The following is a 144179-nucleotide window of genomic DNA, read 5'->3' on the forward strand; positions in this document are numbered from 1 at the left end:
TCCCACCCCCTAACCATTCTAGTTTAAAGTCTCCCCAGTAGCCTTAGCAAATCTCCCCACCAGGATATTGGTCCCCCTAGGATTCAAGTGTAACCCGTCCTTTTTGTACAGGTCACACCTGGCCTAAAAGAAGTCCCAATGATCCAGAAACTTGAATCCCTGCCCCCTGCTCCAATCCCTCAGCCACGCATTTATCCTCCACCTCATTCCATTCCTACTCGCGTGGCACAGGCAGAAATCCCGAGATTACTACCTTTGTGGTCCTTCTTCTCAACTACCTTCCTAACTCCCTATATTCTCCTTTCAGGACCTCTTCCCTTTTCCTACCTATGTCATTGGTACCTATATGTACCACAACCTCTGGCTCCTCACCCTCCCACTTCACGATATCTTGGACATGATCAGAAACATCCCGGACCCTGCCACCAAGGACGCAAACTACCATCCGGGTCTCCTGAGCGCGTCCACAGAATTGCCTATCTGACCCCCTAACTATCGAGTCCCTTATTACTACTGCCTTCCTCTTCCTTTCCCTACCCTTCTGAGCTACAGGGCCGGACTCTGTGCTGGAGGCATGGTCACTGTTGCTTCCCCCAGGTAGGCTGTTCCTCCCCTCCAACAGTACTTGAGTACAGGAGTACCTAGTGTCAAGGGGTACAGCCACTGGGGTACTCTCTAGTAACTGACTCTTCCCCTTCCCCCTCCTAACTGTGACCCACCTGTCTGCCTCCCGTAGCCCTGGTGTGACCACCTGCCTGTAACGCCTTTCTATCAACTCCTCGCTCTCCCTGACCAGATGAAGGTCATCGAGCTGCAGCTCCAGTTCCCGAACGCGGTCCCTTAGGAGCACCTGGCACAGATGTGGACGTCCGGGAGACTAGGAAACTCCAGGACCTCCCACATCCGACACCGAGAACAACAAGCTGCCCTCACACTCATAGTTCCCCCTTTCCTCAAATAACAGGAAAAACTGAAACCTAAACCTATCTTGCCTTGCCTGTTTCCACCTAAGCCCGTTGAGCCCATGCCCTTAAGCCTTCACTCTGCTCCTGGCTCACTCCGCTGCCTGCTGTATAAGGCTGTGTCCTTTTTAAATCTTCCCAACTCTCTGCTTTCTATTAGTTAACCAATCGTCTTTCCATACTAATGCATCACCCCCAACTCTATGCACCCTTATTGTATGGATAAGTCTTTCATGTGGCACCTTCTCGAAAGCCTTCTGGAAATCCAAGTAAATAACACCCATCTGTTCCCCTCTATCCACTGTGCTCGTCACAGATACGAGGGGGGAGGGGAACCAGAGTATAAGAACAGATGTATGGGAGAAGGAAGAAAAGGAAGATAGTAAAGTTGTTTGCACAGTTAGAGATAAACAGAGAGGAAGAGGTGCAGAATCTGTTAAATACAATTACTGTATTTACTAAGGAGAAGGATATTGTGTAAAGTAAGGGAAACAAGTAGAGAAGTTATGGAAACTATGACAATTAAAGAGGAGGAGAACTGGTGCTTTTAAGGAATATAAAAGTGAATAAATCTCCGGATCCTGACAGGATACTTCCTAGGACCTTGAGGGAAGTTGGTGTAGAAATAGCAGGGGCTCTGACAGAAATCTTTCAAATGTCATTAGAAACAGGGATGGTGCCGGAGGATTGGCATATTGCTCATGTGGTTCCATTGTTTAAAAAGGGTTCTAAGAGTAAACCTAGCAATTATCGGCTTGTAAGTTTGACGTCAGCGGTGGGTAAATTAATGGAAAGTATTCTTAGAGATGGTATATATAATTATCTGGATAGACAGGGTCTGATTAGGAATAGTCAGCATGGATTTGTGCATGGAAGGTCATGTATGACATACCTTATTGAATTTTTTGAAGAGGTTACGAGGAAAGTTGACGAGGGTAAGGCAGTGGATGTAATCTATATGGACTTCAGTAAGGTCTTTGACAAGGTTTCACACGGAAGGTTAGTTAGGAAGGTTCAATCGTTAGGTATTAATATTGAAGTAGTAAAACGGATTCAACAGTGGCTGGATGGGAGATGCCAGAGAGTAGTGGTGGATAACTGTTCGTCAGGTTGGAGGCTGGTGACTAGTGGTGTGCTTCAGGGATCTGTACTGGATCCAATGTTGTTTGTCATGTACATTAAAGATCTGGATGACAGTCTGCCCTTGCACCATCCTCTCGTCACCTCACCAAGGATTGGTTTCCTCGTCCTCCCCAACACCCTACCAGCCTCTGCATCCAGCATAATTTTTGTTTTCTTCCATGGCCTTTGTCCTCTCCTATCAGGCACCCCCTTCTTCAGCCCTGTATCTCTTTCAATAATCAACTTCCCATTTCTTTACTTCATCCCTCCCACTCCCGGTTTCCCGTCACCTTGTGTTTTTCTCTCTCCTCTCCCCCTACCTTTTTAATCTGCTCCTCATCTTTTTTTCTCCTGCCCTGCTGAAGGGTTTTGGCCCGAAACATCGACTGTTTACTCTTTTCCATAGATGCTGCCCGATCTGCTGAGTTCCTCCTGCATTTTGTGTGTGTTGCACTGAACATTACTGTGGGTCTTGGTGAAAGTGGGATTAATAAACCTTGGGATTAAACTTCTCATCTCTCTCTGATCCACAGTCTACGGTCTGTCGGTCTCACAGCTGCCGGTGTTATGGATCTTGCATCTGCTCTCAGTACAAACTGCTCACTGACGGAGCTGGAGCTGGCTGATAATGAACTGGGAGATTCAGGAGTGGAATTGGTGACGAAGGCTCTGAAGAACCCGTGGTGTAAAATACAGAGACTGGGGTAAGTACCAGACTGTGAGGGATTGAGATCACTCCATCGATCTCCACAGCTGAGTAACGGGCCCTCACCTCGGGCTCCATCGGGTCCACTCACGGATTTCGTTTTGAAGTTCATTGTCATAGGCCGATATAACGAGGTTGTAAATGTTATGACAATTAGCTTTCTGCAGCAACACTGCAGCATATTACAAACAAGTCAGATATTAATTCATTGCACAAATTAACATTAATTTATATATTTAAATTAGACCATCAGACTTTGGAGCAGAAGTAGGCTATTCAGCCTATCAAATCTCCATTGCCATTTCTTTCATCATGGCTGATCCATTTCCCTCAACCCCAGTCTCCTGCCTTCTCCCCATTACTTTACATGCCCTGACTCATCAAGAAACTCTGCCTTAAATATATCCAATGAGCTGGCCTTCTTTACCACTTGTGGCAATGAATTCCACAGATTCCTCATTATTCTGTCTGATTATGGACGTCCTTCCACACTGAGGTTGTGCCCTCTCATCCTAGACATCCCCAATGATAGGAAACATCCTCACCACATCGACCGTATCCACGCCTTTCAACATTCGATGGGTTTCAATAAGATCCCCCCCCCCCATTCTTCTATATTCCCTAGGACAGGGGTCGGCAACGTTTACCACTGAAAGAGCCAATATGGACCCATTTCCCACAGAAAAGAAAACACTGGGAGCCACAAAATGAAATAACACTGCATACAACGGGTTTTTTTTGCCTTTATGCTATGTATAAACAAACTATAATGTGTTGCATTTATGAAATTGATGAACTCCTGCAGAGAAAACGAAATTACATTTCTGCATGCAACAAAAACATTTTGAACTCCGAAAAAAAGATGTTGGGTTGAAGGTTACTCCGTAGGTAGCCTACCTTGGATCGAAGAATTAAAAGAATGCGCGCACTGGCGGGCGTCAGGCATTGGCAGTTGTGATGTATATTAACAGTGATAAAAAAACACGTTGTAGCGGTGTGCTACACGCAGCGCTAAAATAAAGACACTGCAGTCAAAGGTAACTTTATTCGAACTAAACAGCCTTGCTTTAAAGCCTCCCTCAACCCGTCCCCGTGGGCACGGATGCTGCAAAAGACACGTACTCACAAACCCCCGTAGGCTATCTCCCTTAGTCGGAACGGTGGCTAATTGTGAGCCGGTTCGGATGTGCCAGGAAACGGTGTCTCCGCAAAGTTTTCAGATTGTACAAGATCACCATAATCTTCAAATTTCGAATTACATTTCAAAAGCTAACAAACCACGGGGAGCAGCATCACAGAGATCAAAGAGCCGCATGTGGCTCTGGAGCCGCAGGTTGCCGACCTCTGCCCTAGGACCTTGAGGGAAGTTAGTGTAGAAATAGCAGGGGCTCTGACAGAAATATTTCAAATGACTTTAGAAACGGGGATGGTGCCGGAGGATTGGCGTATCACTCATGTGGTTCCATTGTTTAAAAAGGGTTCTAAGAGTAAACCTAGCAATTATCAACCTGTAAGTTTGACGTTAGTGGTGGGTAAATTAACGGAAAGTATTCTTAGAGATGGTATATATAATTATCTGGATAGACAGGGTCTGATTAGGAACGGTCAACATTGATTTATGCGTGGAAGGTCATGTTTGTCAAATCTCATTGAATTTTTTGAAAAGGTTACGAGGAAAGTTGACAAAGCAGTGGATGTTGTCTATATGGGCTTCAGTAAGGTCTTTGACAGGGTTTCACACGGAAGGTTAGTTAGGAAGGTTCAATCGTTAGGTATTAATATTGAAGTAGTAAAATGGATTCAACACTGGCTAGATAGATGATGCCAGAGAGTAGTGGTGGATAACTATTTGTCAGGTTGGAGGCCAGTGACTAGCGGTGTGCCTCAGGGATCTGTACTGGGTCCAATGTTGTTTGTCATATACATTAATGATCTGGATGATGGGGTGGTAAATTGGATTAGTAAGTATGCAGATGATACTAAGGTAGGTGGCGATGTGGATAATGAAGTAAGTTTTCAAAGCTTGCAGAGAGATTTAGGCCAGTTAGAAGAGTGGGCTGAACGATGGCAGATGGAGTTTAATGCTGATAAGTGTGAGGTGCAACATTTTGGAAGGACTAATCAAAATAGGACATACATGGTAAATGGTAGGGCTTTCAGGAATGCAGAAGAACAGAGTGATCTAGGAATAATGGTGCAAAGTTCCCTGAAGGCAGAGTCTCAAGTGGATAGGGTGGTGAAGAAAGTTTTTGTTATGTTCGCCTTTATAAATCAGAGCATTGAGTACAGGAGTTGGGATGTAATGTTAAAATTGTACAAGGCATGGGTAAGGCCGAATTTGGAGTATTGTGTAAAGTTCTGGTCACCGAATTATAGAAAAGATGTCAACAAAATAGAGAGAGTACAGACAAGATTTACCAGAACGTTATCTGGATTTCAGCACCTAAGTTACAGAGAAAGGTTGCACAAGTTAGGTCTTTGGAGCGTAAAAGGTTGAGGGGGGACTTGATAGAGGTATTTAAAATTATGAGGGGGGTAGATAGAGTTGATGTGGATAGGCTTTTTCCATTGAGATTAGGGGGAGATTCAAGCAAGAGGACATGAGTGGAGAGTTAAGGGGCAAAAGTTTAGGGGTAACAAGAGGGGGAATTTCTTTACTCAGAGGGTGGTAGCTGTGTGGAACGAGCTTCCGGTAGAAGTGGTAGAGGCAGGTTTGGTATTGTCATTAAAAAAAAAAGGATAGGTATATGGACAGGAAAGGAATGGAGGGTAATAGGTTGAGTGCGGGTCAGTAGGACTAGGTGAGAGTAAGTGTTCGGCATGGACTAGAAGGGCCGAGATGGCCTGTTTCCGTGCTGTCATTGTTATATGATAAGCTTTTCAATCCCGGATTCATTCCCGTGAAACCTCTCCAATGTCAGCACATCTATTCTTAGATAAGGGACCCCAATTGAGGCTTCACCAATGCCTATAAAGCCTCAGAATTAGATCTTTGTTTTAATATTCTAGTTCTTTAGGGAATCCTGCACGAGGACTCCCTAGTCAGTTTGTACCTCAGATTTTTGAATTTTCTCTCCATTTAGAAAATAGTCTGCTCATTTATTTCCTTGGCCCAAGTGCATGGACATTCACTTCCCAGCATGGTATTCCATCTGCCACTCCTTTGCCCATTCTCCTAATCTACAGTAAGTCCAGCAACCGCACTGCTTCCTGAACACTACCTACTCCTCCACCTGTCTTTGCATCATCCGCAAACTTTGTAACAGAGCCATCAGTTACGTCATCCAAAAGATTGACATAAAACGTAAAAAGAGTCAGTCCCAACACACACCCCTGTGGATCACCACTCGTCAGCGGCTCCCTTTATTTCCATTCTTTGCCTCCTACCAATCAGCCACTGCTTTATCCATGCCAGTATCTTTCCTGTAATACGGTGGGCTCTATCTTGCTTAGCACCCTCATGCCTGGCACCTTGTCAAAATCCTTTTGATTATCCAAGTATACAAGATCCACCAATTCTCCTTTGTCTATCCTGCTTGTTATTTTCTCCCAGGGAATTCCAACACATTTGTCAGACAAGATGTTCCCTGAAGGAAGCCAAACCAACTTTGACCAATTTTATCGTGTCTCCAAGTGCCCTGAAACCTCATCCTTAATGGTGGAATTCAACATCTTTCCAACCACTGCAGTCAGGTTAACTGATGTTCAATTTCCTTTCCTTTGCCTCCCTCCCATCTTGAAGAGTGGAACAACATTTGCAAGTTGCCAGTCCTCCAGAACCATGCCAGAATCTGTTGATTTTTCAAGGATTATTATTAATACATCCACAACCTCTTCAGCCACCTCTTTCAGAACCCTGGGGTACAGTCCATCTATTCCAGGTGATTGATTTACCTTCAGAACTCGCAGCTCCAAAGGTCCAATTTAACGTCAGAGAAGTGTATTCGATATACATCCTGAAATGCTTTTTCTTCGCAAACATCCTCGAAAACAGAGAAGTACCCCAAGAATGAATGACAGATAAACAGAACCCCAAAGTCCCCCCCCAGTTCCCCTCCCCCCCGTGAGTAAGTGTCAATGAGCAACATTCCTCCCTGCCCCCCACCAAAAAGGCATGCATCGGTACCACCACCGAGCACTCGATGTGTGCAAAGCAACAGCAAAGTCACAGACTTGCAGTTACTCCAAAGACTTTGCGTTTCGTCCGCACATGACATACCGCAGATTCTCTCTCTCCCTAATAAGGGAGAAAAAGGTGTCTCCATTCTTCACCAGTGAGCGGGGAGACATAGCAAACAACTCGCTGGTTTACAATGTTAAAAGTGAGTGGGCCAGTAAAGGAGTGGAGCTTTGACTCGGGCAGCGGCCTTGTCGAGGGAAGTGCCTTGTGAGAAAAGTGCGAGTCTTTGGCTCGAGAGTCTTCGGCGAGGAGGCTGAGGGAGGAGACTACGCTGCAGTTGGAGAGTGGAGAAGTGGTGAAGAGATGACAAGTAAACTGATTCAGTGTGATGCTTGCCTGATGTGGCAGGTCAGGAACACTGATGGTGGCTCCGGCTGCTACAACTGTGAAAAGTGTGTCCAGGTTCAGCTCCTGAAGGACCATGTTGGGGCACTGGAGAGGCAACTGGATGACCTCAGGTTCATCCGGGAAAACGAGAGTTTTCTGGACAGGACCTACAGTGAGATCGTTACACCAAAGATACCGGAAGAGAGAAGGAGGGGCGATGATGAGGAAGGGATGGATGCTTGAAGTACAGGAGACCCCGGGGGATGTGCCTCGTGAAAACGGGTTCACCCTCTTGGAAGCTGTTAGGACAAAAGACACTGCCCATCTGAGAGGCAGACAGGTCTGCGAGTAAAAAACTGGCACTGAAGCAAAGCCGAGGAGACAGACGTCAGGCAGAGCCGTGGCAGTAGGGGACTCCATAGTGAGAGGTACAGAAAGGGGTTTCCACGGCAACAGGCGGGATTTGAGGATGGTGTGTTGCCTCCCTGGAGCCAGGATCCAAGACGTGAGGACCAGTTGCCGGGCATCCTCAATGGTGAGGGTGAACAGCTGGAAGTGGTAGTGCATGTCGGCACAAATGACTTCGGGAAGAGGAGGAAGGAAATTCTGCAGCGGGACTTCAGAGAACTCGGAGGAAGGCTGAAAAGCAGGACCTCCTGGGTGGTTATCTCCAGTTTGCTTCCAGTTCCTCGTGCTGGTGAGGGCAGGAACGGGGAGATATGGGATCTGAATGTGTGGCTGAGAGCTGGTGTGGCAAGCAGGGTTTTAGATTCTTAGACCACTGGGATCTGTTTTCGGGTAAGGATGAATTGTACAAAGGAGATGGGTTACACCTTAACAGGCGGGGGACCAGCATTCTGGCAGGCAGGTTTGCCACTGATACATGGGTGTGTTTAAACTAATAAGTGGGGGGGGGGGGAAGAGACAAACTGGAAGTAAAAGGATGAAGTTAAAGGGTAAGAGAATAAGAAAAGTTAAGAAAGACAACAGAATTAAAGGGGCAGAAAATTCAGAAAGAGATCGAATGAAGAAAGCTCAGTATGGCCAAGTTCAATAGGGACAAATGTGAGAAGCGAGAGGAGTAATGGATTAAAAGTATTATATATGAATGCACAAAGTGTAAGAAATAAAGTGGATGAGCTTGAGGCTCAGTTGGAAATTGGCAAGTGTGATGTTGTGGGAATAACAGAGACATGGCTGCAAGAGGACCAGGGCTGGGAAATGAATATTCAAGGGTATACATCCTATTGAGAGGACAGGCAGGTGGGCAGAGGGGGTGGGGTGGCTCTGCTGGTGAGGAATGAAATTCAGTCCCTTGCGAGTCGGGACATAGAATCAGGAGATATAGAGTTAGTATGGATAGAACTGAGAAATTGTAAGGGCAAAAAGACCCTAATGGGAGTCATCTACAGGCCCCCAAATAGTAGCCTGGATATAGGATGCAAGTTGAATCAAGAGCTAAAATTAGCATGTTGCAAAGATAATGCTACAGTTGTAATGGGGGATTTCAACATGCAGGTAAACTGGGAAAATCAGGTTGGTACTGGACCCCAAGAAAGGGAGTTTGTGGAGTGCCTCCGAGATGGATTCTTCAAGCAGCTTGTACTGGAGCCTACCAGGAAGAAGGCAATTCAGGATCTAGTGTTGTGTAATGAACCGGATTTGATAAGGGAACTCGAGGTAAGAAGCCATTAGGAGGTAGTGACCATAATATGATGTTTTAATCTACAATTTGAGAGGGAGAAGGGAAAATCGGAAATGTCAGTATTACAGTTGAACAAAGGGGACTATGGAGCCACGAGGGAGGAACTAGCCAATGTTGACTGGAAGGATACCCTAGCAGGGAAGACAGTGGAACAACAACGGCAGGTATTTCTGGGAATAATACAGAAGGTGCAGGATTGGTTCATTCCAAAGAGGAAGAAACATTCTAAGGGGAGTAGGGGGCGACCGTGGCTGACAAGGGAAGTCAAGGACAGTGTAAAAATAAAAGCGAAGAAATATAACATAGCAAAGATGAATGGGAAGCCAGAGGATTGGGAAACTTAAAGAGCAACGGAAGATAACTGAAAAGGCGATACGGGGAGAAAAGAAATGGGTGAATTGATTATGGGGAACAAGGAAATGACAGACGAGTTGAACAGGTACTTTGGATCTGTCTTAACTAGGGAAGACACAAACAATCTCCAGATGTAATAGTGGCCAGTGGACCTAGGGTAACAGAGGAACTGAAGGAAATTCACATTAGGCAGAAAATGGTGTTGGGTAAACTGAAGGCTGATAAATCCCCAGGGTCTGATGGTCTACATCCCAGGGTACTTAAGGAGGTGGCTCTAGAAATCATGGACGCATTGGTAACCATTTTCCAATGTTCTATCGATTCAGGATCAGTTCCTGAGGATTGGAGGGTAACTAATGTTATCCCTCTTTTTAAGAAAGGAGGGAGAGAGAAAACAGGGAGTTATAGACCAGTTAGCCTGATGGCAGTGGTGGGAAAAATGCTGGAGTCAATTAGAAAAGATGAAATAGCAGCACATTTGGATAGCAGTAACAGGATCAGTCCGAGTCAGCATGGATTTACGAAGGGGAAATCATGCTTGACTAATCTTCTGGAATTTTTTGAGGATATAACTATGAAAATGGACAAGGGAGAGCCAGTGGATGTAGTGTACCTGGGCTTTCTGAAAGCCTTTGATAAGGTCCCATATCACAAGATCACGTCAAAGGAGCAGAAGTAGGCCATTCGGCCCATCGAGTCTGCTCCGCCACTCCACCATGAGCTAAAGTATTCTCCCATCTAGTTCAAATTTCCGGCTTTTTCCCCATATCCCTTGATACCCTGACTAATTAGATACCTATCAATCTCCTCCTTAAGCACCCGCAATGATTGGGCCTCCACAGCTGTATGTGGCAACGAATTCCATAAATCCACAACCCTCTGGCTTAAAAAAAATTCTCTTCATCTCTGTTTTAAATGGGTATCCTCTAATTCTAAGACTGTGACCTCTTGTTCTAGACTCACCCACCAAGGGAAACAGCCTTTCCATATCTACTCTGTCCAACCCTTTCAACATTCAAAATGTTTCTATGAGATCCCCTCTCATTCTTCTATAGTCTAATGAATACAATCCAAGAGCTGACAAATGCTCCTCATATGTTAGTCCCTGCATTCCAGGAATCATCCTCGTGAATCTTCTCTGAACTCTCTCCAACATCAGCACATCCTTTCTAAGATAGGGAGCCCAAAACTGCACGCGGTATTCCAAATGGGGTCTGACCAGTGCCCCACAGAGCCTCATCAACACCTCCTTACTCTTATACACTATTCCTCTTGAAATGAATGCCAACATAGCATTCGCTTTCTTTACTGCCGATCCAACCTGATGGTTAACCTTTAGGGTATCCTGCACTAGGACCCCCAAGTCCCTTTGCACTTCTGATTTTTGAATTTTCTCCCCATCTAAATAATAAGCTACCCGATTGTTTCTTCTTCCAAAATGTACAACCGTACATTTCTCAACATTGTATCTCATCTGCCATTTCTTTGCCCACTCTCCTAAACTTATCAAATCTCTCTGCAAACTTTCCGTTTCCTCAACACTTCCTGCTCCTCCACCTATCTTGGTGTCATCCGCAAACTTAGCCACAAAACTATTTAATCCATAATCTAAGTCATCGACATACAGTGTTAAAAGAAGAGGCCCCAACACTGACCCCTGCGGAACACCACCAGTAACCGGCAACCAACTAGAATAGGATCCTTGCATTCAACGTATAATTCTCCGTAACTTCCGCCACCTCCAACGGGATCCCACTACTAAGCACATCTTTCCCTCCCCCCCCTTTTCCTGCTTTCCGCAGGGATCGCTTCCTACGTGACTCCCTTGTCCGCTCGTCCCCCCCATCCCTCCCCACTGATCTCCCTCCTGGCACTTATCCTTGTAAACGGAACAAGTGCTACACCTGCCCTTACACTTCCTCCCTCACCACCATTCAGGGCCCCAGTCAGTCCTTCCAGGTGAGGCAACACTTCACCTGTGAGTCGGCTGGTGTGGTATACTGCGTCTGGTGCTCCCGGTGTGGCCTTTTATATATTGGTGAGTCCCTGCATATTGGTGAGACCGTTTCGCTGAACACCTACGCTCGGTCCGCCAGAGAAAGCAGGATCTCCCAATGGCCACGCATTTTAATTCCACGTCCCATTCCCATTCTGATATGTCTATCCATGGCCTCCTCTACTGTCAAAATGAATCCAAACTCAGGTTGGAGAAACAACACCTTATACACCGGCTGGGCAGCCTCCAACCTGATGGCATGAACATTGACTTTACTTACCTCCGTTAATGCCCCTCCTCCCCTTCTTACCCCATCCCTGACATATTTAGTTGTTTGTTTTTTTTCTCTTTCTCTGCCCAACACTCTACCTGTTCTCCATCTCCCGCTGGTGCTCCCCTCCCCCTTTCTTTCTCCCGAGGCCTCCCATCCCATGATCCTTTCCTTACTCCAGCTCTGTATCACTTTCGCCAATCACCTTTCCAGCTCTTAGCTTCACCCCAATCCCTCCGGTCTTCTCCAATCATTTCGCATTCCCCCCCCCCACTACTTTCAAATCTCTTACTATCTTTCCTTTCAGTTAGTCCTGACGAAGGGTCTTGGCCCGAAACATCGACAGTGCTTCTCCTTATAGATGCTGCCTGGCCTGCTGTGTCCACCAGCATTTTGTGTGTCTTGCCTGTATTCCCACACTTTGCTTTCTGCCTATCAGCCAATGCTCCAATCATTCCAATATCCTTCCTGTAATTCCATAGACCCTCATCTTATTAAACAGCCTCTTATGCGGCAGCTTATCAAAGACCTTTTGGAAATCCAAATACACAACATCCACAGCCTCTCCCTTGTCAATCTTATTTGAGATTACCTCAAAAAATTCCAATAGGTTGGTGAGGCAAGATCTTCCCTTCATGAAACCATGTTGGCTTGGGCCTATCTCGTCATGCACCTCAAGGTAATTCATAACCTCATCCTTGAGAATCGACTCCAATAACTTTCCAACTACTGATGTCAGACTAATAGGTCTGTAATTTTCTTTTTGCTGCCTCCCCCCTTTCTTAAACAACGGAACTACATTCGCGACCTTCCAGTCCTCCGGGGCCGTGCCAGAGTCTACTGATTCCTGGAAGATTATTTCCAATGCCTCCATAATCTCCAAAGCCACCTCCTTCAGAACCCGAGGATGCACTTCATCCGGTCTGGGAGACTTATCTATCCTTAGTCCATTTGGCTTCTCAAGCACTTTCTCTCTAGTAATCTTGACTGTACCTAGTTCAATTCCCTGAGACCTCTGGCTATCAGGTATGTTGCTAATGTCTTCCACCATGAAGACTGATGCAAAATACTCATTTAGTTCCTCTGCCATCTCTTTGTTACCCATTATAATTTCTCCAGCATCCTTTTCAATAGGTCCTATATCTACCTGTGTCACTCTTTTACTCTGCATATATTTAAAAAAACTTGTCCTTTTTTATGTTAATTGCCAATTTCCTTTCATAATTCATCTTTTCTTTCCTAATGACTTTCTTAGTTTCCTTCTGTAAATTTTTAAAATTCATCCAGTCCTCAGTTTTCCCACTAATTTTTGCTTCCTTGTACGCTGCCTCTTTTGCTTTTATTTTAGCCTTAACTTCTCTCGTTAGCCACATTTGTGTCATTTTTCCTTTTATGATTTTCTTTTTTCTTGTAGGAATTTCATCCAGTTCTGCTCTACTGTCCCTCCATTTAGCTTACTTTTCCAATCAACTTGGGCCAGTTCCTCTCTCATACCACTGTAATTTCCTTTGTTCCACTGAAATATTGATACACCTGATACCAGCTTCTCCTTTTCAAATTTGAAACTGAACTCAATCATATTATGTTCACTACTTCCAAGGGGTTCCATTACCTCCAGCTCCCTAATCACCTCAGGCTCATTAAACAGCACCCAATCCAAAACAGCCGATCCCCTGGTGGGCTTACGGACAAGCTGCTCCAAAAAGCCATCCCATAGGCATTCTACAAACTCCCTCTCCTGAGATCCAGTACCTTCCTGACTTTCCCAATCCACTTTCATATTAAAATCTCCCATAATTATCTTGACATTTCCCTTCTGACACGCTTTTTCTATTTCCAGCTGTAACTTGTAGTCCACATCCTGGCTGCTGTTTGGAGGCCTGTATATAACTGCTATTAGTGTCTTTTTACCTTTGCCATTTCTTAACTCGACCCATAAGGATTCTACCTCTTCTGATCTTATGTCCCTTCTTTCTAGTAATTTGATACATTGCTTACCATCAGGGCCATGCCACCCCCTTTACCTACCCTCCTATCTTTCCTATACACTGTGTATCCTTGGATATTCAGCTCCCAATCACATCCATCAATTAGCCATGACTCGGCGACGGTCACAATGTCTTATCTTTTACCTGTAGCTGTACATCATGGTCATCCACTTTATTTCTAATGCTGCGGGCATTTAAGTATAATACACTTAGATAGTATCCGTTACTGATCTTACTATATTTCTATCGCACAGCAAATTATCCTTCTATTCACCTGCCTGTCCTTCTTGCCATCTTTGCTGCACAGTATCTTTGACTTATTTCTATTTTCCTCTTCCTCGACCCTAACACCCTGGTTTCCTTCCCCTTGCCAACTTAGTTTAAACCCTCCCTATCAGCTATATTAAACAATCCCGTCAGGATATTAGTACCCTTTGAGTTCAGGTGTAACCCATTGTTTCTGTATAAGTCATGCCTCCCACAAAATAGATCCCAGTGATCCAAGAATTTGAAGCCCTGCCCCCTGCACCAGTTACTTAGCCACACATTTTTCTGCTTAATTCTGCTATTCTCACCATCATTAGCGAGTGGCTCAGGCAGTAATCCTGAGATTATTACTCTGGAGGTCCAGCTTTTCAATTTTCTTCCCTGCTCCCAGTAATCTTCCTTCAGGACTTCCTCTCTTTTTTTTGTCTATGTCATTGGTACCAACATGTACCAAGACTTCTGGTTGCTTGCCCTCTCTCCTGAGAATACTCTGGACCCGATACCGGCACCCTGGTACCAGGGAGGCAACACACCATTCGGGTATCCTTGTCCAGCTCGCAGAATCTCTTGTCTGTTCCCCTCACGATGGAATCCCCGATAACGACAGCATTTCTCCTTGATGTCTTTATCACGGCACTAGGCAGAGTGCCAGAGTCCAGTTCATTGTGGTCTTCCTCTGTCCGGTCAACCTCTCCAACGGTATCTAAAACTATATATCAATTCCTGAGGGGTCTGTCACAGGGGTGCTGTCCATGATCTCTCTGTAGGTACTATCCATCACCTCCTCACTTTCTGTAATTAGCTGAAGGTCATCAAGTTGTTGCTCCAGATCCCTCACACGATCCCTAAGGAGCTTCATCTCATTGCATCTGGAGCAGATGTAATCCTGGGGGAGGCTGGGAGTCTCCCAAGGTCCCCACATCTGCCACTCCAGGCACAGCACTGATCCAGCTGTTGGCTCTAAATAAACAAACCTGTAATCATATAGGAGATTTGTGGGCAAAATTAGAGCACATGGTATCAGGGTAGGGTACTAACATGGATAGAAAATTGGTTGGCAGACAGGAAACAAAGAGTGGGGATTAACGGGTCCTTTTCAGAATGGCAGGCAGTGACGAGTGGGGTACCGCAAGGCTCGGTGCTGGGACCGCAGCTATTTACAATATACATTAATGATTTAGATGAAGTGATTAAAAGTAACTTTAGCAAATTTGCAGATGACGCAAAGCTGGGTGGCAGTGTGAAATATGAGGAGGATGTTAGGAGAATGCAGGGTGACTTGGACAGGTTGGGTGAGTGGGCAGAAGCATGGCAGATGCAGTTTAATGTGAATAAATGTGAGATTATCCACTTTGGTGGCAAGAACAGGAAGGCAGATTACTATCTGACTGGTGTCAAGTTAGGAAAAGGGGAAGTACAACGAGATCTAGGTGTCCTTGTTCATCAGTCACTGAAAGTAAACAGCAGGCAGTGAAGAAAGCTAATGGCATGTTGGCCTTCATAACAAGGGAAGTTAAATATAGGAGTAAAGAGGTCCTTCTGCAGTCGTACAGGGCCCTGGTGAGACCACACCTGGAGTACTGTGTGCGGTTTTGGTCTCCAAATTTGAGGAAGGACATTCTTGCTATTGGGGGAGTGCAGCGTAGGTTCACAAGGTTAATTCCCGGAATGGTGGGACTGTCATATGTTGAAAGATTGGAGCGACTGGGCTTGTATACACTGGAATTTGGGGTGAGAGGGGATCTGATTGAAACATATAAGATTATTGAGGGATTGGACACGCTAGAGGCAGGAAACATGTTCCCGATGTTGGCGGAGTACTGAACCAGAGGCCACAGTTTAAGAATAAGGGGTAGGCCATTTAGAACGGAGTTGAGGAAAAACTTTTTCACCCAGAGAGTGGTGGATCTGTGGAATGCTCTGCCTCAGAAGGCAGTGGAGGCCAATTCTCTGGATGCTTTCAAGAAAGAGTTAGATAGAGCTCTTATAGATAGCAGAGTCAAGGGATATGGGGAGAAGGCAGGAACGGGGTACTGATTGTGGATGATCAGCCATGATCACATTGAATGGTGGTGCTGGCTTGAAAGGCCGAATGGCCTACTCCTGCACCTATTGTCTATTGTCTTCGGGCCCACACCAGATGACCTGACTCCCCCGACGACACACGGGTGCTCCAGCCGTGACACCGACCCTTGATCCGCCCGTCTCCAGACTCTCAATCCGGACTCTCAGGCCAATACCTTAGCGTGCCAAACAACAGCCAGTCGTGAAAACTTGAGAGCAGATCCCATTCCTGCAAAGAACCAAAGGCAGCATGTAACTCCAGGTCAGGGTTTTCAAAAGAACCCTGAAAGGGACAAATAATGGTATTAAAGATGGAAATAGAACTGTTTCTGGTTGCAAGCAAAGCATTTAGCTTCATTCTAGTAATAGCAACTACTCTCACTTATGCCTCCGATACTCTCGAACATCCAGCAGTCTGCTAGTGTCTTCCACAATGAAGACATGAAACATATTTATTCAGTTCATACATTTCCAGTTGTCCGGGTGATCCAAATCAGACGGGAGCTCCGGTGAGATGACAACTATTGTAGACCAACTGTGAGCTTCTTCCCCTCTACAATCCGATTTCTAAATGATTTCTAAGTTTAATTGTACTGCTACCATAAAATTATCACATTTCACGGCATCTGCTGGTGATATTAAACCTGATTCTGATAGGAGAATTGAAGGGGGACCAGGTCTATAATGAGTCAGTGGTAGTCTTAAGCCTTCTACAAAAGTCAGAGTGTTTTCAGTTCAGTCTGTTCACCTCAGGTCACAGTGTGTCTCTGGGGAGTGGGTCTGAGGGGAAATTATCTCTTCTAACACGTGTGTGGAGGGAGAATGGAGCTGCCTTTACCCAGTTCCCTGTGGGGACACAGACACAACAGGAAATTACTGACCAGTTGGACACCTTCAGTCCCACAGGGAAAGGTATCGGGGAACATGGACACAGACCACAAAATGTTCAGGGTCAGATTGGGTGTTGAACATTTCTCACTGATGGATTTAAACTTGACTTTTAAACTTTGGTAACTTTTAATTCTCCAACTTTCAACCTGGATCTAGTTTAATATTTTCACTGAACAGTAAACCATTGCAACCCACAGCTCTCAGTGTGAGGTTGGGGAATACTCTTGGAGCAGTGAAACCAGTTGGCAGTGTGGAGGGGAAACTCACTCTGTGGAAGGTTACACTGCCTCCCTGTGATTCAGTATCGAGCACAAGGTCCAGAGTGGTGGTGTACTGTGGAGTGGGCTGGGATGTAGAGGGTGAACACAAATATACAATGTCCCCGGGGTTCTGCCATTTGTCCTGGGGAGATTTGAGTGTTTCCAGTTCGGAAGGTGCAGTGATGTTTATACTCACTGGTGTCTGATGCTGGAGATTGGTGTTACCAGTAATTGTGGGGTTAATGAACTGAACATTACTGTGGGTATTGGTGAAAGTGGGATTAATAAACCCTAGGATTAAATTTCTCATCTCTCTGATCCACAGTCTACTGTCTGTCGGTCTCACAGATGCCGGTGCTGTGAATTTCTCCTCTGCTCTCAGTACAACCCGCTCATTGATGGATCTGGTCCTGGCTAAAAATAAACTGGGGGATTCAGGAGTGAAACTGGTGTCTGAGGCTCTGAGAAACCTGGAGTGTAAAATACAGAAACTGTGGTAAGTATCAGATTGGGACAGATCATCATTCCAATGATTTCCACAGCCTGAATAACAGGCCCTCACCTCGGGCTCCATCGGGTCCACTCACAACTTCAGTGCTAAAGTTTATTGTCGGGCAAGTCTAACCAGGGTGTAAATGTTGTGAAAATCAGTTTTGTCCAACAACAGTAACATCAGTCATACATAAATTACACAATAAAGAAAATCACAGATAACCACATTTTGCAAGATGAGGGAATATAGTCTGAGACGGTGAGAAAACTGTGAGAAAGTTTGTACATTGTTCCTGTGTGCGTGAGGGTTTCCTCCACGTGTTCTGCTATCCTCCCACAGTCCACAGACACACCAGTTCACACGTTAATCGGTCATTGTAAATTGTCCTGTGATTAGGCTGGGGTGAAATAAGTCGTTTGCTGAGTTGTGTGTCTCATTGATCTGGAACAACAATGTTTCATGTGGTGTTCGAAATAACATAGAACTAATAAGCATCTTTCAGGTCAGTTCAATAACCGATGTAGTGTGGATAGTCTGTTGTTGAACTTTGGGATGTACGTTCTCGGGCTCCTGTACCTCCTGTCTGATGACAGCATGGACAGATGGTGTGGGTTCCTGATGACAGATGCCACCTTCCTGAGACATTGCCAATTGCAAATGTCCTCGATGGTGGGGAGAGTTGTACGTGATGTGGAACTGTCTGTAGTGTCTTGTGTTCCTCGACATTGAAGTTTCTAATCAGACCGTGATGCAACCAGTCGGAATGCTTCTCTATGTACCTCTGTGGAGGTCTGTCACAGTCTGTGATGACGAATCAATCTCATTAAACTTCTGGGAACGTAGAGAAGCTGGTGTGAGCCGTTCATGGTTCCCTCAATGTTCTGGGTCCAGGAGAGATTCTCTGAGATGTTGTCACCCAGGAACTTGCTGTTACTCACCCTTTCCACCGCTCACCCCTCACTGAGGACTGGTGCTAGTTTGTCTGATTTCCCCTTCCACAAGTCCACAGTCAGTTCCTTGATCTTGTAATTCTTCATTGTGGAAGGAGAGTTAAATTGCCTTTATTTTGCTGCTGTGCTCAGCCACAGTATGTGGTGTGGAGTGGAGAGAATCGATCAGGGCAAAGCACACGGTACTTAGGTATATCGGTGTTGATATTGACAGAGGTGGATGAGGAATTTGAGGATACGATTGCAGGATGAGGTACAGAGGCCCACGATTGGACATAGATCAGTTTTAGAGGGATGATGTTCAATGGCGAACTACAGTCACTCAACGTACATTTCCAGTTTTCCTGGTGAGCCAGAACAGAGTGGAGAGGCAATGAGATGGCATTTGTTGTGGTGATCGGTGAAATGATGTGGGTCCGGGATCTTAGTGACGCATGAGTAGTCTCAAGCTTTCTACAAAAATCAGAGTGTTTTCAATGCAGTCTGTTCACCTCAGGTCACGGTGTGTGTCTGGAGAGTGGGTCCCAGGTGAAATCAGCTCTTCTAACACACATCAAGAGCCGTGTGTGTAGGAGAGTGGGGCTGCCTTTACCCCGTTCCCTGTTACTGACCAGTTGGACACCAGCACCACATTGGAAGGTGTCAGGGAGCACGGATCCTGGTCTCACAATGCTCAGGGTCAGATTGTGTGTTGAACATTTCTCACTGACAGATTTAAACTTGACTCAGTGTTTTGGTAACTTTAATTCCCCAACTTTTGACCTGGAGCTGGTTTAATATTATCACTGAACTGTAAATCTTTGCAACCCTCAGCTCTCTGAAGGATTGGAGAATATTCTTGCTGTGGTGAAACTGGTTTGGAGTGTGGGTGTTTCCCCGAGGCAGCATTGTGTCGGTGGGGTGACTGGGTTGGGGTGATAACAGATAACAGAGATGGTGAGTGGAGTCCCCTGCAGGGTTGGTTCTGTGGGCACAGAACGTCTGGACAGACACAGAGGGAGTTGTGTTGTCGTGTGACACCCTGTCCAGAGGATGAGCTCTGGGAATAATGTCAGGAATACAGGGAAGTGCCGGGTTTTTCCTGTAGAGTTGGGACAAGGGGAGGGGGAACTCACTCTGTGGAAGGTTACACTGCCTCCCTGTGATTCAGTATCGAGCACAAGGTCCAGAGTGGTGGTGTACTGTGGAGTGGGGCTGGGATGTAGAGGGTGAACACAAATATACAATGTCCCCGGGGTTCTGCCATTCATTCTGGGGAGATTTGAGTGTTTCCAGTTCGGAAGGTGCAGTGATGTTTATTTTCACTGGCGTCTGATGCTGGGCATTGATGTTGTCAGTAATTGTGGGGTTAATAATCACTGAACATTACTGTGGGTACTGGTGAAAGTGGGATTAATAAACCCTGGGATTAAACTTCTCATCTCTCTCTGATCCACAGTCTACGGTCTGTCGGTCTCACAGCTGCTGGTGTTGGGCATCTCGCATCTGCTCTCAGTACAAACTGCTCACTGACTGAGCTGGACCTGGCTAATAATGAACTGGGAGATTCAGGAGTGAAACTGGTGTCTGAGGCTCTGAGAAACCAGGAGTGTAAAATACAGAAACTGTGGTAAGTACCAGACTGTGAGACATTGGGACAGATCATCACTCCATCGATCTCCACAGACTGAGTAACAGGTCCTCACCTCGGGCTCCATCAGGTCCACTCACAAGTTCAGTGCTAAAGTTTATCGTCAGGTGAAAATCTAACCAGGGCGTAAATATTGTGAAAATCAGCTTTTTGTAGCAACAGTTCAGAACATTACAAAAATGTCAGACATTAATTAAAGAAATTAACATTACTTAAACATAAATTACACAATAAAGGAAAACAAACGTAACCACATTTTGCAAGATGAGGGAATATAGTCTGAGACGGTGAGAAAACTGTGAAAAAGTTTGTACATTGTTCCTGAGTGCGTGAGGGTTTCCTCCACGTGTTCTGCTCTCCTCCCACAGTCCACAGACACACCAGTTCACACGTTAATCGGCCATTGTAAATCGTCCTGTGATTCGACTGGGGTGAAATAGGTCGTTTGCTGAGTTGTGTGGCTCATTGATCTGGAACAACAATGTTTCATGTGGTGTTCGAAATAAAATAGAACTAATAAGCATCTTTCAGTTCAGTTCAATAAGTGATGCAGTGGGACGGATCTGTTGTTGAACTTTGGGATGTGCTTTCTCGGGCTCCTGTACCTCCTGTCTGATGACAGCATGGCCCAGATGGAAGGAGAGTTAAATTGCCTTTGTTCTGTGAGAAGGTTTGTGTGTTTTTCCATGAGTAATTGAGTTTCCTCCTTGTATTTCAGTTTCCTCCCAAGTACAGAGACATACAAGGTATTAGGTGAACTGGTCTTTACAAATTGTCCTGTGATTAGGTCTATTTCATGTGGTATCTCTAAATAAATGAAGTAGATATAATTAGCATCTTTCAGGTCAGTTCAATAACCGATGTAGTGTGAATAGTCTGTTGTTGAACTTTGGGATGTACGTTCTCGGACTCCTGTACCTCCTGTCTGATGACAGCATGGACAGATGGTGTGGGTTCCTGATGACAGATGCCACCTTCCTGAGACATTGCCAATTGCAAATGTCCTCGATGGTGGGGAGAGTTGTACGTGATGTGGAACTGTCTGTAGTGTCTTGTGTTCCTCAACATTGAAGTTTCTAATCAGACCGTGATGCAACCAGTCGGAATGCTTCTCTATGTACATCTGTGGAGGTCTGTCACAGTCTGTGGTGATGAATCAATCTCATTAAACTTCTGGGAACGTAGAGAAGCTGGTGTAAGAAGCTGTTCATGTTTGCCTCTATGTTCTGGGTCCAGGAGAGATACTCTGAGATGTTGTCACCCAGGAACTTGCTGTTACTCACCCATTCCACCGCTCACCCCTCACTGAGGACTGGTGCCAGTTTGTCCACAGTCAGTTCCTTGATCTTTCAGATTTTCACTGTGAGGTTGTTGTGATAACACCACTCAACCAACTGACCTGTCTCAGCCTTGTCCACCTCCTCATCACCATGTGTGATTCTGCCAACAACAGTTTGTCAACAGTGAGCCTGAACAGTTTTGCTGCTGTGCTCAGCCACAGTACTGATGGTGTGGAGAGAATCGATCGGGGGAAAGCACACGGTGCTCAGGTAGACCGGTGTTAATGGTGAGTGAAGATGCAGTTACAGAGGCCCACTATTGGACACAGAAGGTCAGTTTTAGAAGGGATGACGGTGTTCAGTGGTGAACTGCAGTCAATGAACGTACATTTCCTTTTTTCTTTTTCAATCTTTTTTATTAATTTTCAGATTTATAAACATTACAACAATAATAGTACAGGCAGTCCCCGGGTTACGTACGAGTTCCGTTCCTGAGTCCGTCTTTAAGTCGGATTTGTACATAGGTCGGAATAAGTATATTGGTACTATTTAGCGTCAGTTAGTCAAACGTTTGTCTTAGTATATAGTATATATTTTACCTTTCTATGCATATAAAACACATAAGCAACGTACAGTATGTATTTCAATAATTAAACCACTACGATGCTTAGTAATAATTCCATCGAGGCAGGGCCTTTCACATACTCCATTATTCTCACTTTATCCTTTAAAATTGTTCCGATCGGTGACCAACTGCAGCCTAACACTTTTCCAAAGACCGAATGCGTCTCACCTCTTTCCAATCACTTCATTATTTCCACCTTACAGTATTTTCAACCGTGATCGTTTTCCGTCAATGGAACAGGTACAGAACAGTACGTACTGTACTGTACACCACGGGTGGCACAACCTGAGCTGCCCCAGGTCCTAAAATCCACCATACAACGACAAGTGGGGGTGGTGCTGACCCAAATACGTACACTAAAACATCTTAAACATAATAATACAGTACTGTACATAATAATAATACCGTAATAATAAACATACGGTTGCATCGATGCCTTGGGCATTCGTGAGGTAACATTATGATGGACCAGGTGCTGGGGAGTCAGGTTTTAATTCTGCTGCTGGAGAGGACAGGTTTACTACTGGAGTCAATTTCTTGAAGTAGTCATCAAGGGAGGCTTGTACAGAGCTTTTCTTTTTATCATCATAAATGACCTTATAGCAGCTGAGGTTCTCAGTAACTGCACGGTAAACTTTGGTGAACCTCTCTGTATTAGGATCGTGCTCCTCTAACTTTGCCATCCCTGCTTCAATGAGACAAAAGGCTTGAGCTAACTTATTCATTGCAAACTTTTTTGGTTCCGGTGTTCCTAGGTCACAGTTGTCTTCTTTTTTCTCAAACGCTCTCATCTGCTGCTGTAGTTCCATAAGGTCTTCATTGGTCAGTTCTTCGGCATGGGAGTTGAGCAACTCTACATCATTTTCACTGATGTCTAACTGCAGTTCATTATCAACCACAGCTTGCCTGGCTTTAGCGATGTCCTCAGCTGTAAATCCCTGAGAAGCATGCGCAAACTTGGGGCACAATTTAAACCACACTCCTTTCATATTTGACTGCTTCTCTTCATCCCAAGAATCAGCAATATTTTTGATGGCATCATAGATGTTATAATCCCTCCAGAACTCCCTTAGGCTCATCACATCATCCTGGGTAGCTCTGACTGCTTGTGAGAAGGTCCGCCGTAAATGATAGGCCTTAAAGGAGGCGATGACTCCCTGATCCATGGGCTGAAGTAGCGATGTGGTGTTGGGGGGTAAAAATATGACTTTTACATTGGGGTGAAGGTTATCTAAAGAGCTTGGATTTCCAGGTGCGTTGTCAAGCACAAGGAGAATCTTGAAAGGAATTTCCTTGGCCAAGGAATAACGTTCAACAGCAGGAACAAAATGGTGCAAGAACCAATCTTCAAAGATGGACATTGTAACCCAGGCCTTTGAATTTGCCCTCCAAGTAACGGGAAGAGATTCCTTAATGATATGGCGAAGTGCCCTCAGATTTAGGGAGCGATACACAAGCAAAGGCTTGAGCTTGAAATCCCCGGATGCGTTACCCCCAAGCAATAACGTTAGCCTATCCTTCGATGCCTTATGCCCTGGTGCGCTTTTTTCCTCTTTCGAAATGTAGGTGCTTTCAGGCATTTTTTCCCATTTGGTCTGGCAAATAACCTCCATACTCAATAATTTTTTAAAACTTTTCAGGAAAATCACTCGCAGCACTTAAATTGGCTCTCGCTACTTCACCTCTCTGCTGAAGCCACACAACGTTTTCATGAGCGTCACAACGTAGTGCATGCATTCATTACTACGAACCATTGTACTGTACTGTATTTACAGTAACTCAGATTTTCAATGTAATAGGCTTCATGGCAGGCCGTTTGTAAGTACCAGTTGTCGGTAAGTAGGACGTTCGTAACTCGGGGACTGCCTGTACAAAGAGATTGGGATTACATTATTAGTAATTAGCATATATGAATGTATAAACTACAAATAACACAAGTATATGTAACTCCCTGGATCGCCTCAGGCTCGCTCAGCTCGTTCTTGTCTAGGGGGAGCAGCCTTCGGCCCCGCCAAACTGGGTAATCAGCTGGTGTGGATGCTGTGTGATGTCCCCGCCTCGCCCAAAACAAGACAGTACACCATAAGCGATTAAATGAGTGCAATTTATAAAGGTTACTATAACTAAGTGATTAATAACGATACAGTATATATGAAGAGAAAATTAAAGAAAAGGCGCCAAACTTATCAAAGTCCAAACCACTTCGTGCACAGCCGTTGGAGCTCAATTACTGAAGTCTTCTGGCCACCATTCGATCCCCTCCGAACTCCTCGACTCGCAGCTCAGGACCCTCCGAACTCCTCGACTCTCCAAACAGCTCAGGACCCTCCGAGTGGTCAACCAAGCACATCTAGCTTCATCCCCCCCCCTTGGAGAATCTCCCGGCCTCGGACCCCCTTTTGGGGTCCGATCCTCGCCCAGTTTAGAGCATTGCGTCCTCTCTCTCGACCCCCTCGATCTGCCCAAAAGCCCGTCAACAAAAGCTTACAGACTCAGAAGAAAGAACAACATTAATCCCCATTTGGTTTACAAAGGAATACCATTCTCGTTATCAGTAAATTAGCATTCCTGCTAGTTAACAAAAGGGAAACCCTTTCCCAACAGTAACAAAGAAAAAAAAGAAACCCCCTTTACATATACTAAGCCTCCCAAATGCTTAATGTAGTTAAACATGATTAAAAAAATTAAAAAAAAAGTAAAAAAAACAAATTGAATAAGAGATAAACAAAAACTAAATTAAACTAAACTAAACAAAACTAAACAAAGCTGGGCTATTATATTACATAGGATACAATCATTAGTGTCATTAGTTCCGCTCCTCTATCCACATATTTAAGATTGATAAAAAGGATTTGGAAAAGCTCAAGTTACATCATATGAAAGTATTGAATAAATGGCCTCCAAGTTTCTTTAAATTTAACTGAAGGATCAAAAGTGACACTTCTGAGTTTTTCTAAATGTAAACATACATGGTAAATGGTAGGGCATTGAAGACAGCAGTAGATCAGAGTGATCTAGGAATAATGGTGCATAGTTCCCTGAAGGTGGAATCTCATGTGGACGGGGTGGTGAAGAAAGTTTTTGGTATGTTGGCCTTTATAAATCAGAGCATTGAGTGTAGGATTTGGGATGTAATGTTAAAATTGAACAAGGCATTGGTAAGGCCGAATTTGGAGTATCGTGTACAGTTCTGGTCACCGAATTATAGAAAAGATGTCAACAAAATAGAGAGAGTACAGACAAGATTTACTAGAACTTTTTCCTATAAAACTTTATAGGCTTTTTCCATTGAGAGTAGGGGAGATTCAAACAAGAGGACATGATTTGAGAGTTAGGGGGCAAAAGTTTAAGGGTAACACAAGGGGGAATTTCTTTACTCAGAGAGTGGTAGCTGTGTGGAACGAGCTTCCAGTAGAAATGGTAGAGGCAGGTTCGGTATTGTCATTTAAAGTAAAATTGGATAGGTATATGGACGGGAAAGGAATGGAGGGTGATGGGCTGAATGCAGGTCAGTGGGACTAGGTGAGAGTAAACGTTCGACATGGACTAGAAGGGCCAAGATGGCCTGTTTCTATGCTGTAATGGATATATGGTTATAAATGAAAAAATCAATCTGTTGCTTAATAAAATTAACAAAGTCCGAGTCCTGAAGCAAAATGGAATTGAACCGCCATTGTCTAGTACTAGAAGATGTATCCATTAACTTGATAGATAGTTTCAAGGGCGCATGGTCAGAAATGGCAATGGAATCACAGTTACAGTCAATAACAAATGGAATTAAAGGAGAGTCAATAAAGAAGTAATCAACTCTAGAATAATTGATACACTTGAGAAAAGAATGAAAACTCTTTATTCTTGGGATGTAAAAATCTCCAAATTTCTAAAATTCCAGAATCAACCATAAAGGAATTGATAAAAGTAGCCGATTTGATCTATCCATCAAGGGATCTAAACAGCAGTTAAAGTCTCCACCCTTTATCAACATATAATCATTTAGGTAAGCAAGAGATGTAAATAAATGCTTAAAAATTCAGGATAATCAACATTTGGTGCATAAACATTAACCATAACAACTTTTTTGTTAAAAAATTAAGCCAGTAATTAACAAGAATCTAGCATTCAGATCTGAAAATGTTTCATGATGAAGAATCTATGAAAATATAAACTCCTTTCACTTCAGCCTGAGAGTTTGAATGATATTTATGGTCCTTCCAAAACCTAAAAAAAACGCTGATTATCCTCTTTCCTCACATGAGTTTCTTGTGCAAAGATAATATGACCATTCATTCTATGGAATACTTTAAAAATCTTTCATTTAATCAGATGGTTTAAACCATTTGTATTCCAAGAAACAAAATTGATAATCTTATCCATATTACTAGAATATGGTACTTAAAGGGTTAACCAGAATGCAAGCTCATAAATGGAAAAAAAGTACAGCGATTAGTAAAAAAAAATACACAAAAGATAAAACAGAGTACCATCTTACTAATAATACAACAAAAAAAGAAAAACAAGCGCCAATTCATATTGTTAGTTATTTTCAAACACAAACGATTGAAAATGACGCACCAAAAATATAAGGTCATGGGGGAATCAAACACCAAATCTTCTACTTAATTACTTTAAGAAACAAAAGATTAGAAATAAAAATGCAGAATCACTAAAGAGAAAAGAAAACTTTTATCTAGAAATATGAAAAATACCTACTCTACAAACCAAAAGCGAAAACCCTCACATTATAGAAGTCCAGGTCTGTAAGCTAGTTGTTAGCTTAAAAAAAAACAAGCACAGAGATGAAAAAAAACAGTACATTAATTAGTCCGTAGCAGATGAACGCTAATCATCAAGAAATCTTTGAGCTTCACTTGGGGATTTAAACAAGCGACGGGAATTATTAGATAGGACAATTCTCAGATGCGCAGGGAACAAAAGAGCTGGTTTAAGGCCGTTTCGATAAAACTCAGACATCAAAAGTTTAAAAGCCATCTGTTCCCTCAGAACGTCAGGACTGAAATCTTCGACAAGGTGAAATTTGAAACTTTGAAATTCGATCATACCTTTCCGCCGGGCAGCTCATATCAAACAATCCTTAATATGAGCATAGTGGAGATGAATTATAATTGGTCTGGGTTTAGAATCTCGAGAAGGCTTGGGACGAAGAGTACGGTGTGCTCGATCGATCAATGGAGGGGTGTCCAAAACTACTGAACCAAATACATCAATTAGAAATTGAGAGAAGAATTTAATAGGATCGCCCCTCTCGATGCCTTCGGGAAGCCCGATTATCCGCATATTCTGTCTCCGAGATCGATTTTCACGGTCGATAACCTTGGATTTATAACGTTCCAACAGTTGAGATGTCAAAGATAGACTTTGTTCCAGGGTTTCGATCCTTTGGTCTCTCTGTCAAGTGGCTTCATCGAGTTCTGAAATTCTTGCTTCTTGTTCAAATTCACGTCTAAACGATTTAAGATTATCTTCAACGGTCTTTAAAATTCTTTTAAATGCGGAGAATCCGTGGCTGAGTTTTTCATCTAGTAGTTTCGACGTTGTTTCAAAAGTTAATGGAGCTTGCTTAGATGATTTAGGGTCACCTTTTTTTTTTCTGTTGCCGTTGGCGTCTTTCCCGTTTTTAACTTCTCGTGATCGGGTATACATTTCCAGCAAATTAAAGTCAAAGTTCACAAATATATCTGTGGTATAAACCCTTTACTGTAGGTATAAGCAAAATAAATTTGGGTGGTTACGGGTAAAAGAAGTGAAAGGAGTGGAGCGGAGCCAGAATGAACCCTCATGCCATGACTGCCTTCTGGAGAGTTTGTACGTTTCCAGTGGTCCCGGTGAACCAGAACAGGGGAGAGCTGATGAGGTGGCATCTATTGTAGAATAGCTCTGGTGATAGGGAAATGAAGGAGATCCAGTTCCTTTCTGAGGCAGTAGTAGTTTAAAGCCTTTGACACCAGTGAGAGTGTTTTCAATGCAGCCTGTTCACCTCAGGTCTCAGTGTGTGTCTGAAGTGAAACCAGCTCTTTTAACACACTACAGAGCCACGAATGTGGAAGGAGAGTTAGGTTGCCTTTACATGGTTCCCTTGGGGACACAGACACAACACAAAATTACTGACCAGTTGATGCACTATCAATAACTCACTCTGAGACATAAAGGCGAGATATCAGCTTTTATTGACTGGAAGAAGGAACAAGCAGTGAGTGACCACCATACTACATCCTGGGGACTGAGAGGCCGGGCTCAGGCCTTGATCGCCTTTATACCGGGGTCTGTGGGAGGAGCCACAGGAGCAGTCAGCAGGTATATGTAGGTCACCACACCAGTTGGACACTAGCAGTCGCACAGAGACACGTCTTTGGGAACACAGACCTAGACAACATTGGTCTGGGCCTAATGTGAGGAACACAGGGATATGTTGGGATTTTCTGTGGAGACGGGACAAGGGGAGGGGAAGCTGGGAGTGTGGAAGGTTACACTGCCTCCCTGTGATTCAGTATCGAGCACAAGGTCCAGAGTGGTGGTGTACTGTGGAGTGGGGCTGGGATGTAGAGGGTGAACACAAATATACAATGTCCCCTGGGTTCTGCCATTTGTCCTGGGGAGATTTGAGTGTTTCCAGTTCGGAAGGAGCTGTGATGTTTATTCTCACTGGTGTCTGATGCTGGAGATTGGTGTGATCAGTAATTGTGGGGTTAATGAACAGTGAACATTACTGTGGGTATTGGTGAAAGTGGGATTAATAAACCCTGGGAATAAATTTCTCATCTCTCTCTGATCCACAGTCTAGGGTCTGTCGGTCTCACAGCTGCTGGAGTTGTAGATCTCGTCGCCACCCTCAGTAGAAACCGTTCACTGACAGAGCTGGATCTGGCTAATAATAAACTGGGAGATTCAGGAATGAAACTCTTGTCTAAGACTCTGAGGAGGCGGGAGTGTAAAATACAGAAACTGGGGTAAGTACCAGACTGCAAACAATAGAAAATCTGCAGATGCTGGAAATCTTAGCAACATGCTCAAAATGCTGGAGGATCTCAGCAGGCCAGGCAGCAACTACGGAAAAGAGTAAACAGTCGACATTTCAGAATGAATCCCTTCGACAGGACTGGGTGAAAAAGCTGAGGAGTAGATTTAAAAGCTGGCAGGAGGGGAGAGAGAAATGCAAAGTGACAGGTGAAACCGGGAGTGGGAGGGATGAACTAAAAACTTGGGTGGTTGACGGGTGAAAGTGACAGAAGGCCATGGAAGAAAGAAAAGGGAGATGGGAGCACCAGTGGGAGGTGATAGGCAGGTAAGGAGAGAAGGTGAGAGAGGGAAAGGGGGATGAGAAATGATAAAAGGGGGGGGCATTACCAGAAGTTTGAGAAATCGATGTTCATGCCATCAGGTTACAGCCCACACAAACGGAAAGTAAGGTGATATTCATGCTGTTATTCCTTCAGCCTGATGGAATGAGCATCGATTTCTCAAACTTCCAGTATTCCCTCCCACCCGCCCCCTTCACCATTCCCCATCCCCTTTTCTCTTTCTGACCTTATCTCCTTGCTCACCCATCGCCTCCCTCTGGTACTCCTCCACCCTTTTCTTTCTTCCACAGCCTTCTGTCCTCCCCTATCAGACTCCCCCTTCTCCAGCCCTGTATCTCATTCACCAATCACTTCCCAGCTCTCCTATCAGACTTCTGTCCTCTCCTATCAGACTCCCCCTTCTCCAGCCCTGTATCTCGTTCACCAATCAACTTCCCAGCTCTCCTATCAGTCTTCTGTCCTCTCCTATCAGACTCCCCCTTCCCCAGTCTGTATCTTGTTCACCAATCACTTCCCAGCTCTCCTATCAGACTTCTGTCCTCTCCTAACAGACTCCCCCTTCTCCAGCCCTGTACCTCGTTCACCAATCACTTACCAGCTCTCCTATCAGACTTCTGTCCTCTCCTATCAGACTCCCCCTTCCCCAGTCTGTATCTCGTTCACCAATCACTTCCCAGCTCTCCTATCAGACTTCTGTCCTCTCCTAACAGACTCCCCCTTCTCCAGCCCTGTATCTCGTTCACCAATCACTTACCAGCTCTCCTATCAGACTTCTGTCCTCTCCTATCAGACTCCCCCTTCTCCAGCCCTGTATCTCGTTCACCAATCACTTCCCAGCTTTCCTATCAGACTTCTGTCCTCTCCTATCAGACTCCCCCTTCTCCAGTCCTGTATCTCGTTCACCAATCAGTTCTCAGCTCTCCTATCAGACTTCTGTCCTCTCCTATCAGACTCCCCCTTCCCCAGTCCTGTATCTCGTTCACCAATCACTTCTCAGCTCTCCTATCAGACTTCTGTCCTCTCCTATCAGACTCCCACTTCTCCAGTCCTGTATCTCGTTCACCAATCACTTCCCAGCTCTCCTATCAGACTTCTGTCCTCTCCTTTCTCCAGTCCTGTATCTAATTCACCAATCACTTCCCAGCTCTCCTGTCAGACTTCTGTCCTCTCCTATCAGACTCTCAATTCTCCAGCCCTGTATCTCATTCACCAATCACTTCCCAGCTCTCCTATCAGACTTCTGTCCTCTCCTATCAGACTCCCCCTTCTCCAGTCCTGTATCTCGTTCACCAATCACTTCCCAGCTCTCCTATCAGACTTCTGTCCTCTCCTATCAGACTCCCCCTTCCCCAGTCCTGTATCTCATTCACCAATCACTTCCCAGCTCTTAACTGCATCCCTCCTTCTCCCAGTTTCACCTATCAACTTGTATTTATCTCTCTCCTCTCCCTTTTAAATCGATCCCTCAGCTATTTGCTCAAGTCCTGCCGAAAGGATTCGGCCCAAAATGTTCAACTGTACTCTTTTCCATAGATGCTGCCTGGCCTGCTGAGTTCCTCCAGCATTTTGTGTGTTTAAGTACCAGACTGTGATGCATTGGGATAGATCATCACTCCATCGATATCCACAGCCCAAATAACAGGCCCTCAGCTCAGGATCCATCACGTCCACTTGCAAGTTCAGTTTTAAACTATATCGTCAGGGGCAAATGTAACCAGTGTGTAAATGCTATGAAAATCAGCTTTTTGTAGCAACATTACAAACATATCAGACATTGATTACACAAACTTAAATTGCCATTAATTGTACGTAAATTACACAATGAAGGAAAACAAACATAACCACATTGGTCAAAATCGAGGAAATCTGCAGATGCTGGAAATTCAAACAACAACACATACAAAATGCTGGTGGAACACAGCAGGTCAGGCAGCATCTATAGGGAGAAGCGCTGTCGACGGTTCGGGCCGAGACCCTTCGTCAGGACCACATTGGTGCAAGTTAAGTGAAGCTAGTCTGAGACAGTAAGCAAAATTTATTTTCTTCCTCTGTGCCCATGAGAAAGAAATGTAGAAAACCTCCGGCACCATACAGGCCCTTCGGCCCTCAAAGCTGTGATGAGCAATTCCTTACCTTAGAAATTACCCAGGCTTACCCATAGCCCTCTATTTCTCTAAGCTCCATGGAGTCTTTTAAAAGACCCTACTGTATCCACCTCCCCCATCGCTGCTGGCAGTCAATTCCACACACTCACCACTCTGCATAAAAAACTTACCACTGTCATCTCCTCTGTACCTGCTTCCAAGCACCTTAAAACTATTCCCTCTCATGCCAGCCATTTCAGCCCTGGGACTATCCAGACGATCAATGCCTCTCATCATCTTGTACACCTCTATCAGGTCACCTCTCATCCTCCGTCGCTCCATGCAGAAAAGGCTGAGTTCACTCAACCTATTCTCACAGGGCATGCTCCCCAATCCAGGTAACATCCTTGTAAATCTCCTCTGCACCCTTTCTATAGTTTCCACATTCTTCCTGCAGTGAGGTGACCAGAACTGAGCAGAGTACTCCCTAGTGGGGTCTGACCAGGTCCTATATAGCTGCAACATTACTTCTCGGCTCTTAAACTCAATTACAGTTGATTGAAGGCCGATGCACGGATAGTTTCTTAACCACAGGGTCAACCTGAACAGCAGCTTTGAGTGTCTTATGAACTCAGACCCCAAGATCCCTCTGAACCTCTGCACTGCTAAGGGTCTTCCCTTTAATTCTATATTCTACCATCATATTTGACCTACCAAAATGGACCACCTCACACCTATCTGGGTTCAACTGTACCTGCTATCTCTCAGCCCAGTTTTGCATCCTATCAATGTCCCGCTGTAACCTCTGACAGCCCTCCACACTATCCACAACACCCCAACCTTTGTGTCATCAGCAAATTTATTAACCCATCCTTCAACTTCCTCATCCAGGTCATTTATAAAAATCACAGAAAGTTGGGGTCACAGAACAGATCCCTGAGTCCCATCACTTGTCACTGACCTCCATGTAGAATATGACCAGTATACAACCACTCTTTGCCTTCTGTGGGCAAGCCAGTTCTGGATCCACAAAGCAATGTCCCCTTGGATCCCATGCCTCCTTACTTTCTCAATAAACCTTTCATGGGGTACTTTATCAAATGCCTTGCTGAAATCCATATACACTATATCTATGGCTCTACTTTCATCAATGTGTTTAGTCATATCCTCAAAAAATTCAATCAAGCTCGTTAAGGCACGACCTGCCTTTGACAAAGCTCAGCTGACAATTCCTAATCATATTATGCCTCTCCAAACGTTCATAAATCCTGCTTCTCAGGATCTTCTCCATCAACTTGCCAGCCACTGAAGTAAGACTCACTGGTCTATAATTTCCTGGGCTATCTCTACTCCCTTTCTTGAATAAAGGAACAACATCCGCAAACCTCCAATCCTCCGGAGCCTCTCTCGTCCCCATTGATGATACAAAGATCATCGCCAGAGGCTCAGCGATCTCCACCCTCACCTCCCACAGTAGCCAGGGGTACACCCCCTCTAACTTGATGCTTTCCAAAAGCTCCAGTACATCCTTTTCCTCAATATCTACATTCTCAAGCTTTTCAGTCTGCTGCAAGTCATCACTACAATCACCAAGATCCCTTTCCGTAGTGAATACTGAAGCAAAGTATTCATTAACTACCTCTGCCATCTCCTCTGGTTCCATACACACTTTTCCACTGTCACACTTGATTGGTTCTATTCTGTCACGTCTTATCCTTTTGCTCTTCACATACGTGTAGAATGCCTTGGGGTTTTCCTTAATCCTGTCCGCCAAGGCCTTCTCACGGCCCCTTCTGGCTCTCCTAATTTCATTCTTAAACTCCTTCCTGCTCGCCTTATTATCTTCTAGATCTCTATAATTACTTAGTGTTTTGAATCTCATAAGCTCTTCTTTTCTTCTTGACTAGAATTACAACAACCTATGTACACCACGGTTCCTGTACCCTGTACCCTGTACCATCCTTTCCCTGTCTCATTGGAACGCATCTACGTGAACCCCATGGAAATATCCCCTGAACATTTACCACATTTCTTGCCTGCATTTCCCTGAGGACATCTGTTTTGAATTTATGCTTCCGAGTTTGTGCCAGACCGCTTAATATTTCTAATTAAAAGTTTCCCTACCTTGTCCGCAACAAAGTTTGTAAATTTTTCTCTTTGTGAATGAATCTTGTCCATGTGGTCCAGTTTCTTCCCACAGTCCAGAGACAGAGCAGTTGGTAGATTAATTTGTTATTGTACGTTCTCCTGTGATTAGTCCTATTTCGTGCGGTAGCTCGGAATAAATAAAATTAATAGAATTCGCGTCTTTCAGGTCAGTTCAGGTACATGATACAGTGAGAAGAAGCTGTTGTGGATGTGGACCTTCAGGCTCCTGTTCCTCCTCTCTGAGGGACTGTCCCAGATGTTGTGGGTTCCTGGTGATACAACCAGTCAGAATGCTTTCCAGTGTCCATCTGTGGAAGTCTGCAGTCGTCTGTGATGACATGCCGCTCAATGAGAAGAAGCTGTTGTGGATGTGGGCCTTCAGGCTCCTGTCCCTCCTCTCTGAGGGACTGTCCCAGATGTTGTGGGTTCCTGGTGATACAACCAGTCAGAATGCTTTCCAGTGTCCATCTGTGGAAGTCTGCAGTCGTCTGTGATGACATGCTGCTCAATGAGAAGAAGCTGTTGTGGATGTGGGTCTGCAGGCTCCTGTCCCTCCTCTCTGAGGGACTGGCCCAGATGTTGTGGGTTCCTGGTGATACAACCAGTCACAATGCTTTCCAGTGTCCATCTGTGGAATTTGCAATGGTCTGTGATGACATGCTGCTCATTTTCTAAGAAATTGGCTCACTTCCTTCATGGTTGCTTCGATGTTCTGGGTCCAGGAGAGATTCTCTGAGATGTTGTCACCCAGGAACTTGCTGCTCCTCACCCTTTCCACCGCTCACCCCTCACTGAGGACTGGTGTAGTTTGTCTGATTTCCCCTTCCACAAGTCCACAGTTGGTTCCTTGGTCTTGCTGACGTTCAGTGTGTGATTGTTCTGCAGACACGACTCGTCCAGCTGATCTGTCTCACTCCTGTACGCCTCCTTGTTACCATCTGTGATTCTGTAATCAGCAGTTTTGTAGTCAGTGAATCTGTAGGCAGTGTTGTTCCAGTACTCGGGCACAGAGAGAATAGAGCAGAGGGGGTGGTGTTGATGGTGAGTGAGGAGGATGAGGAAGTCAAGAATTCAGTTACAGTGCGAGGGACAGAGACTCACAAATTGGTGATAGAACAACAGGCTGACTTATATTTCCAATTGCCTGGTTCATCCAGAAGGGATCTCCTGTGGATAGATACCTACAGTTGGGGTGACAGGTGAATTGTAGGGGGTCCATGTGATTACTGAAACAGGAGTTGATCTGAGATTTCAGCAAAGCTCAGAGTGTTTTCAATGAGGTCTGTTCACCTCAGGTCACTGTGTGTTTCTGGGGAGTGGGTCTGAGGTAGAATCAGCTCTTCCAACACACTTCAGCAGCTCCCAGGCAAACTACGAGTGAGAGCTGAGCGGGAGAAAGGGTGTGGAAGGATGGCTGGGCAGCCTTTACTCAGTTCCCAGGGAATGCCAACACAGCAGGAAGTTACTGACCAGTTGGACACCATCAGTCCCACAGAGAAAGGTGTCGGAACATGGACCCAGGCCACAAACGGTTGTTCAGATTATGAGTTGAAGATTTCTCAGCATTCTCAATGGTTTGGTAACTTTAATTCTCCAACCTTTGACCCAGAGCTGGTTTAATATTCCCCCTGAACTGTAAACCGTTGTAGCCCTCCACTCTCAGTGTGGGGTTGGAGAATATTCTCGCTGAGGTGAAACCGGTTTTCAGTGTGGGTGTTTCCCCGAGGCAGCATTGTGTCGGTGTGGTGACTGGGTTGGGATGTATAGTTAATGTAGATGGTGAGTGGAGTCCCCTGCAGGGTTGGTTCTGTGAGCACAGAATGTCTGGACAGACAGAGATCGAGTTGTTTCGTGCGACACCCTGTCAGGAGGATGAGCTCAGGGATGAATATGAGGAACACAGGGATGTGCCGGGTTTTCCTGTGGAGACGGGACAAGGGGAGGGTAAGCTGGGAGTGTGGAAGGTTACACTGCCTCCCTGTGATTCAGTATAGAGCACAAGGTCCAGAGTGGTGGTGTACTGTGGAGTGGGGCTGGGATGTAGAGGGTGAACACAAATATACAATGTCCCCGGGGTTCTGCCATTTGTCCTGGGGAGATTTGAGTGTTTCCAGTTTGGAAGGTGCAGTGATGTTTATACTCACTGGTGTCTGATGCTGGAGATTGGTGTTATCAGTAATTGTGGGGTTAATGAACACTGAACATTACTGTGGGTATTGGTGAAAGTGGGATTAATAAACCCTGGGAATAAACTTCTCATCTCTCTCTGATCCACAGTCTACGGTCTGTCGGTCTCACAGCTGCTGGTGTTGTGGATCTCACCTCTGCTCTCAGTACAAACTGCTCACTGACTGAGCTGGACCTGGCTGAGAATGAACTGGGAGATTCAGGAGTGAAACTGGTGTCTGAGGCTCTGAGGAACCCAGAGTATAAAATACAGAAACTGGGGTAAGTACCAGACTGTGAGACATTGGGACAGATCATCACTCCATCGATCTCCACAGACTGAGTAACAGGTCCTCACCTCGGGCTCCATCAGGTCCACTCACAAGTTCAGTGTTAAAGTTTATTGTCCAGACAGACAGACAGACATACCTTATTGATCCCAAAGGAAATTCGGTTTCGTTACAGCCGCTCCAACCAAGAATAGTGTAGAAATATAGCAATATAAAACCATAAATAGTTAAAAAAATAAGTTAATTATGCCAAGTGGAAATAAGTCCAGGGCCAGCCTATTGGCTCAGGGTGTCTGACACTCCGAGGGAGGAGTTGTAAAGTTTGATGGCCACGGGTAGGAATGACTTCCTATGACGCTCAGTGTTACATCTGTGTGGAATGAGCCTCTGGCTGAATGTACTCCTGTGCCCAACCAGTACATTATGGAGTCCTGGGCAAATATAACCAGGGTGTAAATGTCATGAAAGTTAGCTTTTTGCAACAACAGTTCAGAATGTTACAATCATGTCAGACATTAATTACACAAATTAAAATAACATTAATTGCACATAAATTACACAGTAAAGAAAACAAAAATAATTACAATTTACAGATTGAAGAAACATACAGAGATGGAATTGGGGTCATTCAGGTCAGTTCAAGAACGTGATGTAGTGGGAAGAAGCTGACTTGTATTTCAGAACACAGACAAGAAGGCATCTACTGTTGAGCTGTTGGGGTGACAGGTGAATTGAAGGAGCTCCAGTTCCTGAATGAGGCAGAAGTTGATCTGACACCCCTGAAGGGGTCAGAGTGTTTACAATGCAGCCTGTTCATCTCAGGTCACAGTGTCTGTCTGTGGAGTGGGTCTGAGGTAGAATCAGCTGTTTTAACACACTACATGGGTTGTGTGTGTGTGTGTGTTAGGAGAATGGGGCAGCCTTTACCCAGTTCCTTCAAAGAGACATGGAGATAATAGGACACTGGGATCTATAAACGTACATTGTGAGGCTGAAGATGTTGCAGACGAGGGGGTATGATCTGTGATGAACAGTGTACAATGTTTCTCAGGGTTTCAGCTGGTTGATCTGGGGAGATCCAAGTGTTTCCATTAGTGAAACTTGGCTACAGGAGGGACAGGACTGGCAGCTCAATGTTCCAGGATTCCGATGTTTCAGACGTGATAGAGGCAGAGGGATGAAGGGTGTGTGGGGGGGGGTGGCTTTGCTAGTCAGGGAAAATATTACAGCAGTGTTTCGGCAGGACAGATTAGAGGGCTTGTCTACTGAGGCCATATGGGTGGAACTGAGAAACAGAAAAGATATGAGCACATTAATGGGGTTGTATTATAGACCACCCAATATCAGCGAGAATTGGAGGAGCAAATCTGCAGAGAGATAACAGACAACTGCAGGAAACATAAAGTTGTGATTGTAGGGGATTTTAATTTCCCACACATTGATTGGGACTCCCATACTGTTAAAGGTCTAGATGGGTTAGAGTTTGTGAAATGTGTTCAGGAAAGTTTTCTAAATCAATATATCGATGTCCCAACTAGGGAAGGTGCAATATTAGATCTATTAGGAAATGAGTTAGGGCATGTGACGGAAGTGTGTATAGGGGAACTTTGGTTCCAGTGATCATAACGTCATCAGTTTCAACGGGATCATAGATAAAGATAGATCTTGTCCTCAGGTTGAAGTTCTAAACTGGAAAAAGGCCAAATTTGAAGAAATTAGAAAGGATCTAAAAAACGTAGATTGAGACAGTTTGTTCTCTGGCAAGGATGTGATTGGTAAACGGGAGGCCTTCAAAGGAGAAATTTTGAGATTCCAGAGTTTTTTATATTCCTGTCAGGGTTAAAGGCAAAATGAATAAGAAGAAGGAACATTGGTTCTCGAAGGATATTGGAACTCTGATAAATAGAGATGTATAACATGTATAGGTAACAAGGAGGAAACAAGATGCTTGAGGAGTATAGAAAGAGTAAGAAAATACTTAAAGAAATCAGGAGGGCTAAAAGAAGACATGAGGTTGCTTTGGCAGTCAGGGTGAAGGATAATCCAAAGAGCTTCTACAGGTATGTTAAGAGCAAAAGGATAGTAAGGGATAAAATTGGTCCTCTTGAAGATCAGAGTGGTCGGCTATGCATGGAATCAAAAGAATGGGAGAGATTTTAAATAGGTTTTTTGCATCTGTATTTACTAAGGAAACTGGAATGGATTCTATGGAAACAAGGCAAACAAGTAGAGAGGTCATGGAACTTATACAGATTAAAGAGGAGGAGGTGCTTGCTGTCTTGAGGCAAATCAGAGTAGATAAATCCCCAGGACCTGTCAGGGTATTCCCTCGGACCTTGAGGGAGACTAGTGTTGAAATTGCAGGGGCCCTGACAGAAATATTTAAAATATCGATATCCACGGGTCAGGAGCCGGAGGATTGGAGGATAGCTCATGTAGTTCCGTTGTTTAAAAAAGGCTCGAAAAGTAAGCTGGGAAATTATAGGCTGGTAAGTTTGACATCAGTAGTAGGTAAATTATTGGAAGGAATACTAAGAGATAGGATCTACAAGTATTTGGATAGACAGGGACTTATTGGAAACAGTCAGCAAGACTTTGTGTGTGGTAGGTCATGTTTAACCAGTCTATTAGAGTTTTTCAAGGAAGTTACCAGAAAGTGGATGAAGGGAAGGCAGTGGATGTTGTATACATAGACTTCAGTAAGGCCTTTGACAAGGTTCCACATGGGAGGTTAGTTAGGAAGATTCAGTCGCTAGGTATACATGGTGAGGTAGTAAATTGGATTAGACATTGGCTCAATGGAAGAAGCCAGAGAGTGGTATTGGAGGATTGCTACTCTGAGTGGAGGCCTGAGACTCGTGGTGTGCCACAGGGATCAGTGCTGGGTCCATTGTTATTTGTCATCGATATCAATGATCTGGATGATAATGTGATAAATTGGATCAGCAGATTTGCTGATGATACAAAGATTGGAGGTGTAGTGGACAGTGAGGAAGGTTTTCAAAGCTTGCAGAGGGATCTGGACCAGTTGGAGGAAGGGGCTGAAAAATGGCAGATGGAGTTTAATGTGGACAAGTGTGAGGTATTGCACTTCGGAAGGTCAAACATACAAGGTAAATGGTAGGGCACTGAGGAGTGCAGTAGAACAGAGGGATCTGGGAGTACAGGTACATAATTCCCTAAAAGTGGTGTCACAGGTGGATAGGGTCATAAAGAGAGCTTTTGGTACATTGGCTTTTATAAATCAAAGTACTGAGTATAAGAGTTGGAATGTTATGGTGAGGTTGTATAAGACATTGGTGAGACCGAATTTGGAGTATTGTGTGCAGTTTTGGTCACCGAATTACAGGAAGGATATTAATAAGGTTGAAAGAGTGCAGAGAAGGTTTACAAGGATGTTGCCAGGACTTGAGAAACTGAGATACAGAGAAAGGTTGAATAGGTTAGGACTTTATTCCCTGGAGCGTAGAAGAATGAGGGGAGATTTGATAGAGGTGTATAAAATTATGACGGGTATAGATAGAGTGAATGCAAGCAGGCTTTTTCCACTGAGGCCAGGGGAGGAAAAAACCAGAGGTCATGGGTTAAGGGTGAAGGGGGAAAAGTTTAAAGGGAATATTGGGAGGGCTTCTTCATGCAGAGAGTGGTGGGAGTGTGGAATGAGCTGCCAGATGAAGTGGTAAATGTGGGCTCACTTTTAACATTTAAGAAAAACTTGGACAGGTACACGGATGAGAGGGGTATGGAGGGATATGGTCCGGGTGCAGGTCAGTGGGACGAGGCAGAAAAATGGTTCGACACAGCCAAGAAGGGCCAAAAGGCCTGTTTCTGTGCTGTAATGTACTACAGTTCTGTGGAAACTCACTGGACTTGCATGTCCAGTGTCTGCAGCTGAACTTTGATGTTATCAGTAATTGTGGGGTTAATAAACACTGAACATTACTGTGGATATTGGTGAAAGTGGGATTAATAAACCCTGGGATTAAACTTCTCATCTCTCTCTGATCCACAGTCTACGGTCTGTCGGTCTCACAGCTGCTGGTGTTGTGGATCTCGCATCCGCTCTCAGTACAAACCGTTCACTGACTGAGCTGGACCTGGCTTATAATGAACTGGGAGATTCGGGAGTGAAACTGGTGTTTGTGGCTCTGAGGAACCCGGAGTGTAAATTACAGAGAGTGGGGTAAGTATCACATTGTGTGATGGAGTTTTCAGTTACAGACCCAGGCTTGAGTGCATTGAACTCACAGATTCTGGCATCGAGGATCTCGTCTCTGATCTCACTACAAAACACTCAGTGAGGGAATTGGAACACACTCACAGACCGATCTGTCTCCCTCTGCTCTCCACCACCTCATACTGACCCTCCCAAGTCTGGTGCGGCTTGAGTGAGTGTTTGTGGTGACATCTGGTGTGAATAAATATCAGTGAACCCCTGGGTGACATTTGTCTGTGAGTGTTGTTGAAATATTAATGTCAACTGACATTACTGACCCTGTTGTGTAATCCGTTTGTTTAATCTTTATTCATTCATCTGTTTCAGACTGAGGGGGAATCAGTTCAGTTCAGGTGGAGAGAAACAGCTGAAGTCAATGGAGGGAACCAGACCCGGACTGAGAGTGATCTTCTGAACATCCCACTGTGTGTACATCACCACCCCCTGGGGTCAGAACATTTCCTTCCCATTTCCCACCCTCCCCTTTGACCCGAACATCCCACCTGGAACCGAGTACGTGTCCCTCCTGTGGTGATGTTAAATGCCTGGTTGCAGAGTCACCGTCAATGAGAATATAGTGTAATATCACTGGCATATATCATGAAGTTGTTGTTACGCTGCAACTATACAGTGCAGTACGTAATTAAAAACTATAAATTACAGTTTTAACGTCTAGGCCCGATTGACGCACGTTAGTCGAGGGGAAACTGGCATTGACCCCGTCAACAGTGTAATCGTGTACAAACCCACAACATGAAATATCAGACAGGACACAATATGCAATTAAATGATCACACTTTATAATTATTCCTTGGTGATGGGTTCGTAGAAACAAATGAAATAAAGTTCAGTAAATTTATCGGTTTTCTGAACAAGAAAATTAATATGTTGGAGCTGGTGCCTCCGGATCCGTCCACAACAACCTCCGAACCTCCGACAACCTCTGAACTGCCGAGTTCCAGTATCCGCCATCCTGGGATTCCGACCGCTCCCGCCCACGTCCGTCCTCTTCACTCGCCTTCCCGAAAAGACCACAAACTCTGTCTTGGTTCCCCCCATACAAGATAGCATAACAGTCACTTATTGGTTAGCTCTCCATTATCTGTAATTATAACCCAAACATTTACAGCTACAAAGAACCATTACATCACCGATTAACTTTACAGAGAAGCCATTTCATTGTAACACCACAGAGAAGCCGTTTTGTTAGCCTTAGCTGTTAACATGGAAGAGAATCCACACAGTAACTAAATATATATATATATATAATCTCAAATAATAACCCTGACAGGGTGTCAAGAAAACAACCTCTCCCTCAATGTCACGAAAACAAAGGAGCTGGTTGTGGATTACGGGAGGAATGGAGACAGGCTAACCCCTATTGACATCAATGGACCTGGGGTTGAGAGGGTGAACAGCTTTAAGTTCCTCGACATAAACATCACCGAGGATCTCACGTGGTCTGTACACACCGGCTGTGGGGTGAAAAAGGCACAACAGCCCCTCTTTCACCTCAGACGGTTGAGGAAGTTTGGTATGGGCCCCAAATCCTGACGACTTTCTACAGGGGCCACAATTGAGAGCATCCTGACTGGCTACATCAGTGCCCGGTACGGGAACTGTACTTCCCTCAATCGCAGGACTCTGCAGAGAGTGGTGTGGACAGCCCAGCGTATCTGTAGATGTGAACTTCCCACTACTCAGGACATTTACAGAGACGGGGTGTAAAAAGGGCCCGAGGGATCATCGAGGACCCGAGTCACCCCAACCACAAACTGTTCCAGCTGCCACCATCCGGGAAACGGTACCGCAGCATAAAAGCCAGGACCAACAGGCTCCGGGACAGCTTCTTCCACCAGGCCATCAGACTGATTAATTCACCCTGATACAACTGTATTCCAATGTTATATTGACTGTCCTGATGTACACAGTATTTGTTGTAAATTGCTCATTTAGACAGAGACATAACAAAGATTTTTACTCCTCTTGTATATGAAGGATGTAAGTAATAAGGTCAATTCAGTTCAATATATATACGTTCAATAAGTGGTGCAAATGTTGAATTAAAAAATGGCGAGTGTCAATGTCCGTTCAGCAGCTGTTCTTCCCCCCTGAATCATTGAGATTTGTGCCTTCACGATTCCATACCTTCTGCAGTAATGAGCAGAGGGCATGTCTTGTGTGATCGGGGTCCTTGATGATGGATGCTGTCTTCCTGAGGCATTGCTTCTGGAAGATGTCCTCGATGGTGAGGTGGCTAGTGTGAATGATGGTTCACTGAGTTTACAACTTTCTGCAGCTGATTTCAATCCTGTGCGTTGGCCCCTCCCTCTCCATACTAGTCTGTTAGAATGCTCTCCACGGTACACCTGTAGAAATCTCCTCAAACTCCTAGTGTGAATGATGGGGTTCACTGAGTTTACAACTTTCTGCAGCTGATTTCAATCCTGTGCGTTGGCCCCTCCCTCTCCATACTAGTCTGTTAGAATGCTCTCCACGGTACACCTGTAGAAATCTCCTCAAACTCCTAGTGTGAATGATGGAGTTCACTGAGTTTACAACTTTCTGCAGCTGATTTCAATCCTGTGCGTTGGCCCCTCCCTCTCCATACTAGTCTGTTAGAATGCTCTCCACGGTACACCTGTAGAAATCTCCTCAAACTCCTAGTGTGAATGATGGGGTTCACTGAGTTTACAACTTTCGGCAGCTGATTTCAATCCTGTGCGTTGGCCCCTCCCTCTCCATACTAGTCTGTTAGAATGCTCTCCACGGTACACCTGTAGAAATCTCCTCAAACTCCTAGTGTGAATGATGGGGTTCACTGAGTTTACAACTTTCTGCAGCTGATTTCAATCCTGTGCGTTGGCCCCTCCCTCTCCATACTAGTCTGTTAGAATGCTCTCCACGGTACACCTGTAGAAATCTCCTCAAACTCCTAGTGTGAATGATGGGGTTCACTGAGTTTACAACTTTCTGCAGCTGATTTCAATCCTGTGCATTGGCCCCTCCCTCTCCATACTAGTCTGTTAGAATGCTCTCCACGGTACACCTGTAGAAATCTCCTCAAACTCCTAGCGTGAATGATGGGGTTCACTGAGTTTACAACTTTCTGCAGCTGATTTCAATCCTGTGCGTTGGCCCCTCCCTCTCCGTACTAGTCTGTTAGAATGCTCTCCACGGTACACCTGTAGAAATCTCCTCAAACTCCTAGTGTGAATGATGGGGTTCACTGAGTTTACAACTTTCGGCAGCTTATTTCAATCCTGTGCGTTGGCCCCTCCCTCTCCATACTAGTCTGTTAGAATGCTCTCCACGGTACACCTGTAGAAATCTCCTCAAACTCCTAGTGTGAATGATGGGGTTCACTGAGTTTACAACTTTCGGCAGCTTATTTCAATCCTGTGCGTTGGCCCCTCCCTCTCCATACTAGTCTGTTAGAATGCTCTCCACGGTACACCTGTAGAAATCTCCTCAAACTCCTAGTGTGAATGATGGAGTTCACTGAGTTTACAACTTTCTGCAGCTGATTTCAATCCTGTGCGTTGGCCCCTCCCTCTCCATACTAGTCTGTTAGAATGCTCTCCACGGTACACCTGTAGAAATCTCCTCAAACTCCTAGTGTGAATGATGGGGTTCACTGAGTTTACAACTTTCTGCAGCTGATTTCAATCCTGTGCGTTGGCCCCTCCCTCTCCATACTAGTCTGTTAGAATGCTCTCCACGGTACACCTGTAGAAATCTCCTCGAACTCCTCATGAAATACAGTGGCTGCTGTGCCGCCTTTGTAACTACATCAATATGTTGGGCTCGGGGTAGATCCTCAGATGCTGACAGATACTCACCCTTTCCACTTCTAGTCCCTCGAAGAGGGTTGGTGCGTGTTCCCTTGTCTTACCCTCTCTGAAGTCCACTGTCAGTTCTTACCGTCATTGAGTGCGAGGTTATTGCTGTGACAGCACTGAACTGACTTATCAGTCTCACTCCTGTGTGGTCTCTTGTCACTCTCTGAAATTCTGCCAACAATAGTTGTGTAATCAGCAAATCTATAGACGGCGTTTGAGCTATAGATTGAGCAAGTGATCTAAGGCCACATGGAATGCTGGTGAGATCACTTCAGCTGTAGACATTGTGGAGATAGGCAAATGGGTTGTGGAAATATATCGGTAATCCTGAAGTCTTTATGAATTAGTAACTTCTGTGCAATGTAATGTGACAAAATGGAACCCAGGAGATCCCGAGGTGTGTTGCTGGTTTGGATGGGAAGCTTTGTGTTTTATGATAGGAAGCTGTGTGTTCATTACTATGACAGGAGATGTGTTTTACGGCTGGGGGCATGTTTGACAGCAGGGGTAAACAGGACAGTTTCTGAAGGTCTGACCTTTGCAGAACTAATTACTGATGAAGGTAACAGAGGAATGTTATGGAACGGAGCAACCCCATTGCCGTTCTCTGTAAATTATAATCCTGCTTTGTTTGAGATCTAAGTTTGAAGTTGTTTTCCAGACAATATTTGGCTGGAAAATATTAGAAGTCCGAGTTGAACAGCACATGACAGAATCTGGAAGTTCCACTAAGATTCACTTGTCCAGGATCGATAGCGATGTGGGAAATGGAGAGGACAGAAATGCCTCAGGGAATCTCCTTGCGGTCACCAAAGGAAAAGTAAGTTTCTTTCTCACCTGTGGATTTTTTACCCTTGGCAGTTGGATTTCGGTTTTCTCTCCCTTTCATCCGATGGTCGATGCTGTGGTGTTGCACGGGTCAACTTCTCGTCATGATTCCGACTCATCCAGCGTGACGATAGAAACTTTGAGTGAAGCTTCAGGGCGACTAGCGTCTGGGACGTGTGAAAGAGATGTGCTGGGTGGTTTTACTGTTGTCTTGTTTCCGCTTCCTCATGGTATTGATATTGGAGAATCACAGATTTCGTACTCGCCAGGTATCTGGTTTGATGTGGAAATGTGGGTATGAGATGCCCACATTTCTGTGGGAAAAGGGCATTTGGGGGAAATTACTCATCGGTTTATAATTATATTGGGAATGTGATTTAACAATTTTGGAAAGGTTGGAATATTTTTGAGAGCAATTCTAAAAGTTGATTCAGTAATAAGACTGTTTTCCTTTATAGAACGTAAAAGATGTTGTCCGCGACCTTTAACATATTGATTTTGAGTTTGAGATTCATTGGAAAATAGTTTCGATGCATTGTCATGTAAATTGTTTCCCCTTGATTATGCAGTCTGCATCTCCTCATTGACCCGACCCGATCTCTGATCCCTGATACCCCCACCTCTGGCACAAAGAACGGCAGGACATCAGACCGAGTGTGCAGGCTTAACTGGTCAGCAACCCCGTCACTCACACGGTCTCAACCAATAACAGGCGTGGATCTGCTTGGGTCAGGTACCACCCAGTGAAACCCCCAGGTCCTGTCACCCCGGTGGGAAGGGTAAAAGTATATTCGGGCAGGAAAACCCGGTCCCCACCCCACACACTTGGAGCGAGCTGATGGCTGATTCAGCCGTGACCCGCCGCTCGCAAAAGCACGGAATCGATTAATTTCAGGTTGAATTGGGAGGCACAAACTTTATCTAAGTTTGGGACCGCGGGGACGAAACCCGCTCCCATTGGCGAACAGAGATGTCAGTGAAGCCACCCGGTCCAATCGCTTTGATTCCCCGCCCCTTCCGCCATTACTGTCCCGAGCGATGTTTGTTTGTTTCGTTCGGGTGTGTTAAAAGTTTTCTTGCTCCCTTCTCTGTGGTGTGTTATTTGCCCGAGGCCCCTCGCCCTTGCACTACAACAGTCGTGTTTAATATTCCCTCCCTGGGTGCAGTTGCCGTCTGTTCCCCCGACGATCCCTGCACTGCAGGAGTTCAGCGGCTCATGGGAAGGTGAAGAATGTTCAAGCAGAAAGTGTTGGGTGGGAAACATGGCTTCTCGACAATACGTACAGAGTTTAGTGGAGGAGGCAGTTTGTCCCGTCTGCCTTGATTTCTTCACCACTCCGGTAACACTCGACTGTGGACACAACTTCTGCCTCTCCTGTATCACACAGAGTTGGGAAAAGGGAGGGAGAAACTGCTGTCCGGAATGTAGAGCAAAGTTCTCAGACAAATATCTCAGGATAAATTGGGCCCTGGCAAGTCTGGCTGAAAAAGCTCAACAATTGAACCTGAATTGGAAAGAGACGGAGATGAGATCTCAGTGTGAGAAACATCGGGAGGAACTGAAGCTGTTTTGTGACACGGACAAGCAACTGGTCTGTGTGATTTGTAGAGACGCGAGGGAACACAAGACTCACAACTTCATGCCGATTGAAGAAGCTGCGGAGATTTACAAGGTAAATACAAACAGATTTTATCACCTGAATATTTATGGTATTCTTATTTTACCGACGTTTTGTTCTTGAACCCAATCCCAGTGTCAAGTTAAATCATCGTTCGAATCTCTGACAGGGAAGAAATCTGCCATCCAGGAGTTGGAACAGCGACAGAAACAGAAGATTTCTGGAGTGAGGGTGAGATGTGTTTCCAGTTTTCCGGGTCTGTGTGGGTTAATTCTCTTTATTGCCGGGTAACATCAGCCACCACCTTTCATTTGACAGGAACAGTCACACAGTCTGCAGGCCAACGTCACATCTGAATTTGCTAAAATACACCAGGTTCTGGCTGAGAGAGAGCAGCGCCTACTGAGTGATCTCAGGGCAGAGGAGGAGAAGATTCTGAACACCATGGAGAAAAATCTTCAGGAGATTGAAGAGAATTTAACCTCTGTAGAGGAGAAACTCTCCAAGTTGCAGAAACAGATGAATGAGGAAGACAGTGCGACGTTTCTGAAGGTGAGGGATTGTTGTTGAGTGAAAGCCCACAGTCTGTTCTGGAGCAGACCTGCTCTTGTCACCAAACTAATAGATCAACGGTCTCTCTGGTCTTCCCCGGGATTGAGCTGCTGGAACCTGCATGCTGAGTTATTGATCTCTTTGTGCAGCCTAAATGTAATATTCCCCTGAACCTCACGTTAAAATCCATTCACCGTCCCTCGCAGTGAGAACGTGGATGTTCAGTCCCAGTCAATTCAGATCTGTGATTTATTTATTACAGGAGGAGTTGTGTCAGGACAGGAGGTAGGACAGACCCTTTACTGAAACTCTGCACCGTTTGGTAAAAACATCTCAGGTAATAGTTCCGGTGACTTAATAACCCACTGTTTGATTTTACAGGGTTAGTGAAGAAGCTCAGACGTTGTCTGTAACAGAAGGTGCCGTAACCATCGGAGAATTCAGGGACACAATATTGAGAGGGATGTTTGATGCCATAAAGCAAGGTAAAGTTTGCATCAATTCCTGTGTTCTGGTTTGTTATAAAAGTGAAGTTTTTGTAAGTGAACTATTGAGTACAAGAGCAAGGATGTCCTTTTGCATTTGTACAGGGCCCTGGTGAGACCACACCTGGAATATTGTGTACAGTTTTGGTCTCCAGGTTTAAGGAAGGACATTCTGGCAGTTGAGGAAGTGCAGCGTAGATTCACTAGGTTGATTCCTGGGATGGCAGGGCTGTCTTACGCAGAGAGATTGGAGAGATTGGGCTTGTACACGCTGGAATTGAGGAGATTGAGAGGGGATCTGATTGAAACGTTTAAGATAATTAAAGGATTTGATAGGATTGAGGCAGGAAATATGTTCCAGATGTTGGGAGAGTCCAGTACCAGAGGGCATGGATTGAGAATAAGAGGTCAGTTCTTTAAAACAGAGTTGAGGAAGAACTTCTTCTCCCAGAGAGTTGTGGAGGTGTGGAGTGCACTGCCTCGGAAGACGGTGGAGGCCAATTCTCTGGATGCTTTCAAGAAGGAGCTAGATAGATATCTGATGGATAGGGAAATCCAGGGATATGGGGACAAGGCAGGGACTGGGTATTGATAGTGAATGATCAGCCATGATCTCAGAATGGCGGTGCAGACTCGAGGGGCCGAATGGTCTACTTCTGCACCTATTGTCTATTGAAGTTACATGCACTGAAGTTAAAGGGATCCTGTAGGTAGTGGTATTTGTGCATATGACGATCAACTGGAGTGAGACTCTGTCTGAGCTGATGAGGAATTCCAGTAACCTGCGTTTATTTTAGACAAGCAACAATAGCACTGTGTCTGTCTCTCTTGCTGTCTCTGTCTCTATCACTCTCTCTGTCCCTGTCCGACTCTATCAGTCTCTCCCTCTCTCATCAGGCACAGGTAGGGGAAGGAAAGAGACGAGAAGGTAAAGGAGGGAATCGAAGAGAGGGGTATAGGTAGAGGAGGGACAGAGGGAGGAGGCACACGTCGAGGAGGAAGGTCGGGTGTGTGAAACAGAGTGAGAGACAGAATAGGAAGCAAAGTGAGTGTGTGAGATAGAGATACATGTATAAAGAAAGGAACACTCTCATTCCCTGCTTCTCTCTTCAGTTTATGAGACCATTGATGTGGAAACAGCCAGCCTGAGCATCGAGGTGTCTGAGGATCTGAATCGTGTGAGAGGGACCGGCATCCAGACCAGTCTCCCGGACACCGGGTCAGGTTTATCAGTTTGTTTTCTGTTCTCTGATCAAAGGGGTTCACATCGGGAAGACATCACAGGGAGTTGGAGGTGGTGGGGAATCTGGGCTGGAGGGTGGGAGTATTCACAGAACCTGCACCCTCTCTGTAGTGTGGTGAAGTGTCACAAGAGTTAGTGCTGCTTTCTCTCAGCTCCCATGACCAGACTTCAATCCCAGCCTCTGTTGTCTGTGTGGAGTTTGCAAGCTCCCCCTGTGACTGTGGGTTTCCTCAGATGATCCAGTTTTCTCCCTCACTCCAGAAACCTGCAGGTCGAGGGGGTAACTGGTGGCTGTCAGTTCCCACTGGTGTAGGTTAGTGGTAAAAAGAATGGGAGTGTGCGACAGAATAAGTGACAGGGATACAGGGAAGTGGGGAGAGGGGGTATCGGGCTGATGGGATTGATCCCCTGAGAGTAGATATAAACACCCAGATGGGAGTGTGCGACAGAATAAGTGACGGGTACAGGGAAGTGGGGAGAGGGGATATCGGGCTGGTGGAATTGCTCCCTACAGAAGTGATGTGATTGGGACAGGATCCATTTACCCATCTCGTTATGAACTGTAAATCCCTGGTGAGAGGGAGGGAATAAACTGGCAGGAGCAGAAATGTCGGAGGGTGAAGTGTAAATTTGAAATTGCAGTTGTCAGTACAATAATTTTACCATCTTCATTAGTGTGTTCCCTTTAATAAATACTGATTTTGGGCATGTAAACGTTGAAGCATTCCGGTTCTCCGTGGGTTCAACTGCAGCTGGGAACAGGGAACCAACGTCTCCTAAACACTGATGGTTCAGTGTTGCTGTCACCCTGTGTCTGTCAGGTTGTTGTGGAAACGGCTGTGATGGAAGTGTGATCCCTGTTATGTCAGAGAGAGGGCAATTACCTGTCCTGCTGTGTTCCTCCAGCATTTTGTGTGTGTTGCTGAAATTACTTCAGGGCCACTTTGGTAACAGTGTTTCTCGCTCTGTGTTTAGTGAGGAGTACAATAAACCTGGAGATTGGGGAGTGAAACTGTTGTCTGAGGCTCTGAGGGACCCGGAGTGTAAAATACAGAAGCTGGGGTAAGTACCAGACTGTGAGTCTGTTGATGTTTGTGTGGGTAAAGTTCCAATAATGTCCCAGTTCTGTTCTGATGAATCCCTGTGTCACTGTTCAAACCGTTGATGGTGACCTGTGGAGACTGACACTGAATCTGTTTGTTTCTCTCTTCTGTTTCCTCTCCGTCCATCAGGTTGACAGCTGATCGTTTCACATCTGAGTTTGAGCACTTCATCTCCGCTCTCAGTACAAACCACTCACTGAGAGAGGTGGAGCTGGACCTGAGTGACAATAAACTGGGAGATGGGGGAATGAAACTGGTGTCTGAGGCTCTGAGGGACCCGGAGTGTAAAATACAGAAACTGGGGTAAGTACCAGACTGTGGGGGATTGGGGATGATCATCACTCCATCGATCTCCAATTGACGATGCTGCTGCACAGCCTGATTAACAAGTTCTCACCTCGGACTCCATCAGGGCCACTCACCTCCCCCTCTGCAAGGGTCAGAGTGTTTTCAGTGTAGTCTGTTCATCTCAGGTCACTGTGTGTGTCTGAGGTGGAATCAGCTCTACAGGAGCCTGTGTGTGTGGAAGGAGAAGGCAATTGCCTTTACCCAGTTCCCTGTGGGGACATGGACCCGGACCACAAAATGTTCAGGGTCAGATTGTGTGTTGAACATTTCTCCCTGATGGACTTAAACTTGACTCAGTGGTTTAGTAACTTTAATTCCCCAACCTTTGACCCGGAGCTGGTTTAATTTATCACTGAACTAAACCTTTGCACCCCTCAGCTCTCTGTGTGGGGTTGGAGAATATTCCAGCTGAGGTGAAACCGGTTTGGAGTGTGGGTGTTTCCCCGAGGCAGCATTGTGTCGGTGCGGTGACTGGGTTGGGATGTACAGTTAACAGAGATGGTGAGTGGAGTCCCCCTGCAAGGTTGGTTCTGTGAGCACAGGATGTCTGGACAGATGGAGAGTGAGTTGTGTCGTCATATGACAATCCATCCAGAAGATTCACTCTGGGACTAACATGAGGAACACAGGGATGTGCCGGGTTTTTCTGTGGAGACGGGACAAGGGGAGGGGAAGCTGGGAGTGTGGAAGGTTACACTGCCTCCCTGTGATTCAGTATCGAGCACAAGGTCCAGAGTGGTGGTGTACTGTGGAGTGGGGCTGGGATGTAGAGGGTGAACACAAATATACAATGTCCCCTGGGTTCTGCCATTTGTCCTGGGGAGATTTGAGTGTTTCCAGTTCGGAAGGTGCAGTGATGTTTATACATACTGGTGACTGATGCTGGAGATTGATGTTATTAGTAATTATGGGTTTAATAAACACTGAACATTACTGTGGGTATTAGTGAAACCCATCTCTCTCTGGTCCACAGTCTACGGTCTGTCGGTCTCTCGGCTGCTGGTGTTGTGGATCTTGCATCCGCTCTTAGTACAAACCGCTCACTGACAGAACTGGACCTGTCTTATAATAATCTGGGAGATTCAGGAGTGAAACTGGTGTTTCAGGCTCTGAGGAACCGGGAGTGTAAAATACAGAAACTGTGGTAAGTACCAGACTGTGGGATTGGGACAGATCATCACTCCGTCGATCTCCACAGCCCGAATAACAGGCCCTCACCTCAGGCTCCATCGGGTCCATTCACATAAGAACATAAGAAATAAGAGCAGGAGTCGGCCATCTGGCCCATCGAACCTGCCCCGCCATTCAATAAGATCATGGCTGATCTGTCCGTAAACTCATCTCCATCTACCTGCCTTTTCCCCATAACCCTTAATTCCCCTACTATGTGAAAATCTATCTAACTGTATCTTAAATATATTTAGTGAAGAGGCCTCAACTACTTCCCTGGGCAGAGAAATCCACAGATTCACAACTTTCTGGGAAAAACAGTTTCTCCTCATCTCCATCCTAAATCTTCTCCCCTGAATCTTGAGGCTATGTCCCCTAGTTCTAGTCTCAGCTACCAGTGGGAAAAACTTTGCTGCTGCTATCTTATCTTTCCCCTTCAAAGTTTTGAATGTTTCTATAAGATCTCCTGTCATTCTTCTGAATTCCAGAGAGTATAGTCCCAGACGACTCAATCTCTCCTCATAGGTTAACCACTTCATGTCTGGAATCAACCTGGTGAACCTCCTCTGCACCGCCTCCAAAGCCAGTCTATGCTTCCTCAAGTACGGAGACCAGAACCGCACGCGGTACTCCGGGTGCGGCCTCACCAGTACCCTGTACAGTTGCAGCGTGACCTCCCTGCTCTTAATTTCAATCTCTCTAGCAACGGCCAACATTCCGTTTGCCTTCTTAATAACCTGTTGTACCTGCAAGCCAACTTTTTGTGATTCATGAACAAGCATTTCTAAGTCCCTCTGCACAACAACATGCTGCAGTCTTGCAGCATTTAAATAATAATCTGCTCTTCTAGTATTCCCTCCAAAGTGGCTGATGTCGCATTCCATCTGCCAGACCTTGGCCACTCACTTAACCTCTCTATATCCCTCTGCAGACTCTCCGCGTCCTCTGTACAATTTACTTTTCCACTCAGTTTAGTGTCATCAGCAAATTTTGTTACGTTACACTCAGTCCCCTCTTCAAATCATCAATGTAAATGGTGAACAGCTGCGGGCCCAGCACCGACCCCTGCGACACCCCACTCACCACCGACTGCCAACCGGAGAAACACCATTTATACCAACTCTCTGCCTTCTATCGGTTAACCCATCTACTGTCCATGCCAATACACTTCTTCTGACTCCAGGCATCTGTACCTTATTTATAAGTCTCTTGTGCAGCACCTTATCGAACGCCTTCTGGAAATCCAAGTGTGCGACATCCACCTGTTCCCCTCTATCCACTGCACTCATCATGTCCTCAAAGAACTCCAGTAAGTTTGTCAAACAAGACCTGCCCTTTCTGAATCCATGCTGCGTCTGTCTAATGCAACTACTCCTTTCTAAATGTTTCGCTGTTTCTTCCTTAATGACAGCTTCAAGCATTTTGACAACTGCAGATGTTAAGCTAACTGGCCTGTCTTTTGCCTACATCCTTTTTAAAAAAGTGGCATGACATTTGTTGTCTTCCAGTCCACCGGGACCTGCCCAGAGTCTAGAGAGTTTTGGTTAATGATTGCCAACGCATCTACTATAACTTCTGCCAATTCTCTCAGCATCCTGGGATGCATCCCATCAGAACCGGGGACTAATCTACCTTCAGGCTCACTTGTTTGCTCATCACTATCTCTTTAGGTCCTCACCTCCCATTTCGTCCATAACATCATTCTTTGCCACATTAGACGTATCCTCCACCGTGAAGACTGACACAAAATAGTCGTTCAATGCCTCAGCCATTTCCTTATCAACCAAAATCAATTTTCCCTTCTCATCTTCCAAGGGACCTACGTTGACTTTAGCCGCCCTCTTCCGCTTTATATATTTATAAAAAAAACTTCTGCCATCTGTTTTTATATTTTGTGCTAATTTACTTTCATACTCTATCTTCCCTTTCCTTAATTCTTGTTTAATTGTTCTTTGTTGCTTTTTAAAGTTTTCCCAATCCTCCACTCTCCCACTACTCTTTGCCACTTTGTCCAATGAGCTTTTAATTTGATACTATCTTTTATTTCCTTAGTTCACCAAGGCTGGCTCTCCCCACACTTACCGTCCTTACTTTTGACTGGAATATACTTCTGTTGAGCCCTGTGAAGAATCTCTTTGAAAGTATTCCACTGTTCCCCAACTGTCCTACCAAATAGTCTGTGCTCCCAATCCACATCAGGCAACTCCTCCCTCATCCCATTGTAGTCTCCCTTGTTCAAGCAAAGTATACTAGTTTTAGATCTAACTCCATCTGTCTGCGACATTCAATCATACTATGATCACTGTTTCCAAGAGGATCCCGGACTACAAGATCGTTAATCTTACCCGTCTCATTGCACAGGACTAAGATGGCATTTTCCCTTGTGGGTTCACTAACATGCTGCTCAGGAAAGCCATCACGGATACTTTCTACGAAGTCCTCCCCGAGACTTCCTTGACCAACCTGATTCACCAATCTATGTGGAAGTTAAAATCCCCCATGACAACTGCCGTTCTGTTCTTACAAGCCTCAGTTATTCCTTGGTTAACCGCCTCTGCCACTGCAATATTTTTATTAGGTGGCTTATAGACAACTCCCGTCAGTGATTTTTTTTTCCCTTTACTATTCATAATCTCTCCCCAGATTCTGCTCTGTAGATCTTATATCGTCTCTCACAATCGCCCTGATCTCATCCTTAATCAAGAGCGCCACTCCACCTCCTTTGCCTTCCTGCCTATCTTTCCGTATTACCTGATACCCTTGGATATTTAATTCCCAGTCATCTCCAGCTAGCAACCGGGTTTCTGTAATGGCCACTAAATCATATGCCTTGGTACTGATCTGTGCCTCAAGTTCACTAACCTCGTTTCTAATTCTACGGACATTTAGATAAAGTGCCCTCATACTCATTGTCCTCTTAGAATCTAGTGACCTATGGGATTTTTGCTGATTACTTTTATGCACTCTACTCTTACTTTTTTCTTCACTAACTCTAGCTTTGGTTTCTGCATCTCTTCCCTCTTCATTTCTGTGTGGGTTCCCATCCCCCTGCCATATTAGTTTAAACCCCCCCCCCCCAACAGCACTAGCAAACAATCTGCCTGGGATATTGATCCCAGCCCTACCCAGACGTAGACCGTCCGGACGGTACTGGTCTAACCTCCCTCAGAAGCGGTTCCAATGCCCCAAGAATCTGAAACCCTTCCTCCTGCACCACCGCTCAAGCCACATCTTCATTCCAGCTATCCTGCTGATCCAACTCTGCACATGGCCCGGTAATAATCCTGAGATTATAACCTTTGAGGTCCTACTCTTTAATTTACCTCCTAGCTCCTTAAATTCGGCTTGTAGGACCTCACCCCGCTTTCTTCCAATATCGTTAGTGCCTACAGTGTGATAGTGTATTGTCCTAGGTAAATATTACCAGGGTGTAAATGTTATGAAAATCAGCTCAGGCTCCATCAGGCTGACAGGTTCACGTTATTGTCGAAGTATGCATGTAAAATACAGCTCTGATTTTTGTCTTCTCGAGATAACCATTAAAAGCAGAAAGACCATGTGTGTTTATGAAGGAAAAGGCATCAACTTGCACTCACAAGTACAGCGTTAAAGTTTATTGTCAGGGGCAAATACAACCAAGGTGTAACTATCATGAAAATTAGATCTTTCCTAGCAACAGTACAGAACTTTACTAACATTAATTACACAAACTTAAATTAACATTAATTACACATAAATTACACGGTAAAGAAAATCAAACATAACCACATTTTGCAAGGTGAGTGAATCTAGTCTGGGAAGGAATGAGGGGCTTTCAGGTCAGTTCAGGATCATGATGCAGTGGGAAGAGGCTGTTGTTGAACCTTGGGCTGTGGGTCTGCAAACTCCTGGCCCAGCTGTCTGAGGGACTGGCCCAGATCGTGAGGGTTCCTGATGATATTCGACAATGAAATGCTGCTCATTTCTAAGAAAGCTGTCGTGTTTCCTTCATGGCTACCTCTATGTTCTGGACCCAGGAGAGATTCTGTGAGATGTTGACAACAAGGAACCTGTTTCTGCACACCTTTTCCACGAATTCCAGTCAAGATGGTTCCTGTGGGCAGCTCTTCTTCAGTCGCCATCTTCTGGAGCCTGTCATTTGCAATTTGGAGGTCGTTTGGATGTTTCAGTGCTCGTCAGTCTCTGAGACGATTCTGAGAGGCAGAGGCAGCGTGTGGGGACCTTGTGGTGAGGAAGTTGAGAGCTGATGTTCGACTCTATTTTGCCGATTAAAGCTTCCATTGTTCGCCGGTTAAAATGACGAGGGAGATTGAAACACCAACTGCTTGCATTTTTATTGCTGGGAGATCACTCTGCTACAGAGAGGGTAGACTGTCTTTTTATCACTGGTGAGATCGCTCTGCTACGGAGAGGGTAGACTGTCTTTTTATCACTGGTGAGATCACTGCTACGGAGAGGGTAGACTGTCTTTTTATCACTGGTGAGATCACTCTGCTACAGAGAGGGTAGACTGTCTTTTTATCACTGTTGAGATCGCTCTGCTACGGAGAGGGTAGACTGTCTTTTTATCACTGTTGAGATCGCTCTGCTACGGAGAGGGTAGACTGTCTTTTTATCACTGTTGAGATCGCTCTGCTACAGAGAGGGTAGACTGTCTTTTTATCACTGTTGAGATCGCTGTGCTACGGAGAGGGTAGACTGTCTTTTTATCACTGGTGAGATCACTCTGCTACGGAGAGGATAGACTGTCTTTTTATCACTGGTGAGATCACTCTGCTACGGAGAGGGTAGACTGTCTTTTTATCACTGGTGAGATCACTCTGCTACGGAGCGGGTAGACTGTCTTTTTATCACTGGTGAGATCACTCTGCTACGGAGAGGGTAGACTGTCTTTTTATCACTGGTGAGATCACTCTGCTACGGAGCGGGTAGACTGTCTTTTTATCACTGGTGAGATCACTCTGCTACGGAGAGGGTAGACTGTCTTTTTATCACTGGTGAGATCGCTCTGCTACGGAGCGGGTAGACTGTCTTTTTATCACTGGTGAGATCGCTCTGCTACGGAGAGGGTAGACTGTCTTTTTATCACTGGTGAGATCACTCTGCTACGGAGCGGGTAGACTGTCTTTTTATCACTGGTGAGATCGCTCTGCTACGGAGCGGGTAGACTGTCTTTTTATCACTGGTGAGATCGCTCTGCTACGGAGCGGGTAGACTGTCTTTTTATCACTGGTGAGATCACTCTGCGACGGAGCGGGTAGACTGTCTTTTTATCACTGGTGAGATCACTCTGCTACGGAGAGGATAGACTGTCTTTTTATCACTGGTGAGATCACTCTGCTACGGAGAGGATAGACTGTCTTTTTATCACTGGTGAGATCACTCTGCTACGGAGCGGGTAGACTGTCTTTTTATCACTGGTGAGATCACTCTGCTACGGAGAGGATAGACTGTCTTTTTATCACTGGTGAGATCACTCTGCTACGGAGCGGGTAGACTGTCTTTTTATCACTGGTGAGATCACTCTGCTACGGAGAGGGTAGACTGTCTTTTTATCACTGGTGAGATCGCTCTGCTACGGAGAGGGTAGACTGTCTTTTTATCACTGGTGAGATCACTCTGCTACGGAGAGGATAGACTGTCTTCTTAACACTGGTGAGATCACTGTGCTAGGTAGAGATTGGATGTTGACAGGTTTTATACATTTTGGATGTCGACTTGAACTGTGGGCATTTTTCATTCCTGTGGTTTGGTTGTATTCTGTGTTTTTCACCCAATCTTCCTCAATATTTTGTGTTTAGGAGGAGGGGATTTTGGGGTTGATAAGTCTCTTCCATCATTGCTCATTCTTTAGTGTGGGGAAGAGGGATTTGGGGGTTGATAACTGTGCTGCTGATTTTTTTTCTTTCTTGGTTTTGTGGCTGTCTGGAGAAGAGGAATTTCAGAGTTGTACACTAATATAAATAAACATGTCAACCTTTGAATTGGGCATAGAGGGTCATTTTAGAGGGGATGATGATGTTCAGTGGACATTCGTTTTGCTTCTCCAGGTGATCCAGAATGGAGTTCTGCTCCAGATCAGTGGTGATGCTAGGTGAACTGAAGGGGGTCCAGGTCCTTACTGAGGCAGGAATAGTCTTAAACCTTCCACAAAATCAAATGTGTTTTCAATGTAGTTTCTTCACCTCAGGTCACAGTGTGTGTCTGAGGTAGAGTCAGTTATTCTGGCACTTAGGGGTCGTGTGTGTGTAGGAGAGTGGAGCCTCCTCTACCCAGTTCCCTGTGGGGACACGGACACAACACAAAATCACTGACCATTTGGACACCATCAGTCCCACAGGGAAAGGTATCAGGGAACATGGACGCAGACAACAAAATGCGCAGGGTCAGATTGTATGTTGAACATTTCTCACCAATGGATTTAAAGTTGACTTTTAATCTTTGGTTACTTTAATTCTCCAACCTTTGACTTGGAGCTGGTTTAACTTTACCACTGACCCAGCACCATTGCAACCTTCAGCTCTCAGTGTGGGGTTGGAGAGTATTCTTGTTGAGGTGAAACTGGTTTGGAGTGTGGGTGTTTCCCCGAGGCAGCATTGTGTCGGTGGGGTGACTGGGTTGGGGTGTACAGATAACAGAGATGGTGAGTGGAGTCCCCTGCAGGGTTGGTTCTGTGAGCACAGAACGTCTGGACAGACACAGAGGCAGTTGTGCTGTTGTGTGACACCCTGTCCAGAGGATGAGCTCTGGGATGAATGTGAGGAACACAGGGATGTGCCGGGTTTTTCTGTGGAGACGGGACAAGGGGAGGGGAAACTCACTCTGTGGAAGGTTACACTGCCTCCCTGTGATTCAGTATCGAGCACAAGGTCCGGAGTGGTGGTGTACTGTGGAGTGGGGCTGGGATGTAGAGGGTGAACACAAATATACAATGTCCCCGGGGTTCTGCCATTTGTCCTGGGGAGATTTGAGTGTTTCCAGTTTGGAAGGTGCAGTGATGTTTATACTCACTGGCGTCTGATGCTGGAGATTGGTGTGATCAGTAATTGTGGGGTTAATGATCACTGAACATTACTGTGGGTATTGGTGAAAGTGGGATTAATAAACCCTGGGATTAAACTTGTCATCTCTCTCTGATCCACAGTCTACGGTCTGTCGGTCTCACAGATGCTGGTGTTGTGTATCTCACCTCCGCTCTCAGTACAAACTGCTCACTGACTGAGCTGGACCTGGGTTATAATGAACTGGGAGATTCTGGAGTGAAACTGGCCTCCGAGGCTCTGAGAAACCAGGAGTGTAAAATACAGAAACTGTGGTAAGTACCAGACTGTGAGACATTGGGACAGATCATCACTCCATCGATCTCCACAGACTGAGTAACAGGCCCTCACCTCGGGCTCCATCGGGTCCACTCACAAGTTCAGTGTTAAAGTTTATTGTCGGGCAAATCTAAACAGGGTGTAAATGTTGTGAAAATCAGCTTCTTACAAGAACAGCACAGAACATTAGAAACATGTCAGAAATTAATTTCAGAAACTTAACATTTATTGTACATAAATCGCACAGTATAGGAAAACGAACATAATCAAATCTTTGTGCAAGTTGAGGGAGTCTTGTCTGAGATAGTAAGAAAACCCTTTTATCTATCTCACTCTTGTGCACGTCCTCATTACCATTTGTGATTCTGCCAGCAGCAGCGTTGTCGTCCGTGAATCTGCAGACAGTTTTGTTGGAGAGCCCAGCCACAGAGCCAGTGGTTTAGAGAGATTAGAACAGGGCACAAAAGCACACAGCACTCGGGTATACCAGTGTTGATGTTGAGTGAGGAGGATGAGGAGTTCGAGGATATGGTCGTGGGGTGAGGTACAGAGGCCCAGGATTGGACAGAGAAGGCCAGTTTAAAGTGGACAGTGGAGCTCAGTGATGAACTGTAATCAATGATTTCGGTTGTCCAGCCAATTCAGAACAGAGTGGAGAGCCGTAGAGATGGCATCTGCTGCAGGCCAGTGGTGGCGTTATTTGAAATGAAGAGGGTCCAAGCGCTTATTGAGGTGGGAGTAGTCTTAAGCCTTCTTCAAAAATCAGAGCGCTTTCAATTCAGCCTGTTCACCGCAGGAAACAGTATGTTTCTGGGTTAGAATCAGCTCCTCTAACAATCTACAGGGGATGTGTGTGTGGAAAAAGTTGAGCTGCCTTCGCCCAGTTCCCTGTGGGGTCACGGACACAACAGGAAATTACTGACCAGTTGGACACCATCAGTCCCACAGAGAAAGGTGTCAGACCACAACATGTTCAGGGTCAGATTGTGTGTTGAATATTTCTCACTGATGGATTTAAACTTGATTCAATGTTTTGGTAACTTTAATTTTCAAACCTTTGACCCAGAGCTGGTTTAATATTCTCCCTGAACTGTAAACCGTTGTAACCCTCAGCTCTCTGTGTGGGGTTGGAGAATATTCTTGCTGTGGTGAAACCGGTTTGGAGTGTGGGTGTTTCCCCGAGGCAGCATTGTGTCGGTGTGGTGACTGGGTTGGGGTGTACAGATAACAGGGATGGTGAGTGGAGTCCCCTCCCCGTTTGGTTCTGTGAGCACAGAATGTCTGGTCAGACACAGAGGGAGTTGTGCTGTTGTGTAATAGCCCATTCAGAGGATGAGCTCTGGGATGATGTGAGGAACTCAGGGATGTGCCGGGTTTTTCTGTGGAGACGGGACAAGGGGAGGGGAAGCTGGGAGTGTGGAAGGTTACACTGCCTCCCTGTGATTCAGTATCGAGCACAAGGTCCAGAGTGGTGGTGTACTGTGGAGTGGGGCTGGGATGTAGAGGTGAACACAAATATACAATGTCCCCTGGGTTTTGCCATTTGTCCTGGGGAGATTTGAGTGTTTCCAGTTCGGAAGGTGCAGTGATGTTTATACTCACTGGTGTCTGATGCTGGAGATTGGTGTTATCAGTGATTGTGGGGTTAATAAACGCTGAACGTTACTGTGGGTATTGGTGAAAGTGGGATTAATAAACCCTGGGATTAAACTTCTCATCTCTCTCTGATCCACAGTCTACGGTCTGTTGGTCTCACAGCTGCTGGTGTTGGGCATCTCACATCCGCTCTCAGTACAAACCACTCACTGACGGAGCTGGATCTGGGTGGTAATAAACTGAGAGATTCAGGAATGCAACTGGTGTCTACGGCTCTGAGGAACACAAAGTTTAAAATGCAGAGACTTGGGTAAGTAGCAGACTGTGAGGGATTAGGACAGATCATCACCCCGTAGTAACAGGCCCTCAGCTTGGGCTCCAATGGCTCCTCTCAAGTTCATTGATAAAGTTTATTGTCATGGGTAAGTATAACCAGGATGTAAATGTTATGACAATTAGCTTTTTGCAGCAACAGCACAGTGCATTATAAACGCAAGGCATTTGATGAGGTTCCCCATGCAAGGCTCATTCAGAAACTGATGGGGTATGGGATTCAAAGGGACCTTGCTTTGTGGTTCCAGAATTGGCTTATACACAGAAGGCAAAGGGTAATTGTAGATGGTTCGTATTCTGCATGGAGGGCGGTGACCAGTCGTGATGCACAGGGAGCTGTTCTAGGACCCCTCCTCCTTGTGATTTTTATAAATGACCTGGATGAGGAAGTGGAGGGATGGGTTAGTAAATTTGCCGATGAAACGAAGGTTGGGGGTGTTGTGGATAGTGTGGAGGGCTGTCAGAGGTCACAGCGGGACACTGAGAGGTTGAAAAACGGGGCTGAGAAGTGGCAGAGGGATTTCAATCTAGATAAGTGTGAGGTGGTTCATTTTGGTCGGTCAAATATGATGGCAGAATATCTTATTAACGTTAAGACTCTTGGCAGTGTGGAGGATCAGAGGGATCTTGGGGTCCGAGTCCACAGGACACTCAAAGCTGCTGCGCAGGTTGACTCTGTGGTTAAGACGGCGTACGGTGTATTGGCCTTCATCAATCGTGGAATTGAATTTAGGAGTCAGAGGTAATGTTGCAGCTCTATAGGACCCTGGTCAGACCCACTTGGGAGTACTGTGCTCAGTTCTGGTCGCCTCACTACAGGAAGGATGTGGAAACCATAGAAAGGCTGCAGAGGAGATTTACCAGGATGTTGCCTGGATTGGGGAGCCTGCCTTATGAGAATAGGTTGAGTGAACTCGGAGTTGACGGAGGATGAGAGGTGACCTGATAGAGGTGTACAAGATGATGAGGGGCATTGATCGTGTAGATCAGTGGTCCCCAGCCTCCGGGCCGCGGACCGATACTGCGCCGCGAAGCGTGCAGCTCCCAGCGCATCTTTTAAAAAAAAGCCGAAATAAACAAGCTAATTAATTAGGTGCCGCCCGTCACGTAAATGTCGGCCCAGATCAGGGGCGAATCTTTATAGGCGGCACCTAATTAATTAGCTTTTTATTTTGGCTTTTTTCTTAGGGTGCACTCCGGCTACTGCTGCACCCATGTATGCTTTGTGGCCCAGAGGTTGGGCAGTACTGGTGTGGATAGTCAGAGGCTTTTTCCCAGGGCTGAAATGGCTGACACGAGGGGGCAGGTACAGAAGAGGTGTCAGGGGTAAGTTGTTCACACAGACAGTGGTGGGAGCGTGGAATGCACTGCAGGCGACAGTGGTGGAGGCGGATATGATAGGGGCTTTTAAAAGACTCCTGGATAGGTACATGAAGCTTAGAAAAATAGAGGGCTATACGGTAGGGAAGTTCTAGGCAGTTTCTGGAGTAGGTTGTGTGGTCATGCAAAGTCATAAATAGTAAGGTTGTGTGTGGTGGCAACAATCTTCTGAGGAGTGTATATTTCAATGTGAGGAGTATTGTGGGAAAGGCAGACGAGCTGAGGGCCTGGATTGACATGTGGAATTATGACATGTAGCCATTACTGAAACTGGGCTACAGGAGGGACAGGACTGGCAGCTCAATGTTCCAGGGTTCCGATGTTTCAGACGTGATAGAGGCAGAGGGATGAAGGGTGGTGGGGGGGGGGGGGGGGTGCTAGTCAGCAAAAATATTACGGCAGTGCTTCGGCAGGACAGATTAGAGGGCTTGTCTACAGAGGCCATATGGGTGGAGCTGAGAAACAGGAAAGGTATGACCACATTAATGGGGTTATATTGTAGACCACCCAACAGTCAGCGAGAATTGGAGGAGCAAATCTGTGGAGAGATAGCAGACAACTGCAGGAGACAGAAAGTTGTGATTGTAGGATATTTTAATTTCCCACACATTGATTGGGACTCCCATACTGTTAAAGGTCTAGATTGGTTAGAGTTTGTGAAATGTGTTCAGGAAAGTTTTCTAAGTCAACTAGGGAGAATGCAATATTAGATCTCCGATTAGGAAACAAGTTAGGACAGGTGACGGAAGTGTGTGTAGGGGAACTTTGGTTCCAGTGATCATAAGTCATTAGTTTCAACTTGATCATAGATAAAGATAGATCTGGTCCGCAGATTGAAGTTCTAAACTGGAAAAAGGCCAAATTTGAAGAAATAAGAAAGGATCTAAAAAGCGTAGATTGGGACAGTTTGTTCTCTGGCAAGGATGTCATTGGTAAGTGGGAGGCCTTCAAAGGAGAAATTTTGAGAGCGCAGAGTCTGTATGTTCCTGTCAGGGTTAAAGGTAAATAAGAATAAGAAACCTTGGTTCTCGAGGGATATTAGAACTCTGATAAAGAAGAAAAGAGAGATGTATAACATGTATAGGCAACAGGGAGGAAATAAGATGCTTGAGGAATATAAAAAGAGTAAGAAAATACTTAAGAAAGAAATCAGGAGGGCTAAAAGAAGACATGAGGTTGCTTTGGCAGTCAGGGTGAAGGACAATCCTAACAGCTTCTACAGGTATGTTAAGAGCAAAAGGATAGTAAGGGATAAAATTGGTCAGAGTGGTCGGCTATGTATGGAACCAAAAGAAATGGGAGGGAGAGATATTAAATGGGTTTTTTGCATCTGTATTTACTAAGGAAACTGGAATGGAGTCTATGGAAACAAGGCAAACAAGTAGAGAGGTCGTGGAACTTATACAGATTGAAGAGGAGGAGGTGTTTGCTGTCTTGAGGCAACTCAGAGTAGATAAATCCCCAGGACCTGTCAGGACATTCCCTCGGACCTTGAGGGAGACTAGTGTTGAAATTGCAGGGGCCCTGACAGAAATATTTAAAATATCGATATCCACGGGTCAGGAGCCGGAGGATTGGAGGATAGCTCATGTAGTTCCGTTGTTTAAAAAAGGCTCGAAAAGTAAGCTGGGAAATTATAGGCTGGTAAGTTTGACATCGGTAGTAGGTAAATTATTGGAAGGAATACTAAGAGATAGGATCTACAAGTATTTGGATAGACAGGGACTTATTAGAAACAGTCAGCATGGCTTTGTGCATGGTAGGTCATGTTTAACCAATCTATTAGAGTTTTTCAAGGAAGTTACCAGAAAGTGGATGAAAAGAAGGCAGTGGATGTTGTATACATTGACTTCAGTAAGGCCTTTGACAAGGTCCCGCATGGGAGGTTAGTTAGGAAGATTCAGTCATTAGGTGCACATGGAGAGATAGTAAATTGGATTAGACATTGGCTCAATGGGAGAAGCCAGAGAGTGGTAGTGGAGGATTGCTACTCTGAGTGGAGGCCTGTGACTAATGGTGTGCCACAGGGATCAGTGCTGGGTCCATTGTTATTTGTCAGCGATATCAATGATCTGGATGATAATGTGATAAATTGGATCAGCAGATTTGCTGATGATACAAAGATTGGAGGTGTAGTGGACAGTGAGGAAGGTTTTCAAAGCTTGCAGAGGGATCTGGACCAGCTGGAGGAATGGGCTGAAAAATGGCAGATGGTGTTTAATGCGGACAAGTGTGAGGTATTGCACTTCAGAAGGTCAAACCAAGGTAGAACATACAAGGTAAATGGTAGGGCACTGAGGAGTGCAGTAGAACAGAGGGATCTGGGAGTACAGGTACATAATTCCCTAAAAGTGGCGTCACAAGTAGATAGGGTTGTAAAGAGAGCTTTTGGTAGATTGGCCTTTATAAATCAAAGTATTGAGTATAAGAGTTGGAATGTAATGGTGAGATTGTATAAGACATTGGTAAGACCGAATTTGGAGTATTGTGTGCAGTTTTGGTCACTGAATCACAGGAGGGATATTAATAAGGTTGAAGGACTGCAGAGAAGGTTTACAAGGATGTTGCCGGGACTTGAGAAACTGAGTTACAGAGAAAGGTTGAATAGGTTAGGACTTTATTCCCTGGAGCGTAGGAGAATGAGGGGTGATTTGATAGAGATGTATAAAATTAGGATGGGTATAGATGGAGTGAATGCAAGCAAGCTTTTTCCACTGAGGCCAGGGGAAGAAAAAACCAGAGGACATGGGTTAAGGGTGAAGGGGGAAAAGTTTAAAGGGAACATTGGGGGAGCTTCTTCACACAGAGAGTGGTGGGAGTGTGGAATGAGCTGCCAGATGAAGTGGTAAATGTGGCCTCATTTTTAACATTTAAGAAAAATGTTAAAAGATAGAGAGGGGGGGAAGGGGAGGACGGGTGGCATTACTGGTCAGAGATACTATTACAGCTACAGAAAGGGTGGGTAATGTAGCAGGATCCTCTTTTGAGTCAGTATGGGTGGAAGTCAGGAACAGGAAGGGAGCAATTACTCCATTGGGAGTATTCTATAGTCCCCCTGGTAGCAGCAGAGATACCGAGGAGCAGATTGGGAGGCAGATATTGGAAAGGTGCAAAAATAACAGGGTTGTTATCATGGGTGACTTTAACTTCCCTAATATTAATTGGCACTTGCAAGGAAATCTGTAGATGCTGTAAATTCAAGCAACACACACAAAATGCTGGTGGAATACAGCAGGCCAGGCAGCATCTATAGGGAGAAGTACTGTCGACGTTTCGGGCCGAGACCCTTCGTCAGGACTAACCGAAAGGTATGATAGTAAGAGATTTGAAAATAGTGGGGGGAGGGGGAAATGCGAAATGATAGAAGACCGGAGGGGGAGGGATGAAGCTGAGAGCTGGAAAGGTGATTGGCGAAAGGGATACAGAGCTGGAGAAGGGATCATGGGACGGGAGGCCTCAGGGGAAAGAAAGGGGGGGGGGAAGCACCAGAAGGAGATGGAGAACAGGCAAACAACTAAATATGTCAAGGATGGGGTAAGAAGGGGAGGAGGGGCATTAACGGAAGTTAGAGAAGTCACTGTTCATGCCATCAGGTTGGAGGCTACCCAGCCGGTATATTCTCTAACTGCCCCTCCTCCCCTTCTTACCCCATCCCAGCATTTTGTGTGTGTTGTTTGATTGGCACCTGATTAGTTCCAATGGTTTAGACGGGGCAGAGTTTGTTAAGTGCATCCAGGACCTGTACTGTGCTGTATTGTTCTATGTTTCCATGAGAGAAACGGACAACTAATATAGCGAGAGAACCTGGTGAAAGACTCGGAGGGATAAGTTTGGAAGGAAAGATACCGATGTCAGAAAATCCTCACGCGCAGACCTCGGTCTCTCAGAGATTGTGAGGATAACTTTTGGTGAGCTAGCTGGCACACAACCTGGGAGAAAGTTCAACTCCTGGTCCTTGGATGGAGCATGGTCATTTATTTATGTTTCAACTTGACTGATTTTCTAATGCAAAACTGTTTCGGTACTGTGAGTAAACACAATGGAGCAAACTGGATTGATAATGCCACCATGAGTTCAAATGATTAAATGCACGTTATGGGTTTGTATATTATTCAATATAGTGGGTCCTTTTTAAAAATATTTGTATTATATAGAAATATTGCGTTTGTTGTAGTTTAAAATACTCTGTCAATAAAATCTCAATTTACTTTATACCTCTGTGAGTTAATTTATTCCTGGTGAACAGTAAATTTGAGTGGGTGTGTCAGCATTTATACAAATGATAGGCTTATTTTCCTTTGAAGGAACATTTGAACTTTCATGTTCTGTGTTTACCCGAATCATATCTAGTTCACTTACTGGAAATGACCCTTTCCTCGTTATTTCCCATGCAATGTAGAGTTAGTTGCTGTTATTTACAGTCATAGTTAACTCATTATGAGCTCACAGTGAAAGGGTTACACATACATGTATGTTAATGACAGAAACTTAATTTAACATGAATTATACATAAATTGCACAATAAAGAAAAATGTAATGATACTTTGCAAGTTGAGGGAATCTAGTCTACGATGGAATGACGGACTTTCAGGTCAGTTCAGGAACATGATACAATGAGAAGAAGCTGTTGTGGATGTGGGCCTTCAGGCTCCTGTCCCTCCTCTCTGAGGGATTGGCCCAGATGTTGTGGGTTCCTGATGATACAACCAGTCACAATGCTTTCCAGTGTCCATCTGTGGAAGTCTGCAGTCGTCTGTGATGACATGCCGCTCAATGAGAAGAAGCTGTTGTGGATGTGGACCTTCAGGCTCCTGTCTGAGGGATTGGCCCAGATGTTGTGGGTTCCTGATGATACAACCAGTCAGAATGCTTTCTGGTGTCCACCTGTGGAAGTCTGCAGTCGTCTGTGATGACATGCCGCTCAATGAGAAGAATGCTCGTGTGCTTCCTTCATGGTTCCCTCGATGTTCTGGGCCAGGTGAGATTCTCTGAGATGTTGTCACCCAGGAACTTGCTGTTACTCGCCCACCTCACCACTCGCCCCTCACTGAGGAATGGTGTAGTTTGTCTGATTTCCCCTTCCGCAAGTCCACAGTCGGTTCCTTGGTCTTGCTGACGTTCAGTGTGTGATTGTTCTGCAGACACGACTTGTCCAGCTGATCTGTCTCACTCCTGTACGCCACCTCGTTACCATCTGTGATTCTGTAATCAGCAGTTTGTAGGCAGTGTTGTAGCAATACTCAGGCAAAAACTGGTTATACTAAGAGATTAGAGCTGCGGGTGAAGCTCACAGAGCTCAGTGTTGATGGTGAGTGAGGAGGATGAGGAAGTCAAGGATCCATACACAGTGTGAGGGACAGAGACTCAGGAATTGGTGACAGAACAACAGGCTGACTTGTATTTCCAGTTGTCTGGATCATCCAAAACAGACGAGAAGGTTTCTACTGTTGAGCTGTTGTGATATTAGGAGAATTGTAGGGGGTCCAAGTGATTACTGAAACAGGAGTTGATCTGAGATCAAAGCAAAGCTCGGAGTGTTTTCAATGCAGCCTGTTCACCGCAGGAAACAGTATGTGTCTGGGGAGTGTGTCTGAGGTAGAATCAGCTCCTCTAACAAACTACAGGGGATGTGTGTGGAAAGAGAGTGGGGCTTCCTTTACCCAGTTCCCTGTGGGGACACAGACACAACAGGAAATTACTGACCAGCTGGACACCATCAGTCCCACAGAGAAAGGTGTCAGACCACAAACTGTTCAGGGTCAGATTGTGTGTTGAACATTTCTCCCTGATGGATTTAAACTTGACTCAGTGTTTTGGTAACTTTAATTCTCCAACTGTTGACCTGGAGCTGGTTTAATATTCTCACGGAACTGTAAACTGTTGTAACCCTCAGCTCTCAGTGTGGGGTTGGAGAATATTCTTGTTGAGGTGAAACTGGTTTGGAATGTGGGTGTTTCCCCGAGGCAGCATTGTGTCGGTGGGGTGACTGGGTGACACCCTGTCAGGAGGATGTTCTCAGGGATGAATGTGAGGAACACAGGGATGTGCCGGGATTTTCTGTGGAGACGGGACAAGGGGAGGGGAAGCTGGGAGTGTGGAAGGTTACACTGCCTCCCTGTGATTCAGTATCGAGCACAAGGTCCAGAGTGGTGGTGGACTGTGGAGTGGGGCTGGGATGTAGAGGGTGAACACAAATATACAATGTCCCCGGGGTTCTGCCATTTGTCCTGGGGAGATTTGAGTGTTTCCAGTTCGGAAGGTGCAGTGATGTTTATACTCACTGGTGTCTGATGCTGGAGATTGGTGTTATCAGTAATTGTGGGGTTAATGAACCCTGGGATTAAACTTCTCATCTCTCTGATCCACAGTCTGCGGTGTGTCGGTCTCACAGCTGCTGGTGTTGTGCATCTTGCTTCTGTTCTCAATACCAACCACTCACTGATGGAGCTGGATGTGGGTGCGAATGAACTGGGAGATTCTGGAGTGAAACTGATGTTTGAGGCTCTGAGGAACCCGGAGTGTAAAATACAGAAACTCTGGTAAGTACCAGACTGGGGGATTGGGACAGAACATCACTCCGTCGATCTCCACAGACTGAGTAACAGGCCCTCACCTCAGGCTCCATTAAATCCATTCACTAGTTCAGTGTTATTGTATATTGTCCTAGGCAAATATAACCAGGGTTTAAATGTTATGAAAATCAGCTTTCTGCGACAACAGTTCAGAACGTTTAAAAAAAAGTCAGACTTTACTACACAAATTAAATTAACATTAATTATACATAAATCACACAATAAAGAAAATCAAACCAAGTTTTTCCTCATCTTGGTCCTAAAAGGCTTCCCCTTTATCCTTAAACTGTGACCCCTTGTTCTGGACTTCCCCAACATCGGAAACAATCTTCCTGCATCTGGCCTGTCCAATCCCTTTAGAATTTTATACGTTTCAGTAAGATCCCCCCTCAATCTTCTAAATTCCAGGGAGTATAAGCCTAGTCGATCCAGTCTTTCTTCATATGAAAGTCCTGCCATCCCAGGAATCAATGTGGTGAAAATTCTCTGTACTCCCTCTATGGCAAGAATGTCTTTCCTCAGATTAGGGGACTAAAACTGCACACAATATTCTAGGTGCGGTCTCACCAAGGCCTTGTACAACTGCAGTAGAACCTCCCTGCTCCTGTACTCAAATCCTTTTGCTATAAATGCCAACATACCATTTGCCTTTTTCACCGCCTGCTGTACCTGCATGCCCACCTTCAATGACTGGTGTACAATGACACCCAGGTCTCGTTGCATCTCCACTTTTCCTAATCGGCCACCGTTCAGATAATAATGACACCGCAGCCCAGCTTCGTGTCATCCACAAACTTGGAGATGCTGCATTTAATTCCCTCGTCTAAATCATTAATATATATCGTAAACAACTGGGGTAAACACAAATTCCCTTTTTCTGTTTCTGCATAGTTTAATGTATTCAATATACATCAATATAGTTTAATTGATTTATTTATGAGTTTAGTTTTCCTTCCTATATTAATGTGTATTGCATTGAACTGCTGCTGCTAGGTTGACAAATTTCACGACACTTGCTAGTGATAATAGACCTGATTCTGATTCTGAAAGTGGGATAAATAAATGGTGGGATTCATCGTCTCATCTCTCTGATCCACAGTTTGGAGTCTGTTGGCCTCACAGCTGCTGGTGTTGTGGATCTCGCCTCCGTTCTGACTGCCAACCACTCACTGATTGACCTTGAGCTGGGCAACAATGAACTGGGAGATTGGGGAGTGAAACTGGTGTCTGAGGCTCTGAGGAACCCGGAGTGTAAACTACAGAAACTGGGGTAAGTACCAGACTGTGAGATGGTGTTTCTGGTGACAGACACTGAGCACTGGACACAAGCACTTCCGTCTCTCCGACTCGTGATCTTTCACACACACCCCACAGCTCACACTGACCATACCTTCATCTGCTCTGCAGACTGTGATCCCAGTTGCCCCCTGTAACACCACGGGGAGGTGAACCTGGGTATCCAAAAGGGCAGTGGGCACTTCCTGAGGCCCCCCAGTTCACAGGCTGGAAATCTGTGGCAGGGAAAAGCTGGCACAAGTCTGGTGATTCCTGTGGGATCTGTGGGCAGGGACAGTGACTGGGGGAACAGCCAGTGTCTCTTTTCACTGGAGTTTATGCAACCCTGTGGGTCTCACTGTTTTCAGCTGTGAGGGTGGGAATGTGTTTTATTGCTCCCAGATCTTGTCATTCCCAAGTTTTACTGAGTGTTTGAGAGACTGACGTCCATAACAATTTAATTTCCCTGATAATACGGTCTCAGCTGTTGAGGGAACCCTTCTGTCAGTTCAGCCAGACACAGAGGTTCAGACTGATAGCACTGCTGAACATCCAGGAGTGTCCTGGTGGAAAGGTGTGGACCCACAGCAGATGATGGGGAGTTTGTGGTCAGCAGGAGATCTGTCAGTGTGATGAACAAACCCTGGGAATCTCCTGATTCCTCATTTCTCTCATTTGCAGACTCTGGTGGACCAGACTCTCAGATTCTGGCATCGAGGATCTCGTCTCAGCTCTTGTTACAAAACACTCAGTGAGGGAATTGGAACTGCATTGGAACACACTCACAGACCGATCTGTCTCCGCTCTTCGCCACCTCATACTGACCCACCCGAGTCTGGAGTGGATTGAGTGAGTATTTGTGGTAACGACTGGAAACGTGGAAACGTAGAAAACCTGCAACACGATACAGGCCCTTCAGCCCACAATGCTGTGCCAAACATGTGCCTGCTTTAGAAATTACCTAGGGTTACCCATAGCCCTCTATTTTTCGAAGCCCCATGTACTATCCAGGAGTCTCTTAAAAGTCCCTATTGTATCCGCCTCCACCAGCTTTGCCGGCAGCCCATTCCACTCACTCATAACTCTCTGTGTGGAAAACTTACCCCTGACATCTCCTCTGTACCTACTTCCAAGCACCATAAACCTGTGTCCTCTCGTGCTAGCCATTTCAGCCCTGGGGAAAAAGCCTCTGACTATCCACACGATCAATGCCTCTCATCATCTTATACACCTCTATCAAGACACCTCTCATCCTCCGTCACTACAAGGAGAAAAGGCCGAGTTCCCTCAACTTATTCTCATAAGGCATGCTCCCCAATCCAGGCAACATCCTTGTAAATCTCCTCTGCACCCTTTCTATAGATTCCACATCCTTCCCGTAGTGAGGCGACCAGAACTGAGCACAGTACTCCAAGTGGGTCTGACCAGGGTCCTATAGAGCTGCAACATTACCTCTCAGCTCCTAACCTCATTCCCACGATTGTCGAAAGCTAATGCACCAAATGTCTCCTTAACCACAGAGTCAACCTGTGCAGCTTGGAGTGTCCTGTGGACTCGGACCCCAAGATCCCTCTGATCTTCCACACTGCCAAGAGTCTTGCCATTAATACTATAGTCTGCCATCATATTTGACCTACCAAAATGAACCACCTCACACTTCTCTTGGTTGAACTCCATCTGCCACTTCTCAGCCCAGTTCTGCATTTTATCAATGTCCCGCTGTAACCTCTGACAACCCTCCAGGCTATCCACAACACCTCCAACCTTAGTGTCATCAGCAAACTTACTAACCCATCCCTCCACTTCTTCATCCAGGTCATTTATAAAAATCACAAAGATGGTCACCGGCCTCCATGCAGAATATGACCCGTCTACAGCCACTCTTTGCCTTCTGTGGGCAAGCCAGTTCTGGATCCACAAAGCAATGTCCCCTTAGATCCCATGCCTCCTTACTTTCTCAACAAGCCTGGCATGGGGTACCTAATCAAATGCCTTGCTGAAATCCACATACACCACATCTACGGCTCTACCTTCATCAACGTGTTTGGTCACATCCTCAAAAAATTCAATCAGGCTCATGAGGTACAACATGCCTTTGACAAAGCCATGCTGACCATTTCTAATCATATTTCACCTCTCCAGATGTTCATAAATCCTACCCCTCAGGATCTTCTCCATCAACTTACCAACCAGTGAAGTAAGACTCACTGGTCTATAATTTCCTGGGCTATCTCTACTTCCTTTCTTGAATAAAGAAACAACATCCGCAACCCTCCAATCCTCTGGAGCCTCTCTCGTCCCCACTGATGATACAAAGATCATCGCCAGAGGCTCAGCAATCTCCTCCCTCATCTCCCACAGTAGCCTGGGGTACATCCGGCCTGGTCCCGGTGAGTTATCCAACTTGATACTTTCGAAAAGCTCCAGCGCATCCTCTTTCTTAATAACTATATGCTCAAGCTTTTCAGTCCACAGTGTGCCATCCCTACAATTGCCAAGATCCATTTACGTAGTGAGTACTGAAGCAAAGTATTCATTAAGTACCTCTGCTGTCTCCTCCGGTTCCATACACACTTTCCCACTGTCACTTGATTGGTCCTATTCTCTCACACCTTATCCTTTTGCTCTTCACACACGTGTAGAATGCTTTGGGGTTTTCCTTAATCCTGTCCGCCAAGGCCTTCTCACGGCCCCTTCTGGCTCTCCTAATTTCACTCTTAAGCTCCTTCCTGATAGCCTTATAATCTTCCAGATTCATGTCATTACCTAGTTTTTGAACCTTCCATAAGCTTTTCTTTCCTTTTTGTCTAGAATTACAACAGTCTTTGTACACCACGGTTCCTGTACCCTACCATCCTTTGCCTGTCTCGCTGGAACATACCTATGCAGAACGCCACAAAAATATCACATCAACATTCTCCATATTTCTTCTGTTCATTTCCCTTAGAACATCTGTTCCCAATTTATGCTTCCAATTTCCTGCCTGATATCCTCATAGTTCCCTTTACTCCAATTAAACGCTTTCCTAACTTGTCTGTTCCTATCCCTCTCTGATGCTATGGCAAAGGAGATAGAATTGTGATCACTATCTCCAAAATGGTCTCTCAATGAGAGATCTGACTCCTGATCAGATTCATTTCTCAATACCAGATCAAATACAACCACTCCTCTTGTAGGCTTATCTACATATTGTGTCAAAAAACCTTCCTGAACCCACCTAACAAACTCCACCCCATCTAACCCCGAGCTGTATGGAGACGCCAAATGATATCTGCAAAATTAAAATCTTTCACCAGGACAACCCTGTTATTATTACACCTTTCCAGAATCTGTCTCTGTTACTGTTGGGTGGTCTATTAAAAAAAACACCCAGTAGAGTTTCTGACCCCTTCCTGTTTCTAATTTACACCCACAGAGACGCCGTAGACAATCCCTCCATGACGTCCTCCTTTTCTGCAGCCGTGACCATCTCTGATCAGCAGTGCCATGTCCCCACCTCTTTTGCCTCCCTCCCTGTCTTTTCTGAAACATCTAAAGCCTGGCACTCGAAGTAACCATTCCTGTCCCTGAGCCATCCAAGTCTCTGTAATGGCCACAACATCATAGCTCCAAGTGCTGATCCAGGCTCTGAGCTCATCACTTTGTTCATAATACTCCTTGAATTAAAATAGACCCAACTGAAACCCTGGCTCTGAGTACATCCCTTCTCTATCACCTGCCTATCCTCCCTCTCACACTGTCTACAGGCTTTCTCTATTTGTGAGCTAACTGCCCCTTACTCCGTCTCTTCAGTTTGGTCCCAATCCCCCAACGATTCTAGTTGAGACTAGCCTCAGCAAACCTCCCTGCCAGGATATTGATCCCCCTTAGATTCAAGTGCAACCCGTCCTTTTTGTACAGGTCACACCTGCCCCAAAAGAGGTCCCAATGATCCAGAAATCTGAATCCCTGCCCCCCCTCCCCCGCTCCAATTCCTCAGCCATGCATTTATCCTCCACCTCACTCTATTCCTGCACAGGCAGTAATCCCGAGATGACTATCTTTGAGGTCCTGCTTCTCAACTTCCTTCCAAACTCCCTGTAGTTTTCAGAACCTCCTCCCTTTTCCTACCATTGTCATTGTTACCCTTGTGTACTACGACCTATGGCTGATCACGCTAGAGGTAGGAAACATGTTCCCAATGTTGTGGGAGTTCAGAACAAGAGGCCACAGTTTAAGAATAAGGGGTCGGCCATTCAGAACGGAGTTGAGGAAAACCTTTTTGACCCAGAGAGTTGTGGATCTGTGGAATGCCCTGCCTCAGAAGGCTGTGGAGGCCAGTTCTCTGGATGCTTTCAAGAACGAGTTAGATAGAGCTCTTAAAGATAGCGGAGTCAAGGGATATGGGGAGAAGTCAGGAACGGGGTACTGACTGTGGATGATCAGCCATGATCACAGTGAATGGCGGTGCTGGCTCGAAGGGCCGAATGGCCTACTGCTGCACCTATTCTCTATTATCTCCCTCCCACTGCAGAATATCGTGAACGTGATCAGAAACATCCTGGACCCTGGCACCTGGGAGGCAAACTTCCATCCGTGTTTCCTTCCTGCGTCCACAGAATCGCCTGACCAGAGAGTCCCCTATCACCGCTGCCGTCCTCTTCAGTTCCCTCCCCTTCTGAGCCACAGGGTCGGACTCTGTGCCAGAGGCACGGCCACTGTTGCTTCCCCAGGGTAGGCCGTCCCTCCAACAGTACTCAACTGGAGTACTTATTGTTGAGGAGGAACAGACACTAGAGGTGCCTCTAGTATCTGACTCTTGCCCTTCCCTCTCCTGACTGTTACCCACTTGTCTGTGTCCGGAGACCCTGGTGTGACCCCTTGCCAATAGCTCCTCTCTGTCACCTCCTCACTGTCCCTGACCAGACGAAGGTCATCGAGCTTCATCTCCAGTTCCCTAACCCGGACCCTAAGGAGCCGCAGCTCGACGCGCCTGGCGCAGGTGTGGCCGTCCGGGATTTCACTCATCTCATATCCAGAACAGAACACCGGCCTCACAGACATACTTCCTGTTTCTAATCTTCTCAAGTAACTGCCTCGCCTCAACCTGTTACCGCCTAAGCCTCGATGAGCCAAAGCCCTCCAACTCTGACTCCCTCTACTCTGTCGCCCGCTCTATAAAGTTGTCTTCCTTTTAAATCCTTCCCGCTGGTCTAACTTGCTGACGTCCACGCGCTTGCGCAGTTGTGCCTCGATCAGATCTGGTGTGATTAAATATCGGTGAAAACCCTGGGTAATATTTGTCCGTGAGTGTTGTTGAAACGTTAACGTCAGTCCCTGTTACTGACACTGTTGTGTAATCTGTGTGTTTACTCTTTATTCATTCATCTGTTTCAGACTGAGGGGGAATCAGTTCAGTTCAGATGGAGAGAAACGGCTGAAATCGCTGGAGGGAACCAGACCCGGACTGAGAGTGATCTTCTGAACATCCCACTGTGTGTACATCACCACCCCCTGGGGTCAGAACATTTCCCTCCCATTTCCCACCCTCCCCTTTCAACCCGAACATCCCAGCTGGAACTGAGCAAGTCTCTTGTGATGACGTTGGAGGCCCTGCCCTGGGACCTGTGAATCGGCCGCTCGGTCCCAGCGTGGTGCTTCCATTGGATGTCCATGACTGGATGTTGCCCGGTGCGCGGGCGGGACAGTCTCACTCAGTGTCCCTCGGACTGGGCTGATCTCGGGAGGGAATCTCTGGGGGTGAAGCAGCAGAGTGAACTGGGACTGGAACCGTCACTGCACCCTGTTCGGTAGCTGGCAATGGAAGGAGTGAGTCGACTGGGCCAATAAATGATCAGCAATCTCTGTCGTGTGTTATAGTTTGATAAGTAGCAATGTCCCAAATGATGAATGACAGCGATTCACAGGGCTGGTTACACGGGATCAGCAGGATTAATGTGTTACTGAACGTTCTGCAGGAATTCTGTCCCATACACTATTCATCATCATGATGTGGCGTATGATGTGGGCGATCGTGGTCTTTCATCTGTCTTTAATCTCTTGTTCTTATTCTTCTCTCCATCTCTGACCCTGAATCTTCTTGGCAAGATTTTTCTTCAGGGGTGGTTTGCCCTCCTTCGGGGCAGTGTCTTTACAAGATGGGTGACCCCAGGCGTTATCGATACTCTTCAGAGATTGTCTGCCTGGGGTCAGTGGTTGCATAATCAGGACTTGTGAGATGTTCCGGCTGCTCATACGGCTTCACGTGACCCTGATCGGGGGCTAAGCAGGTGCTACACCTTACCCAAGGGTGACCAGCAGGCGAGCAGAGGGAGGGAGTACCTTACACCTCCTTTGGTAGAGATGAATCTCCAACTCCCTCCCAAAACACAATTAGACCAGGCTTTTATTTTACAGTTTAATATGCAGAGACTATCGTGTGATGTTACTGAACTCAATAAATAGTTGTTATTTTTGAATGTGTGCCTGAGACTTCATGGCTTGGGAAGAAAATACTCGATTAATCACTTAGCTCACTTGACTGATGTTCGGGGAGTGAACTGGGAGATACTGGAGTGTTCAGTGAGCGATGGTGGACATCGTTACAATCTCAGTGTGAGCTGAGGTGTAAAACCGGACAGTTCCTCAGTGAGGATCCTGACTGATGTTCGGGGAGTGAACTGGGAGATACTGGAGTGTTCAGTGAGCGATGGTGGACATCGTTAGCATCTCAGTGCGAGCTGAGGTGTAAAACCGGACAGTTCCTCAGTGAGGATCCTGACTGATGTTCGGATAGTGAACTGGGAGATACTGGAGTGTTCAGTGAGCGATGGTGGACATCGTTACCATCTCAGTGTGAGCTGAGGTGTAAAACCGGACAGTTCCTCAGTGAGGATCCTGACTGATGTTCGGGGAGTGAACTGGGAGATACTGGAGTGTTCAGTGAGCGATGGTGGACATCGTTACCATCTCAGTGTGAGCTGAGGTGTAAAACCGGACAGTTCCTCAGTGAGGATCCTGACTGATGTTCGGGGAGTGAACTGGGAGATACTGGACTGTTCAGTGAGCGATGGTCGACATCGTTACCATCTCAGTGTGAGCTGAGGTGTAAAACCGGACAGTTCCTCAGTGAGGATCCTGACTGATGTTCAGGGAGTGAACTGGGAGATACTGGAGTGTTCAGTGAGCGATGGTGGACATCGTTACCATCTCAGTGTGAGCTGAGGTGTAAAACCGGACAGTTCCTCAGTGAGGATCCTGACTGATGTTCGGGGAGTGAACTGGGAGATACTGGAGTGTTCAGTGAGCGATGGTGGACATCGTTACCATCTCAGTGTGAGCTGAGGTGTAAAACCGGACAGTTCCTCAGTGAGGATCCTGACTGATGTTCGGGGAGTGAACTGGGAGATACTGGAGTGTTCAGTGAGCGATGGTGGACATCGTTACCATCTCAGTGTGAGCTGAGGTGTAAAACCGGACAGTTCCTCAGTGAGGATCCTGACTGATGATCGGGGAGTGAACTGGGAGATACTGGAGTGCTCAGTGAGCGATGGTGGACATCGTTACCATCTCAGTGTGAGTGGAGGAGAGTTTCGGGAGATTTCAGTCTGGTTAATTTACAGAGAGACCGTTGGGTGCCTGGACTGCACTGCCGGGTTGTCGATACAATTGGGGCATTTAAGGGACTCTCAGATCGACACATGGGTGGAAGAGAAATGGAGAGTTATGGGCTGTGTAGGACGGAAGGTTCATACAGGTCAGCACCACATTGTGGGCCGAATGGCCTGTACAGTGCCGTACCATTCGATGTTCACTGTGAGGCTTGGGTAGCTGTGACTGGTGGGATACTGAGGGATCGGTGCTGGAGATCCCGGTCGTTCACTCTGTTTCCCTGTGGATGCTGAAGATTTCCAGCAGCCCTCCTTTTGAATTAAACCTAAATCTTGTGCCTGGTTCCTCTCCCCACAGACACTGTCCAGTCTGAGAGTTTCCAGCTCCTGATGTCGTTATTTCAGACCTGAATCGTTCTCTCTGTGTCTCTGTTCACAGACACTGTCCAGTCTGAGAGTTTCCAGCACCCGATGTCGTTATTTCAGACCTGAATCATTCTCTCTGTGTCTCTGTTCACAGACACTGTCCAGTCTGAGAGTTTCCAGCACCCGGTGTCGTTATTTCAGACCTGAATCATTCTCTCTGTGTCTCTGTTCACAGACACTGTCCAGTCTGTGAGTTTCCAGCACCCGATGTCGTTATTTCAGACCTGAATCGTTCTCTCTGTCTCTGTTCACAGACACTATCCAGTCTGAGAGTTTCCAGCACCCAGTGTTGTTATTTCAGACCTTATACAGTCATGGGCAGAACGTGGAGACTCCACACACACACACAGCACCTGATATCAGGATGGAACCCACGTCCCCAGAGTGTGCAGCATGACTGGAGGTGTTTTTATCAGAGGAATTGGTGTATCTTGGGATGGGATGAAGGACCACGTGGTCCTCAGTTAATTCCAGTGTTGAGAATCTGACCCAGTGTGTCTGCTGTCTGGGACGGGTGAAGGTCACGGGGACAGACAGAAGGAAACCATTTCCTCCTGTGGCCCAGACCAGAAGAAGGGAGAGCGAGACCTTCTTTTGGAGACGGTCTGTACAGGGGTGAAGACAGGAAACTGAGCACTGGAGATCAGGGTTGCTTTCACCGAAAAGCCCATCCTGTCACACCCAGTCCTGGTTTCAGCACGGCCGGATCTCAGCAATCCCTCCTGTACCTCGCACCTTATCAGCTCCACATCCCGTTTTATTGCAGGGTTTTTTTGAAAAGCACTCATCCTCAATAAATATTCAACCATCTTTCCCACAGCTGCTCTGAAACATGTTTTATTTCCCAGTATCAGACTGACCCAGGCTCTGCATTCTTGGTTCATTCAGATTTATTTAATCCCTACTCTTGGGGATAATGGAAGCTGGGGACCCTTCCCCCTTGCAGTACAGCAGCTGTGATTAATATCCCTTCCTCGGTGGAGTTGCTGTGTGTTCAGTGGGCAAACTCTGTACTGCAGGTGTTCAGCAGGTCATCGAAAGTGAAAGTAATTTGAACCAGGAAGTGTTGTTTGTGTAAAATGGCTTTCGGACAGCAGGTAGAGAGTTTAACGGAGGAGGTACTTTGTCCCTTCTGCCTTGTTTTCTTCACCAATCCAGTTACCCTGGGCTGTGGACACAACTTCTGCCTCTCCTGTATCACACAGTGTTGGGAAAAGGAGGGGAGAAACTGGTGTCCGGAATGTAGACAGGAGTTTGCAGACAGATCCCTCAGGGTAAATCGGGCCCTGGCAAGTCTGGCTGAAAAAGTTCAAAAATTAAACCTGAATTGGAAAGAGACGGAGATGAGATCTCAGTGTGAGAAACATCGGGAGGAACTGAAGCTGTTTTGTGACACGGACAAGCAACTGGTCTGTGTGATTTGTAGAGACGCGGGAGAACACAGGTCTCACAACTTCATACCCATTGAAGAAGTTGTTGAGATTTACAAGGTAAATACAAACAGACTTTGATCTCTTGGAAACTTACAGTAATCTTATTTTACTGACATTTTCCTCTTGAACCCAATCCCAGTGTCAAGTTAAATCATCGTTCGAATCTCTGACAGAGAAGAAATCTGCCATCCAGGAGTTGGAACGGCGACAGAAACAGCAGATTTCTGGAGTGAGGGTGAGATCTGTTTCTAGTTTAATGGGTCTGTGTGGTTTATTGAGGCACCCAATTCACTCTCAGCATCAACTCCTCCCCCCACCCCCAGTGCAACACGTAGATGAAGAACACAGGCTATCACTGTGTACTTCCACTCCTTGCCCTGCACCTACCATCCGCACCAATCTTCACCCCCCACCTTCCACCAACTCCCCAGTTATCATGGACTCTCCTTCGGTACTGAGAAGGGCTCTGGGGAAACTCAGACACGGTCAGGCGGTCGGACCGGGTGGTGTGAGTCCCAAGGTCCTGAAGGAGTGTGCTGAGCAGCTGTGTGGAGTTCTCCAGCGTATTTTCAATCTGAGTCCCGGCCTGGGAAGAGTCACGTGTATAACCACATAACAATCACAGCACGGAAACAGGCCATCTTGGCCCTCCTAGTCCGTGCCGAACCCTTAATCTCACCTAGTCCCACCTACCCGCACTCAGCCCATAACCCTCCACTCCTTTCCTGTCCATATACCTATCCAATTTTACCTTAAATGGCACAACTGAACTGGTCTCTACTACTTCTACAGGAAGCTCATTCCACACAGCTATCACTCTTTGAGTAAAGAAATACCCCCTCGTGTTTCCCTTAAACTTCTGCCCCCTAACTCTCAAATCATGTCCTCTCGTTTGAATCTCCCCTACTCTCAATGGAAACAGCCTATTCACGTCAACTCTATCTATCCCTCTCAAAATTTTAAATACCTCGATCAAATCCCCCCTCAACCTTCTACGCTCCAATGAATAGAGACCTAACTTGTTCAACCTTTTGAGTGGCCAAACAAAAGTCTTGAATGACCACCATCCAGTGGCCGTGACCTCACACTTGATGAAGACTCTGGAGAGGCTGGTCCTCGCTCACCTCCGACCCCTGATCGGTTCAGATCTCGATCCTCTGCAGTTTGCCTACTGGGAGCACATTGGAGTCAACCATGCTGAATGGAGCCTACTCCCGTTTGGATATGCAGGGCAGCACTGTAAGGATCATGCTTTTTGATTTCTCAAGTGCCTTTAATACCGTACAGCCCTCGTTGCTGGGGGGAAGGACTCCATTCAATGCAGACTGGCACTTCCATTGTCTCCAGGATAATGGGCTACCTGACTGGAAGGTCCCAGTCTGTTCGGCTTCACAGCTGCGTGTCAGACACGGCCATAAGCAACACGGGGGCCCCATGGGGCACCGTCATGGCTCCCTTCCTGTCTACCCTGTGTAGCCTGGACTGTGGATACAACACTTGACAAACTTGACAAATGGTGCAGGCTGAGTCATCTGCCGCTGGGCATCAGTGGGACAAAGGAGATGCTGCCGGACTTGAGGAAGCCCAACTCTGCACCGCTGCCCGTTACTATCGATGGCGAGGAGGCGAGGACCCGGGGGTTCACCTGGAGGGCAGGCTCGGGTGAAGTTCCAACACGGAGGGCCGGAGTCGCCTCTACTTCCCGAGGAGACTGGGATCCTCTGGAGTGTGCAGGCCTCTCCTTCACACGTTCTACCTGTCTGTTGTCGGCAGTACAATCTTTTCTGTGGTGCTGTTCTGCGGAAGTGGTGTCAACGTGGGTGATGCCAACTGGTTCAATACACTGATCAGAGTGTCTGGCTGTGTTATTGGAGTCAAACTGGACACAATGGAGGCTGTGCAAGAACGAAGGCCATCGTTGGACTGGACTGAGTCAGAGTGAGACGGGTTCGGCGTGAACAGAGGCGAGACTAGGTTCCGGTAAGCTTTTGTTTTGTTGAGAGCAGAGAGAATGCCAGGCGGGATGTTGGAATGCCCCTCTTGCAGGATGTGGGAAGTCAGGGAGACCTCCGGTGTCCCTGACAACGACATCTGTGTAACCCCCATGGGTCGCCTCAGGCTCGCTCAGCTCGTTCTCGTCTCGGGGGAGCAGCCTTCGGCCCCACCAAACTGGGTAATCAGCTGGTGTGGATGCTGTGTGATGTCCCCGCCTCGCCCAAAAACAGACAGTACACCATAAGCGATTAAATGAGTACAATTTATAAAGGTTACTATAACTAAGTGATTAATAACGATACAGTATATATGAAGAGAAAATTAAAGAAAAGGCGCCAAACTTATCAAAGTCCAAATCACTTTGTGCACAACCGTTGGAGCTCAATTACTGAAGTCTTCTGGCCCGCATTCGATCCGCTCCGAACTCCTTGACTCGCAGCTCAGGACCCTCCGAGTGGTCAACCAAGCACATCTAGCTTCACCCCCCTCCTCGGAGTATCTCCCGGCCTCGGACCCCCGCTTGGGGTCCGTTCCTCGTCCAGCTTACAGCATTGCGTCCTCTCTCTCGACCCCCTCGCGCTGATCTGCCCAAAAGCCCGTCAACAATCACTTACAGACTCAGAAGAAAGAACAACATTAATCCCCATTTGGTTTACAAAGGAATACAATTCTCGTTATCAGTAAATTTTAACCCAAACAAGCTTCCAGCACTCTCTCACAACAAAGAAGCATTCCTACTTTTAACAAAACAAAGAAGCCCTTTCCCAACAGTAACAAAGTAAAAAAGAAACCCCCTTTACACCTGCAAGAAGTGCGTCCAGCTGCAGCTCCTAACAGACCAAGTTAGGGAACTGGAGCGGGAGCTGGATGACCGCTGGATCATTCGGGAGAATGAGGAGTTCATAGATAGTAGCTACAGGGAGGCAGTTACGTCAAAGGAGCAGCACACAGGTAATTGGGTTACCGTCAGGCGAGGGAAGGGGGAAGGGCAGGCAGAGCAGGGCTCCCCTGTGACCATTCCCCTCAACAACAAGTATACCGATTTGGATACTGTTGGGGGGGACGGCTTACCTGGGACAAGCTGTGGCAGCTGGATCTCTGGCACTGAGTCTGGTTCTGCAGTGCAGAAGGGAGGGGGGATGAAGAGAGCGGTAGTGATAGGGGACTCGATAGTTAGAGGTACAGGTAGGAGGTTCTGTGGTTGTGATAGGGACACCCAGATGGTTTGTTGCCTCCCGGGTGCCAGGGTCAGGGATGTCTCTGAAATGGGAGGGTGAGCAGCCAGATGTCGTGGTACACATCGGTACCAGTGACGTAGGAAGGAAGAGTGAGGAGGTCCTGAAGAGTGAGTATAGAGAGCGAGGTAGGAAGTTAAAAAGCAGGACCTCGAGGGTGGTAATCTCAGGATCGCAGGTGTGCCACGTGCCAGTGAGGGTAAGAACAGGACGCTCTGGAAGATGAACACGTGGCTGAGGAGCTGGTGTAGGGGGCAGGGTTTCAGATTTCAGGGTCATTGGCATCTCTTCTGGGGCAGGTGGGACCTGTACAAGAGAGACGGGTTACCCCTGACCAATATCCTCGCAGGGAGGTTTGTCAGTGGGGGATGGGAACCAGAGTAGCTAGTGGAGCAAGGGTGAAAATAAATGGTGTTAAAGGTTCATGCAAAGCCACAAATAGAAGGGTTGTGTGTGGTGGTAATAATCTTCTGAGGTGTGTCTGTTTCAATGTGAAGAGTATTGTGGGGAAGGCTGAAGAGCTGAGGGCGTGGATTGACACGTGGAATTATGACATTGTAGCCATTAGTGAAACTTGGCTACAGGAGGGGCTGGACTGGCAGCTTAATGTTCCAGGGTTCCAATGTTTCAGACGTGATAGAGGCAGAGGGATGAAGGGTCGGGGGTGGGCAGGGTGGCTTTGCTAGTCAGGGAAGATGTGCTGAGCAGTGCTCAGGCAGGACAGATTAGAGAGGGTTGTCTACCAATGCCATATGGGTGGAGCTGAGAAACAGGAAAGGTATGACCACATTAATGGGGTTGTATTATAGACCACCCAATATCAGCGCGAATTGGAGGAGCAAATCTGCAGAGAGATAGCAGACAACTGCAGGAAACAGAAAGTTGTGACAGTAGGGGATTTTAATTTTCCACATATTGATTGGGACTCCCATACTGTTAAAGGTCTAGATGGGTTAGAGTTTGTAAAATGTGTTCAGGAAAGATTTGTAAACCAATATATAGAGGTACCAACTAGAGAGGATGGAATATTAGATCTCCTATTAGGAAACGAGTTAGGACAGGTGACGGAAGTTTGTGTAGGGGAACACTTTGGTTCTAGTTATCATAACACCATTAGTTTCAACGATCATGGATAAAGGTAGATCTGGTCCTCGGGTTGAAGTTCTAAACTGGAAAAAGGGCAACTTTGAAGAAATGAGAAAGGATCTAAAATGCATGGATTGGGACAGGTTGTTCTCTGGCAAGGATGTCGTTGGTAAGTGGGAGGCCTTCAAAGAAGATATTTTGAGAGTGCAGAGTCTGTATGTTCCTGTCAGGGTTAAAGGCAAAATGAATAAGAACAAGGAACCTTGGTTCTCTAGGGATATTAGAACTTTGATAAAGAAGAAGAGAGAGATGTATAATATGTACAGGCAACAGGGAGAAAATAAGGTACTTGAGGAATATAAAAAGTGCAAAAAATACTTAAGAAAGAAATCAGGAGGGCTAAAAGAAGACATGAGGCTGCTTTGGCAGTCAGGGTGAAGGATAATCCAAAGAGCTTCTACAGGTATGTTAAGAGCAAAAGGATAGTAAGGGATACAATTGGTCCTCTTGAAGATCAGAGTGGTCGCCTATGTATGGAACCAAAAGAAATGTGGGAAATTTTAAATGGTTTTTTTTTTGCATCTGTATTTACTAAGGAAACTGGCATGGAGTCAATGGAAATAAGGAAAACAGGTAGCGAGGTGATGGAACCTATGCAGAATGAAGAGGGGGAGGTGCTTGCTATCTTGAGGCAAATCAGAGTAGATAAATCCCCAGGACTTGACAGGGTATTCCCTCGGATCTTGAAGGAGACTGGTGATGAAATTGCAGGGGCCCTGGCCGATATGTTTAAAATGTCGGTATCTACGAGATACTGTCCTCCTACGGGAGAATTGGAGGATTGCTCATGTTGTTTCATTGTTTAAAAAAGGCTCTAAAAGTAGTCTGGGAATGTATAGGCTGGTAAATTTGACGTCGGTAATAGGTAAATTATTGGAAGGAGTACCAAGAGATAGGATCTACAAGTATTTAGATAGACAGGGACTTATTAGGGAGAGTCAACATGGCTTTGTGCGTGGTAGGTCATGTTTAACCAATCTATTAGAGTTTTTCGAGGAGGTTATAAGGAAAGTGGATGAAGGGAAGGCAGTGGATGTTGTCTACATGGACGTCAGTAAATCCTTTGACAGGGTCCCGTATGGGAGGTTAGTTAGGAAGATTCAGTCATTAGGTGCACATGGAGAGGTAGTAAATTGGATTAGACATTGGCTCAAAGGAAGAAGCCAGAGAGTGGTAGTGGAAGATTGCTACTCTGAGTGGAGGCCTGTGACTAGTGGTGTGCCACAGGGATCAGTGCTGGGTCCATTGTTATTTGTCATCGATATCAATGATCTGGATGATAATGTGATAAATTGGATCAGCAAATTTGCTGATGATACAAAGATTGGAGGTGTAGTGGACAGTGAGGAAGGTTTTCAAAGCTTGCAGAGGGATCTGGACCAGCTGGAAAAATGGCAGATGGAGTTTAATACAGACAAGTGTGAGGTATTGCACTTTGGAAGGAAGAACCAGGGTAGAACATAAAAGGTAACTGGTAGGACACTGAGGAGTGCAGTAGAACAGAGGGATCTGGGAATACAGATACAAAATTCCCTAAAAGTGGCGTCACAGGTGAATAGGGTTGTAAAGCGAGCTTTTGGTACATTGGCCTTTATAAATCAAAGTATTGAGTATAAGAGTTGGAATGCTATGGTGAGTTTGTATAAGGCATTGGTGAGGCCAAATTTGGAGTATTGTGTGCAGTTTTGGTAACCGAATCACAGGAAGGATATTAATAAGTTTGAAAGAGTGCAGAGAAGGTTTACAAGGATGTTGCCAGGACTTGAGAAACTGAGTTACAGAGAAAGGTTGAATAGGTTAGGACTTTATTCCCTGGAGCGTAGAAGAATGAGGGGAGATTTGATAGAAATGTATAAAATTATGATGGGTATAGATAGAGTGAATGCAAGCAGCCTTTTTCCACTGAGGCCAGGGGAGAAAAATACCAGAGGACATGGGTTAAGGGGGAAGGGGGAAAAGTTTAAAGGGAACATTGGGGGAGTGCTTCTTCACACAGAGAGTGGTGGGAGTGTGGAATGAGCTGACAGATGAAGTGGTGAATGCGGGCTCACTTTTGACATTGAAGAAAAACTTGGACAGGTACATAGATGAGAGATGTATGGAGGGATATGGTCCAGGTGCAGGTCAGTGGGACTAGGCAGAGAAATGGTTCAGCATAGCCAAGAAGGGCCGAAAGGCCTGCTTCTGTGCTGTAATATTTTATGGTTCTATGGTACTATGGAAGGACCCCCCGGAAAACCCTGGCAATTCTGGACAATGTTTCTCACCCTCTGCAAGACACCCTGGCTGAGCAGAGGCACGCTTTTGATAATAGACTGAGACAACCGTGCTGTGTGGGGTCATTCCTACCCCCAGCCATTAGGCTCAATAATGAGTCAGGGGAGTGATGACCCCCTCCTGTTAGATTGTTAGAGATAACCTATTTTATTCTTTATTTCTCTTCTAATATTTGTATATCTTGCTCTTGTATTGCTCCGGTGACACTGGAATTTCCTTTGGGATCAATATCTATCCATCTATATAGTCTTCTTTATTGCAGGGTAACATCAACCACCACCTTTCATTTGACAGGAACAGTCACACAGTCTGCAGGCCAACGTCACATCTGAATTTGCTAAAATACACCAGGTTCTGGCTGAGAGAGAGCAGCGCCTACTGAGTGATCTCAGGGCAGAGGAGGAGAAGATTCTGAACACCATGGAGAAAAATCTTCAGGAGATTGAAGAGAATTTAACCTCTGTAGAGGAGAAACTCTCCAAGTTACAGAAACAGATGAATGAGGAAGACAGTGCGACGTTTCTGAAGGTGAGGGATTGTTGTTGAGTGAAAGCCCACAGTCTGTTCTGGAGCAGACCTGCTCTTGTCACCAAACTAATAGATCAAGAGTCTCTCTGGTCTTCCCCGGGATTGAGCTGCTGGAACCTGCATGCTGAGTTATTGATCTCTTTGTGCAGCCTAAATGTAATGTTCCCCTGAACCTCGCGTTAAAATCCATTCGCCGTCCCTCGCAGTGAGAACGTGGATGTTCAGTCCCAGTCAATTCAGATCTGTGTTTTATTTATTACAGGAGGAGTTGTGTCAGGACAGGAGGTAGGACAGACCCTTTACTGAAACTCTGCACCGTTTGGTAAAAACATCTCAGGTAATAGTTCCAGTGACTTTATAACCCACTGTTTGATTTTACAGGGTTAGTGAAGAAGCTCCGACATTGTCTGTAACAGAAGGTGCCGTAACCATCGGAGAATTCAGGGACACAATATTGAGAGGGATGTTTGATGCCATGAAGCAAGGTAGAGTTTGCATCAATTCCTGTGTTCTGGTTTGTTATAAAAGTGAAGTTACATGGACTGAAATGGTGATTGTTAAAGGGATCCTGTAGGTAGTGGTACTTGTGCATATGACGATCAACTGGAGTGAGACTCAGACTGTCTGAGCTGATGAGGAATTCCAGTAACCTGCGTTTATTTTAGACAAGCAACAACAACTCTGTCTCCCTCTCCCCACTTCACCCCTCCACCCTCTCTCCTATCCCCCCCCTCACTCTCCCCCTCTCAATAGGTACATTTAATATCATTGAAATGTATAGAATATACATCCTCAAATTCTTTTTCTTCGCAAACATCCACGAAAACAGAGGAGTGCCCCAAAATATGAATGGTAGTTAAATGTTAGAACCCCCCCCCCCCACACACGTAAGCAGCAGCCAAACAATAAACCACCCTCCCCCCACCAGCAAAAAAGCTTTGGCACCCCTCCCCCACCGAGCATGCAGGAAAGCATCAATCACGTCGCAGACTTTCGGTACCTGGAAGAATTCTCCTTCACCCGGTATTCAACATGCCACAGGCTCTCTCTCTCTCCCTAATGAGGGAAAATGAGGCGTCCCTGTTTCACAGCGAGAGGGGAGGCATAACAAAACAACTGGCTGGTTCATGGGGTTGGAAATATAATGCGTCGCTTTTTTCCGAGCTCTGTGCCCAAAGAACACAGGTCTCTGGACACTCAGCCGGCTGCGTGTGACCTTCCGTCTCTGATGATGCATGAGGCAGCAGCACCGGCCCTGTTCAGTCTGCTCCAGAACAGACTGTGGAGATCATCGGCAGCCCTGAAACCAGGGCCACGGAAATCCGGCACCCAGAAGGCGTGCTCGTCTCCCAGGCCACATCCTCAGCTTATCGAAAAGTGGCTGGTCCTGAGGCTCAGAGAGCGAGTCCCATTTCCATGAACAACCGGTCAGCATGTAACTCCAGGTGTCCTTTACCCTCTCCCTCTCCTCACCCTCTCCCTCTCGCACTCTCCCTCCTCCTCGCCCCTCTCCCTCCTCCTCCCTCTCTCTCGCACTCTCCTCTCCCTCTCCCCGCCCTCTCCCTCTCCCTCTCCTCGCCCTCTCCCTCTCCTCACCCTCTCCCTCTCGCACTCTCCCTCTCCTCGCCCTCTCCCTCTCCTCCCTCTCTCTCGCACTCTCCCTCTCCCCGCCCCCCCTCTCCCCTCTCCCCTCTCCTCGCCCTCCTCCCTCTCCTCGCACTCTCCCTCTCCTCGCCCTCTCCCCCTCTCCCTCGCCCCTCTCCCTCTCCTCGCCCTCTCCCTCTCCCTCTCCTCGCCCCTCTCCCTCTCCCGCACTCTCCCTCTCCTCGCCCTCTCCCTCTCCCGCACTCTCCCTCTCCTCGCCCTCTCCCCTCTCCTCACCCTCTCCCTCTCCCGCACTCTCCCTCTCCTCACCCTCCCTCTCCTCTGCCTCTCCTCGCACTCCTCCCTCTCCCTCTCCTCTGCCTCTCCTCGCACCCTCTCCCTCTCCTCGCCCTCTCCCTCTCCTCGCACTCTCCCTCTCCCTCTCCTCACCCTCTCCCTCTCCTCGCCCTCTCCTCACCCTCTCCCTCTCCCTCTCCTTGCACTCTCCCTCTCCTCGCATTCTCCCTCCCTCTCCTCGCCCTCTCCCTCTCCCTCTCGCACTCTTTCCTCTCCCTCCTCGCACGCACTCTCCCTCTCCTCACCCTCTCACTCTCCTCGCCCTCTCCCTCTGCCCCTCAACCTCCCTCTCCTCCCCCCCTTGCCTTCTCCCTCTCCCTCTCCCCCGTCACACTCTCCCTCCTCAGTTGTTGTCTGACCTGGCGAGGATTTCCTGCACCCTGTGTCCTGGGAGAACCCTGTCCACATCCCCACACCCAACCTCCCCCTCCCCACGACCTCCCTCCAATCCTCAGGATCTCTCTAATTCTCTGCTTCTCCCTCCAGTCTGCGAGACCCTGGATGTGGAATCGGCCAGTACGTGCCTCAAAGGGTCTGAGGATCTGAATGGTGTGAGAGGGACCGGGACCCAGAAGAGTCTCTCTGACACCGGGGACAAGTTACGACCATCAGACATTCATTTATCGGTTTGATTTGTGTTCTGGGATCGAAGGGGTTCACATCGGGAAGACATCACAGGGAGTTGGAGGTGGTGGGGAATCTGGGCTGGAGGGTGGGAGTATTCACAGAACCTGCATCCTCTCTGTTGGATGGGGCAGTATCACGGCAGTTAGTGCAGCTGCCTCTCAGCTCCCATGACCAGACTTCAATCCCGGCCTCTGTTGTCTGTGTGGAGTTTGCACGCTCCCCCTGTGACTGTGGGTTTCCCCGGGTGATCCAGTTTTCTCCCTCACTCCAGAAACCTGCAGGTCGAGGGGGGTAACTGGTGGCTGTCAGTTCCCACTGGTGTAGGTTAGTGGTAAAAAGAATGGGAATGTGCGACAGAATAAGTGACGGGTACAGGGAAGTGGGGAGAGGGGGTATTGGGCTGATGGGATTGCTCCCCTGAGAGTAGATATAAAGACCCAGATGGGAGTGTGAGAGAGAATAAGTGACAGGTACAGGGAAGTGGGGAGATGGGGTATCGGGGCTGATGGGATTGATCCCCTGAGAGTAGATATAAAGACCCAGATGGGAGTGTGAGAGGGAATAAGTGACAGGGGTACAGGGAAGTGGGGAGAGGGGGTATCGGGCTGATGGGATTGCTCCCCTGAGAGTAGATATAAACACCCAGATGGGAGTGTGAGAGAGAATAAGTGACAGGGGTACAGGGAAGTGGGGAGTGGGGGTATCGGGCTGATGGGATTGATCCCCTGAGAGTAGATATAAACACCCAGATGGGAGTGTGAGAGAGAATAAGTGACAGGGGTACAGGGAAGTGGGGAGAGGGGGTATCGGGCTGATGGGATTGATCCCCTGAGAGTAGATATAAAGACCCAGATGGGAGTGTGAGAGAGAATAAGTGACAGGGGTACAGGGAAGTGGGGAGAGGGGGTATCGGGCTGATGGGAATGCTCCCCTGAGAGTAGATATAAAGACCCAGATGGGAGTGTGAGAGAGAATAAGTGACAGGGGTACAGGGAAGTGGGGAGAGGGGGTATCGGGCTGATGGGATTGCTCCCCTGAGAGTAGATATAAACACCCAGATGGGAGTGTGAGAGAGAATAAGTGACGGGTACAGGGAAGTGGGGAGAGGGGGGTATCGGGCTGATGGGATTGATCCCCTGAGAGTAGATATAAAGACCCAGATGGGAGTGTGAGAGAGAATAAGTGACAGGGGTACAGGGAAGTGGGGAGAGGGGGTATCGGGCTGATGGGATTGCTCCCCTGAGAGTAGATATAAAGACCCAGATGGGAGTGAGAGAGAGAATAAGTGACAGGGGTACAGGGAAGTGGGGAGAGGGGGTATCGGGCTGATGGGATTGCTCCCCTGAGAGTAGATATAATCACCCAGATGGGAGTGTGAGAGAGAATAAGTGACAGGGGTACAGGGAAGTGGGGAGAGGGGGTATCGGGCTGATGGGATTGCTCCCCTGAGAGTAGATATAAAGACCCAGATGGGAGTGTCAGAGAGAATAAGTGACAGGGGTACAGGGAAGTGGGGAGAGGGGGTATCGGGCTGATGGGATTGCTCCCCTGAGAGTAGATATAAACACCCAGATGGGAGTGTGAGAGAGAATAAGTGACAGGGGTACAGGGAAGTGGGGAGAGGGGGTATCGGGCTGGTGGGATTGATCCCCTGAGAGTAGATATAAAGACCCAGATGGGAGTGTGAGAGAGAATAAGTGACAGGGGTACAGGGAAGTGGGGAGAGGGGGTATCGGGCTGATGGGATTGATCCCCTGAGAGTAGATATAAACACCCAGATGTGAGTGTGAGAGAATAAGTGACAGGGGTACAGGGAAGTGGGGAGAGGGGGTATCGGGCTGGTGGGATTGATCCCCTGAGAGTAGATATAAAGACCCAGATGGGAGTGTGAGAGAGAATAAGTGACGGGTACAGGGAAGTGGGGAGAGGGGGTATCTGGCTGATGGGATTGATCCCCTGAGAGTAGATATAAACACCCAAATGGGAGTGTGAGAGAGAATAAGTGACAGGGGTACAGGGAAGTGGGGAGAGGGGGTATCGGGCTGATGGGATTGCTCCCCTGAGAGTAGATATAAACACCCAGATGGGAGTGTGAGAGAGAATAAGTGACAGGGGTACAGGGAAGTGGGGAGAGGGGGTATCGGGCTGATGGGATTGATCCCCTGAGAGTAGATATAAAGACCCAGATGGGAGTGTGAGAGAGAATAAGTGACAGGGGTACAGGGAAGTGGGGAGAGGGGGTATCGGGCTGATGGGATTGAACCCCTGAGAGTAGATATAAAGACCCAGATGGGAGTGTGAGAGAGAATAAGTGACAGGGGTACAGGGAAGTGGGGAGAGGGGGTATCGGGCTGGTGGGATTGATCCCCTGAGAGTAGATATAAACACCCAGATGGGAGTGTGAGAGAGAATAAGTGACAGGGGTACAGGGAAGTGGGGAGAGGGGGTATCGGGCTGTTGGGATTGCTCCCCTGAGAGTAGATATAAACACCCAGATGGGAGTGTGAGAGAGAATAAGTGACAGGGGTACAGGGAAGTGGGGAGAGGGGGTATCGGGCTGGTGGGATTGATCCCCTGAGAGTAGATATAAACACCCAGATGGGAGTATGAGAGAGAATAAGTGACAGGGGTACAGGGAAGTGGGGAGAGGGGGTATCGGGCTGATGGGATTGATCCCCTGAGAGTAGATATAAACACCCAGATGGGAGTGTGAGAGAGAATAAGTGACAGGGGTATAGGGAAGTGGGGAGAGGGGGTATCGGGCTGATGGGATTGATCCCCTGAGAGTAGATATAAACACCCAGATGGGAGTGTGAGAGAGAATAAGTGACGGGTACAGGGAAGTGGGGAGAGGGGGTATCGGGCTGATGGGATTGATCCCCTGAGAGTAGATATAAAGACCCAGATGGGAGTGTGAGAGAGAATAAGTGACAGGGGTACAGGGAAGTGGGGAGAGGGGGTATCGGGCTGATGGGATTGCTCCCCTGAGAGTAGATATAATCACCCAGATGGGAGTGTGAGAGAGAATAAGTGACAGGGGTACAGGGAAGTGGGGAGAGGGGGTATCGGGCTGATGGGATTGATCCCCTGAGAGTAGATATAAACACCCAGATGGGAGTGTGAGAGAGAATAAGTGACAGGGGTACAGGGAAGTGGGTAGAGGGGGTATCGGGCTGATGGGATTGCTCCCCTGAGAGTAGATATAAAGACCCAGATGGGAGTGTCAGAGAGAATAAGTGACAGGGGTACAGGGAAGTGGGGAGAGGGGGTATCGGGCTGGTGGGATTGATCCCCTGAGAGTAGATATAAACACCCAGATGAGAGTGTGAGAGAATAAGTGACAGGGGTACAGGGAAGTGGGGAGAGGGGGTATCGGGCTGATGGGATTGCTCCCCTGAGAGTAGATATAAACACCCAGATGGGAGTGTGAGAGAGAATAAGTGACGGGGTACAGGGAAGTGGGGAGAGGGGGTATCGGGCTGGTGGGATTGATCCCCTGAGAGTAGATATAAAGACCCAGATGGGAGTGTGAGAGAATAAGTGACAGGGGTACAGGGAAGTGGGGAGAGGGGGTATCGGGCTGATGGGATTGATCCCCTGAGAGTAGATATAAACACCCAGATGGGAGTGTGAGAGAGAATAAGTGACGGGGTACAGGGAAGTGGGGAGAGGGGGTATCGGGCTGATGGGATTGATCCCCTGAGAGTAGATATAAACACCCAGATGGGAGTGTGAGAGAGAATAAGTGACGGGGTACAGGGAAGTGGGGAGAGGGGGTATCGGGCTGATGGGATTGATCCCCTGAGAGTAGATATAAAGACCCAGATGGGAGTGTGAGAGAGAATAAGTGACGGGTACAGGGAAGTGGGGAGAGGGGGTATCAGGCTGATGGGATTGATCCCCTGAGAGTAGATATAAACACCCAGATGGGAGTGTGAGAGAGAATAAGTGACAGGGGTACAGGGAAGTGGGGAGAGGGGGTATCGGGCTGGTGGGATTGATCCCTTGAGAGTAGATATAAACACCCAGATGGGAGTGTGAGAGAGAATAAGTGACAGGGGTACAGGGAAGTGGGGAGAGGTGGTATTGGGCTGGTGGGATTGATCCCCTGAGAGTAGATATAAACACCCAGATGGGAGTGTGAGAGAGAATAAGTGACAGGGGTACAGGGAAGTGGGGAGAGGGGGTATCGGGCTGGTGGGATTGATCCCCTGAGAGTAGATATAAAGACCCAGATGGGAGTGTGAGAGAGAATAAGTGACAGGGGTACAGGGAAGTGGGGAGAGGGGGTATCGGGCTGATGGGATTGATCCCCTGAGAGTAGATATAAACACCCAGATGGGAGTGTGAGAGAGAATAAGTGACAGGGGTACAGGGAAGTGGGGAGAGGGGGTATCGGGCTGATGGGATTGCTCCCCTGAGAGTAGATATAAAGACCCAGATGGGAGTGTGAGAGAGAATAAGTGACAGGGGTACAGGGAAGTGGGGAGAGGGGGTATCAGGCTGATGGGATTGATCCCCTGAGAGTAGATATAAACACCCAGATGTGAGTGTGAGAGAGAATAAGTGACAGGGGTACAGGGAAGTGGGGAGAGGGGGTATCGGGCTGATGGGATTGCTCCCCTGAGAGTAGATATAAACACCCAGATGGGAGTGTGAGAGAGAATAAGTGACAGGGGTACAGGGAAGTGGGGAGAGGGGGTATCGGGCTGATGGGATTGATCCCCTGAGAGTAGATATAAACACCCAGATGGGAGTGTGAGAGAGAATAAGTGACAGGGGTACAGGGAAGTGGGGAGAGGGGGTATCGGGCTGATGGGATTGATCCCCTGAGAGTAGATATAAAGACCCAGATGGGAGTGTGAGAGAGAATAAGTGACAGGGGTACAGGGAAGTGGGGAGAGGGGGTATCGGGCTGATGGGATTGCTCCCCTGAGAGTAGATATAAAGACCCAGATGGGAGTGTGAGAGAGAATAAGTGACAGGGGTACAGGGAAGTGGGGAGAGGGGGTATCGGGCTGATGGGATTGATCCCCTGAGAGTAGATATAAACACCCAGATGGGAGTGTGAGAGAGAATAAGTGACAGGGGTACAGGGAAGTGGGGAGAGGGGGTATCGGGCTGATGGGATTGATCCCCTGAGAGTAGATATAAAGACCCAGATGGGAGTGTGAGAGAGAATAAGTGACAGGGGTACAGGGAAGTGGGGAGAGGGGGTATCGGGCTGATGGGATTGCTCCCCTGAGAGTAGATATAAACACCCAGATGGGAGTGTGAGAGAGAATAAGTGACAGGGGTATAGGGAAGTGGGGAGAGGGGGTATCGGGCTGATGGGATTGATCCCCTGAGAGCAGATATAAAGACCCAGATGGTAGTGTGAGAGAGAATAAGTGACGGGTACAGGGAAGTGGGGAGAGGGGGTATCGGGCTGGTGGGATTGATCCCCTGAGAGTAGATATAAACACCCAGATGGGAGTGTGAGAGAGAATAAGTGACGGGTACAGGGAAGTGGGGAGAGGGGGTATCGGGCTGATGGGATTGATCCCCTGAGAGTAGATATAAAGACCCAGATGGGAGTGTGAGAGAGAATAAGTGACAGGGGTACAGGGAAGTGGGGAGAGGGGGTATCGGGCTGTTGGGATTGCTCCCCTGAGAGTAGATATAAACACCCAGATGGGAGTGTGAGAGAGAATAAGTGACAGGGGTACAGGGAAGTGGGGAGAGGGGGTATCGGGCTGAATGGATTGATCCCCTGAGAGTAGATATAAACACCCAGATGGGAGTGTGAGAGAGAATAAGTGACAGGGGTACAGGGAAGTGGGGAGAGGGGGTATCGGGCTGAATGGATTGATCCCCTGAGAGTAGATATAAACACCCAGATGGGAGTGTGAGAGAGAATAAGTGACGGGTACAGGGAAGTGGGGAGAGGGGGTATCGGGCTGATGGGATTGCTCCCCTGAGAGTAGATATAAACACCCAGATGGGAGTGTGAGAGAGAATAAGTGACAGGGGTACAGGGAAGTGGGGAGAGGGGGTATCGGGCTGGTGGGATTGATCCCCTGAGAGTAGATATAAAGACCCAGATGGGAGTGTGAGAGAGAATAAGTGACAGGGGTACAGGGAAGTGGGGAGATGGGGTATCGGGCTGATGGGATTGCTCCCCTGAGAGTAGATATAAAGACCCAGATGGGAGTGTGAGAGAGAATAAGTGACAGGGGTACAGGGAAGTGGGGAGAGGGGGTATCGGGCTGAATGGATTGATCCCCTGAGAGTAGATATAAACACCCAGATGGGAGTGTGAGAGAGAATAAGTGACAGGGGTACAGGGAAGTGGGGAGAGGGGGTATCGGGCTGAATGGATTGATCCCCTGAGAGTAGATATAAACACCCAGATGGGAGTGTGAGAGAGAATAAGTGACGGGTACAGGGAAGTGGGGAGAGGGGGTATCGGGCTGATGGGATTGCTCCCCTGAGAGTAGATATAAACACCCAGATGGGAGTGTGAGAGAGAATAAGTGACAGGGGTACAGGGAAGTGGGGAGAGGGGGTATCGGGCTGGTGGGATTGATCCCCTGAGAATAGATATAAAGACCCAGATGGGAGTGTGAGAGAGAATAAGTGACAGGGGTACAGGGAAGTGGGGAGAGGGGGTATCGGGCTGATGGGATTGATCCCCTGAGAGTAGATATAAAGTCCCAGATGGGAGTGTGAGAGAGAATAAGTGACAGGGGTACAGGGAAGTGGGGAGATGGGGTATCGGGCTGATGGGATTGATCCCCTGAGAGTAGATATAAACACCCAGATGGGAGTGTGAGAGAGAATAAGTGACAGGGGTACAGGGAAGTGGGGAGAGGGGGTATCGGGCTGGTGGGATTGATCCCCTGAGAGTAGATATAAACACCCAGATGGGAGTGTGAGAGAGAATAAGTGACAGGGGTACAGGGAAGTGGGGAGAGGGGGTATCGGGCTGGTGGGATTGCTCCCCTGAGAGTAGATATAAAGACCCAGATGGGAGTGTGAGAGAGAATAAGTGACAGGGGTACAGGGAAGTGGGGAGAGGGGGTATCGGGCTGGTGGGATTGCTCCCCTGAGAGTAGATATAAACACCCAGATGGGAGTGTGAGAGAGAATAAGTGACAGGGGTACAGGGAAGTGGGGAGAGGGGGTATCGGGCTGGTGGGATTGATCCCCTGAGAGTAGATATAAAGACCCAGATGGGAGTGTGAGAGAGAATAAGTGACGGGTACAGGGAAGTGGGGAGAGGGGGTATCGGGCTGATGGGATTGATCCCCTGAGAGTAGATATAAACACCCAGATGGGAGTGTGAGAGAGAATAAGTGACGGGTACAGGGAAGTGGGGAGAGAGGGTATCGGGCTGATGGGATTGATCCCCTGAGAGTAGATATAAACACCCAGATGGGAGTGTGAGAGAGAATAAGTGACAGGGGTACAGGGAAGTGGGGAGAGGGGGTATCGGGCTGATGGGATTGCTCCCCTGAGAGTAGATATAAACACCCAGATGGGAGTGTGAGAGAGAATAAGTGACAGGGGTACAGGGAAGTGGGGAGAGGGGGTATCGGGCTGATGGGATTGCTCCCCTGAGAGTAGATATAAAGACCCAGATGGTAGTGTGAGAGAGAATAAGTGACAGGGGTACAGGGAAGTGGGGAGAGGGGGTATTGGGCTGATGGGATTGATCCCCTGAGAGTAGATATAAACACCCAGATGGGAGTGTGAGAGAGAATAAGTGACAGGGGTACAGGGAAGTGGGGAGAGGGGGTATCGGGCTGGTGGGATTGCTCCCCTGAGAGTAGATATAAAGACCCAGATGTGAGTGTGAGAGAATAAGTGACAGGGGTACAGGGAAGTGGGGAGAGGGGGTATCGGGCTGATGGGATTGCTCCCCTGAGAGTAGATATAAAGACCCAGATGGGAGTGTGAGAGAGAATAAGTGACAGGGGTACAGGGAAGTGGGGAGAGGGGGTATCGGGCTGGTGGGATTGATCCCCTGAGAGTAGATATAAAGACCCAGATGTGAGTGTGAGAGAGAATAAGTGACAGGGGTACAGGGAAGTGGGGAGAGGGGGTATCGGGCTGATGGGATTGATCCCCTGAGAGTAGATATAAAGACCCAGATGGGAGTGTGAGAGAGAATAAGTGACAGGGGTACAGGGAAGTGGGGAGATGGGGTATCGGGCTGGTGGGATTGATCCCCTGAGAGTAGATATAAACACCCAGATGGGAGTGTGAGAGAGAATAAGTGACAGGGGTACAGGGAAGTGGGGAGAGGGGGTATCGGGCTGATGGGATTGATCCCCTGAGAGTAGATATAAAGACCCAGATGGGAGTGTGAGAGAGAATAAGTGACAGGGGTACAGGGAAGTGGGGAGAGGGGGTATCGGGCTGATGGGATTGCTCCCCTGAGAGTAGATATAAACACCCAGATGGGAGTGTGAGAGAGAATAAGTGACAGGGGTACAGGGAAGTGGGGAGAGGGGGTATCGGGCTGATGGGATTGCTCCCCTGAGAGTAGATATAAAGACCCAGATGGGAGTGTGAGAGAGAATAAGTGACAGGTGTACAGGGAAGTGGGGAGAGGGGGTATCGGGCTGATGGGATTGCTCCCCTGAGAGTAGATATAAACACCCAGATGGGAGTGTGAGAGAGAATAAGTGACAGGGGTACAGGGAAGTGGGGAGAGGGGGTATCGGGCTGATGGGATTGATCCCCTGAGAGTAGATATAAAGACCCAGATGGGAGTGTGAGAGAGAATAAGTGACGGGGGTACAGGGAAGTGGGTAGAGGGGGTATCGGGCTGGTGGGATTGCTCCCCTGACAGTAGATATAAAGACCCAGATGGGAGTGTGAGAGAGAATAAGTGACAGGGGTACAGGGAAGTGGGGAGAGGGGGTATCGGGCTGATGGGATTGCTCCCCTGAGAGTAGATATAAACACCCAGATGGGAGTGTGAGAGAGAAAACGTTACAGAGAGAGAAATTACTTCAGGGCCACTTTGGTAACAGTGTTTCTTGCTCTGTGTTTAGTGAGGAGTACAATAAACGTGGAGATTGGGGAGTGAAACTGTTGTCTGAGGCTCTGAGGGACCCGGAGTGTAAAATACAGAAACTGGGGTAAGTACCAGACTGTGAGTCTGTTGATGTTTGTGTGGGTAAAGTTCCAATAATAAGTTCTGTTCTGATGAATCCCTGTGTCACTGTTCAAACCGTTGATGGTGACCTGTGGAGACTGACACTGAATCTGTTTGTTTCTCTCTTCTGTTTCCTCTCCGTCCATCAGGTTGACAGCTGATCATTTCACATCTGAGTTTGAGCACTTCATCTCCGCTCTCAGTACAAACCACTCACTGAGAGAGGTGGAGCTGGACCTGAGTTACAGTGAATTGGGAGATTGGGGAATTAAACTGTTGTCTGAGGCTCTGAGGAACCCAGAGTGTAAAATACAGAAACTGGGGTAAGTACCAGACTGTGAGTCTGTTGATGTTTGTGTGGGTAAAGTTCCAATAATGTCCCAGTTCTGTTCTGATGAACCCCTGCGTCACTGTTCAAACCGTTGATGGTTACCTGTGGAGATTTACATCAATTGTCTACGCTGCTGCACAACCCAAATAACAAGCCCTGACCTCGGGCACCATCTGCCCTGCAAGGGTCGGAGTGTTTTCAATGTAGCCTGTCCACCTCAGGTCACAGTGTGTATCTGGGGAGTGGGTCTGAGGTGGAATCAGCTCACACTGCACGGGTCCCTGGGTCTTATCACTAGCCAGTCTTTGTCATGACCTCTTTCATTAAACAGGGTGAGTAAGCCAGACATGCTCCCGGGATCCTGTATTTCATTCCCCATTTGTCCCCCAGGTTTTAATCCTTGATCAAGGTTTTGCATTTATTACGTCTGGTCTTTTTCTGGACCATTTTTACGGCTTGTCACGTCACAAGTCCCTTCCCATGGCCGCACTTCGTCCCCCAATTTCTTATGTAATAAACACTTAAAACACATAAATCCCTCTCTTTATCATGAAACAATTCATTCTTTTTGCCAAGTGAAGTTCCTGTACCTTTTTTTAAATCACACAACAGATCTTGTCCCATGTTTTTGTCTTTTTACCAGGCACGATGTCTGCTGCTCAGTTCTGTTGATTCTTACCTGACTTTGTTACCCGATACCTGCGCACAGTATCTACTGTTCAATTTTCCTGGTTCGTTTACCCGACTTTAATTCTTAGACAACTTCAAATTTTACCCGACCCGTGCCACCAATCCAATTGTATCCAATTATCCTTTCTTTTTTCTTTACCAGACATGGTATCAGATGTCCAATTTTCAAATAATTGTCCTACCTTATATGAGTCTCTCAGCAGATTGGATCTGGGTCCCCTCAAGGTTCTGTGCTGAGGTCCGAGCGAGGGGCAGAGACTCACACCTGTATCGCAGGGTGTGACAAAGACAATTCGTCTTTGCAGGTCCGATCAGTCCCGGCAGATAGGATTATTGGTCTGTCACTTACTCAGCCCGCCTCCGTGTCACAGTCCCTATGTTGGTACCCTGCTCGCAGCGCCAAATGTGGAAGTCGTATCTGGATAAAGTCGCTCAGAGACCGTATGAGTACAAACTCTTTATTCACAGCACCCGGGGCTTACTCAGTTAGTCACAAACTGTGACTGTTCCTGCCTAATCCACCAACTAACTCACAATTCCCTTTACAGAATGAATATAGTCGTTCAAATAACCCCTCCACACACACACACACACACACACACACACACACACATACCAAGCTGGAGTCACAGTATTGCTTGACAGTACTGAGAGACAAATTACAAAATAGGCATAATGCCCTAATACACAAAACAGACCGGAGCTGCACTATCTCTATGCATGACTGCACAAGGAGATCAGCATCCTGAAACCCTACCATCAAAAAGAAATATTGCTCAGCATTGAATAACAAAATTAGCACTTCTGTTGATCATCAGTGATTTCTTTCAGAAAAGCAGGCTGCTATTGTTTAACGTTTTAACCTTTTACATACTTTATCAAGTGGAGTCCCCTCCGAGGTTGACTCTGTGGCCACAGAATATTTGGACAGACGGAGAGGCAGTTGTGCTGTCGTCTGACACCCTGTCCAGAGGATGAGCTCTGGGACTAATGTGAGGAACTCAGGGATGTGCCGGGTGTTTCTGTGGAGTCGGGACAAGGGGAGGGGAAGCTGGGAGTGTGGAAGGTTACACTGCCTCCCTGTGATTCAGTATCGAGCACAAGGTCCAGAGTGGTGGTGTACTGTGGAGTGGGGTGGGATGTAGAGGGTGAACACAAATATACAGTGTCCCCGGGGTTCTGCCATTTGTTCTGGGGAGATTTGAGTGTTTCCAGTTCGGAAGGTGCAGTGATGTTTATACTCACTGGTGTCTGATGCTGGAGATTGGTGTTATCAGTAATTGTGGGGTTAATAAACACTGAACATTACTGTGGGTATTGCTGAAAGTGGGATTAATAAACCCTGGGATTAAACTTCTCATCTCTCTCTGATCCACAGTCTAGATTTTGTCAGTCTCACAGCTGCTGGTGTTGTGGATCTCACCTCTGCTCTCAGTACAAACTGCTCACTGACAGAGCTGGACCTGGCTGGTAATAAACTGGGAGATTCAGGAATGAAACTGGTGTCTGAGGCTCTGAGGAACCCAGGGTGTAAAATACAGAAACTGTGGTAAGTACCAGACTGTGAGACATTGGGACAGATCTTCACTCCATCGATCTCCACAGACTGAGTAACAGCTCCTCACCTCGGGCTCCATCAGGTCCACTCACAACTTCAGTGCTAAAGTTTATCGTCAGGGGCAAATCTAACCAGGGTGTAAATGTTGTGAAAACTAGCTTTGTGCAACAACAGCACAGATCATTAGAGGCATGTCAGACATTAATTACACAGTAAACAAACAATTTGACAGAATCTATTCTGAGACGGAGAGAAAAGTCTGTGAGAAGGTTTGTGTGTTTTTCCGTGAGTAATTGAGTTTCCTCCGTGGATTCCAGTTTCCTCCCAAGTACAGAGACATACAAGATATTAGGTGAACTGGTCTTTCCAAATGTCCTGTGATTAGGTCTATTTCATGTGGTATCTCTAAATAAATGTAGATATAATTAGCATCTTTCAGGTCAGTTCAATAACCGATGTAGTGTGGATAGTCTGTTGTTGAACCTTGGGATGTGATTTTTCATGCTCCTGTACCTCCCGTCTGTTGACAGCATGGACAAGAGTGCATGGACAGATGGTGTGGGTTCCTGATGACAGATGCCACCTTCCTGAGACATTGCCAATTGCAAATATCCTCGATGGTGGGGAGAGTTGTACGTGATGTGGAACTGTCTGTAGTGTCTTGTGTTCCTCGACATTGAAGTTTCTAATCAGAGCGTGATGCAACCAGTCGGAATGCTTCTCTATGTACCTCTGTGGAGGTCTGTCACAGTCTGTGATGACGAATCAATCTCATTAAACTTCTGGGAACGTAGAGAAGCTGGTGTGAGCCGTTCATGGTTCCCTCAATGTTCTGGGTCCAGGAGAGATTCTCTGAGATGTTGTCACCCAGGAACTTGGTGTTACTCACCCTTTCCACCGGTCACCCCTCACTGAGGACTGGTGCCAGTTTGTCTGATTTCCCCTTCCGCAAGTCCACAGTCAGTTCCTTGATCTTGTAGTTGTTCATTGTGAAAGGAGAGTTAAATTGCCTTTATTCTGGTTCTCTTGGGGATACGGGCACAACACAAAATTACTGACCAGTTGGACACCAGCAGTCCGACAGAGAGATATGTTTGGGAACACAGACCTGGACATTGTTGGTCTGGGACTAATGTGAGGAACACAGGGATGTGCCGAGTTTTTCTGTGGAGTCGGGACAAGGGGAGGGAAAGCTGGGAGTGTGGAAGGTTACACTGCCTCCCTGTGATTCAGTATCGAGCACAAGGTCCAGAGTGGTGGTGTACTGTGGAGTGGGGCTGGGATGTAGAGGGTGAACACAAATATACAATGTCCCCGGGGTTCTGCCATTTGTTCTGGGGAGATTTGAGTGTTTCCAGTTCGGAAGGTGCAGTGATGTTTATACTCACTGGTGTCTGATGCTGGAGATTGGTGTTATCAGTAATTGTGGGGTTAATAAACACTGAACATTACTGTGGGTCTTGGTGAAAGTGGGATTAATAAACCCTGGGATTGAATTTATCATCTCTCTCTGATTCACAGTCTAGGTTCTGTCAGTCTCACAGCTGCTGGTGTTGTGGATCTCGTCTCTGCTCTCAGTACAAACCGTTCACTGACAGAGCTGGACCTGGCTGGTAATAAGCTGGGAGATTCAGGAGTGAAACTGGTGTTTGAGGCTCTGAGGAACCCAGGGTGTAAAATACAGAAACTGTGGTAAGTACCAGACTGTGAGACATTGGGACAGATCTTCACTCCATCGATCTCCACAGACTGAGTAACAGGTCCTCACCTCGGGCTCCATCAGGTCCACTCACAACTTCAGTGCTAAAGTTTATTGTCAGGGGCAAATCTAAACAGGGTATAAATGTTGTGAAAACTAGCTTTGTGCAACAACAGCACAGATCATTAGGAGCATGTCTGACATTAATTACACAAATTAAATTAACATTAATTACACAGTAAACAAATAATTTGACAGAATCTATTCTGAGACGGGGAGAAAAGTCTGTGAGAAGGTTTGTGTGTTTTTCCGTGAGTAATTGAGTTTCCTCCTTGTATTTCAGTTTCCTCCCAAGTACAGAGACATACAAGGTATTAGGTGAACTGGTCTTTCCAAATTGTCCTGTGATTACGTCTATTTCATGTGGTATCTCTAAATAGATGAAGTAGATATAATTAGCATCTTTCAGGTCAGTTCAATAACCGATGTAGTGTGGATAGTCTGTTGTTGAACTTTGGGATGTGGGTTCTCGGACTCCTGTACCTCCTGTCTGATGACAGCATGGACAAGAGTGCATGGACAGATGGTGTGGGTTCCTGATGACAGATGCCACCTTCCTGAGGCATTGCCAATTGCAAATGTCCTCGATGGTGGGGAGAGTTGTACGTGATGTGGAACTGTCTGTAGTGTCTTGTGTTCCTCGACATTGAAGTTTCTAATCAGACCGTGATGCAACCAGTCGGAATGCTTCTCTATGTGCCTCTGTGGAGGTCTGTCACAGTCTGTGATGACGAATCAATCTCATTAAACTTCTGGGAACGTAGAGAAGCTGGTGTGAGCCGTTCATGGTTCCCTCAATGTTCTGGGTCCAGGAGAGATTCTCTGAGATGTTGTCACCCAGGAACTTGCTGTTACTCACCCTTTCCACCGCTCACCCCTCACTGAGGACTGGTGCCAGTTTGTCTGATTTCCCCTTCCGCAAGTCCACAGTCAGTTCCTTGATCTTGTAGTTGTTCATTGTGGAAGGAGAGTTAAATTGCCTTTATTCTGGTTCTCTTGGGGATACGGGCACAACACAAAATTACTGACCAGTTGGACACCAGCAGTCCGACAGAGAGATATGTTTGGGAACACAGACCTGGACAATGTTGGTCTGGGACTAATGTGAGGAACACAGGGATGTGCCGGGTTTTCTGTGGAGACGGGACAAGGGGAGGGAAAGCTGGGAGTGTGGAAGGTTACACTGCCTCCCTGTGATTCAGTATAGAGCACAAGGTCCAGAGTGGTGGTGTACTGTGGAGTGGGGTGGGATGTAGAGGGTGAACACAAATATACAGTGTCCCCGGGGTTCTGCCATTTGTTCTGGGGAGATTTGAGTGTTTCCAGTTCAGAAGGTGCAGTGATGTTTATACTCACTGGTGTCTGATGCTGGAGATTGGTGTTAGTAATTGTGGGGTTAATAAACACTGAACATTACTGTGGGTATTGCTGAAAGTGGGATTAATAAACCCTGGGATTAAACTTCTCATCTCTCTCTGATCCACAGTCTAGGTTCTGTCGGTCTCACAGCTGCTGGTGTTCTGGATCTCTCCTCCGCTCTCAGTACAAACCGTTCACTGACGGAGCTGGACCTGGTTTATAATGAACTGGGAGATTCAGGAGTGAAACTGGTGTCTGAGGCTCTAAGAAACCCTGGGTGTAAAATACAGAAACTGTGGTAAGTACCAGACTGTGAGACATTGGGACAGATCATCACTCCATCGATCTCCACAGCCCGAATAACAGGTCCTCACCTCGGGCTCCATCGGGTCCACTCACAACTTCAGTGTTAAAGTTTATCGTCAGGGGCAGATCTAAACAGGGTGTAAATGTTGTGAAAACTAGCTTTGTGCAGCAACAGTACAGATCATTAGAGGCATGTCAGACATTAATTACACAGTAAACAAACAATTTGACAGAATCTATTCTGAGACGAGAGAAAAGTCTGTGAGAAGGTTTGTGTGTTTTTCCGTGAGTAATTGAGTTTCCTCCTTGTATTCCAGTTTCCTCCCAAGTACAGAGACATACAAGGTATTAGGTGAACTGGTCTTTCCAAATTGTCCTGTGATTAGGTCTATTTCATGTGGTATCTCTAAATAAATGAAGTAGAGATAATTAGCATCTTTCAGGTCAGTTCAATAACCGATGTAGTGTGGATAGTCTGTTGTTGAACTTTGGGATGTGGGTTCCCGGACTCCTGTACCTCCTGTCTGATGACAGCATGGACAGATGGTGTGGGTTCCTGATGACAGATGCCACCTTCCTGAGACATTGCCGATTGCAAATGTCCTCGATGGTGGGGAGAGTTGTACGTGATGTGGAACTGTCTGTAGTGTCTTGTGTTCCTCGACATTGAAGTTTCTAATCAGACCTTGATGCAACCAGTCGGAATGCTTCTCTATGTACCTCTGTGGAGGTCTGTCACAGTCTGTGATGACGAATCAATCTCATTAAACTTCTGGGAATGTAGAGAAGCTGGTGTGAGCCGTTCATGGTTCCCTCTTTGTTCTGGGTCCAGGAGAGATTCTCTGAGATGTTGTCACCCAGGAACTTGCTGTTACTCACCCTTTCCACCGCTCACCCCTCACTGAGGAATGGTGTAGTTTGTCTGATTTCCCCTTCCACAAGTCCACAGTCAGTTCCTTGATCTTGTAGTTGTTCATTGTGGAAGGAGAGTTAAATTGCCTTTATTCTGGTTCTCTTGGGGATACGGGCACAAAACAAAATTACTGACCAGTTGGACACCAGCAGTCCCACAGAGAGATATGTTTGGGAACACAGACCTGGACAATGTTGGTCTGGGACTAACATGAGGAACACAGGGATGTGCCGGGTTTTTCTGTGGAGTCGGGTCAAGGGGAGGGAAAGCTGGGAGTGTGGAAGGTTACACTGCCTCCCTGTGATTCAGTATCGAGCACAAGGTCCAGAGTGGTGGTGTACTGTGGAGTGGGGCTGGGATGTAGAGGGTGAACACAAATATACAGTGTCCCCTGGGTTCTGCCATTTGTCCTGGGGAGATTTGAGTGTTTCCAGTTCGGAAGGTGCAGTGATGTTTATACTCACTGGTGTCTGATGCTGGAGATTGGTGTTATCAGTAATTGTGGGGTTAATAATCACTGAACATTACTGTGGGTATTGCTGAAAGTGGGTTGAATAAACCCTGGGATTAAATTTCTCATCTCTCTCTGATCCACAGTCTACGGTCTGTCGGTCTCACAGCTGCTGGAGTTGTGGATCTCACCTCTGCTCTCAGTACAAACCCCTCACTGACTGAGTTGGACCTACGTGATAATGAACTGGGAGATTCAGGAGTGAAACTGGTGTTTGAGGCTGTGAGAAACCCTGGGTGTAAAATACAGAATCTGTGGTAAGTACCAAACTGTGAGACATTGGGACAGATCATCACTCCATCGATCTCCACAGACTGAATAACAGGTCCTCACCTCGGGCTCCATCGGGTCCACTCACAAGTTCAGTGTTAAAGTTTATTGTCAGGGGCAAATCTAACCAGGGTGTAAATGTTGTGAAAACTAGCTTTGTGCAACAACAGTACAGATCATTAGGAGCATGTCTGACATTAATTACACAAATTAAATTAACATTAATTACACAGTAAACAAATAATTTGACAGAATCTATCCTGAGACGGGGAGAAAAGTCTGTGAGAAGGTTTGTGTGTTTTTCCGTGAGTAATTGAGTTTCCTCCTTGTATTCCAGTTTCCTCCCAAGTACAGAGACATACAAGGTATTAGGTGAACTGGTCTTTCCAAATTGTCCTGTGATTAGGTCTATTTCATGTGGTATCTCTAAATAGATGAAGTAGATATAATTAGCATCTTTCAGGTCAGTTCAATAACCGATGTAGTGTGGATAGTCTGTTGTTGAACTTTGGGATGTGGGTTCTCGGACTCCTGTACCTCCTGTCTGATGACAGCATGGACAGATGGTGTGGGTTCCTGATGACAGATGCCACCTTCCTGAGACATTGCCGATTGCAAATGTCCTCGATGGTGGGGAGAGTTGTACGTGATGTGGAACTGTCTGTAGTGTCTTGTGTTCCTCGACATTGAAGTTTCTAATCAGACCGTGATGCAACCAGTCGGAATGCTTCTCTATGTACATCTGTGGAGGTCTGTCACAGTCTATGATGATGAATCAATCTCATTAAACTTCTGGGAACGTAGAGAAGCTGGTGTGAGCCGTTCATGGTTCCCTCTATGTTCTGGGTCCAGGAGAGATTCTCTGAGATGTCACCCAGGAACTTGCTGCTACTCACCCTTTCCACCGCTCACCCCTCACTGAGGACTGGTGCCAGTTTGTCTGATTTCCCCTTCCACAAGTCCACAGTCAGTTCCTTGATCTTGTAGTTGTTCATTGTGGAAGGAGAGTTAAATTGCCTTTATTCTGGTTCTATTGGGGATACGGGCACAACACAAAATTACTGACCAGTTGGACACCAGCAGTCCGACAGAGAGATATGTTTGGGAACACAGACCTGGACAATGTTGGTCTGGGACTAATGTGAGGAACACAGGGATGTGCCGGGGTTTTCTGTGGAGATGAGACAAGGGGAGGGAAGGCTGGGAGTGTGGAAGGTTACACTGCCTCCCTGTGATTCAGTATCGAGCACAAGGTCCAGAGTGGTGGTGTACTGTGGAGTGGGGTGGGATGTAGAGAGTGAACACAAATATACAGTGTCCCCGGGGTTCTGCCATTTGTTCTGGGGAGATTTGAGTGTTTCCAGTTCGGAAGGTGCAGTGATGTTTATACTCACTGGAGTCTGATGCTGGAGATTGGTGTTATCAGTAATTGTGGGGTTAATAAACACTGAACATTACTGTGGGTTATTGGTGAAAGTGGGATTAATAAACCCTGGGATTAAACTTCTCATCTCTCTCTGATCCACAGTCTACGGTCTGTCGGTCTCACAGCTGCTGGTGTTCTGGATCTCGCATCTGCTGTCAGTACAAACTGTTCACTGGCGGAGCTGGACCTGGGTGGTAATAAACTGGGGGATTCAGGAGTGAAACTGGTGTTTGAGGCTCTGAGGAACCCGAAGTGTAAAATACAGAAACTGTGGTAAGTACCAGACTGTGAGACATTGGGACAGATCATCACTCCATCGATCTCCACAGACTGAGTAACAGGTCCTCACCTCGGGCTCCATCGGGTCCACTCACAACTTCAGTGTTAAAGTTTATTGTCAGGGGCAAATCTAAACAGGGTGTAAATGTTGTGAAAACTAGCTTTGTGCAGCAACAGTACAGATCATTAGAGGCATGTCAGACATTAATTACACAGTAAACAAACAATTTGACAGAATCTATTCTGAGACGGGGAGAAAAGTCTGTGAGGTTTGTGTGTTTTTCCGTGAGTTTCCTCCTTGGATTCCAGTTTCCTCCCAAGTACAGAGACATACAAGGTATTAGGTGAACTGGTCTTTCCAAATTGTCCTGTGATTAGGTCTATTTCATGTGGTATCTCTAAATAGATGAAGTAGATATAATTAGCATCTTTCAGGTCAGTTCAATAACCGATGTAGTGTGGATAGTCTGTTGTTGAACTTTGGGATGTACGTTCTCGGGCTCCTGTACCTCCTGTCTGATGACAGCATGGACAAGAGTGCATGGACAGATGGTGTGGGTTCCTGATGACAGATGTCACCTTCCTGAGACATTGCCAATTGCAAATGTCCTCGATGGTGGGGAGAGTTGTACGTGATGTGGAACTGTCTGTAGTGTCTTGTGTTCCTCGACATTGAAGTTTCTAATCAGACCGTGATGCAACCAGTCGGAATGCTTCTCTATGTACCTCTGTGGAGGTCTGTCACAGTCTGTGATGACGAATCAATCTCATTAAACTTCTGGGAACGTAAAGAAGCTGGTGTGAGCCGTTCATGGTACCCTCTATGTTCTGGGTCCAGGAGAGATTCTCTGAGATGTTGTCACCCAGGAACTTGCTGTTACTCACCCTTTCCACCGCTCACCCCTCACTGAGGACTGGTGCCAGTTTGTCTGATTTCCCCTTCCACAAGTCCACAGTCAGTTCCTTGATCTTGTAGTTGTTCATTGTGGAAGGAGAGTTAAATTGCCTTTATTCTGGTTCTCTTGGGGATACGGGCACAACACAAAATTACTGACCAGTTGGACACCAGCAGTCCCACAGAGAGATATGTTTGGGAACACAGTCCTGGACAGTGTTGGTCTGGGACTAATGTGAGGAACACAGGGATGTGCCGGGGTTTTCTGTGGAGACGGGACAAGGGGAGGGAAAGCTGGGAGTGTGGAAGGTTACACTGCCTCCCTGTGATTCAGTATCGAGCACAAGGTCCAGAGTGGTGGTGTACTGTGGAGTGGGCTGGGATGTAGAGGGTGAACACAAATATACAATGTCCCCGGGGTTCTGCCATTTGTCCTGGGGAGATTTGAGTGTTTCCAGTTCGGAAGGTGCAGTGATGTTTATACTCACTGGTGTCTGATGCTGGAGATTGGTGTGATCAGTAATTGTGGGGTTAATAAACACTGAACATTACTGTGGGTATTGGTGAAAGTGGGATTAATAGACCCTGGGATTAAACTTCTCATCTCTCTCTGATCCACAGTCTACGGACTGTTGATCTCACCTCCGCCCTCAGTAGAAACCGTTCACTGACAGAGCTGGATCTGGTTATTAATGAACTGGGAGATTCAGGAATGAAACTCTTGTCTAAGGCTCTGAGGAGGCGGGAGTGTAAAATACAGAAACTGGGGTAAGTACCAGACTGCAAACGAGAAAATCTGCAGATGCTGGAAATCTTAGCAACATGCTCAAAATGCTGGAGGATCTCAGCAGGCCAGGCAGCAACTACGGAAAAGAGTAAGCAGTCGACATTTCAGAATGAATCCCTTCGACAGGACTGGGTGAAAAAGCTGAGGAGTAGATTTAAAAGGTGGCGGGAGGGGAGAGAGAAACACAAGGTGACAGGTGAAACCGGGAGTGGGAGGTATGAATGATTGAGCTGGGAAGTTGACGGGTGAAAGAGACAGAAGGACACGGAACAAAGAAAAGGAAGATGGGAGCACCAGGGGGAGGTGATAGGCAGGTAAGGAGAGAAGGTGAGAGAGGGAAAGGGGGATGAGAAATGATAAAAGGGGGGGGCATTACCAGAAGTTTGAGAAATCGATGTTCATGCCATCAGGTTACAGCCCACACAAACGGAAAGTAAGGTGATATTCATGCTGTTATTCCTTCAGCCTGATGGAATGAGCATCGATTTCTCAAACTTCCAGTATTCCCTCCCACCCGCCCCCTTCACCATTCCCCATCCCCTTTTCTCTTTCTGACCTTATCTCCTTGCTCACCCATCGCCTCCCTCTGGTACTCCTCCACCCTTTTCTTTCTTCCACAGCCTTCTGTCCTCCCCTATCAGACTCCCCCTTCTCCAGCCCTGTATCTCATTCACCAATCACTTCCCAGCTCTCCTATCAGACTTCTGTCCTCTCCTATCAGACTCCCCCTTCTCCAGCCCTGTATCTCTTTCACCAATCACTTCCCAGTTCTTCTATCAGACTTCTGTCCTCTCCTATCAGACTCCCCCTTCTCCAGTCCTGTATCTCGTTCACCAATCACTTCCCAGCTCTCCTATTAGACGTCCTCTCCTATCAGACTTCCCCTTCTCCAGTCCTGTATCTCATTCAACAATCACTTCTCAGCTCTCCTATCAGACTTCTGTCCTCTCCTATCAGACTCCCCCTTCTCCAGCCCTGTATCTCGTTCACCAATCACTTCCCAGCTCTCCTATCAGACTCCCCCTTCTCCAGCCCTGTATCTCGTTCACCAATCACTTCCCAGCTCTCCTATCAGACTTCTGTCCTCTCCTATCAGACTCCCCCTTCTCCAGCCCTGTATCTCATTCACCAATCACTTCCCAGCTCTCCTATCAGACCCCCTTCTCCAGCCCTGTATCTCGTTCACCAATCACTTCCCAGCTCTCCTATCAGACTTCTGTCCTCTCCTATCAGACTCCCCCTTCTCCAGCCCTGTATCTCATTCACCAATCACTTCCCAGCTCTCCTATCAGACTTCTGTCCTCTCTTATCAGACTCCCCCTTCTCCAGCCCTGTATCTCGTTCACCAATCACTTCCCAGCTCCCCTATCAGACTTCTGTCCTCTCTTATCAGACTCCCCCTTCTCCAGCCCTGTATCTCGTTCACCAGTCACTTCCCAGCTCTCCTATCAGACTTCTGTCCTCTCCTATCAGACTCCCCCTTCTCCAGCCCTGTATCTCGTTCACCAATCACTTCCCAGCTCTCCTATCAGACTTCTGTCCTCTCCTATCAGACTCCCCCTTCTCCAGCCCTGTATCTCGTTCACCAATCACTTCCCAGCTCTCCTATCAGACTTCTGTCCTCTCCTATCAGACTCCCCCTTCTCCAGCCCTGTATCTCGTTCACCAATCACTTCCCAGCTCCCCTATCAGACTTCTGTCCTCTCCTATCAGACTCCCCCTTCTCCAGCCCTGTATCTCGTTCACCAATCACTTCCCAGCTTTCCTATCAGACTCCCCCTTCTCCAGCCCTGTATCTCGTTCACCAATCACTTCCCAGCTCTCCTATCAGACTTCTGTCCTCTCCTATCATACTCCCCCTTCTCCAGCCCTGTATCTCGTTCACCAATCACTTCCCAGCTCTCCTATCAGACTTCTGTCCTCTCCTATCAGACTCCCCCTTCTCCAGCCCTGTATCTCGTTCACCAATCACTTCCCAGCTCCCCTCTCAGACTTCTGTCCTCTCCTATCAGACTCCCCCTTCTCTAGTCCTGTATCTCATTCACCAATCACTTCCCAGCTCTTAACTTCATCCCTCCCACTCCTAGTTTCACCTGTCACCTGGTGTTTATCTCTCCCCTTCCCTTTTAAATCGATCCCTCAGCTATTTTCTCTAATCCTGCAGCAGGGTCTCAACCCAAAATGTTCAACTGTACCCCTTTCCATAGATGCTGCCTGGGCTGCTGAGTTCTTCCAGCATTTTGTGTGTTTCAGTACCAAACTGTGATGCATTGGGACAGATCATCACTCCGTCGATATCCACAGCCCAAATAACAGGCCCTCAGCTCAGGATCCATCACGTCCACTTGCAAGTTCAGTTTTAAACTATATCGTCAGGGGCAAATGTAACCAGTGTGTAAATGTTATGAAAATCAGATTTTTGTAGCAACATTACAAACATGTCAGACATTGATTACACAAACTTAAATTGACATTAATTGTACGTAAATTACACAATGCAGGAAAACAAACATAACCACACTAGTGCAAGTTAAGTGAAGCTAGTCTGAGACCGTAAGGAAAATTTATTTTCTTCCTGTGTGCCCATGAGAAAGAAACATAGAAAACCTCCAGCACCATACAGGCCCTTCGGCCCTCAATTCTGTGATGAACATTTCCTTACCTTAGAAATTACCTAGGGTTACCCATAGCCCTCTATTTCTCTAAGCTCCATGTACCTATCCAGGAGTCTCATCAAAGACCCTATCGTATCCGCCCCCACCATCGCCGATGGCAGCCCATTCCTCGCACCCCTCTCTGCATAAAAAACTTACCCCTGACATCTCCTCTGTACCTACTCCCCAGCGCCTTAAAAATATGCCCTCTCGTGCCAGCCATTTCAGCCCTGGGAAAAAGCCTCTGACTATCCACACGGTCAATGCCTCTCATCATCGTGTACACCTCCGTCAGGTCACCTCTCATCCTCCGTCACTCCGAGGAGAAAAGGCCGAGTTCACTCAACCTGTTCTCATAAGGCATACTCCCCAATCCAGGAAACATCCTGGTAAATCTCCTCTGCACCCTTTCTATGGTTTCCACATCCTTCCTGTAGTGAGGCGACCAGAACTGAGCACAGTACTCCAAGTGGGGTCTGACCAGGGTCCTATATAGCTGCAACATTACCTCTCGGCTCCTAAACTCAATCACGGTTGATGAAGGCAAATGCACGTATGGTTTCTTAACTACAGAGTCAACCTGTGTAGAAGCTCTGAGTGTCCTATGGACTCGGACCCCAAGATCCCTCTGATGTTCCACACTACCAAGAATCTTACAATTACTGCTGTATTCTGCCATCGTATTTGACCTACCAAAATTAACCACCTCACACTTAACTGGGTTGAAATCCATCTGCCACTTCTCAGGCCAGTTTTTCATGCTATCACTGTCCTGCTGTAACCTCTGACAACCCTCCACACTATCCACAACACCCCCAACCTTTGTGTCATCAGCAAATTTACTAACCCATCCCTCCACTTTCTCATCCAAAAATCACGGAGAGTAGGGGTCCCAGAACAGATTGCTGAGACACATCACTGGTCACCGACCTCCATGCAGAATATGATTTGTCTACAACCACTGTTTGCCTTCTGTGGGCAAACCGGTTCTGGATCCACAAAGCAATGTCCCCTTGGATCCCATACCCCCTTACTTTCTCAATAAGCCTTGCGTGGGGTACCTTGCTGAAATCTACAGACAATACATCTACGGCTGTACCTTCATTAATGTGTTTAGTCATGTCCTCAAGAAATTCAATCAGGCTCGTAAGGCACGACCTGCCCTTGACAAAGCCAGGCTGACTATTCCTGATCATATTTCGCCTCTCCAAATGTTCATAAATCCTGCTTCTCAGGATCTTCTCCATCATCTTACCAGCCACTGAAGTAAGACTCTCTGGTCTATAATTTCCTGGGCTGTCTCTGCCCCCTTTCTTAAATAAAGGAATAACACAAGCAATCCTCCAATCCTCCGGAGCCTCTCTCGTCCCCATTGATGACAAGAGGCTCAGCAATCTCCTCCCTCGCTTCTCACAGTAGCCAGGGGTACACTGCATCCAACTTGATGCTTTCCAAAAGCTCCAGTACATCCTCTTATGTCTTCACCCAAGCAGGGCTGCAGGCCCGGATGGTGTCAGCCCCAGGGTGCTCAAAGCCTGTGCCCCCCAGCTATGTGGGGTACTTCACCATGTCTTCAACCTGAGCCTGAGTCTCCAGAGGGTTCCTGTGCTGTATAAGACGTCCTGCCTCATCCCTGTACCGAAGACACCGCGCCCCAGTGGCTCCAATGACTACAGACCGTTGGCATTGATCTCCCACATCATGAAGACCCTGGAGAGACTTGTTCGAGAGCAGCTCCGGCCTATGGTTAGGCCACACTTAGACCCACTCCAGTTCGCCTACCAGCCCCGACTAGAAGTTGAGGATGCCATCGTCTACCTGCTGAACCGTGTCTACGCCCACCTGGACAAGCCAGCGAGCACTGTGAGGGTCATGTTGTTTTCTCCAGTGCGTTCAACACCACCCGCCCTGCTCTGCTGGGTGAAAAGCTGACAGTGATGCAGGTGGATGCTTCCCTGGTGTCATGGATTATTGATTACCTGACTGGCAGACCTGACTGAGACGACTGGTCCAGCTGATCTGTCTCACTCCTGTACGCCTCCTCATTACCATCTGTGATTCTGTAATCAGCAGTTTTGTAGTCAGTGAATCTGTAGGCAGTGTTGTTCCAGTACTCGGCCACAGAGCCGGTGGTGTGGAGAGAATAGAGCAGAGGGGGTGGTGTTGATGGTGAGTGAGGAGGATGAGGAAGTCAAGGATTCAGTTACAGTGCGAGGGACAGAGACTCACAAATTGGTGATAGAACAACAGGCTGACTTATATTTCCAGTTGCCTGGTTCATCCAGAAGGGATCTCCTGTGGATAGATACCTACAGTTGGGGTGACAGGTGAATTGTAGGGGGTCCATGTGATTACTGAAACAGGAGTTGATCTGAGATTTCAGCAAAGCTCTCAGCAGCTCACTTTGTGTGTCTGGGGATTGGGTCTGAGGTGGAATCAACTCTTTTTTATTGTCATTTATTTTTTTATTGAAGTTTATCATCAAACAAACATTTCCATAAGATGTATTTCAGACATTGTACATATAATCATATATATCACAAATCTCCACAAAGTATTTATCTGAGGTATACACTGTTATGAGTGATGAACAGACCTGATGGAAATGGGGTGCAGAGTTAACCATTCCCCCCCCCACCGAGAACCATGAACTATTGCTGCTGCTAATGGGAGAGAGAGATGAAGCACAGAGGCAGGAACATCTGCTACAGATAAGAGGGAGAGAGAGACTGTTGATTTATTGTATTTGACTCTTCCTGGATTATTTACCTTTCCCTCCAAGGACTTTACTTTGCTCGTTAACATTCCTCAGGAGACTGCAGGAGTGGTCTGGTTTGATGGACACGGTCATTCAGAATTGATGGGTGGCTGAGACCCCGTGAGTGGGGATAAAAGACCGGTCTGGGGAGACACCCCTCAGACACTGACTGAGTGTTGTGTGAACCCACAGGAAGGTGGGGGCTTTGAGGACCGAACCAGGTGATCGGTCAGTAAAGCTCACAGTGTTACTGCAGGGCCGGTGGGGGTTTGTGTGTGTGACCACTCATGCCAGAGTGACGAGTCCTCCACAGAAGAACGGTCTGGCTGAAGGACAGAGGGGTCATAGTTGAATGACCACGACGGAATAAGGCAACAGAAGGTTTGCCTGCTGCAACTGCCTAATCTCTTGCTCGCTCTCTCTCTTTCTCTCTCCAATGATGACAACACAACAACCGTAACTACCTCAGCACGCATGAACTGAACTGAACTTTATACTCTTCCATGACAATTCATTTACCCCTAGACATCGATAGAGCTTGTTTATTATTGATCATTATTATTCCTACACTTCTATGTTTACTATTGCTAACCTGTTTTATATGTATATTTACATTTTTGATACTGTATTGTGTAGTTTACTAATAAACATCTTTAGTGTTGGTACCACCAGACTCCAAGGGATACTTCTGTCTTTGCTGGTCTGTAAACCCAGTTACGGGGTACGTAACAACACTTATAGAAAACAGTGGAAAGAAAAAACAAGCAAAAGGAAAGAACTATGTACAAGTGTGTGTGTGTGTGTTTATATACACACACCTATTACATACATATATATATTCTCATTTTGGTGGGGAAAAAGGAGTAAGTGAGTGAATAAAGAATAACAACTAAGTAATATAAAATCCACATTGTAATAGCTATTTCTCGAGATGGGTGTATCACCGTCTACTTTTGCTTCCGTTTAGCTTCTCAACATTTTTAAAGTTAGCCAAACCTTATGGCTCTTCTGAAGGAGGTGAGGACTGTCTTTGGAAAACTCCCGGTCTCTTCCTGATATATTTCTCTCGGCCTCCTCCCGTCTCCTGCCTTCTCGATTCTCGCACTATTTCCCAAGCGGAGCGGGATAATTCCTCAGCCAGGTTTTCCCCCAGTTTGGTCACGCTGATGGGCAACCCTGTGACCTTCCACTGTCTGGTACAACTGCATCCCGTTGTCATAAAATACTCGAAGTTTAGCAGGGTACGGAGTTTGAAATCTAATTTTTTTTGCTTTAGTACTCGCTTTACTTCAGAATATTCTTTGCATTTCTGCAGGACCACGGGGGCGGGGTGTAATTTTGGTCAAAATATATTAATTTATCGTCTAAAACCACTCTCTGCTTACCCCAGGCCCTTCGTAGAATCTCCGCCTTGGTGCTGTACCGAAGGAACTTAATTATTATTGAGCGTGGCTTTCTACCCTGGGTAGGTTTTGGGACTAATGCGTGGTGGGCTCTTTCGACTTCCAGCTCCATAGCCCGGGGAAGCTCCAGCGCGTCCCGCAGTAACTTTCTGACAAACTCCGTCATAGATGGGCCGTCCGCTCCTTCGGGAACGCTGCAGATTCGGATATTTTTTCTGCCGTGATCTTCCCTGCAGGTCAAGCAGTTTACCTTCTTGGTGATGTATGATTTTTATTGTCTTGCTCAGTATCCGTTCCACGTTTTGAACGTGATCTTCCACCTTCTCAACGCGAGTCTCTGCCACCGCTATTTTTAGATTGACACTGGCGAGCTCTGATTTAATATCACGGAGCTGCTGATTTATATCTTTCTGGACCTCCGTTATCTCTCTCAGGATTTCGATCATATTTGCCGCTTCGCCTGAACGAGGCCCAGCAGCCGCCTCGCTAGCACACGGTCGGGTCGGAGAGCCGCTCGCTGCACTCCTCTCGGACACAGGCTCCACAGTGTTGCATTTTTTATTTCCATTCCTTTTCCCCATTCTTGCCCCTCTTTTCAGTTCAAATATTTTTTGAAAAATATTATATTTGATGGGTTAACGGGGCTTAATACGCGTTTTTCCGGAGGAGCTCGTGACTTCAGCTGCCAATTCTCGATGATGACATCACCGGAACCTCGGAATCAACTCTTCAACCAGACTTCAGCAACTCCCAGGCAAACCGCACCAGTCCTCAGTGAGAGCTGAGCGGGAGAAAGGGTGTGGAAGGATGGGTTGGGCAGCCTTTACTCAGTTCCCAGGGAACACCAACATAGCAAGTCAAGTCAAGTCACTTTTTATTGTTATTTCGACCGTAACTGCTGGTACAGTGCACAGTAAAAATGAGACAACGTTTTTCAGGACCGTGGTGTTACATGACACAGAACAAAAACTAGACTGAACTATGTAAAAAAAAAACTACACTAGACTACAGACCTACCCAGGACTGCATAAAGTTCACAAAACAGTGCAGGCATTACAATAAATAATAAACAGGACAACAGGGCAGTAAGCTGTCAGTCCAGGCGCTGGGGATTGAGGAGTCTGATAGCTTGGGGGAAGAAACTGTTACATAGTCTGGCTGTGAGAGCCTGATTGCTTTGGTTCCTTTTCCCAGACGGCAGGAGGGAGAAGGGTTTGTATGAGGGGTGCGTGGGGTCCTTCATAATGCTGTTTGCTTTGCGGATGTGGCGTGTGGTGTAAATGTCCGTGATGGCGGGAAGAGAGACCCCGATGATCTTCTCAGCTGACCTCACTATCCGCTGCAGGGTCTTGCGATCCGAGACGGTGCAATTCCCGAACCGGGCAGTGATGCAGCTGCTCAGGATGCTCTCAATACAACCCCTGTAGAATGTGATGAGGATGGGGGGGTGGGAGATGGACTTTCCTCAGCCTTCGCAGAAAGTAGAGACACTGCTGGGCTTTTTTTGCTATGGAGCTGGTGTTGAGGGACTGGGTGAGATTCTCCGTCAGGTGAACACCAAGAAATTTGGTGCTCTTTACGATCTCTACCAAGGAGCCGTCGATGTTCAGTGGGGAGTGGTCGCTCCGTGTCTTCCTGAAATCAACAACCTCTTTTGTTTTGTTCACATTCAGAGACAGCTTGTTGGCTCTGCACCAGTCCGTTAGCCAGAAGTTACAGACCAGTTGGACACCATCAGTCCCACAGAGAAAGTGTTGGAACATGGGCCCAGGCCACAAACGGTTGTTCAGATTATGAGTTGAAGATTTCTCAGCATTCTCGGTGTTTTGGTAACTTTAATACTCCAACCTTTGACCTGGAGCTGGTTTAATTTATCACTGAACTGTAAACCTCTGTAACTGTCTGCTCTCAGTGTGAGGTTGGAGAATATTCTTGCTGAGGTGAAACCGGTTTGGAGTGTGGGTGTTTCCCCGAGGAGGCATTGTGTCGGTGTGGTGACTGGGCTGGGATGTACAGTTAACGTAGGTGGTGAGTGGAGTCCTCTCTGAGTTTGGTTCTGTGAGCACAGAATGTCTGGACAGACGCAGAGGCAGTTGTGTCGTCTGACACCCTGTCAGGAGGATGAGGTCTGGGACTAATGTGAGAAACACAGGGATATGTCGGGATTTTCTGTGGAGACGGGACAAGGGGTGGGTAAGCTGGGAGTGTGGAAGGTTACACTGCCTCCCTGTGATTCAGTATCGAGCACAAGGTCCAGAGTGGTGGTGTACTGTGGAGTGGGGTGGGATGTAGAGGGTGAACACAAATATATAATGTCCCCGGGGTTCTGCCATTCGTTCTGGGGAGATTTGAGTGTTTCCAGTTCGGAAGGTGCAGTGATGTTTATACTCACTGGTGTCTGATGCTGGAGATTGGTGTTATCAGTAATTGTGGGGTTAATAAACACTGAACGTTACTGTGGGTCTTGGTGAAAGTGGGATTAATGAACCCTGGGATTAAACTTCTCATCTCTCTCTGATCCACAGTCTACGGTCTGTCGGTCTCACAGCTGCTGGTGTTGTGGATCTCACCTCCGCTCTCAGTACAAACCGTTCACTGACTGAGCTGGACCTGGGTTATAATAAACTGGGAGATTCAGGAGTGAAACTGGTGTCTGAGGCTCTGAAGAACCCGGAGTGTAAAATACAGACACTGGGGTAAGTATCTCATTGTGTGATGGTGTTTTCAGTTACAGACACTAAACACTGGTGCAGTTCTGCTGTTGGAACAACTGCGGTTCTGTCTCACTGTCCTGTGATCAGTCACACACATCCCACAGCCGGACTCTGTGTCTGGCTTACAACAGCAGCACCTTCATCTGCTCTGCTGACTGTGATCCCAGTTGCCCCCTGTAACAGCACGGTGAGGTGAACGTGGGTATCCAAAAGGGCAGTGGGCACTTCCTGAGGCCCCCCAGTTCACAGGCTGGAAATCTGTGGCAGGGAAAAGCTGGCACAAGTCTGGTGATTCCTGTGGGATCTGTGGGCAGGGACAGTGACTGGGGGAACAGCCAGTGTCTCTTTTCACTGGAGTTTATGCAACCCTGTGGGTCTCACTGTTCTCAGCTGTGAGGGTGGGAATGTGTTTTATTGCTCCCAGATCTTGTCATTGCCAAGTTTTACTGAGTGTTTGAGAGACTGACGTCCATAACAATTTAATTTCCCTGATAATACGGTCTCAGCTGTTGAGGAAACCCTTCTGTCAATTCAGCCAGACACAGAGGTTCAGACTGATAGCACTGCTGAACATCCAGAAGTGTCCTGGTGGAAAGTGTGGACCCACAGCAGATGATGGGGAGTTTGTGGTCAGCAGGAGATCTATCAATGTGATGAACAAACTCTGGGAATCTCCTGATTCCTCATTTCTCTCATTTGAAGGCTTGCGTGCATTGAACTCACAGATTCTGGCATCGAGGATCTCGTCTCTGATCTCAGTACAAGACACTCAGTGAGGGGATTGGAACACACTCACAGACCGATCTGTCTCCCTCTGCTCTCCACCACCTCATACTGACCCTCCCAAGTCTGGTGCGGCTTGAGTGAGTGTTTGTGGTGACATCTGGTGTGAATAAATATCAGTGAACCCCTGGGTGACATTTGTCTGTGAGTGTTGTTGAAACATTAACGTCAGTCCCCATTACTGACACTGTTGTGTAATCCGTTTGTTTAATCTTTATTCATTCATCTGTTTCAGACTGAGGGGGAATCGGTTCAGTTCAGATGGAGAGAAACAGCTGAAGTCAATGGAGGGAACCAGACCCGGACTGAGAGTGATCTTCTGAACATCCCACTGTGTGTACATCACCACCCCCTGGGGTCGGAACATTTCCCTCCCATTTCCCACCCTCCCCTTTCAACCCGAACATCCCACCTGGAACCGAGTACGTGTCCCTCCTGTGGTGATGTTAAATGCCCGGTTGCAGAGTCACCGTCAATGAGAATATAGTGTAATATCAATGACATATATCATGAAGTTGTTGTTACGCTGCAACTATACAGTGCAGTACATAATTAAAAACTATAAATTACAGTTTTAACGTCTAGGCCCGATTGACGCACGTTCGTCGAGGAGAAACTGGCATTGACCCCGTCAACAGTGTAATCGTGTACAAACCCACAACATGAAATATCAGACAGGACACAATATGCAATTAAATGATCACACTTTATAATTATTCCTTGGTGATGGGTTCGTAGAAACAAATGAAATAAAGTTCAGTAAATTTATCGGTTTTCTGAACAAGAAAATTAATATGTTGGAGCTGGTGCCTCCGGATCCGTCCACAACGACCTCCGAACCTCCGACAACCTCTGAACTGCCGAGTTCCAGTATCCGCCGTCCTGGGATTCCGACCACTCCCGCACACATTCGTCCTCTTCACTCGCCTTCCCGAAAAGACCACAAACTCTGTCTTGGTTCCCCCCATACAAGATAGCATAACAGTCATTTATTGGTTAGCTCTCCATTATCTGTAATTATAACCCAAACATTTACAGCTACAAAGAACCATTACATCACCGATTAACTTTACAGAGAAGCCATTTCATTGTAACACCACAGAGAAGCCCTTTTGTTAGCCTTAGCTGTTAACATGGAAGAGAATCCACACAGTAACTAAATATATATATATAATCTCAAATAATAACCCTGACAGGGTGTCAAGAAAACAACCTCTCCCTCAATGTCACGAAAACAAAGGAGCTGGTTGTGGATTACGGGAGGAATGGAGACAGGCTAACCCCTATTCACATCAATGGACCTGGGGTTGAGAGGGTGAACAGCTTTAAGTTCCTCGACATAAACATCACCGAGGATCTCACGTGGTCTGTACGATTGAGAGCATCCTGACTGGCTGCATCACTGCCCGGTACGGGAACCGTACTTCCCTCAATCGCAGGACTCTGCAGAGAGTGGTGTGGACAGCCCAGCGTATCTGTAGATGTGAACTTCCCACTACTCGGGGCATTTACAGAGACGGGGTGTAAAAAGGGCCCGAAGGATCATCGGGGACCCGAGTCACCCCAACCACAAACTGTTCCAGCTGCTACCATCCGGGAAACGGTACCGGAGCATAAAAGCCAGGACCAACAGGCTCTGGGACCTTCTTGCCTGTTGGGGTCAGCGACTGGTGTGGCATCCCGTATGTCAGTGAGACCTGATGTAGAGTGGGCGATGCCTTCTGCCAGAAAAAGTAAGATCTCCCTGTGGCCACCCATTACAATTCCCACATGCCCCTCTACTGCCGCAATGAGGTCAGCAGGAGCAACACCTTGTATTCCATCTGGGCAGCCTCCAACCCGATGGCTGGGTCTTCTAGTAATTACTCCCCCTTCACCATTCCCCATTCCTGTTTCTCCCCCCAACCCCACACCTCATCTCTCTGCCTACCTGTCACATCCCTCTGGTACTCCTCCTCATTCCCTTTCTCCCGTGGCCTTCTGTCCTCTCCTATCAGACTCCCCCTTCTCCAGCCCTGTATCTCGTTCCCCAATCACTTCCAAGCTCTCCTATCAGACTTCTGTCCTCTCCTATCAGACTCCCCCTTCTCCATCCCTGTATCTGTTCACCAATCACTTCCCAGCTCTCCTATCAGACTTCTGTCCTCTCCTATCAGACTCCCCCTTCTCCATCCCTGTATCTGTTCACCAATCACTTCCCAGCTCTCCTATCAGACTTCTGTCCTCTCCTATCAGACTCCCCCTTCTCCAGCCCTGTATGTCATTCACCAATCACTTCCCAGCTCTCCTACCAGACTTCTGTCCTCTCCAATCAGACTCCCCCTTCTCCAGCCCTGTATCTCGTTCCCCAATCACTTCCCAGCTCTCCTATCAGACTTCTGTCCTCTCCAATCAGACTCCCCCTTCTCCAGCCCTGTATCTCGTTCCCCAATCACTTCCCAGCTCTCCTATCAGACTTCTGTCCTCTCCTATCAGACTCCCCCTTCTCCAGTCCTGTATCTCGTTCACCAATCACTTCCCAGCTCTCCTATCAGACTTCTGTCCTCTCCTATCAGACTCCCCCTTCTCCAGTCCTGTATCTCGTTCACCAATCACTTCCCAGCTCCCCTATCAGACTTCTGTCCTCTCCTATCAGACTCCCCCTTCTCCATCCTGTATCTCGATCACCAATCACTTCCCAGCTCTCCTATCAGACTCCCCCTTCTCCAGCCCTGTATCTCATTTCACCAATCACTTCCCAGCTCTCCTATCAGACTTCTGTCCTCTCCTATCAGACTCCATCTTCTCCAGCCCTGTATCTCATTCACCAATCACTTCCCAGCTCTCCTATCAGACCTGTCCTCTCCTATCAGACTCCCCCTTCTCCATCCTGTATCTCGATCACCAATCACTTCCCAGCTCTCCTATCAGACTCCCCCTTCTCTAGCCCTGTATCTCATTCACCAATCACTTCCCAGCTCTCCTATCAGACTTCTGTCCTCTCCTATCAGACTCCCCCTTCTCCAGTCCTGTATCTCGTTCACCAATCACTTCCCAGCTCTCCTATCAGACTTCTGTCCTCTCCTATCAGACTCCCCCTTCTCCAGCCCTGTACCTCGTTCACCAACCAACTTCCCAGCATTTTGTGTGTGTTGCTTGGGAATAATTGTGAGGCAGGAGATTAGCAGGGTCGGTGGGGACGGATGGGTGGACCACAGGGTTTCAGAGGGAGCGATATATTTGGAAGGCAGGGGGGAAGAGGAGGGAACGATGTGACACACACACACAAAATGCTGCAGGAACTCAGCAGGCCAGGCAGCATTTGTGGAAAAGAGTAAACAGTCGACGCTTCAGGACAAAACCCTTCAGCAGGGCTGGAGGAAAAGAAAGGTAGGGGGAGGGGAGAGACAACACTTCACCTGTCAGTTTGTTGGGGGTCATATACAGTGTTTGGTGCTCCTGCTGTGGCCTCCTGTCTGTCGGTGAGACCCGACACAGATTGTGGGAGACAGCACAAGGCTACATTGACTACGTAAAACAAAATAAAAACTACACTGGACTGTGTGAGACAGCACAAGGCTACACTGACTACGTAAAACAACATAAAAACTACACTAGACTGTGTGAGACAGCACAAGGCTACACTGACTACGTAAAACAACATAAAAACTACACGAGACTGTGTGAGACAGCACAAGGCTACACTGACTACGTAAAACAACATAAAAACTACACTAGACTGTGTGAGACAGCACAAGGCTACACTGACTACGTAAAACAACATAAAAACTACACTAGACTGTGTGAGACAGCACAAGGATACACTGACTACGTTAAACAACATAAAAACTACAGTAGACTGTGTGAGACAGCACAAGGCTACACTGACTACGTGAAACATAAAAACTACACGAGACTGTGTGAGACAGCACAAGGCTACACTGACTACGTAAAACACAAAAACGACACTAGACTGTGTGAGACAGCACAAGGCTTCACTGACTACGTAAAACAACATAAAAACTACACAAGTCTGTGTGAGACAGCACAAGGCCGCACTGACTACGTTAAACAACATAAAAACTACACTAGACTCTGTGAGACAGCACAAGGCTACACTGACTACGTAAAACAACATAAATCTACACTAGACTGTGTGAGACAGCACAAGGCTACACAGACTAAGTAAAACAACATAAAAACTACACTGGACTGTGTGAGAGAGCACAAGGCTACACTGAGTAAGTAAAACAACATAAAAACTACACTAGACTGTGTGAGACAGCACAAGGCTACACTGACTATGTAAAACAACATAAAAACTACACTAGACTGTGTGAGACAGCACAAGGCTACACTGAATAAGTAAAACAACATAAAAACTACACTAGACTGTGTGAGACAGCACAAGGCTACACTGACTATGTAAAACAACATAAAAACTACACTAGACTGTGTGAGACAGCACAAGGCTACACTGACTACGTAAAACAACATAAAAACTACACTAGACTGTGTGAGAGAGCACAAGGCTACACTGAGTAAGTAAAACAACATAAAAACTACACTAGACTGTGTGAGACAGCACAAGGCTACACTGACTATGTAAAACAACATAAAAACTACACGAGACTATGTGAGACAGCACAAGGCCACACTGACTACGTAAAACAACATAAAAACTACACTAGACTGTGTGAGACAGATCAAGGCTAGACTGAGTACGTAAAACAACATAAAAACTACACGAGACTGTGTGAGACAGCACAAGGCTACACGGACTACGTAAAACAACATAAAAACTACACAAGACTGTGTGAGACAGCACAAGGCTACACTGACTACGTGAAACATAAAAACTACACGAGACTGTGTGAGACAGCACAAGGCTACACTGACTACGTAAAACATAAAAACGACACTAGACTGTGTGAGACAGCACAAGGATTCACTGACTACGTAAAACAACATAAAAACTACACTAGACTGTGTGAGACAGCACAAGGCTACACTGAGTAAGTAAAACAACATAAAAACTACACAAGACTGTGTGAGACAGCAGAAGGCTACACTGACTACGTGAAACATAAAAACTACACTAGACTGTGTGAGTCAGCACAAGGCTACACATAGTAAGTAAAACAACATAAAAACTACACGAGACTGTGAGAGACAGCAGAAGGCTACACTGACTACGTAAAGCAACATAAAAACTACACTAGACTGTGTGAGACAGCACAAGGCTACACTGACTACGTAAAACAACATAAAAACTACACTAGACTGTGTGAGACAGCACAAGGCTACACTGACTACGTAAAACAACATAAAAACTACACTAGACTGTGTGAGACAGCACAAGGCTACACTGAGTACGTAAAACAACATAAAAACTACACTAGACTGTGTGAGACAGCACAAGGACACACTGACTACGTTAAACAACATAAAAACTACAGTAGACTGTGTGAGACAGCACAAGGCTACACTGACTACGTGAAACATAAAAACTACACGAGACTGTGTGAGACAGCACAAGGCTACACTGACTATGTAAAACAACATAAAAACTACACTAGACTGTGTGAGAGAGCACAAGGCTACACTGAGTAAGTAAAACAACATAAAAACTACACTAGACTGTGTGAGACAGCACAAGGCTTCACTGACTACGTAAAACAACATAAAAACTACACTAGACTGTGTGAGACAGCACAAGGCTACACTGACTACGTAAAACAACATAAAAACTACAGTAGACTGTGTGAGACAGCACAAGGCTACACTGACTACGTAAAACAACATAAAAACTACACTAGACTGTGTGAGACAGCACAAGGCTACACTGAGTACGTAAAACAACATAAAAACTACACTAGACTGTGTGAGACAGCACAAGGCTACACTGACTACGTAAAACAACATAAAAACTACACTAGACTGTGTGAGACAGCACAAGGCTACACTGACTACGTAAAACAACATAAAAACTACAGTAGACTGTGTGAGACAGCACAAGGCTACACTGACTACGTGAAACATAAAAACTACACGAGACTGTGTGAGACAGCACAAGGCTACACTGACTATGTAAAACAACATAAAAACTACACTAGACTGTGTGAGAGAGCACAAGGCTACACTGAGTAAGTAAAACAACATAAAAACTACACTAGACTGTGTGAGACAGCACAAGGCTTCACTGACTACGTAAAACAACATAAAAACTACACTAGACTGTGTGAGACAGCACGAGACTACACTGACTACGTAAAACAACATAAAAACTACACTAGACTGTGTGAGGCAGCACAAGGCTACACTGACTACGTAAAACAACATAAAAACTACACTAGACTGTGTGAGACAGCACAAGGCTACACTGACAACGTAAAACAACATAAAAACTACACTAGACTGTGTGAGACAGCACAAGGATACACTGACTACGTTAAACAACATAAAAACTACAGTAGACTGTGTGAGACAGCACAAGGCTACACTGACTACGTGAAACATAAAAACTACACGAGACTGTGTGAGACAGCACAAGGCTACACTGACTACGTAAAACAACATAAAAACTACACCAGACTGTGTGAGAGAGCACAAGGCTACACTGAGTAAGTAAAACAACATAAAAACTACACAAGACTGTGTGAGACAGCAGAAGGCTACACTGACAACGTAAAACAACATAAAAACTACACTAGACTGTGTGAGACAGCACAAAGATACACTGACTACGTAAAAAAACATAAAAACTACACTAGACTGTGTGAGACAGCACAAGGCTACATTGACTACGTAAAACAACATAAAAACTACACTAGACTGTGTGAGACAGCACAAGGCTACACTGACTACGTAAAACAACATAAAAACTACACTAGACTGTGTGAGACAGCACAAGGCTTCACTGACTACGTAAAACATAAAAAGTACACTAGACTGTGTGAGACAGCACAATGCTACACTGACTACGTAAAACAACATAAAAACTACACTAGACTGTGTGAGAGAGCAGAAGGCTACACTGACTACGTGAAACATAAAAACTACACGAGACTGTGTGAGACAGCACAAGGCTACACTGACTACGTAAAACAACATAAAAACTACACTAGACTGTGTGAGACAGCACAAGGCTACACTGAGTAAGTAAAACAACATAAAAACTACACGAGACTGTGTGAGACAGCAGAAGGCTACACTGACTACGTAAAACAGCATAAAAACTATACAAGACTGTGTGAGACAGCACAATGCTACACTGACTACGTGAAACATAAAAACTACACTAGACTGTGTGAGTCAGCACAAGGCTACACATAGTAAGTAAAACAACATAAAAACTACACGAGACTGTGTGAGACAGCAGAAGCTACACTGACTACGTAAAGCAACATAAAAACTACACTAGACTGTGTGAGACAGCACAAGGCTACACTGACTACGTAAAACAACATAAAAACTACACTAGACTGTGTGAGGCAGCACAAGGCTACACTGACTACGTAAAACAACATAAAAACTACACTAGACTGTGTGAGACAGCACAAGGCTACACTGACTACGTAAAACAACATGAAAACTACACTAGACTGTGTGAGACAGCACAAGGCTACACTGACTACGTAAAACAACATAAAAACTACACTAGACTGTGTGAGACAGCACAAGGCTACACTGACTACGTAAAACAACATAAAAACTACACTAGACTGTGTGAGACAGCACAAGGCTACACTGAGTAAGTAAAACAACATAAAAACTACACAAGACTGTGTGAGACAGCAGAAGGCTACACTGACTACGTGAAACATAAAAACTACACGAGACTGTGTGAGACAGCACAAGGCTACACTGACTACGTAAAACAACATAAAAACTACACGACTGTGTGAGACAGCACAAGGCTACACTGAGTAAGTAAAACAACATAAAAACTACACAAGACTGTGTGAGACAGCAGAAGGCTACACAGACTACGTAAAACAGCATAAAAACTACACTAGACTGTGTGAGACAGCACAAGGCTACACTGACTACGTGAAACATAAAAACTACACTAGACTGTGTGAGTCAGCACAAGGCTACACATAGTAAGTAAAACAACATAAAAACTACACGAGACTGTGTGAGACAGCAGAAGGCTACACTGACTACGTAAAGCAACATAAAAACTACACTAGACTGTGTGAGACAGCACAAGGCTACACTGACTACGTAAAACAACATAAAAACTACACTAGACTGTGTGAGGCAGCACAAGGCTACACTGACTACGTAAAACAACATAAAAACTACACTAGACTGTGTGAGACAGCACAAGGCTACACTGACAACGTAAAACAACATAAAAACTACACTAGACTGTGTGAGACAGCACAAGGACACACTGACTACGTTAAACAACATAAAAACTACAGTAGACTGTGTGAGACAGCACAAGGCTACACTGACTACGTGAAACATAAAAACTACACGAGACTGTGTGAGACAGCACAAGGCAACACTGACTATGTAAAACAACATAAAAACTACACTAGACTGTGTGAGAGAGCACAAGGCTACACTGAGTAAGTAAAACAACATAAAAACTACACTAGACTGTGTGAGACAGCACAAGGCTACACTGACTATGTAAAACAACATAAAAACTACACGAGACTATGTGAGACAGCACAAGGCCACACTGACTACGTAAAACAACATAAAAACTACACGAGACTGTGTGAGACAGATCAAGGCTAGACTGAGTACGTAAAACAACATAAAAACTACACGAGACTGTGTGAGACAGCACAAGGCTACACGGACTACGTAAAACAACATAAAAACTACACAAGACTGTGTGAGACAGCACAAGGCTACACTGACTACGTGAAACATAAGATCTACACTCGACTGTGTGAGACAGCACAAGGCTACACTGACTACGTAAAACAACATAAAAACTACACTAGACTGTGTGAGACAGTACAAGGCTTCACTGACTACGTAAAACAAAATAAAAACTACACTAGACTGTGTGAGACAGCACAAGGCTACACTGACTACGTAAAACAACATAAAAACTACACTAGACTGTGTGAGACAGCACAAGACTACACTGACTACGTAAAACAACATAAAAACTACACTAGACTGTGTGAGGCAGCACAAGGCTACACTGACTACGTAAAACAACATAAAAACTACACAAGACTGTGTGAGACAGCACAAGGCTACACTGACTACGTGAAACATAAAAACTACACTAGACTGTGTGAGTCAGCACAAGGCTACACATAGTAAGTAAAACAACATAAAAACTACACGAGACTGTGTGAGACAGCAGAAGGCTACACTGACTACGTAAAGCAACATAAAAACTACACTAGACTGTGTGAGACAGCACAAGGCTACACTGACTACGTGAAACATAAGATCTACACTCGACTGTGTGAGACAGCACAAGGCTACACTGACTACGTAAAACAACATTAAAACTACACTAGACTGTGTGAGACAGCACAAGGCTACACTGACTACGTGAAACATAAAAACTACACGAGACTGTGTGAGACAGCACAAGGCTACACTGACTACGTAAAACAACATAAAAACTACACCAGACTGTGTGAGAGAGCACAAGGCTACACTGAGTAAGTAAAACAACATAAAAACTACACTAGACTGTGTGAGACAGCACAAGGCCACACTGACTACGTAAAACAACATAAAAACTACACAAGACTGTGTGAGACAGCAGAAGGCTACACTGACAACGTAAAACAACATAAAAACTACACTAGACTGTGTGAGACAGCACAAAGATACACTGACTACGTAAAACAACATAAAAACTACACTAGACTGTGTGAGACAGCACAAGGCTACACTGACTACGTGAAACATAAAAACTACACGAGACTGTGTGAGACAGCACAAGGCTACACTGACTATGTAAAACAACATAAAAACTACACTAGTCTGTGTGAGACAGCACAAGGCTACACTGACAACGTAAAACAACATAAAAACTACACTAGACTGTGTGAGACAGCACAAGGACACACTGACTACGTTAAACAACATAAAAACTACAGTAGACTGTGTGAGACAGCACAAGGCTACACTGACTACGTGAAACATAAAAACTACACGAGACTGTGTGAGACAGCACAAGGCAACACTGACTATGTAAAACAACATAAAAACTACACTAGACTGTGTGAGAGAGCACAAGGCTACACTGAGTAAGTAAAACAACATAAAAACTACACTAGACTGTGTGAGACAGCACAAGGCTACACTGACTATGTAAAACAACATAAAAACTACACGAGACTATGTGAGACAGCACAAGGCCACACTGACTACGTAAAACAACATAAAAACTACACGAGACTGTGTGAGACAGATCAAGGCTAGACTGAGTACGTAAAACAACATAAAAACTACACGAGACTGTGTGAGACAGCACAAGGCTACACGGACTACGTAAAACAACATAAAAACTACACAAGACTGTGTGAGACAGCACAAGGCTACACTGACTACGTGAAACATAAGATCTACACTCGACTGTGTGAGACAGCACAAGGCTACACTGACTACGTAAAACAACATAAAAACTACACTAGACTGTGTGAGACAGTACAAGGCTTCACTGACTACGTAAAACAAAATAAAAACTACACTAGACTGTGTGAGACAGCACAAGGCTACACTGACTACGTAAAACAACATAAAAACTACACTAGACTGTGTGAGACAGCACAAGACTACACTGACTACGTAAAACAACATAAAAACTACACTAGACTGTGTGAGGCAGCACAAGGCTACACTGACTACGTAAAACAACATAAAAACTACACAAGACTGTGTGAGACAGCACAAGGCTACACTGACTACGTGAAACATAAAAACTACACTAGACTGTGTGAGTCAGCACAAGGCTACACATAGTAAGTAAAACAACATAAAAACTACACGAGACTGTGTGAGACAGCAGAAGGCTACACTGACTACGTAAAGCAACATAAAAACTACACTAGACTGTGTGAGACAGCACAAGGCTACACTGACTACGTAAAACAACATAAAAACTACACTAGACTGTGTGAGGCAGCACAAGGCTACACTGACTACGTAAAACAACATTAAAACTACACTAGACTGTGTGAGACAGCACAAGGCTACACTGACTACGTGAAACATAAAAACTACACGAGACTGTGTGAGACAGCACAAGGCTACACTGACTACGTAAAACAACATAAAAACTACACCAGACTGTGTGAGAGAGCACAAGGCTACACTGAGTAAGTAAAACAACATAAAAACTACACTAGACTGTGTGAGACAGCACAAGGCCACACTGAGTACGTAAAACAACATAAAAACTACACAAGACTGTGTGAGACAGCAGAAGGCTACACTGACAACGTAAAACAACATAAAAACTACACTAGACTGTGTGAGACAGCACAAAGATACACTGACTACGTAAAACAACATAAAAACTACACTAGACTGTGTGAGACAGCACAAGGCTACACTGACTACGTGAAACATAAAAACTACACGAGACTGTGTGAGACAGCACAAGGCTACACTGACTATGTAAAACAACATAAAAACTACACTAGTCTGTGTGAGACAGCACAAGGCTACACTGACTACGTAAAACAACATAAAAACTACACTAGACTGTGTGAGACAGCACAAGGCTACACTGACTACGTAAAACAACATAAAAACTACACTGGACTGTGTGAGACAGCACAAGGCTACACTGAGTAAGTAAAACAACATAAAAACTACACAAGACTGTGTGAGACAGCAGAAGGCTACACAGACTACGTAAAACAGCATAAAAACTACACTAGACTGTGTGAGACAGCAGAAGGCTACACTGACTACGTAAAACAGCATAAAAACTACACTAGACTGTGTGAGACAGCAGAAGGCTACACTGACTACGTAAAACAGCATAAAAACTACACAAGACTGTGTGAGACAGCACAAGGCTACACTGACTACGTGAAACATAAAAACTACACTAGACTGTGTGAGTCAGCACAAGGCTACACATAGTAAGTAAAACATCATAAAAACTACACGAGACTGTGTGAGACAGCAGAAGCTACACTGACTACGTAAAGCAACATAAAAACTACACTAGACTGTGTGAGACAGCACAAGGCTACACTGACTACGTAAAACAACATAAAAAGTACACTAGACTGTGTGAGGCAGCACAAGGCTACACTGACTACGTAAAACAACATAAAAACTACACTAGACTGTGTGAGACAGCACAAGGCTACACTGACTACGTAAAACAACATAAAAACTACACTGGACTGTGTGAGACAGCACAAGGCTACACTGAGTAAGTAAAACAACATAAAAACTACACAAGACTGTGTGAGACAGCAGAAGGCTACACAGACTACGTAAAACAGCATAAAAACTACACTAGACTGTGTGAGACAGCAGAAGGCTACACTGACTACGTAAAACAGCATAAAAACTACACAAGACTGTGTGAGACAGCACAATGCTACACTGACTACGTGAAACATAAAAACTACACTAGACTGTGTGAGTCAGCACAAGGCTACACATAGTAAGTAAAACAACATAAAAACTACACGAGACTGTGTGAGACAGCAGAAGCTACACTGACTACGTAAAGCAACATAAAAACTACACTAGACTGTGCACAAGAGCTAGCACTGACTACGTAAAACAACATAAAAAGTACACTAGACTGTGTGAGGCAGCACAAGGCTACACTGACTACGTAAAACAACATAAAAACTACACTAGACTGTGTGAGACAGCACAAGGCTACACTGACTACGTAAAACAACATAAAAACTACACTAGACTGTGTGAGACAGCACAAGGCTACACTGACTACGTGAAACATAAAAACTACACGAGACTGTGTGAGACAGCACAAGGCTACACTGACTACGTAAAACAACATAAAAAACTACACGACTGTGTGAGACAGCACAAGGCTACACTGAGTAAGTAAAACAACATAAAAACTACACAAGACTGTGTGAGACAGCAGAAGCTACACAGACTACGTAAAACAGCATAAAAACTACACTAGACTGTGTGAGACAGCAGAAGAGCTACACTGACTACGTAAAACAGCATAAAAACTACACAAGACTGGTGTGAGACAGCACAGGCTACACTGACTACGTGAAACATAAAAACTACACTAGACTGTGTGAGTCAGCACAAGGCTACACATAGTAAGTAAAACAACATAAAAACTACACGAGACTGTGTGAGACAGCAGAAGGCTACACTGACTACGTAAAGCAACATAAAAACTACACTAGACTGTGTGAGACAGCACAAGGCTACACTGACTACGTAAAACAACATAAAAACTAACACTAGACTGTGTGAGGCAGCACAAGGCTACACTGACTACGTAAAACAACATAAAAACTACACTAGACTGTGTGAGACAGCACAAGGCTACACTGACAACGTAAAACAACATAAAAACTACACTAGACTGTGTGAGACAGCACAAGGACACATTGACTACGTAAAACAACATAAAAACTACACTAGACTGTGTGAGACAGCACAAGGCTACACTGACTACGTGAAACATAAAAACTACACGAGACTGTGTGAGACAGCACAAGGCAACACTGACTATGTAAAACAACATAAAAACTACACTAGACTGTGTGAGAGAGCACAAGGCTACACTGAGTAAGTAAAACAACATAAAAACTACACTAGACTGTGTGAGACAGCACAAGGCTACACTGACTACGTGAAACATAAAAACTACACGAGACTGTGTGAGACAGCACAAGGCAACACTGACTACGTAAAACAACATAAAAAACTACACTAGGCTGTGTGAGACAGCACAAGGCTACACTGACTATGGTAAAACAACATAAAAACTACACGAGACTATGTGAGAGAGCACAAGGCTACACTGACTATGTAAAAACAAACATAAAACTACACTAGACTGTGTGAGACAGCACAAGGCTACACTGAGTAAGTAAAACAACATAAAAACTACACTAGACTGTGTGAGACAGCACAAGGCTACACTGACTATGTAAAACAACATAAAAACTACACGAGACTATGTGAGACAGCACAAGGCCACACTGACTACGTAAAACAACATAAAAACTACACTAGACTGTGTGAGACAGATCAAGGCTAGACTGAGTACGTAGAAACAACATAAAAACTACACGAGACTGTGTGAGACAGCACAAGGCTACACGGACTACGTAAAACAACATAAAAACTACACAAGACTGTGTGAGACAGCACAAGGCTACACTGACTACGTGAAACATAAGATCTACACTCGACTGTGTGAGACAGCACAAGGCTACACTGACTACGTAAAACAACATAAAAACTACACTAGACTGTGTGAGACATTACAAGGCTTCACTGACTACGTAAAACAACATAAAAACTACACTAGACTGTGTGAGACAGCACAAGGCTACCACTGACTACGTAAAACAACATAAAAACTACACTAGACTGTGTGAGACAGCACAAGGCTACACTGACACTACGTAAAACAACATAAAAACTACACTAGACTGTGTGAGACAGCACAAGGCTACACTGACTACGTAAAACAACATAAAAACTACACTAGACTCTGTGAGACAGCACAAGACTACACTGACTACGTAAAACAACATAAAAACTACACTAGACTGTGTGAGGCAGCACAAGGCTACACTGACTACGTAAAACAACATAAGAAACTACACAAGACTGTGTGAGACAGCACAAGGCTACACTGACTACGTGAAACATAAAAACTACACTAGACTGTGTGAGTCAGCACAAGGCTACACATAGTAAGTAAAACAACATAAAAAACTACACGAGACTGAGTGAGACAGCAGAAGGCTACACTGACTACGTAAAGCAACATAAAAACTACACTAGACTGTGTGAGACAGCACAAGGCTACACTGACTACGTAAAACAACATAAAAACTACACTAGACTGTGTGAGGCAGCACAAGGCTACACTGACTACGTAAAACAACATAAAAACTACACTAGACTGTGTGAGACAGCACAAGGCTACACTGACAACGTAAAAACAACATAAAAACTACACTAGACTGTGTGAGACAGCACAAGGACACACTGACTACGTTAAACAACATAAAAACTACAGTAGACTGTGTGAGACAGCACAAGGCTACACTGACTACGTGAAACATAAAAACTACACGAGACTGTGTGAGACAGCACAAGGCAAACACTGACTATGTAAAACAACATAAAAACTACACTAGACTGTGTGAGAGAGCACAAGGCTACACTGAGTAAGTAAAACAACATAAAAACTACACTAGACTGTGTGAGACAGCACAAGGCTACACTGACTATGTAAAACAACATAAAAACTACACGAGACTATGTGAGACAGCACAAGGCCACACTGACTACGTAAAACAACATAAAAACTACACTAGACTGTGTGAGACAGATCAAGGCTAGACTGAGTACGTAAAACAACATAAAAACTACACGAGACTGTGTGAGACAGCACAAGGCTACACGGACTACGTAAAACAACATAAAAACTACACAAGTGTGTGAGACAGCACAAGGCTACACTGACTACGTGAAACATAAGATCTACACTCGACTGTGTGAGACAGCACAAGGCTACACTGACTACGTAAAACAACATAAAAACTACACTAGACTGTGTGAGACAGCACAAGGCTTCACTGACTACGTAAAACAACATAAAAACTACACTAGACTGTGTGAGACAGCACAAGGCTACACTGACTACGTAAAACAACATAAAAACTACACTAGACTGTGTGAGACAGCACAAGACTACACTGACTACGTAAAACAACATAAAAACTACACTAGACTGTGTGAGGCAGCACAAGGCTACACTGACTACGTAAAACAACATAAAAACTACACTAGACTGTGTGAGACAGCACAAGGCTACACTGACAACGTAAAACAACATAAAAACTACACTAGACTGTGTGAGACAGCACAAGGATACACTGACTACGTTAAACAACATAAAAAACTACAGTAGACTGTGTGAGACAGCACAAGGCTACACTGACTACGTAAAACAACATAAAAAACTACACTAGACTGTGTGAGGCAGCACAAGGCTACACTGACTACGTAAAACAACATAAAAACTACACTAGACTGTGTGAGACAGCACAAGGCTACACTGAGTACGTAAAAACAACATAAAAACTACACTAGACTGTGTGAGACAGCACAAGGCTACACTGACTATGTGAAACATAAAAACTACACGAGACTGTGTGAGACAGCACAAGGCTACACTGACTATGTAAAAACAACATAAAAACTACACTAGACTGTGTGAGAGAGCACAAGGCTACACTGAGTAAGTAAAACAACATAAAAACTACACTAGACTGTGTGAGACAGCACAAGGCTTCACTGACTACGTAAAACAACATAAAACTACACTAGACTGTGTGAGACAGTAAAATAGAAAAAAATAAAAAAAAAAAAGACAAAATAAAAAAGGGAGAAAAACGAGCGAAATTACAAGTATAACAAAAAAACAAGCGCGAAGAATAAATTAAAAAACACACTAACACAAAAAAAAATGAAAGCAGGTAAGATAAAATAAAGAATAAAAAAAAAAAGACGAGAAAAGGAACACTAGAGGCAAGACAAAAAAAAAAAAAACCAACCACAAGGCTACACTGACTACGTAAAAACAGACAGAAAACTACACTACAGTAGCTGGATAGACAGGGATTCGAAGCGAATAGAGCTGACAGTAGGAGAGTCAGACGATTACAATATAGAGAACATATAAAACTACACTAGAACGTTAGACTACACAAAAGACTACACAGGACTAAATTATAAACACTAAAAAAGAACATAAAAAAACAAAAAAGTTGGAAAGGCAACATAACAAAAGGCACATACTGACTACTAAAGATCGTAAAACTACACTAGACTGTGTGAGACAGCACAAGACTACACTGACTACGTAAAACAACATAAAAACTATACTAGACTGTGTGAGCAGCACAAGGCTACACTGACTACGTAAAACAACATAAAAAACTACACTAGACTGTGTGAGACAGCACAAGGCTACACAGACAACGTAAAACAACACAAAAACTACACTAGACTGTGTGAGACAGCACAAGGATACACTGACTACGTGAAACAACATAAAAACTACACGAGACTGTGTGAGACAGCACAAGGCTACACTGACTACGTGAAACATAAAAACTACACTAGACTGTGTGAGTCAGCACAAGGCTACACTGACTACGTAAAACAACATAAAAACTACATTGGTCTGTGTGAGACAGCACAATGCTACACTGACTACGTAAAACAACATAAAAACTACACTAGACTGTGTGAGACAGCACAAGGGCTACACTGACTATGTAAAACAACATAAAAACTACACTAGACTGTGTGAGACAGCACAAGGCTACACTGACTACGTGAAACATAAAAACTACACTAGACTGTGTGAGTCAGCACAAAGGCTACACTGACTACGTAAAACAACATAAAAAACTACACTAGACTGTGTGAGACAGCACAAGGCTACACTGACTATGTAAAACAACATAAAAACTACACTAGACTGTGTGAGACAGCACAATGCTACACTGACTACGTAAAACAACATAAAAACTACACTAGACTGTGTGAGTCAGCACAAGGCTACACTGAGTAAGTAAAACAACATAAAAACTACACGAGACTGTGTGAGACAGCAGAAGGCTACACTGACTACGTAAAGCAACATAAAAAACTACACTAGACTGTGTGAGGCAGCACAAGGCTACACTGACTACGTAAAACAACATAAAAACTACACGAGACTGTGTGAGACAGCAGAAGGCTACACTGACTACGTAAAAGCAACATAAAAACTACACTAGACTGTGTGAGGCAGCACAAGGCTACACTGACTACGTAAAAACAACATAAAAACTACACTAGACTGTGTGAGACAGCACAAGGCTACACTGACAACGTAAAACAACATAAAAACTACACTAGACTGTGTGAGACAGCACAAGGACACACTGACTACGTAAAACAACATAAAAACTACACTAGACTGTGTGAGACAGCACAAGGCTACACTGACAACGTAAAACAACATAAAAACTACACTAGACTGTGTGAGACAGCACAAGGACACACTGACTACGTAAAACAACATAAAAACTACACTAGACTGTGTGAGACAGCAAAAGGCTACACTGACTACGTGAAACATAAAAACTACACGAGACTGTGTGAGACAGCACAAGGCAACACTGACTATGTAAAAACAACATAAAAACTACACTAGACTGTGTGAGAGAGCACAAGGCTACACTGAGTAAGTAAAAACAACATAAAAACTACACTAGACTGTGTGAGACAGCACAAGGCTACACTGACTATGTAAAACAACATAAAAACTACACGAGACTATGTGAGACAGCACAAGGCCACACTGACTACGTAAAACAACATAAAAACTACACTAGACTGTGTGAGACAGATCAAGGCTAGACTGAGTACGTAAAACAACATAAAAACTACACGAGACTGTGTGAGACAGCACAAGGCTACACGGACTACGTAAAACAACATAAAAACTACACAAGACTGTGTGAGACAGCACAAGGCTACACTGACTACGTGAAACATAAAAACTACACGAGACTGTGTGAGACAGCACAAGGCTACACTGACTACGTAAAACATAAAAACGACACTAGACTGTGTGAGACAGCACAAGGCTTCACTGACTACGTAAAAACAACATAAAAACTACACTAGACTGAGTGAGACAGCACAAGGCTACACTGACTACGTAAAACAACATAAAAACTACACTAGACTGTGTGAGACAGCACAAGACTACACTGACTACGTAAAACAACATAAAAACTACACTAGACTGTGTGAGGCAGCACAAGGCTACACTGACTACGTAAAACAACATAAAAACTATACCTAGACTGTGTGAGACAGCACAAGGCTACACTGACAACGTAAAACAACATAAAAACTACACTAGACTGTGTGAGACAGCACAAGGATACACTGACTACGTTAAACAACATAAAAACTACAGTAGACTGTGTGAGACAGCACAAGGCTACACTGACACTACGTGAAACATAAAACTACACTAGACTGTGTGAGACAGCACAAGGCTGCACTGACTACGTAAAACAACATAAAAACTACACTAGACTGTGTGAGACAGCACAAGGACACACTGACTACGTAAAACAACATAAAAACTACACTAGACTGTGGGAGACAGCACAAGGCTACACTGACTACGTGAAACATAAAAACTACACGAGACTGTGTGAGACAGCACAAGGCTACACTGACTACGTGAAACATAAAAACTACACTAGACTGTGTGAGACAGCACAAGGATACACTGACTACGTTAAACAACATAAAAACTACAGTAGACTGTGTGAGACAGCACAAGGCTACACTGAGTACGTAAAACAACATAAAAACTACACTAGACTGTGTGAGACAGATCAAGGCTAGACTGAGTACGTAAAACAACATAAAAACTACACGAGACTGTGTGAGACAGCACAAGGCTACACGGACTACGTAAAACAACATAAAAACTACACAAGACTGTGTGAGACAGCACAAGGCTACACAGACTACGTGAAACATAAAAACTACACGAGACTGTGTGAGACAGCACAAGGCTACACTGACTACGTAAAACATAAAAACGACACTAGACTGTGTGAGACAGCACAAGGCTTCACTGACTACGTAAAAGCAACATAAAAACTACACTAGACTGAGTGAGACAGCACAAGGCTACACTGACTACGTAAAACAACATAAAAACTACACTAGACTGTGTGAGACAGCACAAGACTACACTGACTACGTAAAACAACATAAAAAACTACACTAGACTGTGTGAGGCAGCACAAGGCTACACTGACTACGTAAAGACAACATAAAAACTATACTTGACTGTGTGAGACAGCACAAGGCTACACTGACAACGTAAAACAACATAAAAACTACACTAGACTGTGTGAGACAGCACAAGGATACACTGACTACGTTAAACAACATAAAAACTACAGTAGACTGTGTGAGACAGCACAAGGCTACACTGACTACGTGAAACATAAAAACTACACGAGACTGTGTGAGACAGCACAAGGCTACACTGACTACGTGAAACATAAAAACTACACTAGACTGTGTGAGACAGCACAAGGATACACTGACTACGTTAAACAACATAAAAACTACAGTAGACTGTGTGAGACAGCACAAGGCTACACTGAGTACGTAAAACAACATAAAAACTACACTAGACTGTGTGAGGCAGCACAAGGCTACACTGACTACGTAAAACAACATAAAAACTACACTAGGCTGTGTGAGACAGCACAAGGCTACACTGACTACGTAAAACAACATAAAAACTACACTAGACTGTGTGAGGCAGCACAAGGCTACACTGACTACGTAAAACAACATAAAAACTACACTAGACTGTGTGAGACAGCACAAGACTACACTGACTACGTAAAACAACATAAAACTACACTAGACTGTGTGAGGCAGCACAAGGCTACACTGACTACGTAAAACAACATAAAAACTACACTAGACTGTGTGAGACAGCACAAGGCTACACTGACAACGTAAAACAACATAAAAACTACACTAGACTGTGTGAGACAGCACAAGGATACACTGACTACGTTAAACAACATAAAAACTACAGTAGACTGTGTGAGACAGCACAAGGCTACACTGACTACGTGAAACATAAAAACTACACGAGACTGTGTGAGACAGCACAAGGCTACACTGACTACGTGAAACATAAAATCTACACTAGACTGTGTGAGACAGCACAAGGATACACTGACTACGTTAAACAACATAAAAACTACAGTAGACTGTGTGAGACAGCACAAGGCTACACTGACTACGTAAAACAACATAAAAACTACACTAGACTGTGTGAGACAGCACAAGGCTACACTGAGTACGTAAAACAACATAAAAACTACACTAGACTGTGTGAGACAGCACAAAGACACACTGACTACGTTAAACAACATAAAAACTACAGTAGACTGTGTGAGACAGCACAAGGCTACACTGACTATGTGAAACATAAAAACTACACGAGACTGTGTGAGACAGCACAAGGCTACACTGACTATGTAAAACAACATAAAAACTACACTAGACTGTGTGAGAGAGCACAAGGCTTCACTGACTACGTAAAACAACATAAAAACTACACTAGACTGTGTGAGACAGCACAAGGCTACACTGACTACGTAAAACAACATAAAAACTACACTAGACTGTGTGAGACAGCACAAGACTACACTGACTACGTAAAACAACATAAAAACTACACTAGACTGTGTGAGGCAGCACAAGGCTACACTGACTACGTAAAACAACATAAAAACTACACTAGACTGTGTGAGACAGCACAAGGCTACACTGACAACGTAAAACAACATAAAAACTACACTAGACTGTGTGAGACAGCACAAGGCTACACTGACTACGTGAAACATAAAAACTACACGAGACTGTGTGAGACAGCACAAGGCTACACTGACTACGTAAAACAACATAAAAACTACACTAGACTGTGTGAGAGAGCACAAGGCTACACTAAGTAAGTAAAACAACATAAAAAACTACACAAGACTGTGTGAGACAGCAGAAGGCTACACTGACTACGTGAAACATAAAAACTACACTAGACTGTGTGAGTCAGCACAAGGCTACAACTGACTACGTAAAACAACATAAAAACTACACTAGACTGTGTGAGGCAGCACAAGGCTACACTGACTACGTAAAACAACATAAAAACTACACTAGGCCGTGTGAGACAGCACAAGGATACACTGACTACGTAAAACAACATTAAAACTACACTAGACTGTGTGAGACAGCACAAGGCTACACTGACTACGTGAAACATAAAAACTACACGAGACTGTGTGAGACAGCACAAGGGCAACACTGACTATGTAAAACAACATAAAAACTACACTAGACTGTGTGAGACAGCACAAGGCTACACTGAGTAAGTAAAACAACATAAAAACTACACGAGACTGTGTGAGACAGCAGAAGGCTACACTGACTACGTAAAGCAACATAAAAACTACACTAGACTGTGTGAGACAGCACAAGGCTACACTGACTACGTAAAACAACATAAAAACTACACTAGACTGTGTGAGGCAGCACAAGGCTACACTGACTACGTAAAACAACATAAAAACTACACTAGACTGTGTGAGACAGCACAAGGTTACACTGACTACGTTAAACAACATAAAAACTACAGTAGACTGTGTGAGACAGCAAAAGGCTACACTGACTACGTGAAACATAAAAACTACACGAGACTGTGTGAGACAGCACAAGGCAACACTGACTATGTAAAACAACATAAAAAACTACACTAGACTGTGTGAGAGAGCACAAGGCTACACTGAGTAAGTAAAACAACATAAAAAACTACACTAGATTGTGTGAGACAGCAAAAGGCTACACTGACTACGTAAAACAACATAAAAACTACACTAGACTGTGTGAGACAGCACAAGGCTACACTGACTATGTAAAACAACATAAAAAACTACACGAGACTATGTGAGACAGCACAAGGCCACACTGACTACGTAAAACAACATAAAAACTACACTAGACTGTGTGAGACAGATCAAGGCTAGACTGAGTACGTAAAACAACATAAAACTACACGAGACTGTGTGAGACAGCACAAGGCTACACGGACTACGTAAAACAACATAAAAACTACACAAGACTGTGTGAGACAGCACAAGGCTACACTGACTACGTGAAACATAAAAACTACACGAGACTGTGTGAGACAGCACAAGGCTACACTGACTACGTAAAACATAAAAACGACACTAGACTGTGTGAGACAGCACAAGGCTTCACTGACTACGTAAAACAACATAAAAACTACACTAGACTGAGTGAGACAGCACAAGGCTACACTGACTACGTAAAACAACATAAAAACTACACTAGACTGTGTGAGACAGCACAAGACTACCACTGACTACGTAAAACAACATAAAAACTACACTAGACTGTGTGAGGCAGCACAAGGCTGCACTGACTACGTAAAACAACATAAAAACTATACTAGACTGTGTGAGACAGCACAAGGCTACACTGACAACGTAAAACAACATAAAAACTACACTAGACTGTGTGAGACAGCACAAGGATACACTGACTACGTTAAACAACATAAAAACTACAGTAGACTGTGTGAGACAGCACAAGGCTACACTGACTACGTGAAACATAAAAACTACACGAGACTGTGTGAGACAGCACAAGGCTACACTGACTACGTGAAACATAAAAACTACACTAGACTGTGTGAGACAGCACAAGGATACACTGACTACGTTAAACAACATAAAAACTACAGTAGACTGTGTGAGACAGCACAAGGCTACACTGAGTACGTAAAACAACATAAAAACTACACTAGACTGTGTGAGGCAGCACAAGGCTACACTGACTACGTAAAACAACATAAAAACTACACTAGACTGTGTGAGGCAGCACAAGGCTACACTGACTACGTAAAACAACATAAAAACTACACTAGACTGTGTGTGAGACAGCACAAGGCTACACTGAGTACGTAAAACAACATAAAAACTACACTAGACTGTGTGAGACAGCACAAAGACACACTGACTACGTTAAACAACATAAAAACTACAGTAGACTGTGTGAGACAGCACAAGGCTACACTGACTACGTAAAACAACATAAAAACTACACTAGACTGTGCGAGACAGCACAAGACTACACTGACTACGTAAAACAACGTAAAAACTACACTAGACTGTGTGAGACAGCACAAGGCTAGACTGACTACGTGAAACATAAAAACTACACGAGACTGTGTGAGACAGCACAAGGCTACACTGACTATGTAAAACAACATAAAAACTACACTAGACTGTGTGAGAGAGCACAAGGCTACACTGAGTAAGTAAAACAACATAAAAACTACACTAGACTGTGTGAGACAGCACAAGGCTTCACTGACTACGTAAAACAACATAAAAACTACACTAGACTGTGTGAGACAGCACAAGGCTTCACTGACTACGTAAAACAACATAAAAACTACACTAGACTGTGTGAGACAGCACAAGGCTACAATGACTACGTAAAACAACATAAAAACTACACTAGACTGTGTGAGACAGCACAAGGCTACACTGACTACGTAAAACAACATAAAAACTACACTAGACTGTGTGAGACAGCACAAGGATACACTGACTACGTAAAACAACATAAAAACTACACTAGACTGTGTGAGGCAGCACAAG

At 45.9% G+C, this 144179-nt stretch overlaps 2 protein-coding genes across 7 annotated transcripts; both read left to right on the forward strand.

Moving 5' to 3' along the window:
• Positions 1-44639: 44639 nt before the first annotated feature.
• LOC132389293 (ribonuclease inhibitor-like) lies at positions 44640-76384 on the forward strand. Of its 2 annotated transcripts, XM_059961799.1 has the most exons (15): positions 44640-46634; positions 46716-46811; positions 46899-47132; positions 47395-47417; positions 47514-47617; positions 48731-48836; positions 49836-49922; positions 50093-50266; positions 51285-51455; positions 58626-58796; positions 60536-60706; positions 68478-68648; positions 69781-69951; positions 70638-70805; positions 75333-76384. In XM_059961799.1, exons 1-15 carry the CDS (start codon positions 46224-46226, stop codon positions 75418-75420), a joined length of 2346 nt encoding a protein of 781 aa, XP_059817782.1. In that variant the 5' UTR covers positions 44640-46223; the 3' UTR covers positions 75421-76384. The 2 variants fall into 2 exon arrangements, with proteins under 2 accessions (XP_059817782.1, XP_059817783.1); XM_059961800.1 differs by lacking the exons at positions 60536-60706; positions 68478-68648.
• A 2652-nt stretch (positions 76385-79036) lies between these two features.
• On the forward strand, positions 79037-120089 carry LOC132389292 (ribonuclease inhibitor-like). Of its 5 annotated transcripts, none has more exons than XR_009510475.1 (15): positions 79037-79461; positions 79544-79639; positions 86352-86585; positions 86848-86870; positions 86967-87070; positions 89013-89124; positions 98198-98284; positions 98451-98624; positions 100701-100871; positions 102402-102572; positions 104126-104296; positions 105815-105985; positions 107527-107697; positions 117874-118029; positions 118726-118858. XR_009510475.1 is itself a non-coding variant. In XM_059961795.1 (15 exons), exons 1-15 carry the CDS (start codon positions 79051-79053, stop codon positions 120018-120020), a joined length of 2355 nt encoding a protein of 784 aa, XP_059817778.1. In that variant the 5' UTR covers positions 79037-79050; the 3' UTR covers positions 120021-120089. The 5 variants fall into 5 exon arrangements, 4 of the variants coding, with proteins under 4 accessions (XP_059817778.1, XP_059817781.1, XP_059817780.1 ...); XM_059961795.1 differs by lacking the exon at positions 117874-118029 and adding an exon at positions 119933-120089 and having other exon boundaries at positions 118726-118896; XM_059961798.1 differs by lacking the exons at positions 107527-107697; positions 117874-118029 and adding an exon at positions 119933-120089 and having other exon boundaries at positions 118726-118896.
• The last annotated feature ends 24090 nt before the right edge of the window (positions 120090-144179 follow it).

This window comes from Hypanus sabinus, unplaced genomic scaffold, assembly GCF_030144855.1.
Source record: "Hypanus sabinus isolate sHypSab1 unplaced genomic scaffold, sHypSab1.hap1 scaffold_528, whole genome shotgun sequence".
NCBI classification, from domain to species: Eukaryota; Metazoa; Chordata; class Chondrichthyes; order Myliobatiformes; family Dasyatidae; genus Hypanus; species Hypanus sabinus.

Coding starts and splice junctions, on each gene's coding strand:
- LOC132389293 (XM_059961799.1), top strand. CDS start 46,224: ATGGCTTCTCGACAATACGTACAGAGTTTAGTGGAGGAGGCAGTTTGT. Junction 46,635..46,715: donor AAGCTGCGGAGATTTACAAG/GTAAATACAAAC, acceptor ACCCAATCCCAG/TGTCAAGTTAAATCATCGTT. Junction 50,267..51,284: donor TGTAAAATACAGAAACTGGG/GTAAGTACCAGA, acceptor TCTGGTCCACAG/TCTACGGTCTGTCGGTCTCT.
- LOC132389292 (XM_059961795.1), top strand. CDS start 79,051: ATGGCTTTCGGACAGCAGGTAGAGAGTTTAACGGAGGAGGTACTTTGT. Junction 98,625..100,700: donor TGTAAAATACAGAAACTGGG/GTAAGTACCAGA, acceptor TCTGATCCACAG/TCTAGATTTTGTCAGTCTCA. Junction 100,872..102,401: donor TGTAAAATACAGAAACTGTG/GTAAGTACCAGA, acceptor TCTGATTCACAG/TCTAGGTTCTGTCAGTCTCA.